Source organism: Oncorhynchus kisutch, linkage group LG8 (genome assembly GCF_002021735.2).
Source record: "Oncorhynchus kisutch isolate 150728-3 linkage group LG8, Okis_V2, whole genome shotgun sequence".
Lineage (NCBI taxonomy): Eukaryota > Metazoa > Chordata > Actinopteri > Salmoniformes > Salmonidae > Oncorhynchus > Oncorhynchus kisutch.
Window position 1 is genome coordinate 37,461,752 of NC_034181.2, and position 144,179 is coordinate 37,605,930.

At 41.6% G+C, this 144,179-nt stretch overlaps 5 protein-coding genes and 1 long non-coding RNA gene across 12 annotated transcripts in view; 3 read left to right on the forward strand and 3 right to left on the reverse strand.

Moving 5' to 3' along the window:
• The window catches only part of LOC109895189 (probable G-protein coupled receptor 21), a 4,726-nt gene extending 1,911 nt beyond the window's left edge, over window positions 1–2,815 (forward strand). Inside the window, exon 1 of the mRNA XM_031830268.1 lies at window positions 1–2,815. This exon is cut by the window's left edge and continues 1,911 nt beyond it. Coding sequence (XP_031686128.1) covers window positions 1–169 — 169 coding nt within the window. The 3' untranslated portion in view covers window positions 170–2,815.
• Window positions 2,816–23,483: 20,668 nt separating this feature from the next.
• On the reverse strand, window positions 23,484–65,897 carry LOC109895079 (spermatid perinuclear RNA-binding protein). The gene is made up of 18 exons (XM_031830269.1): window positions 65,612–65,897; window positions 50,897–51,067; window positions 49,995–50,236; window positions 49,488–49,653; window positions 47,463–47,607; window positions 42,145–42,239; window positions 41,852–41,947; window positions 39,618–39,729; window positions 39,360–39,457; window positions 35,728–35,830; window positions 35,499–35,582; window positions 33,399–33,607; window positions 32,891–33,058; window positions 32,479–32,613; window positions 29,487–29,627; window positions 29,216–29,342; window positions 29,064–29,114; window positions 23,484–24,129 (listed from the first exon to the last, which is right to left on the reverse strand). The coding sequence occupies exons 2-18, from the start codon at window positions 50,897–50,899 to the stop codon at window positions 24,041–24,043; spliced, it is 2,064 nt and encodes a 687-aa protein (XP_031686129.1). The 5' UTR covers window positions 50,900–51,067; window positions 65,612–65,897; the 3' UTR covers window positions 23,484–24,040.
• A 14,279-nt stretch (window positions 65,898–80,176) lies between these two features.
• Window positions 80,177–83,717, reverse strand: LOC109895737 (uncharacterized). Of its 3 annotated transcripts, none has more exons than XR_004210801.1 (5): window positions 83,554–83,717; window positions 82,779–83,016; window positions 82,419–82,623; window positions 81,818–81,926; window positions 80,178–81,572 (listed from the first exon to the last, which is right to left on the reverse strand). It is a non-coding gene; the product is annotated as an uncharacterized LOC109895737 (long non-coding RNA). The 3 variants fall into 3 exon arrangements; XR_002256026.2 differs by having other exon boundaries at window positions 82,500–82,623; window positions 83,554–83,705; XR_004210800.1 differs by having other exon boundaries at window positions 80,177–81,572; window positions 81,818–82,623.
• Window positions 83,718–95,908: 12,191 nt separating this feature from the next.
• On the forward strand, window positions 95,909–109,067 carry LOC109895736 (SH2 domain-containing protein 3C). Of its 2 annotated transcripts, XM_020489683.2 has the most exons (12): window positions 95,909–96,076; window positions 97,274–98,051; window positions 102,142–102,181; window positions 103,733–103,861; window positions 103,975–104,390; window positions 104,534–104,652; window positions 104,964–105,448; window positions 105,534–105,649; window positions 105,805–105,976; window positions 106,123–106,234; window positions 106,446–106,652; window positions 107,678–109,067. In XM_020489683.2, exons 1-12 carry the CDS (start codon window positions 96,058–96,060, stop codon window positions 107,845–107,847), a joined length of 2,763 nt encoding a protein of 920 aa, XP_020345272.1. In that variant the 5' UTR covers window positions 95,909–96,057; the 3' UTR covers window positions 107,848–109,067. The 2 variants fall into 2 exon arrangements, with proteins under 2 accessions (XP_020345272.1, XP_020345274.1); XM_020489685.2 differs by lacking the exons at window positions 95,909–96,076; window positions 97,274–98,051 and adding an exon at window positions 99,054–99,384.
• Window positions 109,068–129,556: 20,489 nt separating this feature from the next.
• LOC109895735 (probable peptidyl-tRNA hydrolase) lies at window positions 129,557–140,653 on the reverse strand. 4 transcript variants are annotated; one of them, XM_031830270.1, is made up of 6 exons: window positions 140,473–140,653; window positions 137,985–138,113; window positions 133,619–133,838; window positions 130,609–130,708; window positions 130,460–130,505; window positions 129,557–130,258 (listed from the first exon to the last, which is right to left on the reverse strand). In XM_031830270.1, the coding sequence occupies exons 2-6, from the start codon at window positions 138,090–138,092 to the stop codon at window positions 129,989–129,991; spliced, it is 744 nt and encodes a 247-aa protein (XP_031686130.1). In that variant the 5' UTR covers window positions 138,093–138,113; window positions 140,473–140,653; the 3' UTR covers window positions 129,557–129,988. The 4 variants fall into 4 exon arrangements, with proteins under 4 accessions (XP_031686130.1, XP_020345270.1, XP_020345271.1 ...); XM_020489681.1 differs by lacking the exon at window positions 140,473–140,653 and adding an exon at window positions 138,475–138,548; XM_020489682.2 differs by lacking the exon at window positions 140,473–140,653 and having other exon boundaries at window positions 137,985–138,504.
• Window positions 140,654–141,215: 562 nt separating this feature from the next.
• Window positions 141,216–144,179, forward strand: part of LOC109895078 (natterin-3) — an 11,383-nt gene continuing 8,419 nt past the window's right edge. Inside the window, exon 1 of the mRNA XM_020488725.2 lies at window positions 141,216–141,248. Within this exon, the coding sequence (XP_020344314.1) occupies window positions 141,231–141,248 (18 nt within the window). The 5' untranslated portion in view covers window positions 141,216–141,230. The remainder of the gene's footprint in view (window positions 141,249–144,179) is intronic.

A 144,179-nucleotide genomic window follows, 5' to 3' on the forward strand; every position in this document is an offset into this window, starting at 1 on the left:
CTTCTGCAACTGCCTCATCTATAGTCTCTCCAACAGCGTGTTCCGGAAGGGCCTGGGCCGCCTGTTCAGGCAACTCTGCTCCCCCTGTCAGGGACTGGGATGCTGCATGGAGGGGAAGAAGGGTCCCGCTCTACCGAGGCCGCGCCCAGCCCCAGCCTGCCATGTGTAACAATCTCCTACAGACACTGTCTAGTTGGTTAGCTACCCACTGGGCACAGATGTCAGTTCAACATCTATTCCATATTGGTTCAAAGTCATTTCATTTAAATGACGTGGAAACAATGTTGATTCAACCTGTTGTGCCCAGTGGGTACAGTAAGCTTTGGCCTTGGCTTCAGCCCCTGCTGAGTGCAGTGTATTACTACTACATTGCATGTGACAGGTTGTATTTCTACAGTAGTAGTACATAGAGCTCCCTATGGCCAGGTCAGAGGGGTGGTTTGCAGGCAGGAGCTGGAGGGGTCTTCTTCTGGAGTGTTCTCCCACGCGGGGCGTGTGGAGGAGAAGGTTTGTGGTTGTATATATGGATATCAGAATGGAGCTGAGGAGAAAAAAAAGGCACACAGTTCTCTGTGAGTTTTGAAGAGGATCAACTCCAATCTTACAGCTTCGGTGCCGAGTTTAGGTGTGCCTGTGAACCTAATATCTTCCCAATGCAAAAAAAGGACAATATCAGCACAACACGACTTGTACTGCGTAAACCACTGTAGTGCAAAAAGTTATTTCAACATTGATTCAAGACTGTTTAATCGTCTTTGTTCTTTCAGGGTAGACATTAGTGATGCAAAAAAGTATTTTAGAAACATAAAAGCACTTGAATATACTGTTTTTCTTCTCTTATGTTGTGACAAATAGTTTACATTTTGTAGCAGTCAGATAATGTGATGATGATATTGTGCGCTACAGTAGGCTGTAGCATACAGAGAGGACGAGTGGTGTGAAAAGGACTGGGAACAGTTGGTTTCCTAGAAAAAAAATACTTGAGGTTTATTCCGTAGCTTGTTTGTATTTTATGCAAGGGATTCTTCTCTTTTGAAGTTGGGTGTTAGAAGTGAGAGCCAAGAATGTTTATGAAGTGTTGAGTTTCATACAGGAATGTTGATGTATGCGTTAGCCGATTTTTGCAAGATGGCATTCTGGTTTATCATGGACCACCAATTCATTCTGAATTCTCAGCAAGGAGACAAGTTGATTTATTTGATTATTTTAATTCTCTGTCCATGTTTCCTGAGGTCGAACATCAGTTGTTAGTTTACCCTCAATGGCTGATGCATTTCGACTGGTCTTGAGGCTACAAATGCACAATTTACTCATCATAATCTGACAGCAATAACATAAATCAGATTTTCTTATAGATTGGAATTGCAGCATGTTAAGCATATTACCGAACAAGATGCACAACACAAAGAGAGACACAATCATTACTGTTGAGCTGTTCTCTCACTCTGTGCCCTTTGGCTCCTGTTAGCTGTACAGATGAGCTGAGTGGCAGAGCAGCACATGTACAGTTGGCTACCAGAGAGCCAGATTGTCTTTCTAGAAGTGAGAGGGGTCATTAAGACAATATGTTTCTAAGGGTTTTATACAAAGTAGGTTTATATGGATCTACCGTGGGTCTCGAAAGCTTTTATGGAAATATACTTGTGAATTGCTAATAGGTTTTTATGTGAACTAGGTTTATGTGCAAATATATGCAAATATATGTAGGATAGGAGACAAAGACCTTGGACAGTGTACACTTCACTGAAACATCAATACAATAAAAGTTTCAGAGGTGATTGTGCTGTATGTACAGGAGTCTTCTTATATGACAAGCCTATACGTACACAGTCACAGACAATCAGTCCCTCACACACTCAGTAGAGCAAGTAAGGAGAATATGAGATGGGTCTGCACTGCAGCACTCTGCATTCTTATTCCCAAGGACAGCATGACAGCATCTTTGTACTATAGTGTGTACACAGGTCTTGTATACAACATTTGTATGTTTTTGTTGTTGTTTGAAAGATCTGTTCAAGAATATTGGTTAACTGTGGTGACTGTTGATATCCCAGGATAATATAGATTTTTTCTTTTTTTCTTTTCAATATTATTTTTCTGAAATTGTCTATGCATGATGGTATTTCAGCCAGTGAGAGGTGGGTGAAATGATCAATACTCATTTTTAGGAGGATGCCACTGAAAGCAGTTATTTTTTCGGCTATTAGCCTACACAATTTCCTTAACATTATAACCATTGATGATATTGTGTAAAATAGCATATTATATTTCCTTTAGGTCATATTCTAGTTTTCAGAAATTCCACCTTTCTGGGAAAGACCTTAGTAGTTCAAGAGAACAGATATATTTTTGTATGGGTCTCTATGTCAGAAACTTTTTAAAGAGTGTGAATTTATTCAGATGTAGGAATATTTTGAGAGGTTTTTCATCACACTGTTTTTCCTCCGAGGGGCTGCTTGTAAAGGGCTTGTTTCCCTCACCAGTCTCCACATGCTGCTGTCTGTCTGTGCAATAGACGTTTCTGTCCCCTCCCAACTCTTCTCAAGACAATAAAAACATACCAGCAGTGCTATTACAAAAGGGCTTTCGTCGTTATCTGACACAAGCCCGTTGGTCAACTGAATTATGTACATGTGGTATTTGATATCTACCGGTATCTGATTGAAGAGTAGTTGTCCTTTATTTGGCCCACATGACTGTTCTAGAATGTGAGAGGGAAGTGTGTGTTCTGTTGCGCTCACATGACTATAAATGAGAGTCTTGGTTTTATTTGGAGATAACATGAAAGCCCTTCAATGGGAGAGTGCAGTACTCAATGTATTTTATCTTTGATGTAGACAGTTTGATGTAGCACAGGGGGGGGGGGGGGGTGGGGGGTCTGGTCACAGTGTAATCTGCCATGAGAGAAGTATCATGTTTGCAAGTCTCTTTGAATTGCTGTATGTATGAAATCGCAATGGTTAAAGTTGAGGATGATCTTGTATATTGATTGATATTGAAATGACTCCTCCTAAATTGTGCATTATGGTATACTATATGTCCTCCTCTCAAATTGTGTTGAGCACATTCCTTAATGCACCACAATCAGCACATGATATAGTTCAAGATCCCACTCACGTGGGCTCCTTTAGGCTTTGATGTTGTAAAACAAAACATGTTGTGTCAAAGAGCATGTTTTTTCCTGTGGGAAAATGGTTGCTGTTGTCAGAATCGGACCAGAATCAAAAGCTACAGCGGTGATCTCAGGGGACGTGGTGTTTCACAGAGACCAGACCCGCAGTGCCAAATCTGGACCAGTATTTGGGAGGAGGGGTCGGGTGGGGGTTGAGGATTGGGGGGGGGTTGTAATGTATTTAGATTGGAACAGCGAGACTCTCCCTTGGCGTCAATCCCCCCTCAGTCCAACATTGACCAACACCACCATCTCAACTGTCTTTCGCATTCTGACAAGTGATTTATGATGAATCATTCTGAGGAGTACAGAGGCAAGATAACTTCATGAAACATACAATGTTTCCTGGGGTTGTGTTTTTAATGAACATGTAACTGAACCACTAGTTCATTATACATTCATTGAAAAGAGACTTTCGCTTAGCTGCCACCATTAGAACCACCACAACTGATGTTAAATTGTACATTTTAACTCAAATATAAGGTGGGGAAAATACTGGTTTCCGAATGTGAAAAGCAATCTCAGCTCTTCAACAAATATTCTGTACCTCACGTGATGATAAGTACTGTATGTATTTGCTGACAATTGCTGGTGACCACTCTGATTCTGATTGTATCCTGCAACCAATGATTAAATGTGAAGTTACCTACTGTACTGGAGTGTGTACATTTTTTTAATAGCATTAGTCAAACGCTTTTCTTAAATCTACACCCTATAACCCTCAAATTCAAATCTTAACCTCAAAACCAGTTCCACTGCTTTTTCCCATGCTTCCTCTCTCATCAGTGACTGATTTATACATGGGAAACCAGGTGGGTGCAATTAATTATCACATAGAACAGAAAACCAGCAGTAGTCCGGACCACCAGGATAGCATTTGAATACCCCTGCCCTATAACATCACTGGATCAAGTTTTACCAAATTTTCCTCCATGGTCTTAGTCTCACTGTCACACAGGCACAACATCAGATGGATAATATCTACTCCCTGAAGAGTATTTACTCCAAACAACTCTTTGTTCATTTCTGATTAGGGGAGCATTTCAGTTTGAGTGATGCTTTAAAGCTGCAATTTGTAACTTTTTGAGCGACCTGACCAAATGCATACAGTGCCTTGCGAAAGTATTCGGCCCCCTTGAAATTTGCGAACTTTTGCCACATTTCAGGCTTCAAACATAAAGATATAAAACTGTATTTTTTTGTGAAGAATCAACAACAAGTGGGACACAATCATGAAGTGGAACGACATTTATTGGATATTTCAAACTTTTTTAACAAATCAAAAACAGAAAAATTGGGCGTGCAAAATTATTCCGCCCCTTTACTTTCAGTGCAGCAAACTCTCTCCAGAAGTTCATTGAGGATCTCTGAATGATCCAATGTTGACCTAAATGACTAATGATGATAAATACAATCCACCTGTGTGTAATCAAGTCTCCGTATAAATGCACCTGCACTGTGATAGTCTCAGAGGTCCGTTAAAAGCGCAGAGAGCATCATGAAGAACAAGGAACACACCAGGCAGGTCCGAGATACTGTTGTGAAGAAGTTTAAAGCCGGATTTGGATACAAAAAGATTTCCCAAGCTTTAAACATCCCAAGGAGCACTGTGCAAGCGATAATATTGAAATGGAAGGAGTATCAGACCACTGCAAATCTACCAAGACCTGGCCGTCCCTCTAAGCTTTCAGCTCATACAAGGAGAAGACTGATCAGAGATGCAGCCAAGAGGCCCATGATCACTCTGGATGAACTGCAGAGATCTACAGCTGAGGTGGTAGACTCTGTCCATAGGACAACAATCAGTCGTATATTGCACAAATCTGGCCTTTATGGAAGAGTGGCAAGAAGAAAGCCATTTCTTAAAGATATCCATAAAAAGTGTTGTTTAAAGTTTGCCACAAGCCACCTGGGAGACACACCAAACATGTGGAAGAAGTTGCTCTGGTCAGATGAAACCAAAATTGAACCTTTTGGCAACAATGCAAAACGTTATGTTTGGCGTAAAAGCAACACAGCTCATCACCCTGACCACACCATCCCCACTGTCAAACATGGTGGTGGCAGCATCATGGTTTGGGCCTGCTTTTCTTCAGCAGGGACAGGGAAGATGGTTAAAATTGATGGGAAGATGGATGGAGCCAAATACAGGACCATTCTGGAAGAAAACCTGATGGAGTCTGCAAAAGACCTGAGACTGGGACGGAGATTTGTCTTCCAACAAGACAATGATCCAAAACAAAGTAAAATCTACAATGGAATGGTTAAAAAATAAACATATCCAGGTGTTAGAATGGCCAAGTCAAAGTCCAGACCTGAATCCAATCGAGAATCTGTGGAAAGAACTGAAAACTGCTGTTCACAAATGCTCTCCATCCAACCTCACTGAGCTCGAGCTGTTTTGCAAGGAGGAATGGGAAAAGATTTCAGTCTCTCGATGTGCAAAACTGGTAGAGACATACCGCAAGCGACTTACAGCTGTAATCGCAGCAAAGGGTGGCGCTACAAAGTATTAACTTAAGGGGGCTGAATAATTTTGCACGCCCAATTTCAGTTTTTGATTTGTTAAAAAAGTTTGAAATATCCAATAAATGTCGTTCCACTTCATGATTGTGTCCCACTTGTTGTTGATTCTTCATAAAAAAATACAGTTTTATATCTTTATGTTTGAAGCCTGAAATGTGGCAAGAGGTCGCAAAGTTCAAGGGGGCCGAATACTTTCGCAAGGCACTGTATATAAATGTGTGTTATAGATCTGTCATTCTCATTGAAAGCAAGTCTAAGATGCGGTACATCTGTTCTATTTTCGTAATTTCTATGGTTCCCGTTCTTAAGTTGAGTTTTTTTGTCTTTACATTTGGTTTTGTACACCAGCTTCAAACAGCTGAAAATACAATATTTAGGGTTATGGAAAATATATTTCACGGCGGTTTAGATGATTCTCTACACTACACTTGGTTGTGCTGTCACATACACTGAAATTAAGCAAACTATTAGAATTTTAGCAACCAGGAAATGGCAGATCGATTTCTGCGTAGTGCATCTTTAACCTTAGTGTGGGAATTATCTTGGCTTGGGTTCTACTGGGGTTGTGTGGCGGTGTAGTACAGGAAGTGAGATAGAGTCACTAAGTATAGCTATCCCTGGAACCAGAGTGATGTGAAGGAGGGGGAAATGCTTTTTTCATGCCGATAGTTATTCTTGGCTATTGCCCGGAAATTAAGCTGGTGCCAGAGCTGGAGCAATCTATATTGATCCTGACCTGACATGGCAGAGCCTCTTCCCTCTCTTTATCAGGCTCACCTGACCACACACACATACACGCACGCACACACAGCTACCTGGAGTGTTTCTCTCTTACACGCACGCAGTGTGTTGATATAGAGGTACAGTGGCACACTAATCATTGTGAGGTAACTATGTTGGAGTGTGTGTCAGCCCCTGATAACCCAGGCTAGAAATAGAGGGAACATAAACATTGATGATTATCCAACCTGATCCATGCCTGAGCCACGGCCCATTGAAGGGACGGGCTGTGGTCGGTGGGAACCTCCAATATGGAAAATGTGAATTCCTTCAGCTTCCTTCTGTAGTACAGGCAGTTCTTTGTTTATTACCCTTTCTTCCTGGCATTCTTTTCTTGCTTTCTTTCTTGTTGGTTTTACCCTTTATCTAATCTAAAAGGGAACTGAGGTTCTGGCAGCTGAGAGAGAGGAGAGAGAGAATGAGAGACTATTTGTACATCATTACAACACTGTATATAGACAATGACATTTGAAAAGTCTATTATTTTTGGAACTTCTATGACTAATATTTACTGTTCACTTTTTATTGTTTATTTCAATTTTGTTTATCCATTTCACTTGCTTCGGCAATGTCAACATATGTTTCCCATGCCAATAAAGCCCCTTGAAGAGAGAGAGAAGAGAGAGAGAAGAGAGAGAGAGAAGAGAGAGAGAAGAGAGAGAGAGAGAGAGAGAGAGAGAGAGAGAATCTAAGGTAAGTCTGTCATTTATGCCCACCAACAGGGATTTCAACCTCAATAGCCAACAGGGATTTTGTCTCTGATGTGAACCTGCTGCAGTCAGGCAGTACAGTGCATTCTTCTGGAGGCTGCATGACTACATGCAAACTACAGTTACAATAGCCCTCCTACCGCAGGCTGACCCATATACACCGTTTCTTATTAATGTGGAATGACAGGGCAAACTCACATGACATTTCTTTTTACAGTTCTGAAGACGCTTGATATGGCAAACAAGCATGTTAGGTGCAACGTAGGGGGTTGATTATTGAGTGAAGGTGTCCTTTTGAGATTAAATGAAAAGGAATAAGAAAGTAGAATAGCATTATTACCACCCGCTGTAGACGTCTGACTGCAGACATTTTTCATGCAGATTCAATATGAAAAATGGTGCGCACAAATTCTCAAATTATGTTCAGAGGTGCTAAAGTACTCTCGGCCAGCAAACACTGTTGGTGTGTGTCTCAGCCCAGTCTGTCAGGGAACCCTGCCAACCAAGACGGTTTTATCTCCCAAATGCAAAACATCTGTGACAGATGTAAAAAAAAAAAAAAATATTCAAGTGAAGGAATCCCTCCTTAAGCCGAAAAGTAAATATGACGTGAAGTCTGAGTGTAGGATAAGAAATGAGCTGAGAGGTGTTGAACTTTAGACTTAACACTCTGGACCCTCTCTCCTCTCGCTTTGATCAACCCAGAGTTGCTGCACAAGATGGAGATAGCCCCAACTATTATTCAAAGAGGTATTGCTGGTCAGAACATCACAAATTAATAATTGAAAGAGCAGCATAATCTATTTGACACTATCGTAGATGGTAGAATGCGTGGGTGTGGGAGCCAGAAGACAGGCCCTGTAATATACTGTAGTCTTTGCATCAGCTCATCTCCCTCCCACATCACATGTCATGATGGATTCATACTGTGGGAGCCTATAGAAATGGGAAATGGCATCATGCTATGGAATGCCATTACGCAAGATATTATCCTTTACTGTAGACCAGACTATAACATTTGGCAGGCAATGTCGTTCTTCTGAAGCCTTGGTGCTGTAACTCAATGGAGTACAGTGGGATGAGAACAGGGATGTATCATAGTAAACCTGTAGACATCCAGGAAGAGGAACTCACTCTCAGTGAACAGTAACCTGTGTACACGGGTACAAAACATGAAGGACACCTACTCTTTCCATGACATATACTAACCTGGTGACTCCAGTTCAAAGCTGTGATCCCTTATTGATGTCACTTGTTAAATCCACATCAAATCAGTGTAGATGAAGGGGAGGAGACAGGTTAAATCATGATTTAAGGTTAAATTAGGATTTTTAAGCCTTGAGACAATTGACACATTGATTGTGCATGTATCCCATTCAGTGGGTGAATGGGCAAGACAAAAGATTTAAGTGCCTTTGAACGGGGTATGGTAGTTGGCGCCAGACACAAGGGTTTGTATCAAGAACTGCAACACTGCTGGGTTTTCCACGCTCAACAGTTTCCCATGTGTATCAAGAATGATCCACCACCCAAAGAATGTCCAGTCAACTTGACACAACTGTGGGAAGCATTGGAGATATCATGGGCCAGCATCCCTGTGGAACGCTTTTGACACCTTGAAGAGTCTATGCCCTGACGAACTGAGGCTGTTCTGAGGGCAAAAGGGAGGGTGAAACTCAATATTTGGAAGGTGTTCCTAATGTTTGGTATACTCAGTGTATAGTACGGAAGTGTTGTAGGGAAGTGTTGATTAGGGAAGTATTTCATGCATGTGTGCCCGCATATAAATACATATTCAATGCATTCGGAAAGTATTCAGACGCCTGACCTTTTCCCACATTTTGTTACGTTACGGCCTGTTTCTAAAATGTCATTAAGTTACTTTTTCCTCTTGTCAATCTACACACAATACCCCATAATGACAAATAAAAAAAGAATAAAAAAAAACGTATTTACATAAGTAGTATTCAGACCCTTTGCTATAAGACTCGAAATTGAGTTCAAGTGCATCCTGTTTCCAATGATCATCCTTGAGATTTTTCTACAACTTGATTGGAGTCCACCTGTTCTTGCTTTATCATGATGGGGTATTGTGTGTAGATTGATGAGGGAAAAAAATATTTAACACATTTTATAATAAGGCTGTAACTTAACAAAATGTGAAAAAAGTAAAGGGGTCTGAATACTTTCCAACTGCACTGAATACCGGTACATACTAATGATGAGCTGGGTCAGCTGTTTGTTCACCCGCACCGGCCCGCAATTGCTAATAACCCATCCTCAACCGCCCTACAATATGTGGTAAAGTGAAAATCTGATGCCTGCACCCATCTCTAACCTGCAAATATAGAAAATGCACTGTACAGTCAGAGAAGGCGTGACGATTTTTTGACAGTGGATGCAGAAATATTATTTTTTAAATTCTAGATATGCCCGTTTCTGTTTATAATTTCTGACATCTTGGTAGGCTATTTGTTAGTCAACTTGTCTAGAATTAGTTACAGTGGGGCAAAAAAGTATTTAGTCAGCCACCAATTGTGCAAGTTCTCCCACTTAAAAAGACGAGACAGGCCTGTCATTTTCTTCATAGGTACACTTCAACTATGACAGACAAAATGAGAAAACAAAATCCAGAAAATCACATTGTAGGATTTTTTATGAATTTATTTGCAAATTATGGTGGAAAATAAGTAAGAAATACACAGAGTCTACTCAAGCTAATGAAACCGCGAGGGACAGAGAATTATCGCTTTGTCAAGCTAATATCTCCTCAAATTTCAATCGGCTGGCTCTGTGTCCTCGCTCGAGAAATTAATAATAACCGAAATTCGGGAGACAGAAATAGCACATTTGGCCCAACGCGTATATTTCTCACATTTCTATAATTAGCTGAATTGTTATCCAAGCACTAGAAATTGAATCACTAACTTTACCAACTCATACGACACCCTGATGTCATCAGATACACAACACCGGAACAAGTTCTATGGGCAAACATCACATAATTACATAATCACACACACAATTAGTTCATACATGAGGTATTACATGATTCAAAGAAAAAGTCCCTAGTGGACAAACCAATATGACGACTTGGTAGACAAAGGAAAAGGCAGCAATAACCTCAATCAAATGTGTTCTGTAGTTGCGGATCAGACCTGCATTCCTCTTTACAAAACTGTTTCAGTTCATCAATATTCTTATGCAGAAAGTCAAAATACTCTCAATGATGCAGCTGTAGAACTTTTTGAGGATCTGAGAGCCCATGCCAAATCTTTTCAGGCTCCTGAGGGGGAAGTGGCATTGTTGTGCCTTCTTCACGACTGTGTTGGTATGTGTGGACCATGTTAATTCCTTAGTGATGTGGACACTGAGGAACTAGAAGCTTTTGACCGGCTCCACCACAGCACCATAAATGTGTGTGGGGGCATGCTCGGCCCTCCATTTCCTGTAATCCATGATCAGCTCTTTTGTCTTTCTGACATTGAGAGAGAAGTTGTTGTCCTGGCACCACACTGCCAGGTCACTGACCTCCTCTCTATAGCCAGTCTGTGATCAGGCCTACCACCATTGTGTCTTCAGCAAACCAAATGATGGTTTTGGAGTTGTGCGCAGCCACGCAGTCGTGGGTGAACAGGGAGTGCAGGCATCCCGAGTGGTGCAGTGGTCTAGGGCCCTGCATTGCAGTGCTAGAGGCGTCACTACAGATCCGGGTTTGATCCCGGGCTGTCTCCTCATGGGAGACCCATGAGGCGGCGCACAATTAGTCCAGCGTTGTCTGGGTCAGGGAAGGGTTTGGCCGGCTGGAGTGTCCTTATCCCATCACGCTCTAGCGACTCCTTCTGGAGGCCGTGCATGCTGATTTCAGGATGTCAGCTTCCTCCGACACATTGGTGCGGCTGGCATTTGGGTTAAGAGAGCAGTGTGTCTTGGTGGGGTCGTGTTTCGGCAGACACATGGCTCTCGACCTTCGCTTCTCCCGAGTCCGCATGGGAGTTGCAGCGAAAAGACTAACTACCAATTGGATATCACAAAATTGAGAGAAAAAAGGGGTAAAAAGTACCCCCCCAAAATGATGAATAAAAATAAGAACAGGAAATGCAGGAGGGAACTAAACACACACCCCTAAGGAGCCAAAGTGTTGAGGGTTAGCGTGGCGGATGTATCCATGTGTAACTCTGTGTTGTTGTCTGTGTCACACTGCTTTGGTTTATCTTGGCCAGGTCGCAGTTGCAAATGAGAACTTGTTCTCAACTAGCCTACCTGTTTAAATAAAGGTGAAATTAAAATTAAATTAAAATAATAATTCATGACTACAGATATGAGTGCCACTGGGAGATCAGGGAGAGGTTGAAAATGTCAGTGAAGACACTTGCCAGCTGGTCAGTGAATACTCTGAGTACGCGTCATGGTAATCCGTCTGGACCTCCGACATGTAAATGTGAGTCATCACCTGGATTCGGTCTTGTGTCGAAAAATGTGATATTGTGATAAAAGTAGAGACTCAGAGCTACAAAATCGTACATCATACACTGCATTTTTGAGGAACATTGGGAAAGTAATTCTGCCTGTAATCCATGGCTTCAGGTTGGGATATGTACGTACGGAGACTGTGGGGATGATGTTGCCAATGCACTTATTAATGAAGCCGGTGACTGATGTTGTAAACTCCTGAAGGCGATCACTTGAATCCCAAAACATATTCCAGACACTGCTGGTGAAACAGTCCTGTAGTTTAGCATCCGCTTCATCGGACCACTTCCGTATTGGGCGAGTCACTGGTACTTCCTGTTTGAGTTTTTGCTTGTAAGCAGGAATCAGGAGGCTAGAGTTATGGTCAGATTTGCCAAATGGAGGGTGAAGGAGAGCTTTGTATGTGTCTCTGTGTGTGGGGTAAAGGTGATCTAGAGTTTTTTCACCTCTAGTTTATCCACTCTCCGATGTTGTCTCATCAGGTATCCCGCACGCCGGCCTCTATGACGCCGCCTCTACCCTTTTTGAGCATCGGGGATTTGGGCCTGGTCCGGGATGAGCAGTTTGTTCTTTGCCCACCGACTCGTTGAAGTAGAAATCCTCATCCAAATCGAGGTTACTGATCACTGTTCTGATATCCAGGAGCATTATTTGGTAATAGGAAATGATGGCAGAAACATTATGTACAACAAAAAAAAACACACAAAATAGCGTAATTGGTCAGGAGCCCTTAAAACGGCTGCTATTCCCTCCAGCACCATTCTATATCATGACTCCAAGTCCCATTATAGTAAATGCAGAATGCCGTCAAGCCTGAGTTATCAAGAGCAAGTGATAACCCAAACAACATGCCCATTCTCATAAAAGTAGATAGCTATCTAACTTGCAAATTCATGTTAGTTATCAATATCTTTTGTCTGAGTTTAAATGAATTGGCTAGTTAGCTAGGAGGGATCTAAACATGTATGTGACCAATATTTTTATCTAGCTAGTTTGAGTTGAAACCACATCCTATCAAATCTTATTGTCAGGTGCAACGTTAGCTATAGAAATCTTCCTTTCTAGGACATTACACACTAGGGAGAGGCTATATATTTAGCTAGTTCCATCACAGTATCGTAGCTGGCTAGCTAGCTGCTCACCACACACCAGTCACAGCCATCATGTCGTACGTTTGTTGTATGTAATCCATTCCTTGCCATCTTGAGCAATATTATGAAAGCATTAGATGTTTGCACAAACTTTATGGAAGTCCATTTTCACTCCTATGCAGAGCAAGTGTGCATGCATTCCAGACTTGACAACATGTTCCCAACACATGGCAGCTGGGTGCGGACCACACCTTGTTGTCTTGGGGCTATTGGACAAATGTGGCCTGGTAAATAATCCATACCCAACCCATCCATACACGTCGTGACACACTCACTTACAAATCTCGTTTGGGACGAGACTGACATTATGACCAAAGTTATCCAATTACAGTATTTGGTCAATTTTGACACTATAATTAATGTTTCTGACTCAAATCTATGCCTTATAGGCCGTTTATAACCAGAAAAGTTGGTTCTAGGAGGCAGTTCCCCTTGAAAGGTGCAAAATGCAGAAATTGCTCTGCCATTTCCTGGTTGCTAAAATCCTGGTTCGCCTAATTTCAGTTTAAAACTAAACTTCCGAACGGGAAGCATAGAAATAGTGCACATAGAACAGATCTACCGCTTCTTAGACTTGCTTTCAATGAGAATGACTGACTAATAACACACATTTCTATGTGAATTTGGTTGGGTCACCCAAAAAGTTACATATTTGTCACGAACCTTGCCGAAGACGGTGCCTCTTCCTGTTTGGGCGGTGCTCGGCGGTCGTCGTCGCCGGCCTATTAGCTGCCATCGATTTCCTTTCCGTTTGTTTTTGGTTATTGGGTAATTGGGTACACCTGTTTTGTATTAGGGTTTGTTTGTATGGTATTTAAGGGCACTAGGCCTGCTGGGTATTTGTGCGGGCTTGTTTGTGTTACTCTGTGTTTGATGGTGTGAGTTATTTGTACATTTATTCTCCGGACTATTTTGTCCTGTTGTTTGGACCGGCAACCTATTATACGCCCTGTGTGTTGGCGTGACTGTTTTGTTGCACTGGGGAATACATTTGAAGGAAAGACTGAACCCTGCTCTCTGCGCCTGATTCCACCCACCACCACTCCTAATTGATCGTAACAATATTGCAGCTTTAAGTGTTCTTAAATGTGGCCACAAATAAAAGTTTAGGATGAGTCAACAGCATTATTTGGGTATGTGTTAACAGAATATGAAAAGTGAGATTTTCACTGGACAGTTACTTTAAAAGGACTTCTTATAAACTCATCACAGTGCATGTGATTTATAGAGCAAAACAAAGCAGCCCATTCACTCCCTGCTGACTATGTTACCACAGTAACATTATCAGAGTAAGATTTGAATAGACTTTGTATGCTATCCATTGAAAAGGGGATGATAGGATCATGCATTGTACTGTGTATCGTACAACATTTTTTTTTAGCACAGAGGCATAAAAAACTGTTTAACTATTTAAATGTTTAACAGTTGATAAGAACTGGAGAAAACCAGAGCCATCTAGTGGATTTGATGTATTACTGTGGCATGAACCCACTGTAGCCTACTACATATTTTCAGGATACAATGAGGTGAATCTTATTCTTTTTTTTTACTAGATACCATAAGAAAACGGAAAACATTTTATCACACATTTCCAGTATGCACTACTGTACATTACGTGCCTTGGTATGCAGCCCACCTCCAGTTAAATATGCACATTGTGATTTATTTCATTCATTCTCGCAGCCAACAAGAATGAATTAGGCAGAATGCAAAGTTATATGTAGACAATCCTTAAAAAACACAAGATACTACATCCGCTCACTGCTCTCTGACTGCAACCAATACTAAACCAAATGCTTTGCACTGTTGCCCTTACCCTAGCCCAGGGGTGACAAGGGGAGGATACTGGCCTGAAAACTACCTACCTACCATCCTGCCAGAGAAACCTAAACCGATACCTCCACTGACGACCCCGATCATGTATTGAGGGTGAAGGCCAATAGAGGGGCCTGCTGCCACACACAACATCTAAACATTATTCTGGAACAGTGCCTTTCCAAGGTGTGCAGATTTTGGGTCCAGCACAGCACCATAACATTTTCCTGCCTACCTGAAACTCCTTGCTCCAGCCAGCAGCTATGCCACACCCATGGATGTTAGTTTCATCTCCGCAATGAGTCTGGATCTGAGTACCTCCCCAACGATTTCTAGAACACATTCTAATCGTTCTGATTGGTCCCAGAAACCGATGGGGTTGGCCAGAGCCATGAGACACGTGGATAAAGCAGCGTTTTGAAAATGTATCATTGGCTTTGATACTCTGATTGATTAGAGATGATCCAATCAATGATGACTTTGTTTAGTATAACACCACATTTTAAAGTCAATACAAATGACTTCAATTAAGTATGTAGCGAACATAGAGCAGCAGAAGAATTCAGTTTGTCGTCAAGCCCTTGACAAGTTTACATTAGTTGAATCGAGTGTGTTGCTGTGCTAATTAATTGAGATTGAATGCACATTTTTTAGGTAATCTCTGAGGTCATGTTTGTAATTACAAATCTGCTGATGGAGTCCAGAGAGTTCTCATGAGAGCTGTTACGTGGATTGGAGACCACTGCTGGTCTGGACTGGAATCAAAAATGGACAAGTCTTGTTACTCCCTCTGCCTCTCAATAGTAGAAATTAATGTGTGGTCCTGTACAGACTATGGGCTACTTTCTCAGACAGAGATGAATCTATTGAGAACAATTTGATCCAGGACCAGGGTTCATCTGTGTCCAGGATGCATTGGGATTCATTGACTTTGGTCGGCCACTTTGGCAGAAAAAAAAGACCAACCAAAAGGCAGTTGCCTACGTGATCATAGAGTTGTAAGGGGATGGAGATGCTGACTATGCCACAACTCATAAGGATTGTTCCCAAACCGTCCCTTTGGGGCCCTTTCAGTAATCTGTTCTCAGTGGTTTGGAGCAGAGCGTATATTTACAAAACACTGTTAAAGGCTTTGGCTTGGGAGTGCTATGATGCAACTCTTTCACATGCTAAAAACAGAACAGAACCTGGCCCTTCAGGATCCTGTTACACTTAGGGCCACTGGCTAACAGGAGGACTGCGATGAAGCCCCCGAGAAACTGATAGCCGAGCATCTTCTTCATTGACCTGTAACTCCAGAAATAATTATTTAAACTGGTAAACACTCTAAATAGGCCTATTCAATAATGACTTCCATACAGTAACTAATCTCCACTAGAGCCATATACAGTATACAGTTAGGATCACCACTTTATTTTATGAATGTGAAATGTCAGAATAATAGGAGAGAGAATGATTTATTTCAGCATTTATTTCTGTCATCACATTCTCAGTGGGTCAGAAGTTTCCATACACTCAATTAGTATTTGGTAGCATTGCCTTTAAATTGTTTAACTTGGGTCAAACGTTTCGGGTAACCTTCCACGAGCTTCCCACAATAAGTTGGGTGAATTTTGGCCCAAATCTCCTGACAGAGCTGGTGTAACTGAGTCAGGTTTGTAGGCCTCCTTGCTCGCACATGCTTTTTCAGTTTGGCCCATACATTTTCTAAAGGTTTGAGGTCAGGGCTTTGTGATGGCCAATCAAATACCTTGACTTTGTTGTCCTTAAGCCATTTTGCCACAACATTGGAAATTTGCTTGGGGTCATTGTCCATTTGGAAGACACATTTGCGACCAAGCTTTAACTTTAACTGACTGATGTCTTGAGATGTTGCATCAATATATCCACAGAATTTTCTCTCCTCATGATGTCATCTAGTGAAGTGAAGTGCACTAGTCTCTCCTGCAGCAAAGCACCCCCACAACATGATGCTGCCACCCCCGCACTTCACGGTTGGGATGGTGTTCTTCGGCTTGCAAGCCTCCCCCTTTTTCCTCCAAACATAACGATGGTCATTATGGCCAAACAGTTCTATTTTTGTTTCATCAGACCAGAGGATACTTCTCCAAAAAGTATGATCTTTGTCCCCATGTGCCGTTGCAAACCGTAGTCTGGCTTTCTTATGGCGGTTTTGGAACAGTGGCTTCTTCCTTGCTGAGCAGCCTTTCAGGTTATGTTGATATAGGACTCATTTTACTGTGGATATAGATACTTTGTACCTGTTTCCTCCAGCATCTTCACAAGGTCCTTTGCTGTTGTTCTGGGATTGATTTGCACTTTTCGCACCAAAGTACGTTCCTCTCTAGGAGACAGAAGGCGTCTCCTTCCTGAGCGGTATGACAGCTGTGTGGTCCCATGGTGTTTATACTTGCGTACTGTTGTTTGTATAGATGAACGTGGTACCTTCAGGCGTTTGGAAATTACTCCCAAGGATGAACCAGACTTGTGGGGGTCTCCAATTTTTTTTCTGAGGTCTTGGCTGATTTCTTTTGATTTTCCCATGATGTCAAGCAAAAAGGCACTGAGTTTGAAGGTAGGCCTTGAAATACATCCACAGGTACACCTCCAAGTGACTCAAATGATGTCAATTAGCCTATCAGAAGCTTCTAAAGCCATGACATTTTCTGGAATTTTCCAAGCTGTTTAAAAGGCACAGTGAACTTCTGACCCACTGGATTTGTGATACAGTGAATTATAAGTGAAATAATCTGTCTGTAAACAATTGTTGGAAAAATGAAATTTGTGGAGTGGTTGACAAACTAGTTTTAATGACCCCAACCTAAGTGTATGTAAACTTCCGACTTCACCTGTATGTGTGTACAGTATCAGTGAAGAGTTTGGACACACCTACTCATTCCTGGGCTTTTCTTCATTTGTACTATTTTCTATATTGTAAGATAATAGTGAAGACATCAAAACTATGAAATTACACATATGGAATCATGTAGTAACCAAAAAAGTGTTAAACAAATCAAAAATGTAATGCTTTTCAATTAACAGGTGTGCCTTGTTAAAAGTTCATTTGTGGAATTTCTTTCCTTCTTAATATGTTTGTGCCAGTCAGTTGTGTTGTGACAAGGTAGGGGTGGTGTACAGAAGATTGCCCTATTTGGTAAAAGACCAAGTCCATATTATGGCAAGAACAGCTCAAATAAGCTGAGAAATGACAGTCCATCGTTACTTTATGACCAGAAGGTCAGTCAATCCGGAAAATTAACAACTTTTCAAAATGTGTAGTCGCAAAAACCATCAAGCGCTATGATGGAACTGGCACTCATGACCCAGAGTTACCTCTGCTGCAGAGGATACGTTCATTAGAGTTACCAGTCTCTGGTTGCAGCCCAAATAAATGCTTTACAGGGTTCAAGTAACATTTCAGAGGAGACTGCGAGAATCAGGCCTTCATGGTCGAAAGAAACCACTACTAAAGGGACACCAATAAGAAAGGGACTTACTTGGGCCAAGAAACACGAGCAATGAACATTAGACCGGTGGAAACCTGTCCTTTGGTCTGATGAGTCCATGTTTGAGATTCTTGGTTCAAACCGCTGTCTTTGTGAGATGCAGAGCAGGTGAACTCCACATGCAGTATGATCTCCACATGTGTGGTTCCCACCATGAAGCATGGAAGAGGAGTTGTGATGGTGTGGGGGTGCTATGCTGGTGACACTGTCTGATTTATTTAGAATTCAATGCACACTTAACCACAGCATTCTGCAGCGATACACCATCCCATCTGGTTTGGACTTAGTGGGACTATCATTTATTTTTCAACAGGACAACGACCCAAAACACACCTCCGGGCCATGTAAGGGCTATTTGACCAAGGAAAGTGATGGAGTGCTGCATCAGATAACCTCCACAATCACCCATCCTTAACCCAATTGAGATGGTTTGGGATGAGTTAGACCGCAGAGACAGGGCTCAGCATACATGGGAACATGTTTAAATGCATTCCTCATGAAGCTGGTTGAGAGAATGTCAAGAGTGTGCAAAGCTGTCATCAAGGCAAAGGGTGGCTACTTTCAAGAATCTCAAATATAAAATATATTTGGACTGGTTCGACACTTTTTTGGTTACTCCATGATTCCATATGTTATTTCATAGTTTTGATGTCTTCACTATTCTACAACGTAGAAAATAGTATGAATAAAGGAAAACCCTTAAATGAGTAGGTGTGTCCAAACCTTTGACTGGTACTGTATATATATTATACACACACAGTGCCTTTGGAAAGTTCAGACCCCTTTACTTTTTCCACCTTGTTACATTACAGCCTTATTCTAAAAGTGTTTAAATAGTTTTTTCCTCCTCATCAATCAACACAGAAATACTCCACACTGACAAAGCATTGTTTGTATTAAAATGTATTCAAAATAAAAATCTGAAATAACTTATTTACATATGTAAATGTATATTTACACTGTATACCCATCTAGTTATGGTCAGACTTTTGTGACCACTGATCTTAAAGGAATGGATATGTACAGCATACCCAACTGGTGCACCAAAATGTACTTTCCTCTATCCAGTCTATATTATATCATCAGTCGTCACAGACCAAAAGGAGATAACTAAAAATGTATATATTTTATTGGGACAGAGTCACAGGGAGAAGGTAGGATGGCAAAGGATCGAGAAGGTAGGATGTGTAGGATCGAATGAGTTTACCATTCCTCCGTGTCAGGCAGTCGCTTGTCAGTCCAGTCGTTGCTGATGAAACTAAAGCTTATTTTGTTTCCCATTCGGGGTGAACGTCAGGACAAGCTTTTAAAGTGGGTAAGGCTGGAAGCAACGGGCTCTAGTTGCTACTGTGGAGAGCTCGACTCTAGATGATAAGAGGCCTATAAAACAGACATTTGGATGAATGGATTCAAGTCCAAGTAATCACTAAATAACAGGTATAGTCATCCCTTTATTAATTAACAGATTGAGCTGACACTCATAAGACTGTAGACATAGTTGAGTGTAATAAGACACATTCACAAAAAGGTCAGAATGGAGAATGTCCAGAAAATGAGTGGGTATAACAGAAAGCTGCCATTGTGAAGGAATGTTCAGGTTTCGGAAATAGTTGTGTTGTGCTTTACAGAGATTCCTACAGAGATAAAGAGAAAACGTAAACAAAAATCAATCTTAAGTCCATCTGAATATTGCTCAAAGAAAATAATGGATTGAATGTGTAATACCATAAGCACACTAGATAGATGTGTGTGCATATGTAAAACAAACTTTGGCTATACATTTATACATTCTACCCAGAATTGTATATTCAATAACAGCAGCATTTGATCAAGTTCAGGCATTGCCATAAACCACAACAAACAGGATCTAAGACTCTCTGGCGAAAGATGCATTACTTGCAGACACTGCCTGCCCTCCAGGACATCTGCAGCACCCTGTGTCACAGGAAGGCCAAGAAGATCATCAAGGACCTCACCTGCCCGAGCCACGGCCTGTTCATCGCGCTACCATCTTGAAGGTGGAGATGGGGCCTCACCAGTGGCGCAGCGGTCTAAGGCACTGGAGTGCTTGATCCCAGGCTGTGATCCGTGCTTGATCCCAGGCTGTGTCGCAGCCGACAGCGACCTGGAGACCCATGAGGCGATGCACAATTGGCCAAGCGTTGTCCGAGTAAGGGAAGGTTTTGGCTGGCCGGGATGTCCTCGTCCCATGGCGCTCTAGCAACTCCTGTGGCGGGCCAGGCATGCCGACATGGTCTCCAGTTGAATGGTGTTTCCTCTGACACATTGGTGTGGCTGGCTTCCAGTTAAGCGAGCAGTGTGTCAATAAGCAGTGCGGCTTGGAAGGGTCGTGATTCGGAGGACGCATGGCTCTCGAACTTTGCCTCTCCCGAGTCCGTACGGGGGTTGCAGTGATGGGACAAGACTATAACTACTAATTGAATATCCCAAAATTGGGGAGAAAAAGGGAGAAAAAAAAAAGGTGGAGATAGTATAGCTGCTTCAAAACAGTTGAAAAACAGCTTCCATCTCCAGGCCATCAGACTGTTAAACTAGTTGGCCCTGAACCTTAGAGAATATTGCCCCATGTAAATAGAGTCATTGAAAAGTGGTCACTTTAATAATGTTTACATACTGTTTTTACACTTTATATGTATATACTGTATTCTAGTCATGGCTCATCCTATATAACTACTGCTGTACACACCTTTCCTATTCATATACTGTCCATTCTGTCCTTACACACCATTATATGTATATATATTTACATACTTCAGTGGAGGCTGCTGAGGGGAGGACAGCTCATAATATTGGCTGGAATGGAGTGAATGGAATGATATCAAACATAAACATAACCATGTTTTTTTCATACCATTCACTCTATTCCAGCCATTCTCATGAGCTGTCCTCCCCTCAGCAGCCTCCACTGATATACACTTTAAATATAGTGCATTCGGAAAGTATTCAGACCCCTTTGTTACGTTACATCCTTATCCTAAAATTGATTAAATGTTTTATTATCAATCTACACACAATATCCCATAATAACAAAGCAAAAAATATTTTTTTAAAGACATTTGCTAAAGTTTCTAAAAAAGGAAATAACACTTTTCCGTAAGTATTCAGACCATTTACTCATTTACTCATTTACTCAGTTGAAGCACGTTTGGCAGCGATTACAGCAAGTCTTCTTGGGTATGATGTTACAAGCTTGGCACATCTGTGTTTGGGGAGTTTCTCCCATTCTTCTCTGCAGAACCTCTCAAGCTCTGTCAGGTTGGATGGGGAGCGTTGCGGCCCAGCTATTTTCAGCTCTTTCCAGAGATGTTCGATAGGGTTCAAGCCGGGCTCTGGCTGGGCCACTCAAGGACTTGTTCGTAGGGATGGTGCCTGGGTTCCTCCAGACGTGACACTTGGCATACAGGCCAAAAAGTTCCATCTTGGTTTCATCAGAGCAGAGATTCTTGTTTCTCATGGTCTGAGAGTCCTTAAGGTGCCTTTTGGCAAACTCCAAGCGGGCTGTCATATGCCTTTAACTGAGGAGTGGCCTCCGTCTGGCCACTCTACCATAAAGGCCTGATTGGTAGAGGGCTGCAGAGATGGTTGGCCTTCTGGAAGCTTCTCCCATCTCCACAGAGGAACTTTGAAAGGGTGATCATTGGATTGTTGGTCACCTCCCTGACCAAGGCCCTTCTCCCCAAGTGCTCAGTTTGGCTGGGCAGCCAGCTCTAGGAAGTCTCAGTGTTTCAACACTTCTTCCATTTAAGAATGATGGAGGCAACTGTTTTCTTGGGGACCTTCAATGCTGCAGACATTTTTTGGTATCCTTCCCCAGATCTGTGCCTCGACACTATCCTGTCTAGGAGCTCTACAGACAATTCCTTCAATCTCATGGCTTGGTTTTTGCTCTGAAATGCACTGTCAACTGTGGGACTTTATATAGACAGGTGTGTGCCTTTCCAAATCATGTCCAATCAATTGAATTTACCACAGGTGGACTCCAATCAAGTTGTATAAACATCAAGGAAGATAAATGGAAACAATATGCACCTGAGCTCAATTTCGAGTCTCATAGCAAAGGGTCTGAATACTTACGTAAATAAGGTATCTGTTTTTTTTAAATAAATTCTTAAATTCTAAAAAAACGTTTTTGCTTCGTTGATGAGGGGGGGAAATTATTTAATACATTTTTGATTAAGGCTGTAACGTAACAAAATGTGGAAAAAGTAAAGGGGTCTGAATACTTTCACAAATGCACTGTACGTACATATTTAGATTCCGGTTTCTGACATTTCTTAATTATGTGTGTATTAATATTATTGCTAGGCATTACCGCACTGTTGGAGCAAGAAACACAAGCATTTCTCTGCACCTGCAATAACATCTGCAAATCTGTGTACGCGACCAATAAACTTTGATTTGGATATGAGAAAAGTTGAAAGTTACATTCATGTCTTGCACACTGTTACAAGATTATGTGTGTGTGTGTGTTGGAAACAGAGAGAAATTGAGAACGCTATTCATTTCTGGGTTGTAGACATAATTCCAGATGTCAATGTGCTGCCCTGAATGGAGTACTGCTATTAACTGCTGCTAATAGATTTTGAAAACATTACATTGGACTAGGATGAGTCTACTCTCTGTTTACACCGCTAAATTTGGAATGAAATACAAAACAGACTTGTTTCTACTGTACAGTACGTACAAATGATACATGCAAATTAACTTCTATATATACACTGTTGTGTATATTGTATACAAAGGTGCCTGATATAAATGCATTTACATTGTGGTAAAATACGCATTAATTGACAAGTATTATAAATAAATACAAATCGTATCCTTATTGGGTTAAACATACTCAAACACACACACCCATAATTACACAAATATTGTATATACAGTGGGGAGAACAAGTATTTGATACACTGCCAATTTTGCAGGTTTTCCTACTTACAAAGCATGTAGAGGTCTGTAAATTTGATCATAGGTACACTTTAACTGTGAGAGAAAATCAGAAAATCACAGAAAATCACATTGTATGATTTTTAAGTAATAATAATAATAGTAATAATAATAATAAGTAAGTGCCATTCAGAGGTTAATTGGGCAAGACAAAATATTTAAGTGCCTTAGAACAGGGTATGGTAGTAGGTGCCAGGCACACTGGTTTGTGTCAAGAACTGCAAACCTGCTGAGGTTTTCACGCTAAACAGTTTCTCGTGTATCAAGATTGGTCCACCACCCAAAGAACATCCAGCTAATTTGACAACAGTGGGAAGCATTGGAGTCAATATGGGCCAGCATCCATGTGGAATGCTTTATACAACTTGTAGAGTCTATGCCCTGACGAACTGAGGCTGTTCTGAAGGCAAAAGGGGAGGGTGCAACTCAATATTAGGAAGGTGTTCTTAATGTTTGGTATACTCAGTGTATATCACATGAATATTGCAGTGTTGTGCCAATCCATTTCCACTATTTCCAAGTAGATTTGAAGCTAAAGTCAAGTATTGCAACATATTGGGAAATAATTCCAACTCTGATGATGTATTGCTTCTTCTTGGATTGATGTCTGCTCAGAGATGGGTCCCGATTTTCCGACCTAGTGTACAATTGCAACAAATTTGTTGTTGAAAAGTTGCTAATTAACAAAAACGCTAAAGTTGTTTGTGATGAGATTTGAAAAATAATTGCAACCTTTGGGTTACTAGACGTTCATACTGGACACATAAAAATGGTATACACAAATTACACAAAAGCCCACATTGCAAAAATTCTGAAGTATCCCTTTAATAAGGTAATGAGAGCCTGGTCAGACAGGAAACTGGAAGCTAAGTCAAAACTTAGTCGTCCCCTGATGGCTCTAGAGAGCAGAGGTCAAAAGAGATCCCATGCTGGCTGTTGAGATCAGAAGAGATCCTGAGGACCCAGGTGAATTATAATAGGAGTGGCAATAGGCCGTGGCTGGTAAAAGGCACTGTCAATGTACAGGCCGCCTAAAGAGAGAGGGAGAAAGAAGTGGAGGGAGCAGAGAAACTGTGGTTACAGCCGTGGCCTATAGGAGGCAGTGTTACATAAACGAAAAGGCACATTTTGATAATGATGCGGTTTGATTATGGAAAAATTGTGTGTTTGATTAGGTGAAGAGTGGTAGAGGATTGTGGTGGATATGAAAAAGTGGTGACTTGGGTCTAGCTGTGAATTTCAGAATGGTATGCATGTCAAGTACTGGTACTCAACTGATGAATAATATATGACACATTGTATAATTTCTAAACATATATCTCAAAATAAGTCTCAAACAAATCAAGTAACCAATTAAACTTAAGTATTTAGTTCTTAATCTATAACAAACATTTGTGGACAATCAATATCCGATGAACAAGATTAATGTCACTATGCATTCAACCATTTTTGTACCTATAAAAATATACATCATACAAAACTAAAATAAATCATATATATTTCTAAAGGTTCCCTGTCTGAGTTGTACACATGGGGGTGAACACCGATCCTAAAATGGGTAGTAGTGGCAGAAAACAGGAGAGGCTGGGGACAATCTCATGAAAGGGAACATTACTGAAGGCATCCTCGAGAGAAAACCTACAAAGACAATAAACAAATTGTAGTCTATCCATTCAAATGAAACTTAGAACATACAGTACCAGTCAAAAGCATACTCATCTACTTATTCAAGGGTTTTTCTTTATTTTCAACATTGTAGAATAATAGAAATAATCAAACCTATCAAATAACACATATGGGATCATGTACAGTTGAAGTCGGAAGTTTACATACACCTTAGCCAAATACATTTAAATACATAAAATACATAAAAAGTTTTTCAAAATTCCTGACATTTAATCTGAGTAAATATTCCCTGTTTTAGGTCAGTTAGGATCAACACTTTATTTTAAGAATGTGAAATGTCGAGAGAATCATATATTTCAGCTTTTATTTCTTTCATCACATTCCCAGTGGGTCAGAAGTTTACATACACTCAATTAGTATTTGGTAGCATTGCCTTTAAATTGCTTACCTTGGGTCAAAAGTTTTGGGTAACCTTCCACAAGCTTCCCACAATAAATTGGGTGAATTCTGGCCCATTCCTCCTGACAGAGCTGGTGTAACTGAGTTAAGATTGTCGGCCTCCTTGCTCGCACACGCTTTTTCAGTTCTGCCCACAAATTGTCTATAGGTTTGAGGTCAGGGCTTTGTGATGGCCTCTCCAATACCTTGACTTTGTTGTCCTTAAGGTCATTGTCCATTTGGAAGACCCATTTGTGACCAAGCATTTCACTTCCTGACTGATGTCTTGAGATGTTGCTTCAATATATCCACATAATTTTCCTCTCTCATGATGCCATCTATTTTGTGAAGTTACCAGTCCCTCCTGCAGCAAAGTACCCCTACAACATGATGCTGCCACCCCCGTGCTTCATGGTTGGGATGGTGTCCCTGGTGGTGTTCCTCCAAACATAACGATGGTCATTATGGCCAAAAAGTTATATTTTTGTTTCATCAGACCAGAGGACATTTCTCCAAAACGTATGATCTTTGTCCCCATGTGCAGTTGCAAACCGTAATCTGTTTTTTCTTATGGCGGTTTTGGAGCAGTGGCTTCTTCCTTGCTGAGCGGCCTTTCGGCGTTTGGAAATTTGGAAATTGCACCCAAGGATGAACCAGACTTGTGGAGGTCTACAAATCAGATTTCTTTTGATTTTCCCATGATGTCAAGCAAAGACGCACTGAGTTTGAAGGTAGGCCTTGAAATACATCCACAGGTACACCTCCAATTGACTCAAATGATGTCAATTAGCCTATCAGAAGCTTCTAAAGCCATGACATTTTCTGGCAAACCTCTGACCCACTGGAATTGTGATACAGTGAATTATAAGTGAAATAATCTGTCTGTAAACAACTGTTGGAAAAATGACTTGTGTCATGCACAAAGTAGATGTCCTATCAGACTTGCCAAAACTATAGGTTTGTTAACAAGAAATTTGTGGAGTGTATGCAAGAACCCTAAGTGTATGTAAACTTCTGACTTCAACTGTAGTAACCAGAAAGGTTGCATGAACTAACTGTGTACAATAATGATGTTTAATATGATTTTTGAATGACTACCCCATTGCTGTACCCCACATGCACAATTTTCTGTGAAGTCCCTCATTTGGGGCGGCAGGTAGCCAAGTGGTTAGAGCGTTGGGCCAGTAACCGAAAGGTTGCTAGATCGAATCGCCGAGTTGACAGAGAGGAAGGAAACTGCTGAGGGATTTCACCATGATACCAATGGTGATTTTAAAACAGTTATTACAGAGTTAAATGGGTGTGATAGGATAATACTAAGGATGGATCAACAATACTCCACAATACTTACCCAAATGACAGAGTAAAAAGGAAGCCTGTACAGAACAATACTGCAAAGAATGGGGCAAAGAAATGAACTTTTTGCCCTTTTATTTATTTATTTCACCTTTATTTAACCAGGTAGGCTAGTTGAGAACAAGTTCTCATTTACAACTGTGACCTGGCCAAGATAAAGCAAAGCAGTGTGACACAGACAACAACACAGGGCCTGGGTTTACCTCCACATCACCCGAGGAACAGAGGAGGAGTAGGATGGTGGTACGGCTAAAGGCTATCAAAACTGGTCGTCTCGAGCTTGAAGAATCCAGGTTTGCAAAGCTCAGACTTAGAGACCCAGAAAGACTCACAGCTGTAATCGCTGCCAAAAGGTGATATGTATTGACTCAGGGGGTTGAATACAAATTTTTCCTCCACTTTGACAGAGTATTTTGTATAGATTGTTGATAAAAAAAAATGCCAATTACATACATTTAATCCCACTTTGTTAATGTAACAAAATTTGAAAAAAGTCAAGGGGTGTGAATACTTTCTGAAGGCACTCACATTTGACTGTTCGGCGTCTGAGCACCCTCGCTAAGAATCAGGAAAGCAGAAAATGGCAAGGTGAGTTGGAAAAGTTAGCGCATGCGGGGCCTCCCGAGTGGCACAGCGGTCTAAGGCACTACAACGCAGTGATTGAGGCATCAATACAGACCCAGGTTCGATCCCAGGTTGTCTCACAACTGGCTGTGACCGGGAGTCCCATAGGGCGGCCCACAACTGGCCCAGCGTCTTCCGGGTTAGGGGAGAGTTTGGCCGGGGGGGGGAATACTTTGCTCATCGCACTCTAGTGACTCCTGGTGGTGGGCCAGGTGCCGGCAGGCTGACTTTGGTTGTCAGTTAAACGGTGTTTCCTCCAACACATTGGTGCAACTGGCTTCCGGGTTAAGGGGACGGGTGGCTGGGGTAGTATTGAGTAGCTTGGATGAATAAGGTGCCCAGAGTAAACTGTCTGCTCCTCAGTCCCAATTGCTAATATATGCATAGTATTAGTATATTTGGATAGAAAACACTCTGAAGTTTCTAAAACTGTTTGAATGATGTCTGTGAGTAATAACAGAACTCATATGGCAGGCAAAAACCTGAGACAAAATCCAACCAGGAAGTGGGAAATCTGGGGTTGGTTGATTTTCAACTCATTCCCTATTGAAGATAGTGGGATATTGGTCATGTTGCACTTCCTAAGGCTTCCATTAGATGTCTACCGTCTTTAGAAACTTGTTTGAGGCTTCTACTGTAAAGGGAGGGGCTCATAAGGGCTCTTTGAGTCAGTGGCCTGGCAGATTTCCACAAACTCGTGATGCTCGTTCACGTGAGAGGTAGCTCCCGTTCCATTGCTTTTCTGAAGACAAAGGAATTCTCCGGTTGGAACATTATTGAAGATTTATGTTAAAAACATCCTAAAGATTGACTCTATACATTGTTTGACATGTTTCTACGGACTGTAACGGAACTTTTTGACATTTCGTCTGCAACTAGTGAACGCGCTTCGTGACTTTGGATTTGTTTACAAAACGTGCTAACAAAAGTAGCTATTTTGACATAAATGATGGACATTATCGAACAAAACAAACATTATTGTGGAACTGGGATTCCTGGAAGTGCATTCTGATGAAGATTATCAAAGGTAAGTGAATATTTATAATGCTATTTCTGACTTCTATTGACTGCACAATATGGCGGATATCTTTTTTGGTTGTTTGGTCTCTGAGAGCTGTACTCAGATTATAGCATGGTTTGCTTTTTCCGTAAAGCTTTTTTGAAATCTGACACAGCGGTTTCATTAAGGAGAAGTGTATCTAAAGTTCCATGCATAAGACTTGTATTTTCATCAACATTTAATATGAGTATTTCTGTAAATTGATGTGGCTCTCTGCAAAATCACCAGATGTTTAGGAACTACTGAACAAAACGTGCCAAAGTATACTGAGATTTCTTTATATAAATATGAACTTTATCGAACAAAACATATATGTATTGTGTAACATGAAGTCCTATGAGTGTTATCTGATGAAGATCAAAGGTTAGTGATTCATTTTATCTCTATTTCTGATTTTTGTGACTCCTCTCTTTGACTGGAAAAATAGCTGTGTTTTTCTGTGACTTGGCTCTGACCTAACATAATTGTTTGTGGTGCTTTCGCCGTAAAGACTATTTGAAATCGGCCACTGTGGTGGGATTAACAAGAAGCGTATCTTTAAAATGGTGTGAAATACTTCTATGTTTGAGGAATTTTAATTATGAGATTTCTGTTGTTTTGAATTTGGCGCCCTGCACTTTCATTGGCCCAAGACGTTATTTAGAATCGTGGTTTGGCGGGCATATTTCAGAGGAAGGATGACTCAACCTTCGCCTCTCCCGAGCCCATTGGGGAGTTGCAGCGATAAGACAAGATTGCGATTGGAGATCACGAAAATTGGGGAGAAAGATTAGGATAAAATACAAAAAATATATTTTTAAAACGCATGCATGTGTAACACTGTCTAGTAGCTGCTGGCCCTGGCATGAACAATGTGCTTACCATAGGCAGGGAGGGAAGCTGCAGTACCATAACCATATGGAGCTCCATAGCCTGGAATGAAAGGTCAGGGAACTTTAGCTACAGGAGCAGTGCTTACATATCGACAACCTAACGAACACACACATTTACAAACACCAAGCCCCAGGTCTTACCTATTGGGAGGTAGCCATGGGTGGGGGGAACGCTGATGTAGGGTGCTCTATGCATCACTGGCCTTGTTCTAGGCCTGGAATGGGCATGGGCTGGGATAGTCATAGTTGATGACACAGTTCTCTTCACCTGCAAACAAACACACACATTCTTTACGGTTATAGTGTCACCTTTGCATACATTTCCATACTTTTGGACGTATGCTGCACAACTAATAATGATAGCCTCATTTTAATTCTATGCATGGGCTGAAAGTGATCTTTGTCCACCCACCAGTGTGGTGGGTCTCCTCTTCTTGTTGCGGGGGTCTTTGGAGTCAGAGAATAGTCTCTTCAGAGCAGCCAGGGCAGCGCAAGCCTTCGCCGCTTTCTTATTGGGCCCCGAGGCTCGGAACTTCTGTTTATCAACCTCCACCTACAGTACAGTACAGACACTCAATCATTCAAAACTACACTAGGGCCACTTGCCCTGACCTACTGGGCTCTAGTTTAGTTTCTCTTGGTCAGGTCAAAAGATTTAAATAAAAGTCAAGCAGGTGCTAGGCTGCTGGGTGTGTGTGTGTGTGTGTGTGTGTGTGTGTGTGTGTGTGTGCAACGAATGCTGCAGAAGAAGCAAAATCCTTCGTAGGCGACTCTTTTGTCCACACCCACACGGCTGGCGCGCCCCAAATGTCTGGTGCACCGCGCCCGCACACACACAGCTGGCTGGCTGTCTTTGTCTATAATACAGCTGAGCTGCTTCCCAGGAAGCATGCACTTTTGTTGCTTTCCTTGTTAGAATAAAAGAGATAACTTGAAAAAAGTCATACCTAATCCATTAGCCTACTAATTAATGTATTGATAAATAAATAATGTGCACATGTTCAATAGCCCAGAAGAAACCAATAAACCGTAAGAAAAATGATTTTAACCTGGTAATAATAAATGTTCTTTCAATTTGCTCCAGAATCTAATTACATTAATAATAAAATTAGGTCTAAAATATTTCCTTGAAATGTTAATTCAAACAGCATATGAAATTGCCTTTATTAGAGATACTGCACAGCGGCTTGTTCTGGCCGATCCCCTCAAACTTATCAGCAGCACACAGAATCTCTCCATCGATTGGAGGAGTATTAGGCTATTTGCACCAATATGTCAAGTCTGACTGAAGCCTATTCATTTTTCTTTTATTTAACCTTTATTTAACTAGGCAAGTCCTAAAAGAACAAATTCTTATTTACAATGACGGTCTAGCCCGGCTAAACCCTCTCTAACCCGGAGGGCGCTGGGCCAATAGGCTAACAGCTAAAAAATGTGACTGACTTGACCTAGGAAAGTGTCCAGATGACCGTGTGCTGGATGACTAGTAGGCTAGATGTGAATGTTCTGAAGGATTCATTCTAATCAACACCTGAATAATTTACGAGCCCCCATCAACAGCCAATGGGCCATCAGCAGGACAATAATTCTTGCTTTGTCTGAGATCAAATCTTATTAGTCACATGCGCTGAATACTTACAGTGAAATGCTTACTTACAAGCCCATAACCAACAATGCAGTTTAAAAAATATGAATAACAAATAAAAGGAACAAGTAATTAAAGAGCAGCAGTAAAATAACAGGTGTGACTATATACAGGATGTACCAGTACAGAGTCAATGTGTGGGGGAACCAGTTAGTCGAGGTAATATGTACATGTAGGTAGAGTTATTAAAGTGACTATGCATAGATAACAACAGAGAGTAGCAGCAGTGTAAAGGGGGGGGGGGGGCAAATGCAAATAGTCTGGGTAGCCATTTGATTGGCCGCCTTTCCTTCCAGTTCCCTGCTGCCTGTGACTGGAACGAATTGCAAAAATCGCTGAAGTTGAAGACTTTTATCTCCCTCACCAACTTTAAACATCTGCTATCTGAGCAGCTAACCGATCGCTGCAGCTGTACATAGTCCATCGGTAAATAGCCCACCCAATTTACCTACCTCATCCCCATACTGTTTTTATTTATTTACTTTTCTGCTCTTTTGCACACCAGTATCTCTACCTGCACATGACCAGCTGATCATTTATCACTCCAGTGTTAATCTGCAAAATTGTAATTATTCGCCTACCTCCTCATGCCTTTTGCACACAATGTATATAGACTTTTTTTTTTTTTTCCTACTGTGTTATTGACTTGTTTATTGTTTACTCCATGTGTAACTCTGTGTTGTTGTCTGTTCACACTGCTATGCTTTATCTTGGCCAGGTTGCAGTTGTAAATGAGAACTTGTTCTCAACTAGCCTACCTGGTTAAATAAAGGTGAAATAAATAAATGCTTTTCTGCAAAGGGGACAGGACGACTGCACCATATTGAGGGGAGGATGGATGGGGCCATGTATCGCGAGATCTTGGCCAACAACCTCCTTCCCTCAGTAAGAGCATTGAAGATGGGTCGTGGCTGGGTCTTCCAGCATGTCAACGACCCGAAGCACACAGCCAGGGCAACTAAGGAGTGGCTCCGTAAGAAGCATCTCAAGGTCCTGGAGTGGCCTAGCCAGTCTCCAGACCTGAACCCAATAGAAAATCTTTGGAGTGAGCTGAAAGTCCGTATTGCCCAGCGACAGCCCCGAAACCTGAAGGATCTGGAGAAGGTCTGTATGGAGGAGTGGGCCAAAATCCCTGCTGCAGTGTGTGCAAACCTGGTCAAGAACTTCAGGAAACGTATGATCTCTGTAATTGCAAACAAAGTTTCTGTACAAAATATTAAGTGCTGCTTTTCTAATGTATCAAATACTTATGTCATGCAATAAAATGCAAATGAATTACTTAAAAATCATACAATGTGATTTTCTGGATTTTTGTTTTAGATTCCGTCTCTCACAGTTTAAGTGTACCTATGATAACAATTACAGACCTCTACATGCTTTGTAAGTAGGAAAACCTGAAAAATCGGCAGTGTATCAAATACTTGTTCTCCCCACGGTATATATATATATATATATAACACACACAAAGATATTCGGCCCATATGAACTTATTTAATTTATGCCAAAAAACAACCATACATGATTTAAAGAAAATCAGCAAACACATTTTTTTCACATTCTTTAATAAGACTCAAACACAAACACGCAATAGGCTACAGCTCGCTTCACAGCTGCTTCCCAACGAAATACAGGGAACCTCAAGGATTTGTAGCCTATAGTGCGAGTGCACTGAGGGCTCTGTATGCAGAGTTGGGCCCTCCCTGAAGCATTTTGCGCAACAAAAAGCAGCTTAAGCGTGTAAGTGTGTATAAAGACTTGCCTCCATGATGAAGCGTTTGTCGCAGCTGCCGCCGGTCTCTGATAGGAGTTCGTACTTCAGGCCTCTGCGTTTCTCATTCAGCTCCATCACTGGGTTCTTGCCCCCTGCCGTAAGGAGAGGGCCTGGGGTGCGGGACTAGGGATAATAATAGAATGAAATCACTACCTCTCTAGAATTGTAAGAGATGGAGTTCGGTCGGTGAATCACACAAAACATATCCATTATGGATGTACACCAGTTTAACAACTATCGCATATACTGTAGGCAATCACAATGAAAGATTTATAATAGGTTTCCATGTTAGTGTGACAGTTGTGTGGTAACATAATGTGGTCAGTGTGATGGTTGTGTGGTTAGCTAGTGTTCGTGTGACGGTCATGTTGTGTTGGGAGTGTGACTGTTGTGTGGTTACCTCGTGTGCGTCTGTGGAGGAGGTGACAGAGTTTCTGCTGGAGCTGGTGGACATCCTGTCATTTCTATCACTTATTTGGTTGCGTCCCTCGCCGTCAGACCTCTCGTCAGCACTCAGGGAGTCCAGGTCCACATCGAAGTCAGCTGGGTAACCTAGTGCTTGTAGGACCTGGAGAACAGGTGCAAGAGGAACAAAGATAGTAAAATAATATATAAGATCAAGAGGAGGAGCACTTCCTTAGACACTGTGTGTTGTCATGGTAGAGTGCACCCAATAGTTGTGTCATATCTACAATGTATCAATGTAATAATAGTGTCTGTGTCACAGTTCTACAATACATGTACAGATGATTCTACATCATCTTTCTTAAAAATCCACTCTTCTCCATCAATCCAATACAATGCTTCTCTCATGTTACTGTCCTAACTGCTAGTCTTCATCATCTTGTAACATGCATCCCTCCATGTATTCTTCCCATGCCATTTACTGAAATAGGTTTGTTGAGTACCTTAAGTGCTACTTGTAGTTTGGCCGTCTTCTTGGAGGCGCCGGAAGCCTCGTAGACAGTGCCGTGGACGTCCACAGACATGGTGAAGACTGGAGCGTGGACTGGGCCGGACTGGGACAATAGCTTGTACTGCAGCCCCGGGTGGACCTGGTTCAGTCTTATCACGGCGTTCATGGAGTGGTTGGGGTCCATCCTGTTACTGTCCAGAACTAGGAGGAAACAGAGACCATACAGGGTTTCAATTACATAAATTAAAAGTATATGAGATAGATTGTGATTTTGAACAGTACTTTATAAACTCTGCAACAACAACAAAAAAGACCCTCTTTTCAGGACCGTCTTTCAAAGATAATTTGTAAAAATCCAAATAACTTCACAGATCTTCATTGTAAAGGGTTTAAACACTGTTTCCCATGCTTGTTCAATGAACCATAAACAATTAATGAACATGCACCTGTGGAACGGTCGATAAGACACTTAGACGGTAGGTAATTAAGGTCACAGTTATGAAAACTTAGGACACTGAAGAAGCCTATCTACTGACTCTGAATAACACCAAACGTGAACGTGTCTTAGGCATGCTGCTAGGAGGCATGATGACTACTGATGTGGCTAGGGCAATAAATTGCAATGTCCATACTGTGAGACACCCAAGACGGCGCTACAGGGAGACAGAATGGACAGCTGATCGTCCTCGCAGTGGCAAACCAAATGTAACAACACCTGCACAGGATGGGTACATCCGAACATCACACCTGCGGGACAGGTACAGGATGGCAACAACTGCCCGAGTTACAATCACTCCATCAGTGCTCAGACTGTCCGCAATAGGCTGAGGGAGGCTGGACTGAGGGCTTTTAGGACTGTTGTAAGGCAGGTCCTCACCAGACATCACCGGCAACAACGTCGCCTATGGGCACAAACCCACCGTCCCTGGACCAGACAGGACTGGCAAAAAGTGCTCTTCACTGACGAGTCACAGTTTTTTCTCACCAGGGTTGATGGTCAGATTCAAATTTATTAAGGAATGAGCGTTACACCGAGGCCTGTACGGGATCGATTTGGAGGTGGAGGGTCCGTCATGGTCCAGACACAGCATGTCTGGGACCTGTTGGATCTTAGGGTGAGGGCTAGAGCCATTCCCCACAGAAATGTCCAGGAACTTGCAGGTGCCATGGTGGCAGAGTAGGGTAACATCTCACAGCAAGAAGTGGAAAATATGGTGCAGTCCATGAGGAGGAGATGCACTGCAGTACTTAATGCAGCTGGTGGCCACACCAGATACTGACTGTTACTTTAGATTTTGACCCCCCCCCCCCCCCCCCCCTTTGTTCAGTAACATTTGTTAGTCACGTCTGTGGAACTTGTACAGTTTATGTCTCAGTTGTTGAGTCGTGTTATGTTCATACAAATATTTACACATGTTAAGTTTGCTGAAAATAAACGCAGTTGACAGTGAGAGGACATTTCTTTTTTTGCTGAGTTTAGGTCTAGTTCTATTCAGTGGATTCTGAACTAGGTTAGCATGGCAGGTGTCAAGGCATGTCTAATCTAAATGCCCAGGCAGACAAGGAGTGAGATTGAGGAAGGGAGCAGGTGTGTCAGATAGTGGGAGAACGTGGCGGTGCTAATACAAGGACAGCGTCCTATAGTGTAGGTAAGTGTCCTGTGAGAGGTGGCGAGGTGTAGAAAGATAATTGTGTGTGAGACTGCCTGGAGGGGGATTAATCCCCAGTCCATTACAACCCCCTATCTGTCAGTCACCTGCTTTGAACTGTGGAAGATCAAAGTCCTGTGGGATTGGAGTCACAGTGAGGGGAAATTTAATTACTGTGACACAGACAGCCTTTCTTAGCCATGAGGGGTAGATGAGAGATGGTATGGGATTAATACCCCACTCAGAATGCTATTTTTGAGTATTGACATTCTGGAATGTACCCGTATTCTATTATAGAGTTCTTATAAGGGCAATTGGCATAGGCTGATCTACAGAAAGTCTACGCATCTACACTACATCAAGTAGTTTTCTAGGCTGAACGGAGAGGAAAGGGATTTCCCTACACTCAGGAAGGATTTAGCCAGAGCAGCAGTGAATCTGACCTCTCATCAGGTTGTGTTTCATCCTCTTGAAGAGCTGTCTGTCGTAAGTGCGTCTGTCTTCATGCTGCCTTTTACGACAGGTTCCTGTGTAATACAAATGATGGTTTCACCTTCAGGAGAGCAGAGACAACCTGAGATCTCGAGCGCGCACACACACACACACACACACACACACACACACACACACACACACACACACACACACACACACACACACACACACACACACCTTTGTCCAACCCGGAGAGTCTGTGTGACGGTTTGGTTGGAGTGAGAGGATTCATATTCAGGACCTTATAAAGCTGTCCAAAGGCTAGGAGGCGTAGCGCATGCTGAAACAGACAGACACAGTATGAAACCAGACAGAAAGTGGGCACAAAACAAGAGTAAATAACAACCACAAGCCCTATAGAAATGAGTGATGCTAGAAATACCTACTAGAACGTAATCAATGGGTGAATTAAATACGGAACTATCGATCAATAGCATGTATTTAATATTATACTGCGAGATTCTGCTATTTAAGTCTATATGAAGGAAGTTAGCAGTACTTTCACAAGCCAATGCTAGCATGCGTTAGCGCAATGACTGGAATTGTACAGGTACAGTAACATTGCTATGCCAAAATCTAGCAGTACCCCATTAATTTATTTGATTAGTATTTTACTATTTTACTAGGATCCCCAATGACCTCTTCCTAGTGTCCAAATAGGAAACAAAACAAACAAAATATATAACACTACAATTAATAATATTATACAAAAAAAATGTTTAAAAAATGCCTCTTAATACTGTGCATTTCCCAGCCTCTGTTCTGGACCTGGGGAATGTGAAGAGACCTCTGGATGCATGTCTTGTGAGGTACCGATGAGTATCTGAACTGTGTGTAAACTGCTTCAGTGCCAGTTCAGTAGATTTGGCATGGGTCCACAGATCCCCAAAAAGTTCTACAGTGGCACCATCAAGAGCATCCCGACCGATTGCATCACTGCCTGGTATGGTAACTGCTCGGTATCTGGCTACAGAGGAGTGTGTATGGCCCAGTACATCACTGGAGCCAGCTTTCTGCCATCCAGGACCTATATACTAAGCGGTGTCAGAGGAAGGCCCAAAAAACTGTCAAAGACTCCAGTCACCCAAGTCATAGACTGTTCTCTGCTACCGTACGGCAAGCGGTACCGTAGCACCAAGTCTAGGACTAAAAGGCTCCTTAAAAGCTTCTACCCCCAAACCATAAGACTGATGAACAATTCATAAAATGACCAACCGGACTATTTACATTGACGGCCCCCGCTTTGCTTTTACACTGCTGCTACTCCCCGTTTATTATCTATGCATAGTCACTTTACCCCTACCTATATGTACAAATTACCTCAACTAATCTGTACCACAGCACATTGACTCGGTACCGGTGCCCCATGTATAGCCTCTTTATTGTGTTACTTAAAAAAAAAATTATAATAATTCTTACCTCTATTTCTTGAACTGCATTGTTGGTTAAGGGCTTGTAACTAAGCCTTTCACGGTAAGGTCTACACTTGTATTTGGCGCATGTGACAAATCGAATTTGATTTGACCTCTTCCCATTTTAACAACCATAGGAGTCTACATGTTTTGACCATAACAGCTTGCTATCTAGGCTTTTACCCCCAGCAGTTTTAACTTTCTCAATCACCACATTATTCAGTAAGAGATCTTGGAAAGAGTTGTTACATTGGGAACATATACACAATTGCAACAACCATGACTTACTGTACAGTGCATATGAACAGAACAGATTTCCTCCTACCTGGAGTGAGAAACCGAGAGATCCTCCTCACCTTCCTCTACCCTCCCAATAGTATTACATTGCATTTTGCTCAGGGACAGGGGCAGTCTAGAAGTGTTTTATGTAAGCAGCACTAAGCAGTGCTGGTGCGCTGGGAATGCTTTCCCACGCTCGTTAGTGAGCTAATTAGGCCTCCAGCATGAGTGTCCTCAGCTCCAAGGGGCTGTAGAGGTCGAGTCTGGGGTGCTGTAGCAGCACTGATCTAACTATAGACCTTGACTGGGCCTCTGGAGTGGCATTGGGGCCACTTTAAATAAACCTCATCATCCAATCAAAGTGAGGGAGAAGGTACTATAACGAGGAGAGCAGTGTCATTTCTTTCCTGGTGTATACAAGTCTGACTTTACAGCATTGTAGGTATGTAATATACGGTTGAAGTTGGAAGTGTACATACACCTTAGCCAAATACATTTAAACTCAGTTTTTCACAATTCCTGACATTTAATCCTAGTAAAAATTCCCTGTCTAAGGTCGGTTATATCACCACTTTATTTTAAGAATGTGAAATGTCAGAATAATAGTAGAGAGAATCATTTATTTCAGCTTTTATTTCATTCCCAGTGGGTCAGAAGTTTACATACACTCAATTAGTATTTGGTAGCATTGCCTTTAAATTGTTTAACTTGGGTCAAGCGTTTCAGGTAGCCTTCTACAAGCGTCCCACAATAAATTGGGTGAATTTTGGCCCATTCCTCAGAGCTGTTGTAACAGAGTCAGGTTTGTAGGCCTCCTTGCTAGCACACACGTTTTCAGTTCTGCCCACAAATTTCTATGGGATTGAGGTCAGGGCTTTGTGATGGCCACTCCAATACCTTGACTTTGTTGTCCTTAAGCCATTTCGCCACAACTTTGGAAGTATGCTTGGGGTCATTGTCCATTTGGAAGACCCATCTGTGACCAAGCTTTAACTACCTGACTGATGTCTTGAGATGTTGCTTCAATATATCCACAGAATTTTCCATCCTTATGATACCAACTATTTAGGGAAGTGCACCAGACCCTCCTGCAGCAAAGCACCCCCACAACATGATGCTGCCACCCCGTGCTTCACGGTTGGGATGGTATTCTTCGGCTTGCAAGCCTCCCCTTTTTTCCTCCAAATATAACAATGGTCATTATGGCCAAAAAGTTATATTTTTGTTTCATCAGACCAGAGAACATTTCTCCAAAAAGTACAATCTTTGTCCCCATGTGCAGTTGCAAACTGTAGTCTGGCTTTTTTATGCCGCTTTTGGAGCAGTGGCTTCTTGCTGAGCGGCCTTCCAGATTATGTCAATATAGGACTCGTTTTACTGTGGATATAGATACTTTTCTACCTGTTTCCTCCAGCATCTTCACCAGGTCCTTTGCTGTTGTTCTGGGATTGATTGGCACTTTTCGCACCAAAGTACGTTCATCTCTATGAGACAAAACGCGCCTCCTTCCTGAGCGGTATGACAGCTGTGTGGTCCCTTGGTGTTTATACTTTGTTTGTACAGATGAATGTACAGACAAACATGGTACCTTCAGGCATTTGGAACTTGCTCCCAAGGATTAACCAGACTTGTGCAGGTCTACAATTGTTTTTCTGAGGTCTTGGTTGATTTCTTTGCATTTTCCCATGCAAAGAGCAAAGAGGCACTTAGTTTGAAGGTAGGCCTTGAAATACATCCACAGGTACACCTCCAAGTGACTCAAATGATGTCAATTAGCCTATCAGAAGCTTCTAAAGCTATGACATTTTCTGGAATTTTCCAGGGCTGTTTAAAGGCACAGTCAACTTAGTGTATGTAAACTTCTGACCCAATGGAATTGTGATACAGTGAATTATAAGTGAAATAATCTGTCTGTAAACAATTGTTGGAAAAATTACTTGTGTCATGCACAAAGTAGATATCCTAACTGACTTGCCAAAACTATAGTTTGTTAAAAAAAAAGACATTTGTGGAGTGGTTAAAAAACGAGTTTTAATGACTTCTACCTAAGTGTATGTAAACTTCAGACTTCAACTGTATGTATTGTAGGTATGTAACTGATGTATTTAAGTGCCTCACCTGTGCATTGTGAGTGATAGCCTGAGCCTGTTGGCCTGTGATCACTGACAAGGTGTCTGTTGGCTCCTTCTCACAGGGGTCGTGAACTCCCGGCCCATCTGGAACAGCAGTAAAAATCCACATAAATTAATATGGGCTTACTGGGCTAACTCAGCCCATCCACCCCCAGTGAATGGGCACAGTAAGCCCCATTGAGGTCAGCAGACCACTTTCCCAGGGGATACCTGGATAGAAAACCTTATAGTCCCTGTGACTGACCTGGGAGGAGGATCCCTGAGGCGATGCACTCCATGACCCTGCGCAGGGCCTCTCCGGGCCCCAGAGGTCGGTTACAGGTTGCTATGGCCTTCTCACAGATCAGCTCTAGGGGCTGGGGGGAAGAGACTATTTAGTATTTTATTAGGATACCCATTAGCTACTTCTAAAGCTGCATCCACTCTTCCCGGGGCCCACACAAAACATTAATAGTCAAGTAAATCACAAAAGGACAGAACTACATACATTTACAATACAAATACACGCTTTCGTACATGTATGCCTTAGCATCCCATGCATTATGTACTCATTACAACAACTACTGCATTTTCCAATATTTTATAACCCATTGCTCCCTTTTGTTCTACTTTACTGCTTAGACAATTGCTTTGTCTAAGCAGGTCCTGATATCTGAATCTCACAGCACCAGTTCTGTGAACACCAGGAGAGAATCTCACAACATCAAGAACAATCTGTGATTTTTCCGTTTGACGTCAACACTATGCACAATCATGTTATTCATAGACACTTGTGAACGCAAGCACAACACACAAAAGAGAAATTGCAATAATCACGAGGAGTTTCACGGAAGTCATTAACTCCTGCTCAGTTACACCGTGAACAGAGCCACATTTCACGCAGCAACCTTGAATCGTATGGAGTTGCACCAAAGTATCACTCCTGCTATGTTCCCCTATGGCAAACGCAGCAACCATGAACAGAATAGCGTCTCACGCACATTCCTGACGTGAATAAAGCTACCTTGAGAGGGACAACACCACACACAGAGGATATCTTAACTCAACAGCACCAAATATACAGTGCATTCCTAAAGTAATCAAACCCCTTGAATTTCCTCCACATTTTGTTACGCAATACTTTTTTCCTCAATCTACACACAATACCCGATTATGACAAAGCTTTGCAAATGTATTAAGTATTCAAACATCTGCTATCTGAGCAGCTAACCGATGGCTGCAGCTGTACATAGTCTATCGGTAAATAGCCCACCCAATTTACCTACCTACCTCATTTATATTTATATTATACTGTTTATATTTATTTACTTTTCTGCTCTTTCGCACACCAGTATCTCTACCTGTACATGACCATCTGATCATTTATCACTCCAGTGTTAATCTGCAAAATTGTAATTATTTGGCCTACCTCCTCATGCCTTTTGCACACAATGTATATAGACTCTTTTTTTCTACTGTGTTATTGACTTGTTAATTGTTTACTCCATGTGTAACTCTGTTGTCTGTTCACACTGCTATGTTTATCTTGGCCAGGTCGCAGTTGTAAATGAGAACTTGTTCTCAACTAGCCTACCTGGTTAAATAAAGGTGAAATAAAAAAAATTTTAAAAAAAAATCTGACCCTTCACTAAGTACTTTGTTGAAGCACCTTTGGCAGCAATTACAGCCTAGCGTCAATGACGCTACAAGCTTGGCACATCTGTATTTGGGGAGTTACTGTTATTCTTCTCTGCGGATCCTCTCAAGCTCTGTCAGGTTGGATGGGGAGCGTCGCTGCAAATCTATTTTCAGGTTTCTCCAGAGATGTTAGATCGGGTTCAAGTCCGGGCTCTGGTTGGGCCACTCAAGGACATTCAGAGACCTGTCCCGAAGCCACTCCTGCGTGCCTTGGCTGTGTTTTTAGGGTCGTGGTCCTGTTGGAAGGCGAATCTTTACCCCAGTCTGATGTCTTGAGCACTCTGGACCAGGTTTTCATCAAGGATCTCTGTACTTTACTCTGTTCATCTTTCTCTTGATCTGGACTAGTTTCCCATCCCTGCCACTGAAAAATATCCCCACAGCATGATGCTGCCACCATGCTTCACCGTAGGGAGAGTCCTTTAGGTGTCTTTTGGCAAACTCCAAGCAGGCCGTCGTGTTCTTGGTCACCTCCCTGACCAAGGCCCTTCTCCCCCAATTGCTCAGTTTGGCCGGGCAGACAGTTCTAGGAAACGTCTTGGTGGTTCCAAACTTTTTCCATTTAAGAATGATGGAGGCCACTGTGTTTTTGGGGACCTTCAATGAGTCAGACGTCTTTTGGTACCCTTTCCGAGATATGTGCCTCTCCACAATCCTGTTTTTATTTAATCCATTTTAAAATCAGGCTGTAACATAACAAAATGTGGAAAAGGGGAATGGGTCTGAATACCTTCCGAATGCACTGTACATGATGTGCATACACAAACATACACCTCTTCCTCCTCTCCCTGGACCACTTACCCATCCTTTGAGAGGCTCCCACACAGTTAGTCTGTTGCACATGTCTCTGAAAATACGCATGACGATGACACACGACTTCAGATCGGTCACTCTGGCCTACAATGTGAACAGACAATGTGAACAGATTCACAATTAGAGTCCAGTGATGATAAAACACATGTACAGTCCACCATCAGGATTGCTCAATTCTTTAGTCATACAAAGGATATTAAGCCATTTAATGTTCCCCAAATATCCCTCTCGGGATCAAACAGTTCTGAATGAGGCATGTGAAATCAAAACAGATGTCCCACCTGGAACCATTTGGTGTGTCTGAGCGTTGCCAGGGCAGCCTGGCACCACCGCCCGTCCAGCACCTCATCAAGCCCCTCCACCTCCACACCTTCCTCTGGAAAGAGGGACAGGATGAGGACACAGATTGCATTGCCCAGGGGGCCTTCAGACAGACTGCAGCACAAACATAGGCTGCATCTGAAATGGTACCCTATTCCCTATGCAGGTGGTGGTCAAAAGGAGTGCACTTTAGGGAATAGGGTGCCTATTTAGGACGTACCCATAGACACACAGGCAAGTAGGGTGGCTGGCTATAATTAGCTTCCTACTGGTCTGATAATATTTTTTTTAAATGGGGAGAATGGAAGGTGATAATGTCTGGAGATTAGTTCTGTGACTACTGTCTTGAGCATCTCAAGGATGTTTAGAGAAGTAGAGGGAAAGCATTGGTATTGTGAAGTTGAAAAAATGTAATTGAGTCATAATTCAATTTGTTTGTCAGGCATCGTAGTAGGACCCCATGCTGGTACTTTCTGTCTTGCAGGTCAATCAGATGTTTATGGTTACTAAATCACACAGGCTTACTGTGGGATCAAACCTGCCCTGTCATGGCTGGAACTGAGCCATGGGAGAAAATAAAAAACAACAGTAGAACAAACATCAGAGTGAGGACGCCACCATGGAAAGAAAGTGAAGACGAAGTTTCCCGGGAGCAGCTACGGGGTGAATGTTTTCTCATCCCAGAGCAGACCACACTAAAGAACTCTGGGCTTAGTAAAAGAGATATCCTCTTCATCCCCTACAAATAATTAAATGTGGAAAATTGGCAATGGAACCAACATTAAATTACAACATCTACTGTATATATGTATTATGTGATGAATAAATGACTCCAACCGTTGGGACAGGTTTTTCACTCAAATATTTATATTACCATCGACTAACCAAATTGGATAGTCATATCCACTTATTTTTAGGTTTTAAATGTTAATTCCTGGCTTGGTTTATTGAGCGAGTTTGGAAATAAAATTGATTTTATGATTTTTTCAATTGCAAATTCTTGGTCTAAGATTATTCGCTTTTGAATTTAGTGGTCACACTGGCCATTTCAAATGTAAGGTTAGTAGCCATGTGCAGCAGCATACTGTATTTACGGAGGGGATAGTAAGAGCGGTCTATGTGTGGTTTTGCAGATCTTTGCCATAGAGACCATTGTGAAAGCTGGACATTATGGAAGAGTTGGAACACAAACAAGGTGAGAAAATGATGCGAATGGGTTAACCCATGTCACACTTCCTAATGCTAGACTGAGGGCCTTCATGGTCTGCCCCAGGAGAGAGCTGGGAAAAATAAAGTACAGTCATCTGCTAAGGATCTTGGCCCAGTGAATGCAAAGACTTAAATAGGACCATAAAAGGCACAGAATATACACTACAGTGGCAAGAAATAGTATGTGAACCCTTTGGAATTACCTGGACTTCTGCATAAATTTTACATAAAATTTTATCTGATCTTCATTTAAGTCACAACAATAGACAGTGTGCTTAAACTAATAACTCAAATTATTGCATTTTTCTTAATGCAATAAACATTCATAGTGTAGGTTGGGAAAAAGTATGTGAACCACTATGCTATAATGACTTCTCCAAAAGCTAATTGGACTCAGGAGTCAACTAGCCTGGAGTCGAATCAATGAGATTTGGTTAGAGCTGCCCTGCCCCATAAAAAAAAAACTCACAAAATTAGAGTTTGCTATTCACAAGAAGCATTGCCTGATGAGAACCATGCTTCGAACAAACGAGATCTCAGAAGACCTAAGATTAAGAATTGTTGCCTTGAATAAAGATGGAAAGGGTTATAAAAGTATCTCTAAAAGTCAGTCCACGTTAAGACAAATTGTCTATAAATGGTGAAATTCCAGCACCGTTGCTACTCTCCCTTGGAGTGACCATCCTGCAAAGACGACTGCAAGAGCCCAGCGCAGAATGCTCAGAAGGGTTAAAAAGAATCCTAGACTGTCAGCAAAAGACTTACAGAAATCTCTGGAAGATGCTAACATCTCTGTTGATGAGTCTACAATATGTAAACACTAAACAAGAATAGTGTTCATGGAGGACACCATGGAAGAGCATCTGGATGCTCCACAACGCTACCGGCAAAATATTCTGTGGACAGATGAAAGTTGTGTTGTTTGGAAAGAACACACAACACTATGTCTGGTGAAAAAAAGGCACATCACAGCAACATCAAAACCTCATAACTGTAAACTATGGTGGAGGAAGCAACATGGTTTGGGGCAGCTTTGCTGTCTCGCCTCCGGACAGCTTGCTATCAGACGGAAAAATGAATTCAAGACATTTCGCAGGAGAATGTAAGGCTGTCTGTCTGCCAATTGAAGCTCAACAGAAGAAAGTACGCCTTCTGGAGTGGCCCAGTCATTCCTGACCTCAAACCGATTGAGATGCTGTGGCATGACCTCAAGAGAGCGATTCACACCAGACATCCCAAGAATAATGTGGAACTGAAACAGTTTTGTAAAGAGAAATAGTTTTGTAAAGAAAAATTCCTCCTGACTGTTGTGCAGGTCTGATCTGCAACTACAGAAAACATTTGGTTGAGGTTACTCCTGCCAAAAGAGGGTCAACCTGTTATTAAATCCAAGGGTTCACATACTTTCTCCAACCTGCACAGTGAATGTTTACACAGTGTTCGATAAAGACATGAAAAACGATAATATTTTGTGTGTTATTAGTTGAAACAGACTGTCTTTTGTCATGACCAATTTATGCAGAAATCCAGGTAATTCTAAAGGGTTTATACTTTTTCTTTCCACTATATATCTCAGTCCCTCCAGGATTTCGCAGGTATTTTTTTTACAGGTAAAAATTATTGATTTTGCTGTGGCAATTCCAGCAATTTGAGAGGCAACATGCAATGATTTTGTCCAATTTGTGGTGAAAATGCACTGACGAGGGAAAATGTTTGTTGGCATGTGGTTTGATTGAACCATATTATGTGGTGATTGGTTAAAATTGCGAGCCCTCTTTTAGTACTGCAGTGATGGGTCTCAGTTTAATGTGATAATATTGCAATGATTTGACTGTTTTCTGCAGAAATAGTTCAGTGATTGGTCAAATTACCAAGCCCTCGCATTTAAAAAAAAATTATGGAAAAAACAGGCGAATGGAGCCTCAAGAGCCCTTCCTACGCAGAATTGTCTCCCCAGTTTCCACCAGCTGCAGGTCATGACGAAGCCATCAATCCCAAGGAGCACATTCTAAAAAGACAACCCCAATTAGAGCTCTCTGCGTCATCAGCTTAGACTTTGATTAGTGACCACAAAACGAAGACAATTAACAACACGTATTAATACCTTGGCAGCAGCTAATGGGGATCCATAATAAATACAAATACAACTGGTTTTACAACATGAAATTATGGTATGTCATTCTGAGCAAATCAACAGTAAAGTTAGAATCGTCAAATATCAATGGGCAAAGAAGTCTTCAACAAAATATCAAATATGCTGAATATCAGCAATCAAGAAGGTAGTTGGATACCAGTTGCCTGTCTTCTGTCAGCTCTCAATTGGACATTGACCAGAACTTCATGGTGTACAGCGACCAGAATTTCATGGTGTACAGCAGGGCTGTTCAATGTTGGCCCTGGCAGGCGAAAATACTTCTGGTTTTCATCCTCTCCTTCTACTAATTCAGACCTGGGACAGCTGGTGAGTGCAATTAACCTACGAAGTAGAAACAAAAAATAGACAGGTTTCGGCCCTCTAGGACCGGAATTGAACAGCCCTGGTGTAGAGTAACCCAGAGAAGAAAAGTACATTGAACAGAGTGGGGAAGAGGAGCGACGTCTAGGGCTAGGCAGAGAGTGGTTTTATAAGGGGAGCCCCTTGTACCCGGGCGTCCTGCGCTGGGTCTCGTCCCTATGCTGGCTCCAGCCCGGCACTTCCAGGTTTGATAATCCACAAACACTGGGCTGGGGTGCTGTGGTAAAATAAAGACATTTGCACACTATATAATACTCCCAAACATTCTATGGAGAGAACCGTTTCCGGGCAATGTGTCTTCCTCAGGGTTGAGGATGCTGTGGTAAGAAATAGATTATATGGATAGAACAAACTTCAGTATAGTCAATGTTCTACTCATGTTGTTCCCCAGAACTAGAGGTTGCTTGAGAGCTTGTGCTGAAGTGACATTGTGTTGATTACACAATTAAAATGAAACCGTGTAGAATATTTAGAGGCTGAGGGCAAAATCTTTCTCTCCTAGCATTCATCTGCTAATTTTTCCCCAATTTCGTGATATCAAATTGTTAGTTACAGTCTTGTCCCATCGCTGCAACTCCCCTATGGACTTGGGAGAGGCAAAGGCCGAGAGCAATGCGTCCTCCGAAACACGACCCTGTCAAGCCGCACTGCTTCTTGACACACTGCACGCTTATCCCCAAATGTGTCGGAGGAAACACCGCCCAGCTGGCAACCGTGGTCAGCTTGCAGGCATCCGGCCCGCCACAAGGAGTCGCTAGAGCGCGATGGGACAAGGAAATCCAGGCCGGCCAAACCCTCCCCTAACCCAGACGACGCTGGGCCAATTGTGCGCCGCCTCATGGGTCTCCCGGTCACGGCCGGCTGTGACACAACCTGGGATTAAAACCCGGGTCACTGCGATGCAGTGCCTTAGACCGCTGCGCCACTCGGGAAGCCCTAGTATTTCACAACTAACACTCAATGCAACATTTATGCTGCGAGGACCTTTTCTATAGAATGCTGAAAATATTTTCTTTCAGGTCTCCCCTAGAAGGGTTGACACACTACAATAGGTTTTACATAATTGCTGCTCTTCCCATCCTTGAAATCATTTTATTTTCATTCTCTTTTTAAAAAGCACAGCATAAGCACTCCTCTCAGTCTCCAACGCTGCATTTTGCAGTTTCCCACTAACTGGATGTTGGGCAATGATAGGATAAGTACCCTGACACTCTGTTAGACAAAAAAAAATGAGAGAGCGCGGCTATTTTCACAACAGACCACCTCCGGTCAGCTTTCAACCCTCCTTTATCACCCTTCTCTCCACACCCCATTCTTGTCATCTTTAACCTCTGCTTTGTACATCCCTCATTCCCTCAACCTCTCCTAAATTGTCCTTTTCTCAATGAAAATAACAGTTCAGGTTTTAAAAGTACATGTTGATAGATTTTAAAAGTTATATTGGCTCTAGCTGGAACAGCTTTATGTTTATTTACATTTTTCAGATAAAATCATACATTCAAATAATTCAATTAAATACAAATCTTATTAGAGGCCAGAAATAGGGGTAAATACCTTGGTCTTTGGCAGTGTGTTCATCTCTCATGGCCAGTGAGGACAGGGTGACCTTCAGGGAGAATTTGGGGTCGTTGATGTTGACCACCCAGATGGCGGACTGCGACACGCTGGACCGCACCTCGTACTTGTCCTCCGTCAGCGTCTGCAAGGGCAACCAATGAGGGTTGAGGCAGCTCTGGCATGTACACAATATGTTCAACACATTCCCATTACACACTATTATATTATTACAATTTTAAATTATCAGAACATGTTTGAACGTCATAGGCATAACAAAACTTCCAATTCCATTTCCAATACATCATTTTGTAGTGATAATGTTCACAAGGAGAAATGTGTATTCTCTCGTCTCGTAGCTAGTTCCTTCGAAGAATGCATAATGTCTCTCCTTGTGTCAACCTCACTCCACTTCCTTTGCTGAAAAGCCGAGAGGTGCAAATGGAATCGTCCCTTGATGATAACCTGCACAGCAGACTGGATCGGTAATTAACTGGGTGATAAGGAGGGAGGGAGGAAGCACAGTGAGACCATGTACAGTAGTCAGCTCTGCACTACAGAAAGCAGTGCATGTAGTCACGTCCGCACTACACTACAGAAAAGAGTGGTGGATGTAGTCACGTCTGCACTGCACTACAGAAAGCAGTGGTGGATATAGTCACGTCTGCACTGCACTACAGAAAGCAGTGGTGGATGTAGTCACGTCTGCACTGCACTACAGAAAGCAGTGGTGGATGTAGTCACGTCTGCACTGCACTACAGAAAGCAGTGGTGGATGTAGTCACGTCTGCACTACACTACAGAAAGCAGTGGTGGATGTAGTCACATCTGCACTGCACTACAGAAAGAAGTGGTGGATGTAGTCACGTCTACACTACAGAAAGCAGTGGTGGATGTAGTCACATCTGCACTACACTACAGAAAGCAGTGGTGGATGTAGTCAGGTCTGCACTACAGAAAGCAGTGGTGGATGTAGTCACGTCTGCACTACACTACAGAAAGCAGTGGTGGATGTAGTCACGTCTGCACTACACTACAGAAAGCAGTGGTGGATGTAGTCACGTCCGCACTACAGAAAAGAGTGGTGGTATGCTCAGGTCTGCACTAGAGGTTGACACGGGAACAGGACTCCCGCGGGATTCTGGCAAGAATGGGATTCAAGTTCTAAAGTCAAGTTCAGGACAGGATCAACAGTCCACAGGAACAGGCAGTACAATAATAGTTATAAACTGAGGTTTGGGGGAGGGGAGGGATAGAAATATGTAACACGTGGAGCATTTAATAAAAATAACCGTATTTCATCCTCTCCCCTTCCGTCGACTCACACTAGCGCGCCTCGCTCCAGTCGTAGCTGATCCCTACTTTACCTCAGAAGCTGTTTGTGCACTGCGCAGGCAACTGTCTCGTGAGCATGGAGCAGCAGCCAAACGGAGCATTTGCTATTGGCAACGCATTAGTGGATACTCAGACTGGTCTCAGGGCAGGTCTGCCGTGTTTTGACTAGCAGTGACTTTTTCTAGCATGTTAGGAGAACTTACCCAGCATGTTAGGAGAATTAATGTGGCATGTTAGGATAATTAGGTTAAGGTTAGGAAAAGGGTTAGAGTTAGCTAAAATTGGCCCTCGACACACCTAGCTACAACCAGGCTTGCCCTAAGAACAGTCTCGGTTTTCACTAATGCAATTCTACATGCAGAGCAGGGGACAGACAGACAAGCAGCTAACGGGGGAAGTTATTTCTGATTTCTGCGCCTAAAAATTAGCACAGGACAGGAATGATTTTTATCAGGACAGTTCAGGGGTTATAGAAGAACTGTTGCGGGATCAGAACAGGACAGGATGTAGTTTTTTTTACTGGAAAAGACAGGACTGGAATTCATTTTCTCTCTCGTGTCAACCTCTAGTCTGCATTACGTTACAGAAAGGAGTGGTATTCGAAACTCACAGTTGAATAATGTGACATCCCATTAATTTTAAAATGTTATGGTTAGTTTGCTAATGTAAAATGTTTGAGTACAAACGGACCTGTAGTTGCAAGGGCAGGTTGGCACCAACAGTGTACAGAAGTAATTTGGTGGGTTTGTCTCTGCACATCAGGACCAGCTCCAAATCCATGTCTCCTTTAACCAGGAGGCCCTTAGCCACAAGACCCACCCGCATCACCCCACACAGTATCGACACACTCTGGGTCCTGGTGAAGACAGAGCAGTGCAGTAATCAGCCACATTACACCATAGTTTCTAAGGATGCCATTAAGAGAGGACTGAAGAGTTATAAAGTAAAATCTTTTGTTTTCAGACACTTGTCATATGTCAAAGTTACATGTATGAGGTCTACACATTTTCACCAAAACAGAGGAAGAAATAACTACATAACTGCTTTATTAAAACCTACTATTTAGAGCAACGGAATCAGGTGGAAAGTGCTAGGCCAAAAACTAAAATGTGCACCCTTCTGGGTCCCCAGGACCAGGATTAAGAAACACTCAAATGTAAAAGTACCTCAGGCCTGAAATTGTAGAAGAGAACTCACTTTGTGCTGCCATGGGTGCCTGTAGAGTCTCCAGCAGCCTTGATGTCGACAGTGGTGGTGATGGTTGAGGCCTTGCTTAGGGAGGCGTCGAGGTTGTCCATCCAGTCAGACACCTGTTTGAGGGCACATTCCACAGTGGACACCAGCTTCTGGACAGCCTCCAGCTCCTCTGGCGAAGGGTAGATATCGACATGCTTGGCCATGACGTGGCAGTCGTCGTTGGCGAACGATCGGATGGACCTCTGAGAGGAAGGAAAAACAAATAAAAAACGAGTCATTCAGAACATGTGATCCTTTATCAATATTCTAAAGACAAATGAGTTGGCCAGTTACAGTAAGGTGTTTTCTGGGTGCCCAGACATGCCATCGTACGCCGCATATATTTGACAGTGACACCTCCTAGCAACTGGTGCTACTGCCAATTTCCATTTGCGTGGAGACCACGTTCCACTTTCCATCCCTCTCTTTCTCCATCTCTCTCCCGTCGCTCCATCCCTCTCTGTCTGCAGTGTGTAGGCACCACTAATTACAGTGGGTTATTTATGAGAGGGTTGAATAATTGATAGGCTATAGTGTGGAGACTGGGGAGGGGAGGCTCAAGTCCTCAGAGGTGGAGGTGGGTCATTTACCCAGACCTAGCTAATCTTTTTCAGTACCACCAGGGCATTCACACCTCTATATCAAAAGAGAGCGGAGCACATCAACAACACATACAGTACATCTCCTATATTTCTCTTCCTCCTCTCAAACAACCTGTCTTTATTCAAGATGTGACATACAGATGCATAAAAACAGACAGTCAGACCTGAACATACATTATAGCCACAGAAACATAGCCTACTCAGACAGACATCTTCGCACTCAGCCAGGCAGATTCTCTCTCACAGACACACACATCTCACCATCTCTAGAGGAGAGGCAAGGTCAACAGACCTCTCTGGTCTAGGAGAGTGACTGGGTTTGGTCTAAGTTCAGACCAGGGTCCCCTAACTCCGCCTCCTCATGCAGTCACCTCTGACCCATCAGCTAGCCCTTCTGTCCCACGTGGCAGAGATACAGGTAAATCAGCACAGCTGTGGGAGGAAAAAAGGAGATGGGATACAAATGATGAGCATTTAGCACACTGGTATATGTCATAACTACAAACAACCAACATCAACCAAACAAGCAGATGTATGCAATCATTGGCAACCAAGTGTACAGTGCATTCGGCAAGTATTCAGACCCCTTGACTTTTTCCAAATGTTGTTACATTACAGCCTTATTCTAAAATGGATTCAATTGTTTTTCCCCCCTCAATCTACACACAATACCCCATACTAACAAACAAAAACAGGTTTTTAGACATTTCTGCAAATGTATTAAACATTTTAAAAACTGATATTAAATTAAATGTTGAAAAAGGGAAGGGGCCTGGATACTTTCCGAATATACTGTGTAGCCTTGGTATTACTCCAAAAAGAAAGATAGTGAGTTATTTATTTGTTATTATGGGTAACAAAAATGTCATCATAGATATCTGATATTCTGACCTTGACCCAATATCTAGAATCCAAGCTATGGACCTCTATTCTTCAGAACATTCCTGTTTAACATTTTCAATTTAGATCCGCGATCACATTATGAGTGTCATTATCTCAACCTGAATGGAGAAGCTAGGTGATTTTATTAGGGATAATTAAAAGTAAGCCACACTGATGACTTTTTAAGCACTTTGAAAACCTCTGCACCAGCAGATGGTTAGCACAGCATGAGACAAAGGGGAAGAGACACAGAGGCTGACACAACCCTCTTTTAAAAAATGTAAGGTTATGTTCTGACTGAAGTTACGAATGTAAAAACTCACATAGTAAATAGGCAGGCCGGCTGTTTTTACATCCATTGAGAATGACTATAGTTCCTCAATGTAGTCTATTTGAAAAATCTTTCCAGCTCTCTCCCTTCCCATTACCACTCAGCTGAAAGGGGAAGAAAAAAAAATATATATAATGCTCTGATCCGGTGGAAACATCATAAAAAAAGGCCTACCTGATTTGCGCAAGTAGTCTACAGCTGTGTTGATCTGTCCGGAGTTCACTGGCAAGGAAAACTGAGGGCCCAGAATATTTTAGACATTGTTGCAAGTTTGCTAGCAAGAGCATCAGGCCGGACCAAATTAATAGTTGATACAATGTTTTAAGTTATTTGCAGACAGGCCATGCATAGCCAATGTGATTTATAGGATATTCATTTTTAAATCAGGATATTTTCTACCTGAAGGCTGCATTGTATTTATTTGTTGGCTTTATGTAGGCTAGACTTACATATTGGCTATGGCAACAGAAGTTACTTTTAGGTTTCTATCATTTAGATATAATTTTTGATTAACCACATGACATTGATTTTGAGGTAAAGACTTTATTATAAATTAAATGAAACTGTGCATATGAAAATCATAAACTTGCACACAGATCAGCTGAAATGGCAGGATAACTTGGCACTCCAAAAGGAAAGAAAAGGTTGCCGACTGCTGGTGTAGCCTATTACTGGTAACTTCAGAAGCATAATGGCATTAGGTTAGCAGCAGGAGGGTCGGGAACAGGTATTTTTTCCTTCTAGTTAGGCTATAATCTCTGGCTCCCTCTTCAGTAATTTGTGTCTTAAAATTTAAATTTTAGTGTTTAAAGAACCAGACAAGCTCAGTAGCCTACATACAGTACAGTTGATTTTATTCAAACATAGGGTGTGTATATGTATATATATATATATAACAACTTTTCAAATTAGTGGATTCAGTCATTTAGGCCACAAAAGCTCACAGAACAGGACCACCGAGTGCTGAAGGGCATAAAAATAGTCTGTCCTCAGTTGCAACACACACTGCAGAGTTCCAAACTGCCTCTGGAAGCAACATTAGCACAAGAAGGGTTCGTCGGGAGGGTCATGGAATGGGTTTCCATGTCCGAGCGGCCGCACACAAGCCTAAGATCACCATACACAATGCCAAGCGTTGGTTGGAGTGGTGTAAAGCTTGCCGTCATTGGAAATTCTACTCCAAAATGAATGAAAATCAAATGATGCAGACACCATCCACCTATAAAGTTAAGAACTGGGACGAGTTGCATAAAACATCTTAATGCCTCAAGTAAGGGTTTCCCTTAAACTGATGTTTCATTACAAATCCAGCTGCGTTTGTAATCCCCATCAGGGACGCAATGCCCAGCTTGCCTGACACAGCAGGACACCACAAACACTTGAGGAAACCACAACATCATGTAGGCCAGTTGTTGCATTCAAATGAACACACAAATGGCTGTTAAATTGCTGTAAAACTGTCCTCAAATTGCTTGTAACTGAGCGGACTGGAGATTCCTTGGAAAGATGGTTTAGCCCGTGGAGCCTGAGGCCTCCTGTATCACTCCATCAAGACACTTTACACTGCTTTATCAATCTTGTAGAATAAAAGCAGTTGTTAGCTAACCAAAACAGAGAGCCCTATCCCTTTGCTCGATGCTCAAATTGTGTGTACCATTTAGCCTAATCCTTTTTTTTTAAGCAGCCAATTTCTGACAGCTGTGTCTTTGTTACATAAATTAGGGCCAATTTCACAGACCTAGATTAAAGCTTCTCCCCTGTACTAAAATTGCACTGAGTTAGGCTACATCAAGAGACGTAATTTTTTTTTACATGCATTAGGACCTTAGCTGCAATCTCAAGTCCCGGAATTTGACTTGTCCACTAGTCCAGATGATTTGACAGTTGGATTTCAATAAATATTTTTAGAACAGGGCCCGGTTGCATAAAACAACTTAAGTTAATTTCCCCTTATCTTTAAGTGTGTTGCACAAAACTAATTTCCCTCTTTTATATTAAGTGAAAAAGTTAAGAGCACCCATGGTCCCTTAAGTGCTTCATTCAGTATGGATATCAATGTAAACAGCATTTGTGGAAATTAATGTTGTTTTTCTCTGCCCTGGTTTCAAAAGGAAAACATCCACCAGCTAGCTAGGTAGCTAGCAAGCTACTTTGCTAAACAATGGAAGGTTCACAATCCATGGATACAAAGGCTCTATGCAACACCTTAAAACAATTCCCTTGGATAAGGGGAAATTATTCCTTAACCTGTCTAGGAGCCCCTCGCCAACAGCCAATGAAATTGCAGGGTGCCAAATTCAATCAACAGAAATCTCATAATTCAAATTTATCACACATACAAGTATTAGACACCATTTTAAAGATAAAATTCTCGTTATTCCAACCAGTGTCCGATTTCCAAAAAGCTTTTTGGAGAAACATATCATTATGTTCGGTCAGCAACTCGTCACAGAAAGCATACAGCGATTTTCCAAGCAAAGAGAGGAGTCACAAAAAGCAGAAATAGAGATGAAATTAATCACTAACCTTTGATATTCTTCATCAGATGACACTCCCGGGACAAAATGTTACACAATACATGTATGTTTTGTTCGATCAAGTTCATATTTATATCCAAAAACCTCAGTTTACATTTGGCTTTGCCTCAAAAACATCCCGTGAATTTGCAGAGCCACCTCAATTTACAGAAACATTCATAATAAACATTGATAAAAGATACAAGTGTTATTCACAGAATTAAAGATACACTTCTCCTTAATGCAACCGCTGTGTCAGATTTTTTTTTAACTTTAAGGAAAAAGCAAACCATGCAATAATCTGAGTATAGCGCTCAGAGACCAACACAACCCAAAAAGATATCCACCATGTTGGAGTCAACAGAAGTCAGAAATAGCATTATAAATATTCACTTACCTTTGATGATCTTCATCAGAATACACTCCCAGGAATCCCAGTTCCACAATAAATGTTTGATTTGTTCCATAAAGTCCATCATTTATGTTCAAATAACTCCTTTCGGTTCGCGCGTTCAGTTCACAATCTAAACTCACGACGCGCGGACAGGTCGAGGCAAAAGTTCAGACGAAAAGTCATTTAACAGTTCGTAGAAACATGTCAAACGAAGTATAGAATCAATCTTTAGGATGTTTTTATCATAAATCTTCAATAATGTTCCAACCGGAGAATTATTTTGTCTTCAGAAATGCAAAGGAACGCAAGCTAACTCTCATGTGAACAAGCGTGACCAGCTCGTGGCACTCTGCCAGACCACTGACTCATTCAGCTCCCATTCTCCCCTCCTTTACAGTAGAAGCATCAAACAAGATTCTAAAGACTGTTGATATCTAGTGGAAGCCTTAGGAAGTGTAATTTGACCCCATAGACACTGTATATTCGATAAGCAAAGAGTTGAAAAACTACAAACCTCAGATTTCCCACTTCCTGGTTGGATTTTGTCTCAGGTTTTTGCCTGCCATATGAGTTCTGTTATACTCACAGACATCATTCAAACAGTTTTATAAACTTCGGAGTGTTGTTTACTATCCACATATACTAATAATATGCATATATTAGCAACTGGGCCTGAGTAGCAGGCAGTTTACTCTGGGCACCTTATTAACCCAAGCTACTCAATACTGCCCCCAATACTGCCCCCACACAAGGACAAATACTTTTTTAGGCGTAGGAGGGTTAGGTATAGGGTTAGGATTAGGATTAAGGTTAGGGGGTAGGTTTAGGAGATCGGGTTAGGGAAAATAGGATTTTGAATGGGAATCAATTGTTTGGTCCCCACAAGGATGGTAAAACAAATGTATGTGAGAAAGAGCGACCCTGACCAATATGGGATTTTTGGGTCCGATACCGATTTTATGAAGGCAAAAGTCACCGATATGTTTATTTTTAGGAGGTGGAATGAAAAACATACCTTTCTTTTATACAACTTGTGCTACAGATACTCTATATGATGATTTCTTAAAAGATACTCTAAATGATGATTTAACAAAATATTAAAATTAACATTAAGAACATTTTATTTGTAGATTACAGGATATCCACCAAAATGCAACTATTCTCTAAATACGAGAGTAAATACAAAACTTGTTTAGTTTACCTTCTTAGGTACACCTTAAAAAGATGTGTCTATGGCAGTGGATAAGAAGTATGCAACATTGTTTGTGCTAAACCACCCCATTGGGGAGTGTGCTGGCTGAATTAATTCAACTTTGTCACAAAGTAAATCTGAAACTGCACTGTTCGCAAGTTCACAAATAAGCATTGAAATGCAGTAACATGCCGTTCCTAATGTCACCACCATGTGTCGTCAGCATTTTGTCTTGTGTAGATTTACTACAGTGTTTGCAACAGTCAAAGGTAAACAAACACTTTATGGCAACCTCATGTGATGGAAATTGTTATGTTTGTACTTTTCTAATAACCAATTTCTGTGTTCATGTAAGTGACTGAACGAATCCTCACTATCAGTATCTTCAATTTGGCAGTAAGCCCAGAACCTTGTTTTGAGAATGAAAGGATCTCTCAGTTTCAAGGTCTCAGCTTGGAGGGAAGAAGCCTTGTGAGGTATTGGTCAGTCACATGCATGAACCAAACGTTAATGATGAATTAACTATGAATAAGCTAAATCATACAAATATAACTTGTCTGTCTGTGTAAGCAGAATATAAGAGAACTAACGGAACTGCCCCAGTGGAGCTCACTTCAGACCGGTACCGGTAGTTTGACTGTGACCTCTCCAGCATGCTAATAATAAACATTTATTCATTTAAGATCGACTTTGAGTGTCCCTGTGTAGAATTACCATGACACACAAGCGCCATATTACAGTTATTCAATACAAAATGTATTGGCTATAGATTTCAACTGAAAATGGCATGCGCTGATGACTTTAAACGTTTATGCAGGCAAATGGTTGCCGCACTGGTTTGAGTCACACGTTCTAATTGAACTAGCTAGCTAACATTAGCTACTTAGCTCATCATGAATGCAAGCACATGGCCTGAATGATAGCTCTGCACCAATTGTCTTGCTTTTTGCATATTCCATATTTCAGAAAACTAACTAAGTAAGCACACTAGCTACAATAATAGGCCCAGACAGTAACAGTATTGTTTTTGTATCAAGGACGAGTGTTCACTTTGGCGCCAGTCCAGTGTTCACACATAAGTATCACAGATTGCTAGCTAAGCTAACTACCTAGCTGTCTACTAACATTATCTAAGTGAGAATGTGAGGACGACAGAGCTGCTTGCTTGAAGTGTACTTTTGAATATTTACTTAATAAAATTAGGGTTGAATGGTGGGAACCCAATTACAGAGATTTACCACCCAAAACCACTCCCTTTTCCCAGCATAAATAACTGAAAAACTATTAAGAAACAAATAAATTATTTATACCAACAGCATGATGTGAAATGTAACTGTTAAAATTGTATGCAATGTCTAAATCTGGATTCTCTATGGCCTTCTTTCTGGTCACTGCATGATGAATCATCAACGCTCAGCCCATCTCAGTATGTAGACCCATCATCTCATGGTAATCATTTTTTATTGTGACAGGTAGACCTACATTTACTGCAGCATAGCCTATGCTACAGTAATATAAAAGACTGAATGCGTGTCTAATTTACACATCTCTATCTGGCTTTCAGAGGTCACCAAAAATTTTTATTGTAACGTTTATTGTTTTGTAGCTGCAGAGTTTAAAAACACCAAGGCACTCTTCATTTAATTAATTCAAATGCCTTTATTTGTATGGCATGTTCAATGGTAACAAAGTTTAAAAACTGACGCGTTTCAGCTGAATGCCCTTCGTCAGGGAGTACAAAGATATGATAATATAACGTCCTCTTTTGAACAGCTTTTTCGAATCAACCCTGAGTTGAAGAGGGAGTGGTTACAGAATTCATTGGACCACACAGAGTAAGCAACACTAAACACATAAAAAAATGAAATAATGTAGCTATGTTATTAAAAATGCATCTCAAGGCTAGAAGCATCAGAACCCTTAAAGAGGTAGTTCTAACATTGAATATGACTGGGCAAAGTGTTAAGAATAGGAGAGCCATCTATTTTATAGTACACTAGAACAAAGCAAACATAAACCACAACAGTCAAAACATAGCTGAGGGCAATAGAGCAAAATGTCCACTAGATAACAGCAACGGGACCTCGTGACCCTACAGGAAAGGTGAGAAATCATTTATTTCTGCCCTTCAAGATACGACAGCTGTGTTGAACAAAATTAAGCAACTGAACAATATAGGTACAGCTTCCTTTTTGGTCACCATGGATGTGGAGTCTCTACACACCACCATTGAACATGAACAAGGATTGGCAGCTAAGCACCATTTCTTGAGTACCCGGCCTGAGACTGAGACGCCTCCCACAGACTGAATGGACTCCTAATAATAACATCTTCTTTGTCTTTCAGGAACTTTCAATCAATTCCCTGCTTTGCCCAAAATCCCGGTTGGAGGATTCCCGTAATCAGGAGGGAGTAAGCAGTGAATCTGGATCCTCTAACCAGGATTTCTGGAAAACCAAGGAATTTATTGAAAGTTGCGGCAATTCTGCAACCCAATTTAGGACCAACAGGTAAAAGGATGTTCCATGGGAGCTTGCTATAGCCCTTCCAACCCTGGTTTGGACTTAGGTAAATGGGAAAATTACTTAAATTTGGATCATTCTAAAACCCAATTATTTGACTGGATTATATGGCGGGGGATGCTATATTGATGATGTTTGCCTGTTCTGGTCTGGCTCAGAATTTGAACTTATTTCCTTCCACCAATACATTAACCCTAGCATTAACCCTAACATCAAACTAACTATGGAGTACAACAAGGATAACATTCATTTTCTGGACCTTGACATCAGTAAAAATGACAATGGTTGTTTGCACACAATCTTTAGGAAGCCTACAGATGGGAATACCATTCTGAGGGCAGATAGCGTCCACCCAAAAAGGCTAAGAGAGAACATTCTATACGGACAATTCCAAAAAGAGTCAGAAGAATTTGTGATCAGGAAACAGACTACAGTGTCACATCTGCTGAATTAGAGAATCGCTTCTTGAAAATCAGGGCTACAGCGCACAGGTCCTGAAAGATGCAGGTAGAAGAGCCGGATGACTTGACAGAGAGAACTTGTTGTGAAGGGTAGCGCCTCCTGATGTATCAGAGAGAGGGTACTTTGTTACAAAATATAGCACTGAAGCAGAGGACATTAAAATAATTATTTAAAAGAATTGGGGAATCATCCAAAGTGACATGCTACTACGCAAAGTCTTCCCAGAGCCACCAGTCATAAGCTTTACGAGATGTTCTACCCTAAATGACAAATTTGTCCACAGCCATCTTCCTAGCGACTCAAAAAAAAACTTGGCTGAACCACAAACCCAGGGGCAATCAGTGCAACCATTGCAGAAATATTGCATAGAACAAGTATTTTGTTGACACAGCTTCTAAAAGTATCAAGTCAAGCATTTCATTAACTGCAAAACCACTCATGTCATCTACAGATGTCCACAGTGCAAGGTGTTCTACATTGGATGGACAAAGACATCTACAAGCTTCCCACAATAAGTTGGTTAAATTTTGGCCCATTCCTCCTGACAGAGCTGGTGTAACTGAGTGAGGTTTGTAGGCCTCCTTGCTCGCAAACACGTTTTTGGTTCTGCCCACAAATTTTCTATAGGATTGAGGTCAGGGCTTTGTGATGACCACTCCAATATCTTGACTTGGTTGTCCTTAAGCCATTTTGCCACAACTTTGGAAGTATGCTTGGGGTCATTGTCCATTTGGAAGACCGAATTGCAACCTTGAGATGTTGCTTCAATATATCCTCATGATGCCATCTATTTTGTGAAGTGCACCAGTCCCTCCTGCAGCAAAGCACCCCCACAACATGCTGCTGTCACCCCCCGTACATCGGTTGGGATGGTGTTCTTCGGCTTCCAAGCCTGCCCCTTTTTCCTCCAAACATAATGATGGTCATTATGTCCAAGAAGTTCTATTTTTGTTTCATCAGACCAGATAACATTTCTCCAAAAAGTATGACATTTGTTCCCATGTGCAGTTGCAAACCGTAGTCTGGCATTTTAATAGGGGTTTTGGAACAGTGGCTACTTCCTTGCTGAGCAGCCTTTCAGGTTATGTCGATATAGGACTAATCTTACTGTGGATATAGATACTTTTGTACTGGTTTCCTCCAGCATCTTCCCAAAGTCCTTTGCTGTTGTTCTGGGATTGATTTACACTTTTCGCACCAATGTACGTTCATCTCCAGGAGACAGAAGGCGTCTCCTTCCTGAGCGGTATGACGGCTGCGTGGGCCCATGGTGTTTATACTTGCGTGCTAGGGATGGTGCCAGGTGTCCTCCAGATTTGACACTTGGCATTCAAGCCAAAGAGTTCAATCTTGGTTTCATCAGACCAGAGAATCTTGCTTATTATGGTCTGAGAGTCTTTACGTGCCTTTTGGCAAACTCCAAGCAGGCAGTCGTGCCTTTTATTAAAGGGTGGCTTCCGTCTGGCCACTACCATAAAGGCCTGAATGGTAGAGGGCTGCAGAGATGGTTGTCCTTCTGGAAGGTTCTCCCATCTCCACAGAGGAACTCTGGAGCTCTGTCAGAGTGACCGTCGGGTTCTTGTCACCTCCCTGTCTAAGGTCTTAGACAGGGAGGTGTGATGGAGGCCACTGTGTTCTTGGGGACCTTCAATGATGCAGACATCTTTTGGTACCCTTCTCCAGATCTGTGCCTTGACAAAATCCTGTCTTGGAGTTCTACGGACAATTCCTTCAACCTCGTGGCTTGGTTTTTGCTCTGACATGTACTGTCAACTGTGGGACCTTATATAGACATGTGTGTGCCATTCCAGATCATGTCCAATCAATTGAAATTGCCACAGGTGGACTCCAATCAAGTTGAAGAAACATCATGGATGATCAATGAAAACAGGATGCACCCGAGACCAATTTCAAGTCTCATAGCAAAGGGTCTGAATACTTATGTAAATAAGGTATTTCTGTTTTAAATTTTTAATACATTTGCAACAATTTCTAAAAACATGTTTTCGCTTTGTCATTATGGGGTATTATATATATATATATATATATACACACACACACACACACACACATTTTAGAATAAGGCTGTAACTTAGTGTGGAAAATGTCAAGGGGTCTGAATACTTTCCAAAGGCACTGTATGTATTGGATAACTGCACAATCATTTGGGCTGGGGCTCATTAAATGTCTTTAATGTAGTGGCCATAAAATGTCATTAAATCAGGCTCAGGTTGCATCAGTTTTGAATTTTCGATCAAAGCTCTAATGAAATCCAGACATAGGCCTATTTACATGCTTTATAACGCTTTTGAATGACACTTCCATTTTCTGCAGGAAATACTGGGTTACCTGGGAGAAAAGTGATCAATTCTCAGGATGGAAAATTTGTAAAATACTGGGAAAATAAGCAACTACAGTTAAAATACGCTGCCTGTGGCAAGGTACTCCTCGTCTAACCACCATTACTACTCTCTCACATTGTGACCTAGAGCTGAATGACGTTCAACGAGCAGCTCGTAAAGTGCCTTTTTCAGGCAATCACTGAAAAATTTCAGAAAATTACCACAGACATATGTTTATATTATTGGCGCTTTATCTGTGGAATAAAGACCAATAAATATTTTGAAAGGCTAATATCGTCCGATCATTTTTTCAACTGGGCTTGTGTGTGTGCAGGCCTACCTGATTTCCTATACACACCCAAAACACAGTAAGAAATAACAATGTCCTCACTGAAACCAGGTTGGATTTGGGTCTGTGAGTGTATAGCAGCTGCAGTAGAGTGCCTCTGCCCGGAGAGGTAAAGGACGCATCATGTTCCCATGCATGAGTGAGCACTGAGCAGCTGCAATCACAGTCCCATCCTCTACACCCATCAGACAGAGCCACAGGGGCTCTGATGACAGTAATGGGGAGGCCAGAGAGTAAATGGCAGCACACTTTGCAAGTAGGACAACCTGGACAAGGCAGATAGACTAACATAGCTGAATCTGTGCTTATAAACACACAACTTTCATGCAGATAAAGTGAACACAATCTGCACAGCTTCCAAAAACACAAACTAGTGGGGCTCTAGCCATATAGGCTAGTAGACCTCCAGATAGCAGCCAATTCAGATCCACAATCAGTGATACTATCGTACACCCCAGGTCCATTGGACTAGCAGCAGGCCAGCCTTGGGGGATATCGCAACAACAAAACCTCTGGATTTTGTGCATGTGTCTCTAAACCACTGATCACATAGGCCTTACCACTGAAATGAACGGGATTGCGCTGAAAAGAATGGGGAGTCAGCTATGACATGACACATGGACATTGAACAAATCTCTTTTTGTTATTTAAGTGAAGTGGATTTACACCTGGTAATGAAATTGAAGTAACAGAATTTCCTCATGGGTCCCTGATCTGTACTACACAGAAATGCAGAATTATGGAAATGAATGTCATTCTCTTCATAGCAATGTATCCTAAATAGGTACACAAAAGGCATAAATACGCAATATCCTCCTTTGCATATTTTTCTATACACTGGCTATTATTTTAATGAGCTCTGACCCCAAACAAGACCAAATTTGGTTGGTTCGGACCAAATCTGAACGAATCATAGACGTCTGTGTTTCACACGTTTGGACATCAAAGTACAGCATAGTAGAGCTCAGTATAGTACAGCACACTACAGTACAGTTCCGTACAGTAAAGGTCAGTAGAACAGTACTCAACTTTAGTGTGCTCTACTGTGTACTGTACTAACCTCTACAACTGCACTTTATTTTTTTTAATCATAGAGAATCAGACAAAATGTTGCCTACACTGCCTAGTGGCTTCTTTGCATATTCAAGTTTATCTCAAAATACAACACTACCCTTTAAGGCTCTCCTGTTGGATGGTTGGCCACTCTTGGTAGTCTATAAAACATTACAATTACAACCAAATACCTATGTCATAAAAAAAATGACATTTACGGTGTCCAGTCAACCCTGGGAAAATAAAAAAATGTGTATGGTTCAAAATAGACTCTTGGACAGTTTTGGGACGACAGATCCAAAATTCATGAAGCCTTATTAAAAAAAGCAATAACGCTGATGCATCAGATCAGACCGTTTAGCTTAAATTAAAAATGTTGATAGATGTTTTTCTTCATATTTTAAGCTCAACAATGTGCACATGGCTGTAGGCTATTGCCAAATATTCCCAAATGCAATTAGCAGACATTGCTCTCAAAAGTGCTTTTGAGAGCAAGTGACAGAGATGAAGATATCCGTTAAAAATGTAAAAGGGAGATCTAAAGATGCATCAACTAGCATGGGTTATTAATATGATATCAGTAAAAACATGAACTAATTGATAGGTCTAACTTTACTTATTACTTCATTATCCTCATGCGGGAGAGAAATGTTAAATATCTTAAAGATATGTAACAGGCATAAGGCAATGTTTCTTAAACTTAGAGAAGACAAATAATTTATCCAAAACTAAATATAAGTGTTAATATTAGTTGGCAAGGGTCTTTACTTCAGAATTTTGATGTGTTCCTAATACCTTAAGACTTTTTCGTGGTAGATGTTTTCTAAGACCTCTTTTCCATCTGTTTGAGCAGAAATCAAAGCCTTTGCTTATTCCTAATTTTTAGTATGGAAAATGGTTGGAAAATGTACATATAGACTCTTAGCTTTCATTTGATATGCTCCTATGAGCTTCAAGTTGGTGCTCATGGGTCCTTTAATATGGAAATGACCAGAGGCAAATTGATTTATGGCCTTTATATGGAACTAATTTGGGAATTTGGTAAACAATGTGGCTACTGGCTATTAGCTTACTGTACAACCTAAGCATGATAAATGCACTGTAAACCTCTTACGGGGCAGCAAAAATCTGCCCACCCACGCTCAAATTATTTTCATAGCACATCAAATGGTTGAGGAAGAAAGAAGCCCAGAGGACATTCAATTCTGCACTCTCTCTGGGTAAAGCACTTTTATTTCAGACATGGCTAAATGTAGAAGCCTCTGGATTGGTTTCTTTCATCATCAGTGTTCGAAATGAACCTTCTCTATTCCACAGGACTGCGACACAATATGCACTTGATTCAGACAGTCCTCCTCCCTGGTGTGGCATAGAAAAGAGGGGGGTGAAATTGAGTTGAAATGAGAGAAGAGAGATGGATATGTGGGCTGATGGGAACGGGCAGGGTAATACTCAGCTGCTCATGTTTCACATCTTTACTTCGACATCTGTTCTCAATTGCTGTTGTCATTGGTGTTGTGCAGTTTCTTCAAATCACTGACGAGACAATCCATTGACTGCACCGTCTTCAGCATATGGCCTAAATAATATGGTGATGTGACGGTCATATTTCTATAAGATCACATCTATACCTGTGACTAACATTTTATGGGATACTGTGTTAGATATGACAGATTCAGACACCCAAGAATAAGCTAATAAGACTCTTCAAAGATTGGGTGTGTGTGCAGTGTGTGGGTGCGTGTAAGACGTTATACAAAACAGCAATAATATCCTCAGACGTCTTACCGATCACGTCTGAGAGGGAGAGAACATCTCAACTATTATAGGACTATTGGATTTACTCAGTGCCAAAAACCTGAGCTACGGCAGACATGGTTTCAGCTATGACACTTATGAAGCGACTGAATTCCAAAACAATCCTCTCTGAGCAGTCTTGGTCATGGAAAACCGGAACATGTTGATGGGGAATGAATGCTTTCAAGATTCAAAATACTTTTAACCATTTCCACAGAATATTTTACAAAAACACATTTACTTGAAGAACAGTGCCGATTTATGTGTGAAATGGTTAAAAGTAGTCATTGTGCATAGAGTGGTATGTTTAGTTTAACTTTGCAATAATTGTTTTTTGTTTGACATAAATTGTTAAGGGAAAAATCTGAGCGTCAATTACCCTTACAGAAGAGGCATTTGTAACACTGATTACAAAACAAAATGTCATACACACTTGATCCTCATTTAAAACCTTTGCTGCCCATGCCCATCAACGCGATATCTAAAAGAGCCTTTATTTTGCGTTGTCTGCCTTATTTTATTTTCTGACATTCACACCTGTTAAATTAGCTAATTAGAGAAAGAAGATTCCCAATTTAAATTGATGTCATCATTATATGTATTTTGATATTAAAAATGACATTAAATTGTAAGGACCCGTAATTGAATATCAAAATACTTGCGTTGACAATGTAAATTGTAACTCTTCTTTCACAAGAGTACAGATACATTAAACAAGCTAAAGTGAATATTAACTATGCAAAAGCTCGAACCAACGTCAAAGTACACGTCGTCCTCTGTTTTTCCACTTGTTTTGTGACAATCTGGGACTCATGAATTGTGACAACATTAACTAGCTGGGTAGCTATAACGTTAACTAGTTATAGTAGCTAACTCAATGGCATGTCTTCCCAGACATTATGATATAACTAACTAGCTAGCTAGCGAAATGTCACTAGAAAATAAAACAATGTATATTTTTAAGACTATGCATAGTAGGTATAATACGTTGGGGGAAGCATTATACTAGATAATTTCCCTCAACGTGTTATCAGAAAATGTTCAGAGATTTGCAGCTGTGAGAAGTTTCTAGCCCCACCGCTGTATGCATCCTTTCTTGCGCTATCTTGAGAAATTGTCATTGAGGAAATACTTACAGAGTTGCAGTACTTGATTCAAGGTATCCCAAATCTGTCAAGGGTGTAATTTCACTGGTAGGACTTCGTGTTTGCACAAACAACTCCGTTTTCCTCTCGGTTTGGGACAACGTAGTCTCAGCACCCACCAGCACTCGCTTATGTTTTGATCACAACTGTTAGGGCACGCACAGTGGTAGCAATGAGGGGGCTCGATTAATCTCGCCCGGACGCCCGTGTAGACATGTTTGCGCCGGCTGAAAATGATTGCATTCGATTTGGAACAGGGCTGCCTCCAGAGTGTGAAACAAGGTGCCGCGCTCTGTCTGACGGCGAAGTCGGCTCAAATAAAGCGGTTCTAAGCTGATATATGTTATTGTTTTAAGATGGTCATTTAGCTATCTGGTTTTGAATGTAGGACCCCTTTATGTATAATATATATATATATATATATATTTGATAAAATATTGAACTTGTCCTTTACTCCTGTAGCTCAGAGAAACGGACTGAATAACACATTAATAAATGGCAAAAAAGACAGGCAAAACATAAGTGATAAGAAACAAGGTTTTGAAGTGTTTGTCCTATATCTAGAAGATATAAGAAAGCTGCTCAGGAAATATATATATATATTCATAGCACATCAAATGGTTGAGGAAGAAAGAAGCCCAGAGGACATTCAATTCTGCACTCTCTCTGGGTAAGAGAAGCGTTGGATCATTCCTTCAATATATATATATATTTTACACATAGGCCCTACTGTATTTAACCCCTTTTTTAGGGTAGGCACAAAACGACCTTCATACTTCCATTCATTTTTTTAAACCGGTACTGGTTACCTTCAAACGAGTTCCGTTACACATGTGGGCAAAACGGAGAACACCATTGTATTCGTGATAATCTCACCTTTCCACAGTGGGGTCACATTCAGTGTTGCCAACTCCTCAGTGAGGAAAGTAGCTATTGGCTGTCCCAAAAGTTGCTTGAAGTCGCTAAATGATGTCATCACCTAATTTGCATAACTGGCCATGTGCATATAATTGTGATGGACGCTGTAGGAGAGAGGAATAACGCGTGGGAGAGACAAAAAGTAAGTAAGAAACACCCTAAATATGTTTAGAACTACAAATAAACTTTCTTCTGTCGATGGGGGGGGGTTATGTCACAATTCCAACATACACTTAGTATTACTTTCTCAGCTACAGTCGTTCTCAAATTTTGTCATCAAAGTCATTCTCTGGATTTATGGTGCTTTCAAAACAACTGGAGGCCGGATATACAATTCCGAGTTGGATCACCGTTCAAAACCTATTTTCCCAGTCGGAGCTCATTTATGCCTGACTTCCCAGTTGTCTTGAACTCACTGAAGTCAAGTTTTCGCAGTTCGGAGTTAACAGTTGTTTTGAGCGCGGCACAAATCGCGCTTCATTGACAGCATGGCCAATGTTGAATGTTTATCATTTTAAACTTGGAAAATAGCCCCTTGATCCCAGATTTGTGACCACACAACCACTGTCACAGATTCCTTCCAAATCACTCGTTGAATTTCCGATTTCCAACTTGTTGTGTAATGTTTATGTCCAATGGCCGATGAGCATTGATACGTTTTATCTATAAATTCTCTTCATTATTTCTCTTCATATGACAAGCATTGAAAAGGATCTGCCAGTAGATTGTTGACTTGATTCACAATGATGACTGCTAGCTCAGATTATGAAAGTATGATGTTGACAACTGTTAACTCCAGGTTAGCGCCCCCCTTTGGGTTGTGCCATGGGGGAGATCTTCGTGGGCTATACTCTGCCTCGTCTCAGGATGGTAAGTTGGTGGTTGAAGCTATTCCTCTAGTGGTGTGGGGGCTGTGCTTTGGCAAAGTGGGTGTGGTTATATCCTGCCTGTTTGGCCCTGTCCGGGGGTATCGTCGGACGGGGCCACAGTGTCTCCCGACCCCTCCTGTCTCAGCCTCCAGTATTTATGATGCAATAGTTTATGTGTCGGGGGTCTAGGGTCAGTCTGTTAGATCTGGAGTATTTCTCCTGTCTTATCCGGTGTCCTGTGTGAACTTAAGTATGCTCTCTCTAATTCTCTCTTTCTTTTTCTCTCTTTCTTTCTCTCCTTCTTTCTTTCTCTCTCTCGGAGGACCTGAGCCCTAGGACCATGCCTTGGGACTACCTTGCCTGATGACTCCTTGCTGTCCCCAGTCCACCTGGTCGTGCTGCTGCTCCAGTTTCAACTATTCTGCCTGCGGCTATGGAACCCTGACCTGTTCCACCATAATTTGCAAATAAAGTCATTAAAAATCCTACAATGTGATTTTCAGGATTTTTTTCCCATTTTGTCTATCATAGTTGAAGTGTACCTATGATGAAAATTTACAGGCCTCTCTCATCTTTTTAAGTGGGAGAACTTGCACAATTGGTGGCTGACTAAATACTTTTTTGCCCTACTGTATATATTATTTGTTACATTGTTTGCAAACTGATATTTGACACATATTAATACCAAAATAACATGCAAAACAGGCAAGCCCTCAGAATTCCAACTCGGGAACTCTGGCCTCTTTTTAGAGCTCCGACTTTCCGACCTGATGATCACTGGTGTCATGATTTTACCTTGTATTTTTCAGATTTCACAGTTGTTTTGAAAGTGGCATAATAGAGCACCACAGTGGAGGTGTCATAATACCCATAAAACCTAGCAGTCAAACAGGGAAATGGTGCCAATCTTTTTTCCACCATTAATTTTCCCATAGGGGATTTTAGAAACACTTAATATAAGGGGTGTGTTTCGTGCAGGCTAACCTTAGCATTTAATTTTGTGGGGTAAATACAGGTGATTATATAGATGAAGTTATCAAAACATCATGCCAGGGTAAGCCTACACAAAAAATACACCCCTTGTTTTAAGTGTTTCTAAAATCCCCTATATGTTAGCCCATGAAGATCTCCTCCACCACACAAGCCCGAGGGAGTGCAAAACCGGACAGGAACATCATGTCAGTGACTCAGCACACTCAAGTAGAGTATAGCGAAAAAAGCCTGGCACGCATGATGCACCCCTCCTAGGAACTGCAGGGGAGAGCACTACAAAGCCTGTGACTCAGCCCCCGTAATAGGGTCAGAGGCAGAGAATCCCAGTGGAGAGAGGGGAGCTGGCCACCTTCACAACCCTGGGCCAGACTACACTCAATCATAGGACCTACTGAAGAGATGAGTCTTCAGTAAAGACTTAAAGGTCGATACCCAGTCTGCGTCTCTCACATGGATAGGCAGACCATTCCTGAAAAATGGAGCTCTGTAAGAGAAAGCCATGCCTCCAGCTGTTTACTTAGTTATAATAGGAACAACAAGGAGACCTGTGTCTTGTGACCGTAGCATACATGTAGGTATGTGCGGCAAGACCAAATCATAGAGATAGGTAGGAGCAAGCCCAAGAAATGCTTTGTAGGTTAGCAGTAAAACCTTGAAATCTGCCTTAGCCTTGACAGGAAGCCAGTGTAGAGGCTAGCACTGGATAAATGTGATACAAATGTTGGGTTTAGTCATATTTAGTACTAACTGAAGTTTATTTAGTGCTTTGTCCGGGTAGCCGGAGAGTAGAGCATTGCAGTAGTCTAATCTTGAAGTGACAAAATCATGGATTAGTGACAAAAGTATTGCTAGCTAACTAGCTAGCTAACAAGATAGCTGCGTTGTTCCTTGCATGTGATTGGCTGTGATCTTGGAGGTGTCACCAGTGGTGGGAAAAGTACCCAATTGTCATACTTGAGTAAAAGTAAAGATACATTAATAGAAAATGACTTAAGTAAAAGTTAAAGTCACCCAATGCAATACTACTTGATTAAAATTCTAAAAGTATTTGGTTTTAAATATACTTAAGTATCAAAAGTAAATGTAATTGCATAAATATACTTAAGTATATAAAGTAAAAGTATGAACAATTTCACATTCCTTGTATTAAGCAAACCAGATGACATGATTTTCTTGTTTTTTTAATTTACAGATAGCCAGGGGCACACTCCAACACTTAGACATCAATTACAAATTAAGCATTTGTGTTTAGTGAGTGCGCCAGGTCAGAGGCAGTAGGGATGACCAGGAATGTTCTCTTGATAAGTGTGTGAATTAGACTAAATGTAAAGAGTACTTTTGGGTGTCAGGGAAAATGTATGGAGTAAAAAGTACATTATTTTCTTTAGGGATGTAGTGGAGTAAAAGTAAAAGTTGTCAAAAATATAAATAGTAAAGTACAGATACCCCCAAAAAACTATTTAAGTAGTACTTCAAAGTATTTTTTACTTAAATACTTTCCACCACTGGGCGGCATGCAGCCTAGCCACAGGGCTCCTTGATGAGGTGGTTATCGTGCATCTGAACAAATTAATGGATGATGCGTGGTACTTATGATTATCTTGTGATCTTGACAAAACAACTTTTGTTATCTAGTGATCATGAGATAAATAAGATGGATCTCACATAAGGCGGGAATTATTTTGTTTATTCTGATGTCCTCTCTAGACTTCCATAGGATTCTGTTTTCACATGCAAAGGTGAGTGCTTTTGATAAAAAATGCTTTATCTGCCTTCCCAATGAAAACTAGTGTATTTAATGGAAAATAGATGTTGTATGTTTCTGGACAATGCACTATATACTGCCTTGTTGACAACATAACCAGCGATGCAGATGCGTGTTAATTTGATAAAGCGCTCCTCCCTCTCCGCTTTCGCCCAATGAAGTGACAGGCGATAGCTCAGTGTACCGCAGGACCATATTAATCGAACCCCCTCAATGAAGAGCCGGACAGTTGCGCACGCGCATTACGATTGTCGCGTGCTAAATGCAACACTTTTGACTGCATTTGGCATGCAATTAAACCGTGTATAAAAATGTGGATTTGAAGAATTGCAATATGACTGTGTGATAATAATGACTATGACTGAAAATAAGTAGTTAGTCTTGTACGAGGCTGTCCAAATGATTTTAATTATGTTGTGCTTGCTTACAGTCCCAGTATTTCACAGTGAGAATTATTCACAACAATCTTGATAAAACAGACTAGGTTTATAAAAACCACATACAATTAACCAGTGCAACTGAAATGCTGTGTAAACACGTTAGGGGCATCATTTTCCAGTTTATAAAAAATTATGATTTATAGTTTCAGCTGAGAATCTCTCCCACACCCTTTTCACAGACATTCTGATTATTAGGCACAAAGGATCAATAGTTTGCTCTGTGTTCACCAGTGTCAGATCATTCATACACTGAAAGCTCAAGACGTTATGTTTTCAATTATCATATTACAATAGTATCTCTTGTTTGTTGTGAGCTAGCTACTGTTTTTGCCAACCCCAAATGTAATCATCTTCCCCAAGTGTAATCATCTTCCATTGGTGATGGGCATTTGGCTCCGTTCACAGAAAAGACCCGGCTCATTTGGCTTCCAAACGACTCTTCATTCAAACTTCTCATAGAACAATGGGCAAAAATGACATATCTCCAATGTAGCTAAAGCCTACAAAGTAGGCTATCATTATGTGGACATAAAGTGTAGCAAACTCTATTTTTCGGAACAGAAACGTATCATTGATTGCTGCAAAAAATGTCAAGAGGCGTGGTTTACGTGAGACAACACAAATCGACCACGGCAGGAGCCTCATTTATCAACATTGGTAGGAGCCCCAAAACATTCCTGCACCAGTTTTCACGCAAAAGTTGGCATTTATAAAAACTTAACTTGACATGAGAATGTGCTTCATTATCCTTCAGTAAACCTTAGACTATGCCTACGCACAGTTTCTTGTGGTAGAAGTATTGTATTGCAAGAAGGCAAACGTAGCCTAGTAGCCCTATGCAAATGAGGAATATATGAGGACTTATTCATAACAAAAAAACATGTAGCTAAATAGAATACCAAGATGCTGTTAGTGAGAAGAGCAAAAATCTTCTCCAATGATTTATTTCATTCCCATGATCATTGCAGATACATTCCTCATCTTATCTGACTGTGATGGTTTCATACTTCCAAAATAGCCTATAGGCCTATAACAAGTTAAGAAAGACGACCGTTTGTCCCATCTCTCGTTTACTTGGACTCATTTCACAGTAGTAAATAGATAAGCTACCGGTTTTTAAATATATTGCTCTATACGATCCTTAACGCAGTTTAACGCTTGAACAGACGGTTCACCGTTTACATTGATTTGTCTACGTCTGAATACTGTAATGTTACATTTGTTGAGTAGCCTTGATAATATTTAATTTAAAAACAAAATACATGTATCATAACCATTGCACCTTTTCTGTTCTGAGTCCATATTCCCGAAGTAGCCATACAACAAATTACCATGAGCTAGAGGTCGACCGATTAATCGGAATGGCCGATTAATTAGGGCCGATTTCAAGTTTTCATAACAATCGGAAATCGGTACACCAATTTTTTATTTTTTACATCTTTATTTATCTAGGCAAGTCAGTTAAGAACACATTCTTATTTTCAATGACGGCCTCAATGACGACCTTAACTGCCTTGTTCAGGGGCAGAACGACAGATTTTTACCTTGTCAGCTCAGGGATGCAATCTTGCAAACTTACGGTTAACTCGTCCAACGCTCTAACCACCTGCCTTGCATTGCTCTCCACGAGGAGCCTGCCTGTTACACGAATGCAGTAAGAAGCCAAGGTAAGTTGCTAGCTAGCATAAAACTTATCTTATGAAAAACAATCAATCAATCATAATCACTAGTTAACTACACATGGTTGATGATATTATTAGTGTATCTAGCGTGTCCTGCGTTTCATATAATCGATGCGGAGCACAGTCGCGAAAAAGGACTGTCGTTGCTCCAACGTGTCCCTAACCATAAACATCAATGCCTTTCTTAAAATCAATACACAAGTATATATTTTTAAACCTGCATATTTAGTTAATATTGCCTGCTAAAATGAATTTCTTTTTTACTAGGGAAATTGTGTCACTTCTCTTGCAACAGAGTCAGGGTATATGCAGCAGTTTGGGCCGCCTGGCTTTTTGCGAACTGTGTGAAGACTATTTCTTCTTAACAAAGCGCATTTGCAAAAAAGCACAATCGTTGCACGACTGTACCTAACCATAAACATCAATGCCTTTCTTAAAATCAATACACAGAAGTATACATTTTTAAACCTGCATATTTAGCTAAAAGAAATCCAGGTTAGCAGGTAATATTAACCAGGTGAAATTGTGTCACTTCTCTTGCGTTCATTGCATGCAGAGTCAGGGTATATGCAACAATTTGGGCCGCCTGACTCGTTGCGAACGAATTTGCCAGGATTTTACATAATTATGACATAACATTGAAGGTTGTGCAATGTAACAGGAATATTTAGACTTATGGATGCCACTCTTTAAATAAAATACGGAATGGTTCCGTATTTCACTGAAAGAATAAACGTTTTGCTTGCGAAATGATAGTTTCCGGATTCGACCATATTAATGACCAAAGGCTCGTATTTCTATGTGTTAATATGTTCTAATTAAGTCTATGATTTGATATTTGATAGAGCAGTCTGACTGAGCGATGGTAGGCAGCAGCAGGCTCGTACGCATTAATTCAAACAGCACTTTCGTGCGTTTTGCCAGCAGCTCTTCGCAATGCTTCAAGCATTGAGCTGTTTATGACTTCAAGCCTATCAACTCCTGAGATTAGGCTGGTGTAACCGATTTGAAATGGCTAGCTAGTTCGCGGGGTGCGCGCTAATAGCGTTTCAATCGGTGATGTCACTCGCTCTGAGACTTGGAGTAGTTGTTCCCCTTGCTCTGCAAGGGCCATGGCTTTTGTGGAGCGATGGGTAACGATGCTTCGAGGGTGGCTGTTGTCGATGTGTTCTTGGTTTGAGCCCAGGTAGGGGCTAGGAGAGGGACAGAAGCTACAGTGCCTTGCGAAAGTATTCGGCCCCCTTGAACTTTGCGACCTTTTGCCACATTTCAGGCTTCAAACATAAAGATATAAAACTGTATTTTTTTGTGAAGAATCAACAACAAGTGGGACACAATCATGAAGTGGAACGACATTTATTGGATATTTCAAACTTTTTTAACAAATCAAAAACTGAAGAATTGGGCGTGCAAAAATATTCAGCCCCCTTAAGTTAATACTTTGTAGCGCCACCTTTTGCTGCGATTACAGCTGTAAGTCGCTTGGGGTATGTCTCTATCAGTTTTGCACATCGAGAGACCGACATTTTTTCCCATTCCTCCTTGCAAAACAGCTCGAGCTCAGTGAGGTTGGATGGAGAGCATTTGTGAACAGCAGTTTTCAGTTCTTTCCACAGATTCTCGATTGGATTCAGGTCTGGACTTTGACTTGGCCATTCTAACACCTGGATATGTTTATTTTTGAACCATTCCATTGTAGATTTTGCTTTATGTTTTGGATCATTGTCTTGTTGGAAGACAAATCTCCGTCCCAGTCTCAGGTCTTTTGCAGACTCCATCAGGTTTTCTTCCAGAATGGTCCTGTATTTGGCTCCATCCATCTTCCCATCAATTTTAACCATCTTCCCTGTCCCTGCTGAAGAAAAGCAGGCCCAAACCATGATGCTGCCACCACCATGTTTGACAGTGGGGATAGTGTTCAGGGTGATGAGCTGTGTTGCTTTTACGCCAAACATAACGTTTTGCATTGTTGCCAAAAAGTTCAATTTTGGTTTCATCTGACCAGAGCACCTTCTTCCACATGTTTGGTGTGTCTCCCAGTTGGCTTGTGGCAAACTTTAAACAACACTTTTTATGGATATCTTTAAGAAATGGCTTTCTCCTTGCCACTCTTCCATAAAGGCCAGATTTGTGCAATATACGACTGATTGTTGTCCTATGGACAGAGTCTCCCACCTCAGCTGTAGATCTCTGCAGTTCATCCAGAGTGATCATGGGCCTCTTGGCTGCATCTCTGATCAGTCTTCTCCTTGTATGAGCTGAAAGTTTAGAGGGACGGCCGGGTCTTGGTAGATTTGCAGTGGTCTGATACTCCATCCATTGCAATATTATCAATTGCACAGTGCTCCTTGGGATGTTTAAAGCTTGGGAAATCTTTTTGTATCCAAATCCGGCTTTAAACTTCTTCACAACAGTATCTCGGACCTGCCTGGTGTGTTCCTTGTTCTTCATGATGCTCTCTGCGCTTTTAACGGACCTCTGAGACTATCACAGTGCAGGTGCATTTATACGGAGACTTGATTACACACAGGTGGATTGTATTTATCATCATTAGTCATTTAGGTCAACATTGGATCATTCAGAGATCCTCACTGAACTTCTGGAGAGAGTTTGCTGCACTGAAAGTAAAGGGGCTGAAGAATTTTGCACGCCCAATTTTTCAGTTTTTGATTTGTTAAAAAAGTTTGAAATATCCAATAAATGTCGTTCCACTTCATGATTGTGTCCCACTTGTTGTTGATTCTTCACAAAAAAAATACAGTTTTATATCTTTATGTTTGAAGCCTGAAATGTGGCAAAAGGTCGCAAAGTTCAAGGGGGCCGAATACTTTCGCAAGGCACTGTATAATGTTACACTGGCAATACCAAAGTGCCTATAAGAACATTCAATAGTCAAAGGTATATGAAATACAAATGGTATAGAGAGAAATAGTCCTATAATTCCTATAATAACTACAACCTAAAACTTCTTACCTGGGAATATTGAAGACTCATGTTAAAAGGAAACACCAGCTTTCATATGTTCTCATGTTCTGAGCAAGGAACTTAAGCGTGAGCTTTTTTACATGACACATATTGCACTTTTACTTTCTTCTCCAACACTTTGTTTTTGTATTATTTAAACCAAATTGAACATGTTTCATTATTTATTTGAGGCTAAATTGATTTTATTGATGTATTATATTAAGTTAAAATAAGTGTTCATTCAGTATTGTTGTAATTGTCATTATTCCAAATACATGTAAAAAAATCGTCCGATTAATCTGTATCATCTTTTTTTGGTCCTCCAATAATCGGTATCGGCGTTGAAAAATCATAATCGGTCGACCTCTACCATGAGCATCTCTCATTTAATTGGGCCTATTACTTAGAGCAAAAACTTGAAATTTTAATAGCCTATTATCTAAAAGGGAGCGTGGTTTATAACATACGACTAGGCTACTTTGGGCATCTTGCTATGTTAGCTAATGAACTAACAAGCTAGCAAGGTTTTTGTTCAATAATATATATTTTTTATCTGGCCAGCTAACATGCTATAATTTAATCTAAATAGAATAAGCTAGCTAGAAGTAGCATGTTATGATGGAAACAGTAAGTGACAGGGACACATTGCAAGGCTGTGATGAAGTTAACTGTTTGGCTTACTAGTTCTGTGAACATGTTTCTAAACAAATTGTTATTTTTAGCAGCTAGATAGTGAAAAACTAAACAAGTTCTCTATCACAGACCATTGCACAAAATAGTATAAGATAGCTAACTAGCGAGCTAGCTACTTTTATACTGACCACTTTGCTGGAGCAGCTATTCTGCCTCACATCAGTAGATGTTACTGTTGCTTGCAACACAATTCATCCTATAAAGTTTATACTACCTGCCTGTGCATTTCAAGTAACTGACATTCTGACTGTTCCGATGTTTTGGGAACCTAACAAAATGTTTTGGACAAATGCAATAATTTGTGTTGCTCCTCAGCTCATTTACACGTGGTCTTTTTTTTGTAGTTCACCATCCAGATGTCTGCTGGTGTGACAAGAGGTAATAATTGTATATGCTTAAATGGTGGGTGGGAGGTTTTATATGTGACAGGGGTAAGGGATTTGAAAAATGTTCTGTGCCCAGTGAGCCAGTAAGCCATTGAAATTGTTGGCCAATATACATTAATCACTAGCACAAACTTAAAGCATAAGAAAACGGCTGCCTACTATAGACAGAGAGCGATTTGCCGTGGCAAATGTGGTGGGGATTTCTGTCAACTATACCAGCAGATAAAGCTTCCGATCATTTCTTACAGTTGTATAACCTACCGCATAGAGGCTATTAATTGACCCCCCCCCCCCCCCCCACAGTATCTTTCACAAATCCCATACTGATTTTAGCCTGTTACTGTAGCCTATCCGTTATAACATGCATTATAATATATATAATATTTAGCAATTGCACTCTGAATGTAAAATTGCAGACAAATACTAATTGAGTAGTGTAGAATGACAATTATCCTTCTGTATTCATTATGTATTTGTCCATTACAAAAAAAAACTGGTTATGGATGGTTCTGCATAATAAATAGAACCAATTTTATTCCTGAAATGATGCTGGATCTAAGGAACAGGCAAATCCGAGATTGTGTCGTTGTCGATCCATGTGGCGGTGGTGGTTGCCTACAAAGGTGATGATGGAATTGGAGGACAGCGGGGACAATGTGCAGCCTTTTTGAATCATTAGCCATTAGAAAGACCTGTTTGTTTCTCATGGTTAAAGATTGTATTATGTTTGGCGTGGTAATATTAATACTAATTTGATGCATGCTTATATTTGTCCAATTTCAGACATGTACACGTGTGTATTATGCATTTTCAACGTATTTTGATTATCCCATTCTCGTTGAAATAAATTGGAGCAATTAGGGTTAAATGCATTGCTCGAGGGTACAGATTTTTCACCTTGTTGGCCCTACGCTTTAACTGCTAGATTATCTGCTGCCCTAAATAGGTGTAACAGGTGAGTAGTATGTGCGCACTGGACAAACAGTTCAAATGGGGCAGAGATTATGTTATTTCCCTTTTTTCATGTCCGCTCTTATTGAATGAAAATGCCTCTAATAATTTGTGTTCATCAGGTACTGTAGAGAGAGACAAATCATAATCTAATAATGATGTTCTGCTGTGGGAAATAACTAACTACTGTATACCCTTAGACCAGGTGTTTTTCCAACAGTCTTACAACATTATAGGAACGTCCTGTGCAATCTCACTTAAACATTGTATGAATGTCATCACAATTGAGTATATTTTGTGTTTTGGGAACCTCTCTTTTCTAATGTATCCACACTGTTCCCACAATCTAATAAAATGTTCTGGGAACCTTTAAAGAACCGATACAAACAATATCTGAATGTCAGCACAACTGGACAGTTCTAGTGTTTTGGGAACCTATCTCTTGTCATATCCCCACAATGTTTCCACTACATATGAAACATTCTGGGAACCTTTAAAGAGAAGATTAAAATGTGTTCTGGGAACGTTCTTGTAACATCAGGTGAATGGTTTTGCACCCTAAAAGAAATTGTATAACCATCCGCACAACTGGACAGTTTTTGTGTTTTAGGAACATATCTTTTGCGATGTCCTGACAAGGTTCTCATTGGACTGTTCCCACAACCAATTGAAACATTCTGGGAACCTTTAAAGAACAGATTCAATGTTTTCTAGGAACACAGACCCTGGCCCCAAAGCCAAGGAAAATCACATGAAGTCCTGAATTAGATCTGGGTATAAATATTTGATGAGTTTCTGCATGTTCACAATGTCTCTGCTGCTTCATGGACATTCAAGGTCAAGATTAAGAGGAACTACCTGCTGCTACTGTAGGGAGGGAGAGAAGATGGATGCATCACTGCTGTTCAGCTGACAACAATATCGTAATCCTATCATTATGGGCACTTTTATCAAAAGCAAAGTACCGTAATGGCAACATTGACAGTAGCTAGGTTATCATCCAATTGGCAACGGATTTTTATGCAAATATTATCAAATCTGCATAAAAATAATAGGCACATTTTACATCAGAAATGTGTTTGAATCAAATTGACTTGTTACAGAAATAATGGCTGTGCGTGATGACGTAGTTCACATAAAAATACCTTTTGCAGTTCAATTCCCATGTACCGAATAAAAAATGCAAGTTAAATGGGTTTCCATCACATTTTCAACTCTACTGATGGTTTTCTTACATTAAAAAAAATATGTTATATAGTAGCCAACAGCACGCAGCTGCGCAATTGTTGGCTAGAGTGCACATACAGGTTGCTTTCCAAACACTTCAAAGATAAACCCTATCCCCTCAGTCCTCAAATTAAGTGGACACTTCTGATGACGTATCGTGACGTCTGACGAGTACACATTTATGAAGATTTTACACTATTGTGGAGAGATGTACTGTTTGGATTCTTTACATACAATAGAAATAAGCTGAAACATTTTTATGTAATTAATTTCATTATTCTTTTGGCCAAATTTCATATACACAAATGTAAATTTACAAACAGAAAACCATATTTTCGTACCCTACAAAAAGTAATTGAACTGTATTTTAAGACAGTTAAATGCTCTACTAACAAAAAAGCTGTTAGAATTGTAAGTATATGTATGTCCCTTAAGGTCCTTGCGTAATTGTAATGTGATATTGTACTCCCTAGCGTGATTGTCCATTGTTTGTAATCTATGTATGCTTGTGTTCCCTCATGTGCTTTATGTATTGACTTGTTGTTAATAAAAATAATAAAAAATAAAAACATTAAAAAAATAAAAAATGTAAATCCCTCTCCCTTTTTTTATTTTTTTATTTAAAAAAATCCTTCCTCCCTCGTCCTGCAAGTGTATACTCGTCAGACGTCATGATACGTCATCAGAAGTGTCCACTTAATTTGAGGGCAGAGGGCATAGGGTGTGTCTTTTAAGTGTTTGGACTGCCAGTGTAACAGGGTTATATTGGTGATTCCCCTTGCTACTTTATTGTTAAGCCAATGGGGTTTTGGTTTGAGTTTGTCTTGCCTTCACCTACTCAACATGGCATCTTATTGGCTGGTTTGCGTAGCTTGCTTACGAGGGGGGATGTTCCAGTTAGAATCGTCCCAGTGAACAAGCGGTAAATTGTTGGTTGCAAAGCACTGTACATCAAAAGTGATTTTTATACTCTCAAGTGACAATTTAAATGTACAATTTATATCAAATTGTTTGTAAATGTTATTCGAACATCACACATAAGATGCAGCGGTTTTTGGAAAATATTTGTTGTGCATTTTGTTGTAGAGAATTCCCACCAGTACTAGCTAGCAATTTACTGTGTCTGGTGGGGGGGTTAATATATTTTGTACAGTGCGTGAGTGCAGAGTTGGATGGTGAGATGTGCAATTTTGTGCCGTTCCTATCAGAATAAATCTACATGACTGGTGCTACATGTTGGAGTTCCGTGTCGATGACTGATTGTACACAACGCAAGAAGAGTACTGTTACACTACCTTTATGAGATTATGATTGACAAAAGAGCAAGATGATTTTTATTTGTCATGTCACCAGAATAAAACCCTCGACAGTTATTGGAAATGTGCATCAAGTTCATTGTGCACTTTTACCAGCCTGTGAAGTTCATTATAATTTATTTGTAGGCTAATAATCTGCACGCTTTCTCGATTTGTAGTGGGTGGACCACCCAACATGTCATCACGTGACTCCACGTTTACTTCCATATGATGGTTAATATAACAACATTTGTGCATAAAAGCATTTCCACAGACATTTCTTGCATAATTCATTTTACTGATACAAAAAGATCCCACCTTGTCTAGCGTATTTTGTTTTGTTGACATTTGGAAAGTTTACCGAAAACCACAATCTTCGATATTTATTGGAAAAGAGTATCAAACTCATCACGTTCACTTTCACCACCCTGTGAAGTTCATAATTTATTTCACCCATACCTTAATAGACTGCATGGTTTCCCGAGTCGTAGTTGGAGGACCACACAACATATCATTGAGTTGACTCCAAGTTTACTTCGTTATGATGTTTATTATATCAATATCAATATATTGTCATGCGTCAGGTAATTCATCTTCATGAAATGGTTGGATGAAAAGCTGGTTAATGACACATAGGCCTATATTCAGCATAAGCAGTCAATGAGATTTGAACTCGCAACCCTAAGGCTACAAGCACCATGCTCTTACCCTAACGCATTGATCATTGGAACATTTTCAATTGAGGAGTAAAGACTGAGTCACCTGATCCATTCAATCAATATCTGCACTGAACTCATGCATCATACAAGTATCATCAATACTGAACACGTACAGAATTGAAACATGACAGGCCTGGTGCAGGTCTACAATTTTGTTTCTGGTGTCCTTTGACAGCTCTTTGGTCTTGGCCATAGTGGAGTTTGGAGTGTGACTATTTGAGGTTGTGGACAGGTGTCTTTTATACTGATAACAAGTTCAAACAGGTGCCATTAACACAGGTAACGAGTGGAGGATAGAGGAGCCTCTTAAAGAAGAAGTTACAGGTCTGTGAGAGCCAGAAATCTTGCTTGTTTGTAGGTGACCAAATACTTATTTTCCACCATAATTTGCAAATAAATTCATAAAAAATCCTACAATGTGATTTTCTGGATTTTTTAAATAATTTGTTTGTCATAGTTGAGAAGTGTACCTATGATGAAAATTACAGGCCTCATCGTTTTAAGTGGGAGAACTTGCACAATTGGTGGCTGACTAAATACTTTTTTACCCCACTGTATTGGATTTAGTATGAGGACAATGGCTGTGCTACAGTATGCCTTACTCTTTTGAGTAATACATTTCTGATGTTTATTTTTTGGATACAGTCTTTAAAAAACTAATAACACAAAATAACAGAGCTTTTGATTGCTTTCTCTAGAAAACTTTCTAGTGGCTGATCTTTGTCGGACTCAGTAGGACATATTCTAAGTATAGTTGCTGCCACCTAGTGGCTGAAAAATATAATGTATAAGTGACAATATTTTTTGCATAACCAAGTAGCGCCATTTATTTTCTGTTGGAAATGTCCCATTAAAGGGGTTTGAAGCCCAGTCCTGCCTCTCTGATGATGGGTTCAGTGGGGCTACCCCTGATTGGGGTGGGTCTGTGGGGGGTAAACAGGCTCCCTCTGGAAGGGTCACCCAGCAGAGGAGCCAGGCACTCTGGACCAGAGGGTTTGGATGGACTAGTCCTCTTCTAGGGCAGTGGGGGTTTCCAGATGAACAAAGAGGCTATGGTTAACAAGACATTGACACAAATTTGATATATTAAACCAAAATTGACAACAACAAAAAAACACTACATTTAAAAAAAGGAAATATATATTATCTTTGAATTAATACAACAAAAAACACCTACTCAGTATCTACTGTAACTAAGCTACAACATACACTGAGTACATTTATTGCATTTACTAATAAATAAATAGTATTTTTGACAAGCATAAAAACAGCAGCATAAAAGGCAGCTCAATCACCTATGAAGTTGAAGGCAGGTGCTCTTGGAGAGTGGTTCCATCTTGGACAGGATGTGGTTGTAGTTGGGTGTACAACACAGTATAAGGACCGAATTTGGGAAACTCTTGGCTAGAGGGCATAGGGAGGGAGAGTATGAGCAGGAGTCAGAGTCCCTGATTGGAACATACATGTTTTATATTGATGTTGTTGTTTTTAAAGGCTGCAGTTACAGTTGTAGTTGTACGGGACCCCCCTCCCTTTCTGTCATTGAATGACTTTATGGCAAAAATGTGTTTGGAGTGATAATCTGTTGAGTGCTGAGTGAAGAAAATCTGTTAGATGCTGAGTGAAGGAAAGTTTTGAGCAGCAGTGACCAAATAATACAGGGTATATACACAAGTATACCAAGTATTAGGAATACCTTGCACCCCCCCATACCTTATTCAAAGGCACTTACATTTTTTGTCTTGCCCATCCACCCTCTGAATAGCACACATACACAATCCATGTCTGAATTATCTCAAGGCTTAGCAATCCTTCTTTAACCTGTCTCCTCCCCTTCATCTACACTGATTGAAGTGGATATAACAAATTACATCAATAAGGGATCATGCCTTTCACCTGGATTCACCCGGTCAGTCTGTCATGGAAAGAGCAAGTGTTCTTAATGTTTTGTACACTCAGTGTACATATGGCACTGACATGTCTCTGTCCAGCACGGCCTTCCTCTCTAGGCTGTAGTTGACTGTGTGATGCTCCTGTCTCTACTTCCTGAGCTGCTCCTCCTTCTGCACAAGGGACTCCTCCGGAGCTTCCAGCTTACCCGCTGCACGGGGAGAGGAGTAATACAATTGAATGATCAACATTTATTAATATTGAATTCAAACCACAGGATCAGGTATGCTGGAGCTAGTTTGAAATAAAAGCCTGGTGGTGGATCATGTGAATGGGAAGATGTGGTATCGAGGTTCTTTATCTCACCAAGAACCATGTTCTCAAAAGGTGAGCTTGTCCTTGTTCTCCTGCAACTCTTGGCGGAGTTGACTGAGCTGCAGCTCAAAGGAGTCCCCTCCCCAGTTGCTCTGACAGGTCTGTGAGCTCATCCTCCTTCTGGGCCAGTGAGCACTTCACGTAGAGCCCCATGTCCTTCTCAACAGTAAAGTACTGAGAGGGGAAGTCATTGTGTTGCACCTCCAACTCATCACATTTGTGCTGATATCTGCAAAGACAGTGAGAAAATAGGCATTTAGACATTTAAATAGGGGGAATTCAATCATGGAAACTTGATTGGTAGTTTTAAAGCTTCAATTATTTAGTTTTATTATATATTTGTATGGTTGATTTCGTACTAATGGACAGTATTTTATAAATAACAACTATTTTGATGATTTGCATTAATAAGTGATTCGTGTTTGATTGCCTATTTTTACCGTAATGGCTATGATGGGTTGTCTTTACCCTACCCTACGTGGTTACATTAGGGACACACCCTTCACACCACTTCGATAGTCATTTTCGTAGCAAGTTAGGAGAGAATTGTCGCTAACCCTCTGCATAACCTTAACCTCAGTCTTCTAACCTGCTACGTTAATTATCCTAACCTGCTGCGAAAAAGGCTTTCGCGGTTACGTTAGGCTATAGCCGTCTACTAGACGTTTCAACAATAATCTGTGTGTGTCCAGGCGCAACATTATTTCTCACGCAAACCCTCAGCCTGTACTAGCCTAAAATATATGCAGCCAATGAAAACTCTCACTTTTCCAGTCTCGTTTCTGCGACCTGTAGAAATATATTCCACCTTGACAACGCGTCTCCAAATCACATGTCCTCTTTCTCGGTTGATTTATCTCTACTTTTCATTCTATTTTGGGGGGGGTCATTTTTGCGTGAAACTTTTTCTCCAGCGATTAGAACAACTTCTTCTTCTATGGTATAATGGCGTTCTCAACAATTAAATGTGCATACCGCCACCTAGTGTATGGGTTGATAATAATTATCCCAAAATATATTTTTTTTGGGGGGGGGGGGGGGGGTAAAAATAAAATATCATACTAACTACCCCAAAAATTATTAACCAAACAAAATCAACCTGCTTTTCTGTAAAAGCCTCAGTTGCAACATTTTCCATTCCCAGATTATTCGAAATTGTACTTCTATGGAATAATGGTAGGAGATAGGAGATCTCTGGCAGCCCTGATCCTTGACCCCTCGACCTCCTTCACCCTAACAGGGCACTCAAGGAAGTCCGGAGTATGATCCACACCACAGTTGCAACATTTTCCATTCCCAGATTCTTCAACATCATACTTCTCCCATCTGCAAACATTTGACACGTGACCATATCCTTTACGATTTCCATACTGTAATGGTTTGGACACAAATGCTCTCACTGCATACCTCACATATCCAAGTAGAGTCTCCTCAAACAACAACAATATCGACAGGCTTTTCTCCTTCCTTCCATTTACCATACGGGTCAGGTGACGTGCACTGACCACTCCTGGGATTTTCTGACTAAGATACTCATCAACTATGTCCAACGAAACTCCAGCTATAACTCTTTTGGCAGGCACTCTATTCCGAAGATCAATACATGTTACTTCTGACGGGGACATTTTAGCCAGATCCAGTGCACGCTTCTGTTCATCAACGCAATTAACCAAAACAAGGCCGCTTCTGGTCACTTTGATGGAATCCACCTTTCTCACTGGTTTCTTCACAGTCCTCGATATTACAAAAGGATTTCCCAAATTAATCTCCTTGTCCAAAAAACGCAGCCCAATAACAAAATGGATTATTGGACCGGTCCTTGTCTTCTACTACAACTTTTGCTTGTTTTGTTCCATTCTTTGATTTCACTATTTTCCACTCATTATCACACAATTCACTTGCCGCACTTTCGGATACAGCCACAGTCTTTTATATATTTGATTTTTATTGTATAACATTTTTTATTGCAGAAACACCAGTATACATATAATAAGTATACAAACAGACAATGATAACATGCTTGGAGGTACAACAAATTGCAGATTGGGCTCCTGAGTGGCACAGCGTTCTAAGGCACTGCGTCTCAGCATCTCAGATCTCCGACCCCAGCCAAACCCCAACCTGGAAGATGCTGGGCCAATTGTGCACCGCCCTATGGGATTCCCAATCACAGCCGGTTGTGATACAGGCTGGAATCGAACCAGGGTCTATTTTACTTTTTTATTTATTCTTTATTTAACCAGGTAGGCTAGTTGAGTTCTCATTTACAATTGCGACCTGGCCAAGATAAAGCATAGCAGTGTGAACAGACAACAACACAGAGTTACACATGGAGTAAACAATAAACAAGTCAATAACACAGTAGAAAAAAATTGTCTATATACATTGTGTGCAAAAGGCATGAGGAGGTAGGCGAATAATTACAATTTTGCAGATTAACACTGGAGTGATAAAAGATCAGATGGTCATGTGCAGGTAGAGATACTGGTGTGTGAAAAGAGCAGAAAAGTAAATAAATAAAAACAGTATGGGGATGAGGTAGGTAAATTGGGTGGGCTATTTACCGATGGACTATGTACAGCTGCAGCGATCGGTTAGCTGCTCAGATAGCAGATGTTTAAAGTTGGTGAGGGAGATAAAAGTCTCCGACTTCAGCGATTTTTGCAATTCATTCCAGTCACAGGCAGCAGAGAACTGGAAGGAAAGGCAGCCAAATGAGGTGTTGGCTTTAGGGATGATCAGTGAAATACACCTGCTGGAGCGCGTGCTACGGGTGGGTGTTGCCATCGTGACCAGTGAACTGAGAAGGCGGAGCTTTACCTAGCATGGACTTGTAGATGACCTGGAGCCAGTGGGTCTGGCGACGAATATGTAGCGAGGGCCAGCCAACCAGAGCATACAGGTTGCAATGGTGGGTGGTATAAGGTGCTTTAGTAACAAAACGGATGGCACTGTGATAAACTGCATCCAGTTTGCTGTGTAGAGTATTGGAAGCTATTTTGTAGATGACATCGCCGAAGTCGAGGATCGGTAGGATAGTCAGTTTTACTAGGTTAAGTTTGGCGGCGTGAGTGAAGGAGGCTTTGTTGCGGAATAGAAAGCCAACTCTAGATTGGAGATGTTTGATATGAGTCTGGAAGGAGAGTTTACAGTCTAGCCAGACACCTAGGTACTTATAGATCCACATATTCTAGGTCGGAAACATCCAGGGTGGTGATGCTAGTCGGGCGTGCGGGTGCAGGCAACGAACGGTTGAAAGGCATGCATTTGGTTTTACTAGCGTTTAAGAGCAGTTGGAGGCCACGGACGGAGTGTTGTATGGCATTGAAGCTCGTTTGGAGGTTAGATAGCACAGTGTCCAAGGAAGGGCCAGAAGTATAGAGAATGGTGTCGTCTGCGTAGAGGTGGATCAGGGAATCGCCCGCAGCAAGAGCAACATCATTGATATATACAGAGAAAAGAGTCGGCCCGAGAATTGAACCCTGTGGCACCCCCATAGAGACTGCCAGAGGACCGGACAACATGCCCTCCGATTTGACACACTGAACTCTGTCTGCAAAGTAGTTGGTGAACCAGGCAAGGCAGTCATTAGAAAAACCAAGGCTACTGAGTCTGCCGATAAGAATATGGTGAGTCGAAAGCCTTGGCCAGGTCGATGAAGACGGCTGCACAGTACTGTCTTTTATTGATGGCGGTTATGATATCGTTTAGTACCTTGAGCGTGGCTGAGGTGCACCCGTGACCGGCTCGGAAACCAGATTGCACAGCGGAGAAGGTATGGTGCGATTCGAGATGGTCAGTGATCTGTTTGTTTACTTGGCTTTCGAAGACCTTAGATCGGCAGGGCAGGATGGATATAGGTCTGTAACAGTTTGGGTCCAGGGTGTCTCCCCCTTTGAAGAGGGGGGTCACTGCAGCAGCTTTCCAATCCTTGGGGACCTCAGACGATATGAAAGAGAGGTTGAACAGGCTGGTAATAGGGGTTGCGACAATGGCGGCGGATAGTTTCAGAAATAGAGGGTCCAGATTGTCAAGCCCAGCTGATTTGTACTGGTCCAGGTTTTGCAGCTCTTTCAGAACATCTGCTATCTGGATTTGGGTAAAGGAGAAGCTGGGGAGGCTTGGGCGGCTGTTGGCCGAGGTTGGAGTAGCCAGGAGGAAGGCATGACCAGCCGTTGAGAAATGCTTGAAGTTTTCGCTTATCTGTAGTCTGTAGTGAAGCCTCTAGAACTATCATTGTCTGTTTGTTAGGGGGTACAACAAATTACAGATCGGACTCCTGAGTGGCGCAGCAGTTTAAGGAGTTATAGCTGTAGTTCCGTCATTGTAAATAAGAATTTGTTCTTAACTGACATGCTTAGTTAAATAAAGGTTAAATAAAAATTAAAAATAAGACCTGTATTGATTGTTTTAACAGCTTTCTTATTGGAAGAAAGTAGAATGGTCTTCATGTGACTGCTCGAATTCCTTATAGAAAACATGGAGGTGTGTTGTCTTATTAGTGAATTTACATTTATATGAAATTCTTCCATTAGCACAATTAGATTTGCGAGGTAAAATTGTTTTTCTTTATCCTTATAGTTAAGGAAACCGAGCAGCAGATTCTCCCATAAAAAACTAAAGTCATTAAGAACATTAACAATTATAAAACTATAAATATCTTGCCATCATTTCTTTACATGTAGATAAATGCAAAACTGTTTCTGGTTGCTCAACAACAAAAAACTACAGTTAAAGTTAATGTATTTTTTGAGTTTCTTCAGGTAATGATTCGCAGGGTAATACATGGATAATTCTGAAAGAGACCTCTTTGACCTTATTAACAAGCAGGTATTTGTGTGGTAATAACTATACTTTTTCCCCAACAGATACTGACAAATGTATTCCAGTAAGTTGAGACATAAGGAATAGATACAATATCTCTTTGAAATAAAGCATGTATAGAGTTGTTGCTCTGAGGGAGCAAGGAGAAACACATTTTCCCTATTGGAGAGTCAACTGGATTAAGCGGGGGTAGCTCAAGAAGGTAAGGTCTGGTTACACCTCTAAACAACATGAGAGTTCCAGATGGAATATCAGAGACTATGGTGAACTCTCTAGGTGTAACAGGGATATTGTAACAAGATCAAAATTGAGTCACAATCCTTCTGCTTGTAACGAATCTCCTCTTCATCTGATGAGGAATAGGAATCATTGGACCAACACACAGCGTGGTAAGTGTTCATTGTAAATTTTATGAAATAAACTGAACACTGAATGAGAAAAACCAACAAAGAGAGTGAACAACACGAAACAGTCCTGTAAGGTGAAAACAAAACACAACAGAAAACTACCCACAAACACAGGTGGGAACAGGCTACCTAAGTATGGTTCTCAATCAGAGACAACGATTGACAGCTGCCTCTGATTGGGAACCATACCAGGCCAAACACATAGAAGTACAAAACCTAGAACAAAATATAGAATGCCCACCCCAACTCACGCCCTGACTGTTACGCACGCCTCTATGAAGAGGGAACGCAACACCCTGCTACAACTAAACTCTCCGTGAAGTGAAAAAGGTATGGACTGTAGGCGTGGGCAAGGATGACAACAGGCAGAATGTGGTACCGTTTACAAGGACTTTATTCCTTTACACGGTAATATGGGGAAAAGGGTCTGGACAGAACCAAAGAAAAGAAAGTCAATCTCAAAGCCCCCCCCCCCCCCCCTCTCTCTCTCTCTCTCTCTCCTATCTTACCTGCCTAACCCCTGCTTACCTAATTTAGCACCACCTGGTGCACTAACCAAAATACAGGGGGTGGTCCACCCAGGTCTTACCTATTGTGCCTAGACAATGAATATACTACGGGTATATGTATGCCCGCGGGCCTCTTGCCTAAGCACTCCCTAGGTGCCTTCCCCTTCCCCCCTGGGAACAAATGAAACAGGAGAACAAATAATTTCTCAAACAAACTAAGAAACAAAGGACATCAAATAAGCTCTATCTGAGCAACAAACTCACAGAACATACCAACTGCTACCAACAACTAACATAGTAAATTCTCCACAGCCATCAGCCTCCTCTCTCAGCAATGACCTCCCTCACATTCAATCCTTCTGCAATGACCTCCCAGCAATGAACCTCTCTCCTGAACAGAACACTGGCTTTTATATAGCTTCAGAAGGAATAGGTAATTGGAGACAGATGTGTCTTGACGAGGGTGCAGGGTCAGCTCTCCAATTAGCCATGGAGTCGACCAATCAGCTGCTTGAGGGATTTCAGGAAGCCATTTCCTGAAATAAACACATGCAAATACACAAACTACAACACATAATCTGGGGAACGTAACACTGACCAAACCAAAATAGAAACATAAAAAAGGAACTAAGGTCAGGACGTGACACTGCATTAATAAGTTGACTCACCAGCAGGAAATTATTATTAAACCAGTTCTTAAAAAATTAAGATTTGTTTCTATTTCAAAATATCCTTATTGTTCCAAATCGAAAAAAATTATATTTATATATTAATGACCACACTAAGAATACTTGTCTATGAAAAGCAGATCATTTTGAAGGGATCTTATCAATACACAATGAATAAATAGCCATTTATGGAAAACCAATGCAATTTCAAAACAAATGCAAGTTCACTGATTTACTCCATTTTATCAAATTGCTTGGTGTGTCTTATGTTACTAAGTTACTAGTTACAAAGTAACATAAAATTGAAGCCATCAAAATGGCAGAAGATATGAAGGATGAAATTCCATATTGAACTTTGATTCATTCAATGTTTAGCCCAATTTATCTTAAAAGTATTATTCAAAGTAGAAAAATCTAAACAATTGAGACCACCATATTCATGTGTTCATTACGATAGATTTCCTAATGTAATGTGTATGATTTTTCCCGATGAAGTTGAAAAGCATCTGGACAACTTCTTTACCTATTTTGTGGTCAAGATGTCGAAACTGGGCTGAGTAAGTAAGACTAGATGCTTAGGAAAAAATATTGACCACATCGACTGCTCTCGGAATCTGGTCAGCATCTTTCAAAAAGAGGGCGGTGTCATCTACAAGCTGATTTCTGATAACATCTCCGTCAGCAAGAGGTAAGGTCAAAATTAAGAAACCAACCTCTTTTCAAATCAAATCTAGGAGAAGTACTATGCTTCAATTTAAATGAACTGTTCCCATTCATACAAAGAATTTTGATTTTAATTTTACCTTTGTTTAATAATCAGGTAGGCCAGTTGAGAACAAGTTCTCATTTACAACTGCAACCTGGCGAAGATAAAGCAAACAGTGTGACAAAAACAACACAGTTACAACGCATGGGGTAAACAAACATACAGTCAATAACACAATAGAAAGATCTGTATACAGTGTGCGCAAATGAAGTAAGGAGGTAAGGCAATAAATAGGCCGATGGTGGTGAAGTAATTACAATTTAGACATTTACACTGGAGTGATATGTGCAGATGAGGATGTGCAAGTATAAATACTGATGTGCAAAAGAGCAGAAAAACAAATATGGAGATGAGGTAGGTAGTTGGTTGGGTGGGTTATTTACAGATGGGCTGTGTACAGCTGCAGCGATTGGTAAGCTTCTCTGACAGCTGACGCTTAAAGTTAGTGAGGGAGATAAGTCTTCAACTTCAATGATTTTTGCAATTCGTTCCAGTCATAGGCAGCCGAGAACTGGAAGGAAAGGCGGCCAAAGGAGATGTTGGCTTTGGGGATGACCAGTGAAATATACCTGCTGGAGTGCGTGCTACGGGTGGGTGTTGCTATGGTGACCAGTGAGCTGAGATAATGTGGAGCTTTACCTAGCAAAGACTTTTAGATGACCTGGAGCCAGTGGGTTTGGCAACGAATATGTAGCGAGGACCAGCAAATGAGAACATACAGTGTTGGGTTGTATATGGGGCTTTGGTGACAGAATGGATGGCACTGTGATAGACTGCATCCAATTTGCTGAGTAGAGTGTTGGAGGCTATTTTGTAAATGACATCACCAAAGTCAAGGATCGGCAGGATAGTCCGTTTTACGTGGGTATGTTTGGCAGCATGAGTGAAGGAGAATTTGATGCGAAATAGGAAGCCGATTCTAGATTTAACTTTGGATTGAAGATGCTTAATGTGAGTCTGGAAGGAGAGTTTACAGACTAGCCAGACACCTAGGTATTTATAGTTGTCCACATATTCTAAGTCAGAACCGTCCAGAGTAGTGATGCTAGTCGGGCGGGCGGGTGTGGGCAGCGATCGGATGAAGAGCATGCATTTCGTTTTACGAGCATTTAAGAGCAGTTGGAGGTCACAGAAGGAGTGTTGTATGGCGTTGAAGCTCGTTTGGAGGTATGTTAACACAGTTTCCAAAGAAGGGCCAGAGGTATACAGAATGGTGTCATCTGTGTAGAGGTGGATCAAAGAATCACCAGCAGCAAGAGCGACATCATTGATATATACAGAGAAAAGAGTCGGCCCGAGAATTGATCCCTTTGGCACCCCCATAGAGACTGCCAGAGGTCCGGACAACAGGCCCTCCGATTTGACACAATGAACTCTATCTGAGAAGTAGTTAGTGAACCAGGCGAGGCAGTCATTAGAGAAACCAAGGCTGTTGAGTCTGCCGATAAGAATACAGTGATTGACAGAGTCGAAAGCCTTGGCCAGGTCGATGAAGACGGCTGCACAGTACTGTCTTTTATTGATAGCGGTTATGATATCGTTTAGGACCTTGAGCGTGGCTGTGGTGCGCCCGAGACCAGCTCGGAAACCAGATTGCATAGCGGAGAAAGTACGGTGGGATTTGAAATGGTCAGTGATCTGTTTGTTCACTTGGCTTTCGAAGAATTTAGAGAGGCATGGCAGGATGGATATAGGTCTGTAACAGTTTGGGTCTAGAGTGTCTCCCCTTTGAAGAGGGGGGATGACCCCGGCCGCTTTCAAATCTTTAGGAATCTCAGACGATACAAAAGAGAGGTTGAACAGACTAGTACTACAAAATCATTTCCCAAAACCAAATTTCCAAGGGAAAGAAATATAAACTAATTTTCCACTGTATCGATGTCACGCTGGTATAAAGGATTTGGAGACAGGCGCAGCAATACATCATCTGGGTTTTTAATACACCCAAAACAAACACATATACATTGCGATGTATCCAAACAAAAGAGCAAGGGTAAACATCGGAGAACGACACGGGATGAGACCCGTAAAACCCGCAGCACAGGCTGGGACAACGCATAGGTACTCAAACGACCAACGGACATGGGAAGAATAATCGACAGCCCAAAGGGCTGGTTTGTAGGCCTTACTCACACACACACTTTTTTTCTATAGGATTGAGGTCAGGGCTTTGTGATGGCCACTCCAATACCTTGACTTTGTTGTCCTTAAGCCATTTTGCCACAACTTTGGAAGTATGCTTGGGGTCATTGTCCATCTGGAAGACCCATTTGCGACCAAGCTTTAACTTCCTGACTGATGTGTTGAGATGTTGCTTCAATATATCTGCATACTTTTTTCTTTCTCATGATGCCATCTATTTTGTGAAGTGCACCAGTCCCTCCTACAGCAAAACATGATGCTGCCACCCCTGTGCTTCATGGTTGGGATGGTGTTCTTTGGCTTGCAGGAATCCCTCTTTTTCCTCCAAACATAACAATGGTCTTTATGGCTATTATGGCCATTTTTCTTTTCATCAGACCAGAGGACATTTCTCCAAAAAGTACGATCAGTTGCAAACCGTAGTCTGGCTGTTTTATGGCGGTTTTGAAGCAGTGGCTTCTTCCTTGCTGAGCGGCCTTTCAGATTATGTCGATATAGGACAGAATTTACTGTGGATATAGATACCTTTGTACCTGTTTCCTCCAGCATCTTCACAAGGTCCTTTGCTGTTGTTCTAGGATTGATTTGCACTGTTCGCTACAAAGTACGTTCATCTCTAGGAGACAGAACGCGTCTCCTTCCTGAGCGGTATGATGGCTGCATGGTCCCATGGTGTTTATACTTGCATACTATTGTTTGTACAGATGAACGTGGTACCTTCAGGCATTTGGAAATTGGATGAACCAGACTTGTGGAGGTCTACATTTTTTTCTCCTGAGGTCTTGGCTGATTTCTTTTGATTTTCCCATGATGTCAAGCAAAGGCATTGAGTTTGAAGGTAGGCCTTGAAATACATCCACAGATACACCTCCAATTGACTCAAATGATGTCAGTTAGCCTATCAGAAGCTTCTAAAGCCACCATCCCGTCTGAATGTCAACTCTGCCTAGAAGGCCAACACCACTCTCAACATCAACAGTGAAGAGGCGACTCCGGGATGCTGGCTTTCTAGGCAGAGTTCCTTTGTCCATTGTATGTGTTCTTTTTCCCATCTTAATCTTTTCTTTTTATTGGCCAGTCTGAGATGTCTTTTTCTTTGCAACTCTGCCTAGAAGGCCAGCATCCCACTTGACGTTGAGACTGGTGTTTTGCGGGTACTATTTAAAGAAGCTGCTAGTTGAGGACTTGTGAGGCATCTGTTTCTAAAACTATGCACTCTAATGTACTTGTCCTCTTGCTCAGTTGTGCACCTCTTTCGATTCTGTTTAGAGCCAGTTTGCACTGTTCTGTGAATGGAGTAGTACACAGCATTGTACAATATCTTCAGTTTCTGGGCAATTTCTCGCATGGAATCATTTTGATGGACAAAGAATTCACTTTTCTTTCAAAAACAAGGACATTTCTAAGTGAACCCAAACTTCTGAACGGTAGTGTACATCCATGTAAGCTCCATGGGTCCAGACTGTAGTTCTACCAATCTGTCTTACCACTTCTGACTGATTCTATATCTCTGAACCTCTCTAGCCTCTCTCTCTGCACCTGGCATCTACCAAATGCTGCACTGTTTTCTCCCCTACAATTACAGCACTTAACCTCCACATTGCTCCGACATTCACCCTAATCATGGGGCGGCAGGTAACCTGATGAGTAGGAGCATTGGGCCAGTAACCCAGTGGGTTAACTGAGCAAAAGCTGTTAACCCACTGTTCCCCGGGCGCCGATGGCGTGGATGTTGATTTAAGGCAGCCCCCCGCACCTCTCTGATTTAGAGGTAAATGTGGGAGACACCATTCAGTTGTACAACTGATTAGGTGTTCCCCTCCACACTTGACATATCTTTTCTTTCCTTTACACTGAGCAGCACATGTCCCATTCTTTGGCATTTAAAACACTGCAGTGCATATGGGAGAAATTCTCGAACATAAGGAATCCTATCTGTACTTTTCCCGGCAAAACTTTCTCAAACATCAGCATCACTGATAAGCTTTCACTTCATTGTCCCTCTTTCTTACTGATCAACCTTTTGACCTCCACTACTCTGTTTCCCTTCACATTTTCATTAATATCGTCTGTGGACATATATATTGGACTCCAGTGATGACTCCCCACAACCTAGAATAAGCACCAGGTGGCTTTCAATATTCTTCCCATTAAGCTTTTCCATTTGCAGAATCTTTGCTTGCTGAGCCTGGCTACCACAAAATATTAGCAATCTACCATTTTTAATTAACCGGGCTAGTTTAACTTCTCTTTCTCTACGGAATTGGTTAGTCGGATAGGGTGTAAATGAGGCCCTGTGGGCTCATCAAACAACATCTTTCCACTCCGACACATTATTACTCTTGCTTCCTTCCTCTTTTTGCTTTCTATACTAGATGCTCCACTGTTTCAGTATCAGGATCTGTCTTCTTCCTATGTCTTTCCACTATAGACCATTCAGATCCTTGACCCTCATCCTCCTGCTCCATAGGATCAGAACTGACACCCATGTTGATTGCATTCCAGCACAGCTGTTGCTTCACCAACTTTCTCTCCATTTCTCCCATTTTGTTACACTCTACTCGCCGCCATTTTCCTGGCCCTTCTCCCACTCCTGGCATCCACAACACACGTTGTTACCAGGGAATGACGTCAGGTGCCATTGAATTGGAATGTCAGTCTGCCCACTGAAATAGAACATCAGACAGTTCAGCTCCTGTATTACCATACTATCAGTTTAACAAACAGATATTTACAATAGATCATGTTTACCTAGTTAATCTATAGAACCTACTCTGATTACAGTATTGTAGTACATGGTGTTCTCTTGTTCTTTCATATAAGCACATCGATGACATGGGCAAGGTCCAAGGCTTTGGCATTCAAGCACAAATATTTGGGAATGTATTACTGCAAGTATGCACACAAAACAGAAACTGCATATAAAATTGTATATATTTGTCAATTAAATTAACATTCCACAAGCCAACAATCGTTGTCCCCTCTCTCCCTTTTCACAGATCTACTAAACTTCTATTGGAATACTGTTTCATTAATACATCTCTGTTGCGTGTAACAAAGGATTTGCAACCGTATGAATAGGCCTGTACGGTACTTGCCAGGCCCTGGCCGATTCATAGACAAGTCAGCTGTCATTAACAATGTCATCCTTGTGTTGGCTGTATAGGTCTAATTGTGTCAGATACCAAGTCTTATTAAATGCTAGTGAAAATGTCAAAGCTTGTTTCAAGCTAGCATGGTGCTCTTTGTGCCTAGACAAACTGCTTACTCCGTACTGCTTACTGCCTACTATTGCTTATTTCTTTACATATGACAGGAAGTCTCAATAGGAAATTTAGCAACCCATAGAAAATGATGCAAGACTTGTGCTGAGTGACTACTCACTATCTGAGTCAAAACCCCCATCCTACCCCACCCCTCAAAAAGGAGAAGCTCAAATTCCCTCCTGATGCCCTCCTGATGTTTTGGTTTACTTATTTTTTCGGTGGGACTATTTTGTTGTTTTGCTTTATCAATATTTTTTCATCTATAGATTGTCAATAATTTATAAGCACATTAATAGATCACATCATATACAGCCTTGCTGAAAGCTCCTTAAAATAACATAACAACTGTAGAAATAACACAACAACTGTATGTGACACTGACATGTTTTAACTTATTAGGGTAAAAGTAATGTTAATTGGAAACTTTAGTTTGATAGATTCACTAGAATGTCTGTATTTCAAATGCAGAAATGACTGCTGACGTCAAATGGATTTGCCAATTCCGCTCTCTCAAGACGACAGGAAGAACATTTCTCTGTTGGGCAAAAAAAATGTATACTGTTCATCACACTGTGGGCACTGCATGCTGTTCAAAGTTGTGTATCAAAGTTGTCCTCATATAGTCTGTCTAAGAACAAGGATGATAATAGGACCTGTATCCTTACACGTCTGAACCTACCCCCAAACCATGAGCAAACGAAAACTGAGTAAGTTTTATTTTTCTCTAGTAAATGTCTCATTCGTAATCAATTCTACAGTGTATAATAAGAAGGATCACAGAATGCAACAATTCTAGAGCTCTGGCTATTTTGTGAGTCAGAGTTAGGGAAAGGGAGGAGGCTCCTCATCTCTTAATGTGACTATTTGGAATGAATGAGTTCTATTGACTCTTGTTTCTCTGTCAGTTCACTCATTGTATGCTGTTGCTCCACTTATAAAAACACTATTCAGGTTTGTATGCTATTGTAAACAAAAACATAGATGGCTCATTGTTTTGTTTCAAATAGCATCTCAACTGAGCACTAAATGGAGACTGACCATGGCATACAATACAAAACCAGCTCTTACTAATACAAGCCAGCCTGCTATAGACAACAAAGTTATGTTTGTTGGTATTAGGTCATGTATGTGTGTGTGTGTGTGTGTGTGTGTGTGTGTGTGTGTGTGTGTGTGTGTGTGTGTGTGTGTGTGTGTGTGAAGTGTATAACGACAGTAGGTCATTATGTCATTTAAACTTGACCATCAGGACCAAAAACATAATTTGAAAATAATTTGAGTAAAGGAAATCCCTCTAATATTGTACTGAAGATTAAAATTCTGATCAGATAGTAGCCTACATCTGTTACAGAATAACATGTTTATAGTTCTGCTTCCTCAAGTCTCCCTAGATAACGCTCTCAGTGACAAAGCTAGCCGTTCAGGTCCAGAGTACACCCCTCCTCTTGCCTAATGTGTCTCTGAAAAGTAAATAAAAGACTAGCGTAAGGAAAATGATAGTATTCCTCCATTGTCTCCCCCAATTTCTCCCTCTCCCACTCCTTTTAACAGACCCTGAGGAATCATATTTAGCTGGAAGCAGGCTAGAGGCATTCAATATGTCTGCATCAAGTTTTCATGCTCTAATGGGTCCGCAGGGAAGAAACATAATTAAACAACCACAGAGTTCAGCTCTCAGTTCAGCAATTAATCCGGTGAGGGATTCAGCATGTTCGGCTTGCATGTGAAAACATTCCAGGCATGACTGAGCAGAGAGTACACAAATAACATTTTTCACATGATAAAAAATTAAGAGCGAAATCTCAACTCAAAGCGCATACTGTACCATAGAACACCAATGTATCAGGATATCAAATGAGCCATGGCAACAGTGGATACAGTAAGGAAATATTGCGCTCTCTCCCCAGGTCTCAAGTGGTTTGGAAGTCTCTCCAATCTCTCCATCCGCCGTTCGTCAGACAAGACAGACCCCAAGATAACCTCGAAGCCTGATGGGAGCCACAGTGACAAAACTTTGGGGGCCAGCTCAGTTGATGACATGGATACCTGCTTACACAGCCCGGGCTATGCTCGCTCCTGTGACATGTACACACACGTAGGTACCGTGGCTCGAAAGGAGAGGCAGAAAAGCAGCAAGGGGTCAAAGAAAAAAAGTAGTAGCAAAGGTCAGATCAGTGGAGGGCAGAGCCAGTGTCAGGATGGGGACTATGTACGAGATTCTCCTCTTCTGAGTGTCCTGTCTAGTACCCATCTTTCAGCTTTAGAGAAGTCATTGCCTGGTGGCCTTACAGGGAAAACACTGCCAGTGGTTCAGGCCCCCACTCACTCTCCCTCACCCAGCTGTGACACAGATACACTGCCATCCCGTAAAGGCTCACATGAAGTACCCAAGTCCTCAGCACTTAATAAACCCTCAGGAAATCAAGATCCACCATTGACATGTGAGGACCACTCAAGGGTCAATGCAGCCAGGACCAATGCTTGTGTGCCTGACCCTGCCACTATGCCTTCCTCCCAGAGCACTCAGTACTACTCTGACCCAGTGTCACCCACAGCGCTTACCAAGGACTTGTATGAGGTGATGGACCCTATAGCACAGGCGGTCTGCAGAGATACAGAGGAGAAGACACAAGATGATGGAAGCAGGACTCTGGGAGATTCACAGAGGATGGGGACATTTGACTGGTGAGAAACTGATTTATCACAACACAAGGGATGATATGTGTGTGAGATGAATTTATACATTATGTAACCTTTTATATATATTTTTTTTCAAACAAAATATCAAAAATTGTGTCTATCTCTGAATTCAAGAATTTGTAACTGACAGATATATGTTTTAAAGTCCGGAATCAACTCTAGTGCCATATATTATCCTGCAAAAGTGCTCTGAAGTGAAGTTGCATTAGCCAACCTACACTGTAAAACCATGAAACATGTGACATGCTTATAACCTAAACGTTAGTGTTTAAAACTTAAACATCAGGCATTTCGATTTTTCAATAAGTGCTCTCACCTTAAACACAGGCGTTTAGAATGCAAGACTAAACATGACAGTCCGCTTTTTCCAGTGAGTTTCCAACCAAGAAAACACCTATTTTAAACACAAGTGTTAAATTTCCCATCGTTCTGTTTAGAGTGCATTTAGTCATTAGAAATTCCATGCCTTTTATTCAGATCAGTGTTAGGAATGTCTGTCATCTTACCTACATTCAGCACAACGGAACAGGACATTTGATTCAAGAAATCTTTTCCATCGCGTGGTGTGTTGAGTTCATTTCAGTTAACTCTGAGTGAAAAAGAGGGGCCTGATTATCATATTTCCCAGCATGCTTTGTTGCCGGTTGATTTTTAGAATAGTTTGTTTTAATATCTGTGTTTCCTCATATGCACATTAATCGATTGATTAATTGATCTTATACTATACAAAGATAAATAACTTAGATTTTTCTAAACTAATCCAATCTGCAAGGGGTTTTACTTATTGCACCTGTTACTGAGATGGTTGTTCCAGTTTAGATTTTCTGGTTTAGCTAGTTTTGATTTTGAAATCCTGCACAATAGCAGTCATTCTGTGTGCAGGTTGTGGATGGTAAAATATTCAAATTCTTAGAAATCCTCCCTCTGGCTGGATTCCAATAGGAATTACGTGTTTGATGTGGCCCATGAGCCAGGATTTTCTGACCACAATGTGGAGTATAACTAGACCATATGAAATGTATATGTGGTCATTAAGGACGCTTAATTACTCGTCTTTAAAATTGGATGTTCTCATAAACCTGAATTTGAAAGGTCTTGTAGAATAGTGAAACGATAATTCAACTCCGACAATAACATGCATGGGCCGAAGGTCCCTCCCCTGCACGGTTTTTGCGCGTGGACGAGAGCACCCTTTGCTCCGCTTGTAGTTCAGCTCAGCGCTATGACTTGAGATCGTTACACTGCTAGAGATGTGCGAAAGTCATGATATAGGCTACCGTTCGATTCCGTCTCGAGTATTTACTACCATGGGAATAAGGTGAGATTTCAGATTTCTATATTTCTTATGATAATACAATACCATCACTTCATGGTGGATGTACGTTTGATAAGTTCAGGTTCTAGTTCATAGGTTGTTTATTGCCTGGACTGCATAGTCATGTTCTCTCTGAGCACTTTCGTTTGAAAACTGTTTTTATGTTTTGGACATTGTAACATTCACATATGTTGCAGGTAATGTCATTGTGTTACATGGTAACATCTTGCAGTTGCAGCCTGCACACTGCACAAACAACTAATCCATCCTAGTTAATTATATTCATTGTCTGCATGATGTCCTGAAGTGACATACTTCCACACAGTATATCTTGATATACATGAATACATCTATTTTCTTATGAAACATTAATAAACCCTATTCGCATGAAATGTTCAGCTTCGGATAGTGAGATCTGGGTTTAATGTCCTACAATAGCCTCGCCTATAGTGTCTGTCTGTCATTTGGGGAGCCTGGGATATGGGTTATGTAATGTGTATTGCTTAAGGAATTTGGACATTTTCCTTCATTTCAGCGAAAGGATGACATTATTACTGCTCTTTGTCCAGTGAATGGCGACCATACAGTCTATGGCCGAGACTGACTTCTGATCGTCCTAACAGCTAGTGGAAGTAATTGATCTCTCAGCCAGTTGAACTTGACCTTATGTTCACTGACATTCCTATAGGCCATGGGTCCCCAATTTCATTTAGCGGATGGTTGGGTCTGGAATATAGTTCTAAAACATTTTTACACTGCAAATTGACCACAAGAATCCCAAACAGATATAGTATTTGACAATAATCATTTAAAACCTTGACCACATTGCGATACGATCACATATGCCTCTCTATTTATGCGTGGGAATACTTTGGAACAGATTTCTTCAATTAAAATCACTTTGAGCTAATTTCCTGGTGATTTTGCAGCAATGTCCAAAAACAACAATCACTCCTGGGGGATCGCCCGCATATTTGGGAACCCTGTCCTAGACATTATGTGCAGACCGGGATTATACTACAAATTAGTCTATAGAAGAGAGGAAACAATATTGAGCAAAATGCCGCTGGTATAGATGAAAGTGAAAATGTGAAGGTTGGAAGTTCAGATCAAGGGTCATTTTACTCTATGCTGAGGTCAATAGACAGCTTGTCAGTAGTGATTCATTTTGCCTGATCAGCAGAAAAAAATTAAATATAAATTTCCAACAATTCTACACATTTTGCCATGAGTAGAGAAACTTTTGCATTTTTGAAGCACATTTTCAGCAATTCCACACAATTTGCCTTGACTTATGCGATGTTCATACGATATCTGGGTGACTTACAAAATCAATGGGGACCCACTGTAGGCCAGGAACCCTGGGCCCCTGCCCTTTGTGCCCGGTCGGTAATTCAGCCATGATTACTACAAGGTTTAGATAGCTGGCCAGACTAAGTTACCTAGCAATCTACAGTGTATAAAACATTAGCTGACATGGGCTAATTGAGTGACTGTCAGTGAGTGACATAACAAGAGGGAAACTGCTGATGGACTACCAAATTTCATAATTACTACCTTGTGTATTCTACTATTCATACTCCCAACAGTAAGTTGAGACCCTGACTGAGTTCCCCCCCAGAAAACAGTGGTGGCGGGGTCCCCTAGTGGCCACGGGGCCTTGCGCTCAGTGCGTAGTCTGCGTATAGGCAGAGGTGGCACTGGTCAAGTGTCTTTAGTGTAAAGCTCTAAACTCTAGGACTCACTGAAGGATGTAGCTTTCATAGTCATGAGTGAGATCTGTGAAACCTTGCTCTTTCCTCGGTTTTGCTGACAATGACACTGCTCCATTATAAACTGTGTCATAAACTACTTACTGTGTCCTCCTTATGTAGATGGGCAGTGTACAATGTTCAGTGTTTGCAGGTCATACTGTATGTGATTCTTCTTATTGTTTTGAGCCACAACCCACTTCAAGGGGTTGTGTGTTAGTGTGTGTCTCCCCCATACACAGCTGCCTCATGGCTGTTTGATGATGTTAGTTTATGCTGTAAATATGGATCTTCATCTAGGGAAACCCATCCGGCCAAGTACTGAATAGGGAGGCTCCTTAGCTCAAACTGAAATGGCGGTCAGAGGAGCTTGGCTTTATTAGGCATCATAGAAACGTGGGAAATGAGTCTGGAGATTCTTCTTCTTGTCAGATAATGAAAGCTAGTTCTACTGCTGGTTTTTGTCATCATTATCTCAGTCTGTGTTATTGTAGTTTGGGACCCCTGTGGGCCATTTATGTGTGTTTGTTAGTGAATGTATCTTTAGCTGGAAGGAAGGACTGGGGGGAAGAATGGTATGTTGGGGAGGACGAGGAGCAGCTGTGAGAGTGCTTGCGTGCATGTGTGTGTGTGTGTGTGTGTGTGAGATTGAGTTCATGGGAACAAGAGGTCATGTCTCTTGACAGTACTCTTGTGGAAACGTTCTGGCTGAGGAACAACAGAAAGTCCAAAGTAACACTTTTCAAAAGCTCCTGACATGCCTCACGTCTTCCACGATAGTTTTTGTTTAATGTCACCGGCTGTTGCTTGGAGTTGTCATATTAGTACATATCTTGGAGGTATTGCAGATTTGAACTCCTACTAGACTGTTATGCAATAGGCCTATTTCCCCCTAGCCGAGGAACATAGAGAAGTACATACACAGAGGACAAGGCCCTGAATGTTGAGCCATCACAATGAAGAACATACATTTCCATTCTAACATGATGTTTTCCCCTCTCTCTTCCAGCAAATTGGATCCCATTGAAAGCAAAGGCGAATATGTGAAGGTAAGATCTTTTACCTCCTCCTCACTACTAATATGGATTGATTCATAATAAGTGGTCCTTTTGAGACGTTCTCTCGAACAACTCTGAGGTGCCTGTTTAGCATTGCAAAACAACAAAAAGGAGACTTGTTTACTTCTTCCTATAGAGTGTGTTGTTTTTCGAAGCCTCTCTCTTGCTGTGTTTGTGTGGAACCAGGAGAACTGTGATGGGGATCACAGTGTGCGCAGCGGTCAAGCTCTAATTGAATTAGGTTCGGTGACATAAAAGAGTTGGGAAGCCTGCCCATTCCAGAGGAATAGTTTAGAGACGACTGTGTAACTGTGGGCAACTGAGGCTGATCTGGATATGACTGGTTATGCCTAGTGCAGATGGAAAGACTGAAGGAATTCAGATACATTCATTCATTGGATCCTCTCTAACTTTACAACCATACAATTGATTCTACATTTTAAATCAACTTTATTTGATGCTTTATTTTATCAATATATATTACATTATATATCTAAGGCCCCCCCCCCCCAAAAAAAGTGACTTTCCAAAAAGCAAGACCACTTGCCAGCAGCATACCACCCTGCATCCCACTGCTGACCTACCTGTGAAGCTAAGTGGGGTTGGTCATAGTCAGTCCCTGGATGGGAGACCAGATGCTGCTGGAAGTGGTGTTGGAAGGCCAGTAGGAGGCACTCTTTGCTCTGGTCTAAAAAAAAAATCATAGGACAGTGATTGGGGACATTGTCCTATGTAAGGTGTTGTCTTTCAGATGGGATGTTAAACATGTGTCTTGACTGTCTGTGGTCACTGAAGATCCCATGGCATTATTGTAGGAGTTGGGTATTAAGCCTGGTGTCCTGGCTAAATTCCCAATCTGACTGTCAAACATTCAATTTGTATTTAAAATGAACACTTCCCTCCTTGAAATGCTAAATTATCTTGATGCAACAAACCGGTATGTTATTCATTCAATCCAAAGTATTCATGAGATCTGTAGGTCTCCTCTTCATTTTGTATGTGTTTTTGGAGCAGTGTCAATCAGTCCATGGGACAAACCATTAAATAGAGGGAAACATTGTTTGAGAAAACAACATGTCACCTACTGTAGTTGAAGGCTTGGGAAGGGAACAGTCGTTAGGACCAGCAGATCCGCCCATTTAAAATTAATTCCAAGAAACATTTATACAAGTGGTGATTGGAGGGTCAGGGTGCTTGATCTACTTTGTCTGGGAGACTGTGTGTAAATAGGTGACAGCTTGGCTGACTAATGGCTAAGCTACACAATAACGTTACCGCAACAACCTGCCCAAGACTGTGCTCTGGTGACATGCCAGTGTGGGAATGCCTGACTTCTGTTCTCTAACCTTCCCTGCTTCACTCCATCTACTGAATTTCACAACAGACTAACCGGGGGAAAGGCAACAAAGTGACTTGTTTCCACTGTCTGGTGCTGAATCTACGCAGATGCTGTAACTGTTGTTTCACAGGGTTATGAAGTTGAAATGTATTTTATTTTCAACTCTTCTCTACGTCTTACCTTTGCGTCCTATGTCTTTTAAGTTCTCCAAGGAGAGGTTCTGGTTGGACGTCCCGTCTGAGAAGCTGCGCAGGGAGCTGGAGGAAGAGCTGAAACTAAGCAGCAGCAACCTGTTGAGCCATGGCTGGTACCATGGACACATCCCCTGGGAGGTGAGGCTCCCCTGCTCCCTCAAACATCTAGACATACTTATGCGCACGTACACACGCATGACATTCGTAGTAATCTCTAGCTCTACTTAACTGATGTGTCCTTTGACTGGCAGGTGTCAGAGACTCTGGTGTTGCACCATGGGGACTTCCTCATCCGAGACTCTCTCTCCAGCCTGGAAGACTATGTGCTGACCAACCGCTGGAACCACCATACCCTGCACTTCCTAATAAGCAAGGTCCTGCTTCAGACCAGTGAGACATACACCCGGGTCCAGTACACCCTGGAGGGAGAGGCCTTCGACTCCGTGCCTGCTTTGGTTCACTTCTACGTGGGGAACAGGATGGTTTTGACTCAGCAGAGTGGGGCTCAGATCCACAGTCCCGTTAATCGTACTTTACCACTACACTACTTGGAGGCAGCCTTCGCTCTGGCCAACCACAAGGGCTATCTGAACTCTCCCTCCTGTCAGAAAGGGGCTCTGGTCAAGACCCAGAGTGGGAATGGGATGGACAAGATCTGCCCGCTTAGGTGAGACTGGTTCTCATCTGCACTGTCCTCTGCTCTTTTGGCTACAACACCAGTTTGTCTGTGAGCAGTGCTTTTTTGCTGTGCTTCAAATATAGCTTGTTGATTTTGACTAAAGGTGTGTGTGTGTGTGTGTGCGCGCGCAGCCCTTCTACTGTTCACCACAGGGAGGCGGTCAGGAGCTGTAGCTTCAATATGGATCAGATTGAGAAAATCCATCAACCCTCTTCACCTATTGGAGAGAACTTTCTCTCTTCACCATTTAGTGAGTATGGGGTTCTTTTTGTACAGCAAAGCATCACAAGCACATGATCAAATATCTGCACTGTGAGAGTGCCACACAAAAACTCTACAATTGCTTCCCAGTGACTTAAGTTTCAAATGAAACACTTCCATAGGAAAGGACTGACAATATGGATTTGATTTTTAACCCTTATTTTACCGGGTAAGTTGATTGAGAACACATTTTCATTTACAGCAACGACCTGGGGAATAGTTACAGGGGAGAGGAGGGGAGGGATGAAGTGTGACATTGTGTAACTCATTATTGTGAATTTCCTCTGCTTGTATCTGAAGTCACCCAGCAGCCCAGGAGTCCACGTGTCATCCGAGTGCCAGAGGTGGCTCCCTCCCCATCTGTCTCCAGATGCTACAGCAGCAGCACCCAACCCTCACCCTCACCCTCACCCAACAACAACACACAACAGACCACCAGAGCCCAGGCCTCACCAACCCACATATATCTGACTCCAGACACAGACAGCAGCTACAGTCAGCTCTGTCCTGCCACCCCACCAGCTCAGAGTTATGTGAAGCGGCTGTGTACGGAGGAGGAGGAGGATGAGGGACAGAGTGTTGTAGACCCTGTGAAGGAGGAGAATGTGTATGAGGTCCCTATAGTGGAAACAGCCTCTGCCTTCATGCCTAGTAGGTACCAGTCCCCACTGATGCCCAAGGAGAATAGGCCCCTGGAGGTGGGGGTGCTGAGGAGGGTCAAGGAGCTGCTAGCCCAGGTGGATGCCAAGACAGTGGCTAAACACATCACCAAGGCTGACTGCATGGTACTGACACACACACACACACACACACACTCCCTCATTGCACAACCCAAACCAATCATTTTCTTACCATGTCTCTGGTCCTCAGGTCGCCAGAATATTGAACGTGACTCCGGAGATGCAGAGGAAGATGGGTGTAAGTTCTGGGATGGAGCTACTGACCCTCCCACACGGTCACCAACTCCGTCTGGACCTGCTGGAAAGGTGAGGACTGGCATTACTTTTCACATTACTTCACACACTTTTTGGTTCTTCAGATTTTTGGGTGTTTCTGTGTCAGCTTCCTTGTATTTCTAAGTTCACCAGTTTAATTAAAGTCTCTGTTTTCTCTGTGCCTCGACTATCCCTCTATCATCCAGGTTCCAGACCATGTCCATCATGCTAGCTGTGGAGGTGCTGGGCTGTACAGGCAGCACTGAGGAGAGAGCTTCCCTGCTGCACAAAACCATCCAAATGGCTGCTGAGCTCAAGAGCAACCTGGGCAACATGTTTGGCTTTGCCGCCATTATGAGAACCTTAGAGCTGCCACAGGTACAGCACATACGTATGGGCATTGAAACTGCAAAGTTACTCATACATAACTACTGTAACTAGCATGTGGAGCAGGTTACATTTAGGGGAGGTAAAGCATGAGTTATACAGTGCATTTATGAGCAATTATCTTCTTTGCCTCTTAGATCTGCCGTCTGGAGCAGACATGGATGGTGTTACGCCAGCGACACACAGAGGGCGCTATCCTCTATGAGAAAACCTTGAAGCCTTTCATGAAGCGCATGAACGATGGGAAAGGTACTTCATCCTAATTTATCCCCAAAGACATTCAGCCTACATTCCCTAAATAGTCTCCTTTTAACTAGAGCCTAGGGAATAGGGTGCCATTTTTGACACACGCATTGTTTCACCCCCTAAAAGCAGTGAATGCAAATATTGACCTTAGTGAGAGTATACAGTGTGTCAAATGCAATGCCTGATAGACCTCTTCCTCTCCTCTCTTTCTAAGAGAGCTGTGCATTCTCTAACACATCTTTCCCGCACGTGGTGCCCCTCCTATCCCTCCTGGAGAAAAGTGTGGCGGTGGTGGACGGGGCGGAGCCTTGGGAGACGGTGGAAGCGGGGATGGATGTGGTGATGAGTCATCTGGCGGCGGCACGTACCATGGCACAGCTGGGGGGCAACTACTGCGCCAATGCAGAGAAAAAGCTACAGGGTGGGAGGAAGTCTTTATACTATGTTCACCAAAACCATATTGAGATACAGACCAAAACCATGTTGAGATACAGACCAAAACTATATTGAGATACAGACCAAAACTATATTGAGATACAGACCAAAACTATATTGAGATACAGACCAAAACTATATTGAGATACAGACCAAAACTATATTGAGATACAGACCAAAACTATATTGAGATACAGACCAAAACCATATTGAGATACAGACCAAAACTATATTGAGATACAGACCAAAACCATATTGAGATACAGACCAAAACCATATTGAGATACAGACCAAAACCATATTGAGATACAGACCAAAACTATATTGAGATACAGACCAAAACTATATTGAGATACAGACCAAAACTATATTGAGATACAGACCAAAACCATATTGAGTTACAGACCAAAATCATATTGAGTTACAGACCAAAACCATATTGAGTTACAGACCAAAACCATATTGAATTCTAGACCAAAACCATATTGAGTTACAGACCAAAACCATGTTGAGATACAGACCACAACCATGTTGAGATACAGACCACAACCATGTTGAGATACAGACCACAACCATGTTGAGATACAGACTAAATCCATGTTGAGATATAGACTACAACCATGTTGAGATACAGACTAAATCCATGTTGAGATACAGACCACAACCATGTTGAGATACAGACCACAACCATGTTGAGATACAGACTAAATCCATATTGAGATACAGACTAAATCCATGTTGAGATACAGACTAAATCCATGTTGAGATACAGACTAAATCCATGTTGAGATACAGACTAAATCCATGTTGAGATACAGACCACAACCATGTTGAGATACAGACCAAAACTATATTGAGATACAGACTAAAACTGTGTTGTGAAATTAAGTATTTCGTAAAAGTTTGCCACCACGACACCAACACAATTTACCACATATGAACAAATTAGATATGTATTAGTGAGGCTGCAATGGTGATCTCTTTATGTTGTTGTGTGTTGTGGACATACAGGTTTCCAGGAGCAAGCTGAGGTTCTAGAACTCTTCCTCACAGAGTTCCAGATGAGGTTGCTGTGGGGGAGTCGGGGGGCGGGGGAGAACCAGACAGAGCGATACACCAAGTTTGAGCAGGTGTTGACCGCCCTGTCCAACAAACTGGAGCCCCCCCATTCGGCACAGTGACCTTTAACCCCAACCCACATTGGACTTTAATGGGTCTTTGTCTTGCCTTTGTCTCTTGAAATGAGAAGCAACTCCAGTCAAGTACTCCGTGTTAACTGACATGGCAGTACCAGCAAGACTGAGTCAGGACATTTTTGTTTAGCCTTTATGGTTCTCTTGAGAGATGCTATGATATGGCTTAAATTCATGGTTCTGGGTAATAAGGTAGGCTACTAATGCTGCTTTATCATTTCATATAAAAATGTGCTTCACTACACAGACTTGTGCTGTGAAATAGTAAACAGAGAATCATGCTCTGTTAGCATATGGCCAGTTCAGGGTTGTTGCTGCTCCTTTCAATATCAAATACCACTGTTATAAAAGTGAAGACCAGCCTTGCACAGAGTGCAAAGGTCTCACTGCCCTTCCCTTAATGCCTATGAGGCTGTGCCTTATGTGTGAGAATAATCTGAAGTAGATTTGGTCAATCCTTTGCCAGGATTGCTCTTGTATGTTATAATAAGCCTGCTTATGAAGGCTGTGCCTTACGAGACTAACTAGCTGATAATAAGAAGGGGATTTTGTTCTTTGCTCAGTAGCATTGTATCTGTTACATTAACCATGGTACACAGAGGACGAAGAGTGCACTTCAGACAGGTAATATTCATGGTCAATCAACACATGCATTTCAAAACCTATTTAGCACATCATAGTCATCTCTGTTGTGTGTACATTAACTTATACGCTAACATTACTTACATTAAGCAGAACATTTACTTGCTTATAACTTATTATAAGGCAATACGTTTGTAATATATGTAGAGAAAGTGTTGAAATGAATAATGCCACTCGTATTTGTTGTTGTCCTAGTTCTGTGATCAGTGACGAGAGACAAGAAAACCAACCACTCAATCATGTATGATACTGTATACGTCACTATGCAATACATATTTACTTTTGGTGCTATTCACAATAATGGGTCTTTAACGTGTGTTTAGCATTAGTGTATTTTATCACGAATTTGATCAAGCTGGTACTACATCAGAACATGGTTTGATAGGGTCAGTTATCAAACAATGCACTGAGCTTAGTTCCAAAGGTGCAAGTTATTTAATGATATGTTTGGAATCTAAGCCTATTTGTCCATGAATTCAATGTAAATGCAATGGATATATTGAATGACCTGACTATATGACATATGTAATATAATTTAATAAAAATCATTTATTGGTGTTGGAACATGTCTTTGTCACACGAAGTCAACGTTAGGAAGTTAACACACCAACAGTCACATTTTATTGTCATCATAATGTGCTTACCTTGCAGTGGCGGTCGGTGGCGGTAAGATGAGGGAGACTATTTTTCTTATGAGCATGGCCTTTATTACAGCATATTGGATGACTCATTCATATTCCATTCACCCAACTCAATGTAACATCGATAGGTTTAGGTTAATACATGATACTCCAATTTCCATCATGAGGTTGCTACAACCTAGCCTATTAATTAAAGTTCACAACATAGGTGCACAGGTTGAGAGAAGATTGAGTAATCAAGGTGACACATTGACACATTCAATACCACCTTGAAAACTCTTGCCTGCATCCAGTTGATTTAGGGTGTAATCATTAGTCCAACAGTCGCAAATGAGAGTTTCTATTGGACAAATTCAGGTATGTTTCTCCCCATTTCGTTCTGTTTGCTTCCGTTTAAGAAACGTTTTTCAACAGAATGGGCAGGATGAATACACCCCATGATCACTTTGCTTGTTAATTCCTTCTCTCATCTGTGACCAGACGCCTCACAAGTCCTCAACTGGCAGCTTCATTAAATAGTACCCGCAAAACACCAGTCTCAACGTCAACAGTGAAGGTGCGACTCCGGGATGCTGGCCTTCTAGGCAGAGTTGCAAAGAAAAAGCAATATCTCAGACTGGCCAATAGTTTGTTTCTCAAACTAGACACTAATGTACTTGTCCTCTTGCTCAGTTGTGCACCGGGGCCTCCCACTCTTTCTATTCTGGTTAGAGCCACTTTGCGCTATTCTGTGAAGGGAGTAGGACATGGATGGATTATCTTGGCAAAGGAGAAATGCTCACTGTCACGCTGTATAATGATAGGAAACAGGCGCAGGAATACAAAATCTTTCTTTTTTTCCTCTACTCCAAAATAGAGTACGTCATGAACATGACGGGGACGAAGCCCAAAACAAACACATCGATACAGTGGGAAGAACAAGTATTTGATAACCTGCAAAATCGGCAGTGTTTCCTACTTACAAAGCATGTAGAGGTCTGTCATTTTTATCATAGGTACACTTCAACTGTGAGAGACAGAATCTAAAACAAAAATCCAGAAAATCACATTGTATGATTTTTAAGTAATTAATTTGCATTTTATTGCATGACATAAGTATTTGATACATCAGAAAAGCAGAACTTCATATTTGGTACAGAAACCTTTGTTTGCAATTACAGAGATCATACGTTTCCTGTAGTTCTTGACCAGGTTTGCACACACTGCAGCAGGGATTTTGGCCCACTCCTCCATACAGACCTTCTCCAGATCCTTCAGGTTTCGTGGGTGTTGCTGGGCAATACGGACTTTCAGCTCCCTTCAAAGATGTTCTATTGGGTTCAGGTCTGGAGACTGGCTAGGCCACTACAGGACCTTGAGATGCTTCTTACGGAGCCACTCCTTAGTTGCCCTGGCTGTGTGTTTCGGGTCGTTGTCATGCTGGAAGACCCAGCCATGACCCATCTTCAATGCTCTTACTGAGGGAAGGAGGTTGTTGGCCAAGATCTCACGATACAAGGCCCCATCCATCCTCCCCTCAATACGGTGCAGTCGTCCTGTCCCCTTTGCAGAAAAGCATCCCTAAAGAATGATGTTTCCACCTCCATGCTTCACGGTTGGGATGTTGTTCTTGGGGTTGTACTCATCCTTCTTCCTCCAAACACGGCGAGTGGAGTTTAGACCAAAAAGCTCTATTTTTGTCTCATCAGACCACATGACCTTCTCCCATTCCTCCTCTGGAACATCCAGATGGTCTTTGGCAAACTTCAGACGGGCCTGGACATGCGCTGGCTTGAGCAGGGGGACCTTGCGTGCGCTGCAGGGTTTTAATCCGTAGTCTGTGGTCCCAGCTCTCTTCAGGTCATTGACCAGGTCCTGCCGTGTAGTTCTGGGCTGATCCCTCACCTTCCTCATGATCATTGATGCCCCACGAGGTGAGATCTTGCATGGAGCCCCAAACAGAGGGTGATTGACCGTCATCTTGAACTTCTTCCATTTTCTAATAATTGTGCCAACAGTTGTTGCCTTCTCACCAAGCTGCTTGCCTATTGTCCTGTAGCCCATACCAGCCTTGTGCAGGTCTACAATTTTAGCCCTGATGTCCTTGCACAGCTTTCTGGTCTTGGCCATTGTGGAGAGGTTGGAGTCTGTTTGATTGAATGTGTGGACAGGTGTCTTTTATACAGGTAACGATTTCAAACAGGTGCAGTTAATACAGGTAATGAGTGGAGAACAGGAGGGCTTCTTAAAGAAAAACTAACAGGTCTGTGAGAGATGGAATTCTTTCTGGTTGGTCGGTGATCAAATACTTATGTCATGCAATAAAATGCAAATTAATTACTTAATAAATCATACAATGTGATTTTCTGGATTTTTGAAGTGTACCTATGACAAAAATTACAGACCTCTACATGCTTTGTAAGTAGGAAAATCTGCCAAATCGGCAGTGTATCAAATACTTGTTCTCCCCACTGTATATAACACAGGGCTGTAATCCAAACAAAGAGCGAGGTGTAAACCTCTAATAAATACACGGGATGAGACCCATAATAACAATACACTGGACGAGACCCGTAATAACAAGTGCACACTAACACGTAAGCCGACGCAACAGAGCACAGGTACTCACAAGACCAACAGACATGGAACAATAATCAACAAGGACAATGGGGAACAGAGGGCACATATATACACATACTAATCAGGGGGAATGGGAACCAGGTGTGCGTAATGAGACAAGACAGTCTGGGGTTGGTGGTAATTAATCCAATTCAGTGACACCTAGAAGGCTGGTGACGTAGAACTCCAGAGCTGGTGAACGGAATGAGCAGCAGTACCAGGGGAATACGTGACACACTAACAGAGATGTTAACAAATTTGTGGCCAAAATATTAGAGAAATAAACTTTTTGTGCGTATGGAACATTTCTGGGATCATTTATTTCAGCTCATGAAACATGGGACCAATACTTTACATGTATACTGAACAAAAATATATAAACGCAACATCAGGTAGTGGGCTGGCTGATGAAGATAAAGCTGTTTTCTGAATATTTATCTCACTGTTACTGTAACATTTGAAGGCTTGGACGTTGAACTATCATTGTGCTTTTCAGTAGATCCCATGTAGTGTTCCTGTGACTGTAGTCCTAGTTCATGTCTGGTCGGGTAGCTTATGCAGATGGCCTGCCAGTAATTGGTTCTTCATCATCTTCTGGCTGACCTGTGGCTCTGTCTTACTTGTACTAGATATCCTTTTTTTCAAGGCTTGGATGTTGAAATATCAATGTGCTTTTTAGTAGATCCCCTGTACTGTATTCCTTGTTATTGTCCAGTGAAATACTACTGCCGCTCAGTCTAGTAGAGTTAATTTTGTGCCTTGAGAGGGTGATTCTGTGTGATGGCTTCTGTTTTTTTTTTTTTAAACTACAGGGGCATATCATGGACTATTTGTAAAAAAAATATTTGTATCACAAAGCCCCTGCTATGAGGTTATGAGTTAGCATTCACTGTGGTTCTGAAATGGAAGTGCTTAATAGTGTGTGTATTTGTATTGCATTTTGAGTCTAATATTACTGTTTGCATGAGTTACTTGATGTGGAATAGAGCTCCATATAGTACTGTGTGCCTCCGATAGTCTGTTCTGGACTTGGGGACTATGAAGAGACCTCTACTGACATGTCTTGTGGGGTATGTATGGGTGTCTGAGCTGTGTGCCAGTAGTTCAAACAGACAGCTTTGTGCATTCAACATGTCAATACCTCTCATAAATACAAGTAGTGATGAAGTCAATCTCTCCTCCACTTTGAGCCAGGAGAGATTGACATGCATATTATTCATGTTAGCTCTCTGTGTATAACTAAGGGATAGCCGTGCTGCCCTGTTCTGAGACAATTGCAATTTTCCTAAGTCCTTCTGTGGCACCTGACTACACGACTGAACAGTAGTCCAGGTGCATAGAACTAGGGCCTGTGGGACATACCTTGTTGAAAGTGCTGTTAAGGCAGAAAAACGCTTTATTCTCCCCATCTTGGCAACTGTTGTATAAATATGTTAGACCATGACAGTGTACAATCCAGGGTTACTCCAAGCAGTTTAGTCACCTCAACTTGCTCAATTTCCACATTATTCATTACAAGATTTAGTTGAGGTTTATGGTTTAGTGAAAGATTTGTCCCAAATACAATGCTTTTAGTTTTTGAAATATTTAAGACTAACTCATTCCTTGCCACCCATTCTGAAATTAACTGCAGCTCTTTAAGTTTTGCAGTCATTTCAGTCGCTGTAGTAGCTGATGTGTATAGTGTTGAGTCATCCGCATACATAGACACACTGGCTTTACTCAAAGCCAACAGCTTTGACTCTGGCTATATTTTGTGGTTGAAGCACCATTGGGTTAGGAGATGATTAACCACGAGGCCCTGGAGACTCGGCAGGCTGGCAGGGAGAGCAAGGAGATCAGACTGGTGGATCTGAAGGACACCATCTCACAGGCCATGTTCAACAACAGCAGAAGTAAGAACCTAATTCACTTAGCAATCAACAGCCCCTTCACTTAGAATCCAACCGTTCTAATGTTTAACAGTTCTAACCAGTCCTGCCCTTCTCCCAGAGATTGATTATTCCATTCCAGTATCATCCAGGAGAAGTTGTTCCTGAGCCGGCGCGCTGTGCCCACAGGGAGCTCTGCCAGTGGAGTGAGTGCCAGCGCACTGACGTTGTGGAGGCAGTAGGGGGAGCCATTGTCTACATGCCCGAGCAGGGACAACACTTTTGTTGCACCGGCTTCAAGTCTGCCAGCCAAAGTCAACCTCTTCCTATGAGATAAGCTGAAAGCCATTTTAATTACTCAAATTAGAATTGTGGCCAACTAGAAGAAGATGAAGGATTGAATTGAACCTCAAAGACTGATTGATTGGGTTGGATTTGATCAGATGGTAAACTGTGCTTCTGACTGATGATCATCTCTATATCCACACTACAAAGAGAGGAGAAGATACAAACAGGACCTTTAAGGCAATCTGCACTGAGCACTTAAGGTCAGAGTTAACAGTGCATCTCTAGTGAGGTATCCCCTTGAACAATGTGCATAACCTTGGCCAGGATTCTGTTAAAAAACTGTGGGAAAGATTTCCTGGAGTGTCCATCCCCTCATTGTGCTCAGGAACCGAGAGCCCGCCTCTATCTCCAATCCAAATCAACCTTTGCTTTTAACAGCAAATTGCATTATTGAGTTCAGAGTGTGGCCGTTGGGTAACGCAACATGGTTTCAGAATGTTGATTATTGCTATTAGCTAAACCCAGGCTGAAAGGAGACTGGTCACTACATCTTGTCAAAATGGAACAGTGATCTAAGACCATTCAATGTGGTGCTCTTCCTTCAATAGAGAAGTGTAATGCTGACCAAAAGTCAGGCCATCTTTTAAGGGGAAAGTCAGAGGTAATGTTAATGTAAGCATTGCAGAGGATGTATCATTTCATTAACGACCAGGTTTTGTTAAATTGAAACAGAGTCTGTTATTGCTTGAAAGGCAAATGATCAAGCCTTATCGTGATGAGAGGACCACAACCAGTAGAAGCAGAGCGACAGTCTGCTTCTCTTGCCAGAATGTAGCAGTAAAGGCTCTTTGAATAGCCAAGAGGACGAATGCATCTCAAATCAAATCAAATCAAATGGATTTATATAGCCCTTCGTACATCAGCTGATATCTCAAAGTGCTGTACAGAAACCCAGCCTAAAACCCCAAACAGCAAGCAATGCAGGTGTAGAAGCACGGTGGCTAGGAAAAACTCCCTAGAAAGGCCAAAACCTAGGAAGAAACCTAGAGAGGAACCAGGCTATGTGGGGTGGCCAGTCCTCTTCTGGCTGTGCCGGGTGGAGATTATTGGCCAAGATGTTCAAATGTTCATAAATGACCAGCATGGTCATATAATAATAAGGCAGAACAGTTGAAACTGGAGCAGCAGCACGGTCAGATGGACTGGGGACAGCAAGGAGTCATCATGTCAGGTAGTCCTGGGGCATGGTCCTAGGGCTCAGGTCCTCCGAGAGAGAGAAAAAAAGAGAGAATTAGAGAGAGCATATGTGGAGTGGCCAGTCCTCTTCTGGCTGTGCTGGGTGGAGATTATAACAGAACATGGCCAAGATGTTCAAATGTTCATAAATGATCAGCATGTTCGAATAATAAGAAGGCAGAACAGTTGAAACTGGAGCAGCAGCACGGCCAGGTGGACTGGGGACAGCAAGGAGTCATCATGTCAGGTAATCCTGGGGCATGGTCCTAGGGTTCAGGTCCTCCGAGAGAGAGAAGGAGAGAATTAGAGAACGCACACTTAGATTCACACAGGACACCGAATAGGACAGGAGAAGTACTCCAGATATAACAAACTGACCCTAGCCCCCCGACACATAAACTACTGCAGCATAAATACTGGAGGCTGAGACAGGAGGGGTCAGGAGACACTGTGGACCCATCCGAGGACACCCCCGGACAAGAGTTGGTGCTTTTGAATTATTTAAGATTCATTGTTATTATTTAAATTACTATGTTTTTTAAGAATATGTTTAATTATTTGATGATGAAAAGAGAAACAAAGATGAACGAGAAGTTGGTTTATAAATGATGATATCCATACATGTATTGTATATCTAGCAATGTGTTATTTAATTACAAGACTATTATTGGATAGAGGGAGTCTGTCCTTTCATAGTAATCTCTGAACAGCAGGCTGTGTAGTGTGTAGGTCATCAATAATTGTTTGCTAGTTGAAGTGGGATAGTCAAAGCATTGCCATTTTTATACTTGAACTATTGATTATATCATTTTTACTGTATTAAGAACAAAACTGAACACATCATAACCCTGTCTTCTCTGTATATTTATCAGGAAATGAAACTGTTTCAAGTTTTAGTTTTTGAGGGTCCACCAAATACATTTGTCTAAGTTAATAGCCTAAGTTTATTTTTGCTTTCATCCATTTTTTTCCCTCCAGAGAAGGCTTTACACCAACATTAGGCAGCTGTCAATTATCACGTTAGGCTGCGTTTCATAAATAGATTTTGACTGTTAAACCAACATTTGTCAAAAATAAGCTTTCTATCTGGATATTTGTGACAGGCACATTTTTAAATAAAATACTGTTTGTCTAATCCTACATGGAAATTATGCTCCAAAATACACACATGTCCAGAAATGCGAAAATGCAAGTTTTGACAAGGACCAGAAAGCAAGTATTGACAAAGACCGATTGAGGTCGAGACGTGTCAGCATTTTAATAAATAAAAGAGCACCTATATGCGTTAGAAAATTATTTTGTTGTTGTGGTCTTTTTGGGAGAAACTTTGATCAAATTAGTGTCTTGTGTCAACCAGCCTCAACGTTTGTCTCTTACATATTTGATTAGATTATGGGTGGGATTCTAAATTGTTCTCCTCCAATTTTCGCAGGCTAGCGTTTTTCGTCATGAATCTTGTTCTGAAGGCAGCTGTGCAGAGTGGTCACTAGCTGGCACAGCCACAAAGTCATAAAATCTGATTTTTAACATAACCTTAACCACACTGCTAACCCTAATGCCTAACTGTAAGCTTAATACCGAAAAGCTCATTTCTGTTTTCATTAATTTTTACAATAAAGCCAAGTTTGACTTTGCAGCTGGCCCATCTAACAGGAATTGCTCAGCTCTGCCTCCAGGACAAAACTCATCCCAATAAACGTTCATTCGTTCCATTAACCATGACACTGGCTTTATCAACTAAGTAAGATGCGTTTCTGGACACGGTTCCAGGATGTTATGACGAGACCAGGTCCAGTATTCACAGTGAGTCTCAGAGCAGGAGTGCTTATCTAGGAGCAGTTTTGCCTTTTGGTTCATAATGAATAAGATTATATGTACGGGGGCAACCTGAACCTAGATCTGAAGACACTTTATGAATACTACCCCATTGCAAATATAAACTGACTTGCTGACATGTCATGTCGCGTTCTAAAGGCTTGCACACATTGCACGGTGTGTGGATCTAGCATTCGTCTGCCGATCGTTCAACACTACATGTAAAATCGATGCGCACTCCGTTCGCAAATTACGGCCGGTGTTGTGCCCAAAATCTCCCCCTGCCAGAATCCCCCCTCCCTTCATTCATTCTTTCTTCATTGCTGCGACTTGCTTGCTAGTTGAGATTTCTGCTCTTCACTCCGTTGTTAGTTTAGCCTACATTTCACCGATTTTAGCAGCAGAAAGCATTACTATTTGTGTCCTTCAAGGCAGCTGTCAATTATCACGTTAGGCTGCGTTTCATAATTTCGGTTTGATCGCGGGGGAAGCACTAGTAATGTCTGCAGTTTTCGGTTTGGCTATTTGTTTCAAGTGTATTAGTCTATAAATAAATCTATTTGCCAAAATTCGTCATCTCTCCCATGTCTTATTCGACTAGTAGTTGTTCTGAAATGTTTATTATTTGCCTACATTTTACTCCCTCTGTTTAAAAATGTCGGTTGGTTCTATATAAAGTACTTGACTCTGATGTGTGCCACATAAAGTATTGACTCTAGAGTCAAAAGTATTTGAAAGTATTGACTCTAGAGTCAAAGACTTTCTGTGGCAAGCGAAATGAATCATTAATGCATGTGCGTTATATGAAACATAGAGGAGGGAGTAAAATATAGGCAATAAACATTTCAGAGCAACTATTAGTCTGATAGGACATGGGAGAGATGGCACATTTTGTCAAAGAGATTTATTTATAGACTAATACACTTGAAACAAATAGCCAAACTGCAGACATTACTGCAGACATTACTAGGCCTCCCCAGCGATAAGATTTTTTTTTAATGAAACACAGCCTAACATGATCATTGACAGCTGCCTTGAAGGACAAATAATAATGCTTTCCGCTACTAAGATCAGTGAAATGTAGGATAAACTGACAAAGGAGTGAAGAGCAGAAATCTCAACTAGCAAGCAACTGGAGCGGCAGGTAACCTAGTGATTAGAGCGTTGGGCCAGTTATTGGAAGGTTGCTAGATCAAATCCCTGAGCTGACAAGGTAAACATCTGTTGTTGTGCCCCTGAACAAGGCAGTTAACCCACTGTTCCTAGGCCGTTATGGTAAAAAAATAAAATAAAATGTGTTCTTAACTGAAATGGATGGGGGGGGTTCTGGCAGGGGGGAGATTTTCGGCACAACACCGGCACAGTTCAGAGGTGCTAAGTTCTCTCGGGCAGCAAACACTATTGGTGTGTCTGAACCCTAACACTGTTTGCTCAGAATGCATTGGGGTTATTTGACATGTTTCCCAATATCCTCCCTCCTTACACCACATTAGACTGGGACCCACATTGGATGCCTTATTACAGTATACCCACACTAGAATGCCAAGCTAGCGCTTGTGGTCTTCATCTCTGTTGTATGAACATCTCGTTGCTTTAAAAAATATATATGTTTTCGAAAAGATTCTCTCCATGTAATCAAAAGGGTTCTGACTGATTCAGGTCCCCGGTTTGTAGATCACTTCTTGAGGATAATGTAGCACTGAGTATATTTGAGTTAAAGGCTGTTATACAGAAATACATGTTCTTGGAAACTGATATCAAGAAATTATAGTCTTTAAAAACGACCCTTCATTCCCCCACTGTGTAGAGAATGAATGAGAGTGAGAGCGCATAGCCTGAGAGCCAGTCTGTTTCAACTCTCTTGCCAACTCCTTATGTCATGCCAAACATGACATGATAATTCCATAAGGAGCTGGCAAGAGAGCAGAAATAGACTGGTCCTCAGGCAAGAGAGAGCACAGTGCTGCTGGTCACCTTTATCTAATGAATCAAAAAGAACAGGAAATGAATGGGTTGTCTACAGGAAATTAACAGGTGTCAAAGGTTCTGTTGGGGTTTGTGTTTATGTTTGTGTGCGTGTGTGTGTGTGTGTGTGTGTGTGTGTGTGTGTGTGTGTGTGTGTGTGTGTGTGTGTGTGTGTGTGCGTGCGTGGTGTGAATGAGAAAGGCCAGAGAAGAATACAAGCACTGCCACTAGACTCGACTAGAGTTTCTCTCGTCGAGCTCAACTCTTCGCCACTAAAACCAGCAACTTGTTTCTACTTACAACATTTGGAGACCCTTGTCTTAAGACTCTTCAGACTTCCTCACACATATATGCCACTTCTCTCCACCCGGCCCTACTGTGATGACTTCATTACCCTCTCCACCCCCAGCCCCCTGTCAGTGATGAAGATGAGGGGCCTAAAGGGTGACTGCTCTGAGTGGCCTCTTCACCCCAGCTGGAGTAAAGGAAAGGCTTTTCTGTATCACCATCCCTGGACAAAAAGACGCACAGATAATTCCAGGATGACCAGTCCCCCCGTCCCCCATCCCTCTCCAACACTCCTGGCCTGACCTCTGGGCATGTTAGGGCCTGCGTTCACACGCTCCCCCTAGGACAGCTGGACCAGCCTGGGTCCCAGCCTTTATCCAGACCCTCTGTATGGCTATCTCTCCCTTCCGCTCCTCCATCACAAATCGGGTTTAAAAAGGCACTGTACCACCTCCCTCACCCCCCCCCCCCCTTCCTTGGGCAACAATGGGCCGCCCCAACCCCTCTTCTCCCCCTCCTCCTCCACCACATCTGTGAGTGCCCCTCTGTCTCCTTATTCTTCCCCTAACCGCTCCATTATAGTCCCTCTTTCACTTGTAAATGTGGCCAGCGATACTTCTGATGGGTCTTTTATCCACACGGCCGGGGTCAGAGGAAAGGTAGGGGTTGGGGAAGGGAGGAGAGGGATGCAGTGGGTAGGAGGGTGGGCCAGAGTGGAGGGACAATTGCGACAAAGAGTTAAATCCTTTTTTTGTGTGCAATCATTTGGGACGATTGGCCAACCAAACTCTTGCCTGCATTCCTCTAAGCTTCCTAGCAAGACATTGCAGAGGCAGCAAAGACAAGACACAGGACAAGCATTTGGTTTGGTTTGGTTTTCATGGACACTTGCTATATCACTACCATTGAAACCAATGGAGTGTGAGTGTAACATGATCCCGAGTGGCTCAGTGGTCTAAGGCACTGCATCTCAGTGCTAGAGGCGTCACTGCAGACACCCTGGTTTGAATCCAGTCTGTATCACAATCGGCTGGGGTTGGGAGTCCCATAGGTGGAGCAAAATTAGCCCAGCATTGTCTGGGTTTGGCAGGTGTAGGCCGTCATTGTAAATAAGAATTTGTTCTTTAACTGACTTGCCTAGTTAAATAAATAAAAACATGTCATTTAAAAAATCCTATTGGCCTTATTTGAAACTATTGGGATGATACTGTTGTGACTTCCGACCCAATTACTAATTTAGCTATTCAATCATGATACAGTGACTGTTTTTTCTGTTGATAGACTTCATTTGGGAGTAAAAGTTAGTGTCGAAATATCCTGCTCACCTTGTTGATAGAAAATGTCTCACAGATTTTTCCTGTGTGGGTGCATGTTGCAAGCGAGTGCAAGGGAGGAGGAGGAGAAGGAGGGTGGTGGAACGGCCACCATGGTGTCATGTCTTGGTCAGTGTAGAGTGGGTTTATATGTTATTTTATCTTCTGTTCTGACCTCAACAAAAACCCTCGCACACAACAAAGGCGTGGTCTCTGTGGTTATAGTCTCCACGACAACAGGTGGACAAAGGGGGAGCGGTGGGGGGAATGTGGGGCGCAGGGTAAAAGGGGGTGATGGGGGGGCAGGGGGGGCTGACCTTGGCCTCTATGTGGTCAGATGGGGTGTGAGGGCCTCAGGCCTGGTGGGTTTAGGGATGAGGAGGAGTGAAGAGGAATAATATCACGATGCCTCTCATTCTCTTCAAACTTGGAATGATTAATGACAACACAAACCCCTCACCCCCTCTTTCTCCACACAAACCAGCCTTCCCAAACCCCCCACCGCACCACACACCATCCCATCTGATCTCTATAGGCCTGCTGCTGCTCAAACACTACCCTGTCCTTTGACATGGTCACTTTCCCAACACTGTTGATTGATGAATGACTCCATTCCCACCGACACGTCATGGTAATGCTGCAAGGAACGTGCAACTATGGACCTGCCATGTCTGTGGACTAATGCCACCCAAAGTAGAAACATCTGCATCATACTTTAGGGTTTAAATCCTCTCTGCTAAAGTGTTAAAGGTGTTATGCATGTTGACTAAAGTTCATTGTAGTATTTACAATGTCCTTTAGTAATAATATTGAAACAATTCTGAAGATTAGATGGGATATTGATGATGACACAGGCAATAAAAACTGATTGCTTCACTTTCTGTCCCTCAATATAAAATCTCTCCCTCTGGTTGGGCAAATGGTTTCGCTCAACAACAAAAAAAAGAGCATCATGGCTGTTATTGTCTCTAATCAATGATGTCATCCCTCTCCTATACAGTCAGAGCTGTACTATAAACAGAGTATGTCTGTAACTGTGACTCCATGGACAGGTGGAACAATGGTGGAGTGTGAAGAGAGAGAAAGCGACAGGGAGAGTAGAGAGTCACTGTTCTCAGAGACAACAAAGCAGGGTTCCTCTTTGGTACCAAAGGGTGGTGATGGAGGTGGTGAGGACAAAGGGGATGAAGGGGACACTGAGAGTGCTCTGGCTCTGTGAGTGGTCAGTCAGCCTCAGTGATGGCTCCAGACATCTCAGACATCTCTCACTCAGACTCACACGCCTGCCTGCTGCCACGGACGGAAGACCAAGAAAGGGCTAGTGGTGCTTGCCTGCACAGCTGCACCGCACAATGACACATGTATATGGATGGACACAACCACACATGCATACAATAGGTGCATATTACAAACCACATGCAAGGCAAGCTTACTAAAGACTTCTTTATCATTTCTCTGTTTGACAACAACAGCGTACCACCACAGAGAAAACTGGCTGGATCCGGCATAGGCGGCTAGTGATGACATATCCGGGGGGGGATGGTGAGGAGGAAGGGGGTGGTACATCATCATATGGATATCTGCAGTCCCTGTCTCCCTCAGCTCTGCCATCACTAGGTAGCTGTGGTGGTATGCAACTCAGACTACGTTAGGATGTAAAGGGATATATGAAGACAACAGGCAGAGGGGGAATGTACACACACATAGTGTTATTACCAGGTGGTCTCTCTCAAGATATGTTACTGTATCACTATCTATGTGAAGTATAACTGAGGATCTAAGAACAGCCTGGAGGGGTTTCAGGTTATCCCTGGCGTGCTGTACCATACCCAGCACAGGAATAAGTCTATGTGACCAGACAGTGGATAATGCTATTCGGCTGTAACGTCAGCTCAGCAGCCCTGTGATGCTCCTCCGCCTCTCCGCCATCCCCTGCTCTTACACAGTGGTGTTGTGTCACTCATCGCAAAGACACAGAAGCCTGGTCACGTGACTGGGGTGTCCAAGGGACATGAGGAAGGAAGGAAAGAAGCGACTGACCCTGATCACAATGAAGGCTGCTATAGTATCAGCTGTGTGTGTTGAATGTATATGGAACATGGTGATCCAGCAATGGAGGTCATGGTTTAAAGCAGTAAAACTGTGATAAAGATAAATAACACATCCAACCTTATCTTTTATCATCTTATTTTCATTCACAATAATACACTTCCTGTCCATGTACGTCGTCCTCTAAATGTACTACCGGATTACGGAATACAAAGTCAAATTAGGGCTGTTTTCTGGCATATAAACCCTAGTTGGATATTGATAAAGGTGTTGAAAGACTCGTTTAATCAGAGCAGTTTGCAGCTGTTTCATGTTGAAGTGTATTTCTATCATTACAAGAACGTGTTCAACAGAGAGGGCTGGGTTCAGACATCCGAAACACACTGCTGTTGAACTGTAGATAAAATACATCACATCAAAAGACATGCTAATAGTGTACAGTATATCAGATAATAATCCCAGTCATTACATGATCTCATAAAGACTAATTGACTATTATCAATCCATTTCTTATCAATACACACTGATCACTAAGAATGCCTGTGCAATATCATTAACTGGGCTCCCGAGTGCGCAGCGGTCTAAGGCACTGCATCTCAGTGCTTGAGGTGTCACTACAGACACCCTGGTTCGAATCCAGGCTGCATCACTACCGGCTGTGATTAGGAGTCCCATAGGGAGGCGCACAATTGGCTCAGCGTCGTCTGGGTTTGGCCATGTAGGCCGTCAATGTAAATAAGAATTTCTTCTTAACTGACTTTCCTAGTTAAATACAGGTAAATAATGATAATAATAATGTGTCAAAATATGTACTTTAATGTTTCTATGTCATCCTCTCTGTTTTAAAAGATTCAGATTTGAGGCTGCTGGTGGAAGGTGTTTAGGCTTGCGTGTTGGGTGGGAGTGAGAGGACCACACTTTTTTTATTATGTATAAACTGAATAAAGAAATATCCTTGCTGAATCACACCCATTTACCTGAGACACATTTCCAATAGATTCTCATATTTGCGTTCCATGCTTACTAGAGAAACAAGAGACGAGTTTGATGAATGAATTACTGAGAGCAGTAGTTACCAAAACTGTGTTGATATTGTGATGTAAAAAAACTAATATATCACCAGGCGAGGATGGCAAAAGCATGTCTGTTTATCCCACACTGGAGACCTGGGACGAATTCCATACTGGCATCTCTGATTAGAGCAACAATATTACATTTTCATGGTTTTAGTTCATATTTAGTACTTTATTTCTGTTCATACTAATAATGCAGTTATTCATAACTTCCTATATGACCTTATCATGAGATGGTATAGAGATGAGTGGTTGAAAGGGAAATGTCCAAAGAAGAATGGCAAACAATAGGCAAGAATGTTTTTCAAAGCATTGACCAGTCTGACACATTACCAACACTTATATCAATGATGGGCTGATACAGTTGATGAGTTTAAATGGCATAAACACAAGAGTTTACACATATCCATAAAAACATATTGGAATAATTGAATTAAGAAATTATTTGAAAGGTCTATGTGACAAAAACATTTGCATGCTAAGTTGAAACCAATGACTGGTCAAAGCAAGAAATAATTAAATGATGTTTAAGTTGTAATTTTATTATTTTTTTAAAGCATCATATTTCAATATCACACATGTGCAACTCAAGCTTACATGCAGTATGAAATCAACAACACATAAACAATATTTCCAAAAAGATCAACAAAAACAAACAAAAAATGAATAAACCTAGATGAATAATTGTATTATTAATGATGTAAAACTAGCTATACCTTGAAATATAAGTACAAACGAATTCCCTCTTAATTGGCTTGTAATGATGTTTTAAAATTATAAAGAGGTTGCAAAGGTCACGGTTTGTTAAGCAAAATTCAAATGATACATTCCTTAAGAATTATGCAAATTGTAATCCTAAAACAGCACTAGGAGCCACAACAAAAGCTCACCAGTAGAGCAGCAATAAACCCATCCTTGCCTAGGGGCAATCGAAAGTAGGAAGAGGGAAATGGAAAACATTGAAAGCTTCTCTTCGGGGGATTGGACCTAACTCTTCTCAAAATAACTGTAGGCCTACTTAGTCCTAAATAAAGCATTGTTGATTTATAATGTTATAATGCAATGAACGTACACGTGTTGGCTATACTGCAGGCTATACAATGACTTTTAGTTGACATAATCGTCTAAAGCTTTTGACCAATAGTGACTCCGTTTTGGATAATTGGTGGTATTATGAATACATCGAATAATCAACACTTTAAGGCAGATTTCCAAAAAGAAATATCACGACTATGGTTACAAGACTAAGAACTTGTATTTACGACACTGATGTGAAAGGAACCCCCAGCAACAGATGTCCAGATACAATTCTCGGGTTGTGTTTTAAATTTCACAAGAATTGCGTTTGGACAATCAACTGCAAGGGCTCAAAGTGTGTCTCAAAACGAATTGCTCTCATCATTCAAAACAGTTCTCAATTAATCAATTTAAATTCATCATATAAATTATATTTGAATCTGTAGAATATATAGACCTATAGAAAATATGGAGGCACTATCACTAATTGTCATTCCAATCATGTACCTGACCAAGGATCCTCATCTTATTTGGTAAAATGAAATATCATCAATTGCAGGATACAGAAACATAATGTAATCTGGATATGTGCAAATTAAACTAATACCGTTTAAAAAGCAGTAGACTATTGTTTTCTTATATAGCAAAACTTTTGTTTTCTCCTTTAAACATTTTATAAGTCAGCAGGTCTAGTAACAAACATGCACATTTCAAATTCATAATATCTACGATTTTCGATACTCTGATCTTTGATAGCCTATACCAATGACATGATTTACCAGAAGATGTTTAAGTCGACGAAGGCCTCAACGATTATACAATTTCCCCTTCGAAAACATCAAAACACTGTAAAAACTTCTTAAATTCAATACCATAATATGACAACATGAAAATGGTTTGCTCTAATCACCAGCATAGGAATCAGAAGAAACGAGTCGTTCAAACTGCATTACGACTGCGTTTCGACATATCTGCACCTGTAAGACGCATCTCCTTGCACATATAGTTTCCACACCATTATAGAGCAGAACACAAGCATTTTTAACTCGACTTCAAATTCTTCCAATCATACAAAAAAAACTCAATGTTTATATTAATGTTAAAACGGTATAAGGCGACAAAGCAGAACATTGCTGATGCGAGAAAGCCGAGGGAAAATTGTTAAAACGCGAATGCACCTGCTCCTCCGCCGTCCCCAAGCAGCATTTCTTGTATACTCCAGCTTGTAGAAAAATTATAAGACGCGAAAAAAGGGTTATATGAGTCAACTCGTGGCGCTCCTTTAACTGGCTATTACTTAATATGACGACTGCACGGGAATGGCACTGCGTGCTCGCTATTCTGTTATCCAAAGGCTTTTCTTGAGCTTCACTAACAATAACGGTGTTACCGAGATGGACGGCGAGAGGGAGTGGGGATGGTCTTCGCTTGGTACTGAATTTGAATAACACCACGGGGTGATAAATGTCCATTGTGCTGAAGAAGTAATGCATCTGCACTAGCTCTGATAGCACACACAAGCCAGCAGCTGCGAATGAAGGACCAGTAAACATTTTAAAGACACAACAGACCTATTTTGGCTCTCCAGGGCAATTACAATCAAAACACTGTTATCCTTGTAAACGTATTGTCAATACGAAATGAACTTTCCTCTCTGTTGTTTCACAAGAATAAACCAGGGGTATTCGTACAATGCAGCCAGGCACTAACAAATATCAACTTGTTTATTCATTAGTTTATAAAAAAATATTAATGAATGACCTATTGGCAGATGATTTGGCTGTTAATAACATGTTAATTACATATTAATTAGTAGAGCCTATAAGACTTTGAGGTCAATTTGATTACCATACATTGAATAAATGCTCGTGTAGTTTAAGTCTATGCCTCATCTATCTGATAAGGACATTGTAGTCGTTATCAGGAAAATCTTCAAGACACATACTAAAGATTTATTTAGAGCTGTATCACACAGGTGATTGATAGGTGAACCACAAAGCGCGCGAGGGTAATGTTGTGCTTATGGGTCTAAAATTGTGACCTCATTCTGAAACAAACTTACCAGTAAGTGTCCAGATCCCCAGAAGACCTGCAACTATTCTGACTAGCCTACTATTCTTCAAATTTTTGGACCCAAACATCTCTTTCAAAAGGCAATTAGATCGACTGGATCAAATGATTTGCTAGGTTCCATTGCTATATCGAATCACTTCCCTTATCGAATATGCATCGCATGGTGTGGAGGAAGGTAAACCTTGCCCAAAAAGGCATGCTACTTGCGCTTCCCACACTCCAGATGCTTTAGGCCCATCATAGCTCGGGTTAAAAGCCTACTTCTCCCTGATACATTATTAAACAGTGATCGCCTTCGGGGTTGGACTCTTCTCCCCTTTTCCTTTAAAGACATCTCAGTTGGTTTCATCCATCGCATCGCACTCCTACAGGGGAGTGAGTTAACATTTCCTTTGCTGGGAACATCTTCTCACTGTCGATGCTCATTTGCCTCTTAAAGGGCCTGCCCGCTGCTGCCTTTTCACGGCCATGTCAGAATAATTTATTGCGGGAGGCGCGAGATCACTGGAGATTATGGCTGAAGGGAGGGAAAAGACGCGTTATTAATGCTTACTTATCGGGAATGCAGGCAGGGACTTCACTGATTCACTAAACTAAACCCATTCAGTTCATTCGAGAGAAAAACTATATTAGGCCTACATTATGAACCCACTTTATGAAAGTCATTGAATAGATATCTGTATTGGGAAGAAAGATTATATTTCTCAGATAAACCTGTACATTTTCTTCTGTAGTTTACTACATCATGGAAATAGCTTGAGAGTTTAACTAGTTTTTTATTCTTTTTTTCCAGAGATTGATACTCCTTTCATACATGTTTTGTTATTGTATGAAGTCAACTTCGACATTTCAAAAGTTTCAGTGCTAGCTGATGCTTCCTAGTTCGTCACCACCAGTCACCACTAAATGAAAAAACATAGGCCTCTTCATTTGATCACTGTTGTCCCAGAGAATTTTCCTGCGCAGCAGAAAATGCTAAATGTAATTTATTCAAGGTTTAAAAAGGCTTCTAAAAAGTGTGAATTCACACTTTAAAATATCAGACTTGATTTGCCCTAACGAAAAATGTATCAACCCTAAAAAAAATCTCCATTAATTTTAATCCACAAAGTAATTCACATTTCCTGTTGCTGCATGACTATTTTCCTGCTGTGATTAACATGGTCAAATTAAGATAGTAGATCTGTAAGGACACTCTTTCCCCAGTGCAGTGTGGATTTGAGTAGGCCTAGCCAATATTTCAAGGTCTGAATATATAATAACATCATTTATTGTAACAATTTTTGTAAATCTGAGAGGTATATTCTAGGCCCAAAGCTTTGCCTCTTTCATTGGAAATACATTCTCTTTAGTTTTCCTTACTTTGATATAAGTTCATCCCATTTTGTAGGCTTATAACAGATGCAACAATTACAAACCAGGGACATAGCCCATGTGTAAATCTTAGTGTAGGGCATCAAGTTATCATATATATTTTCTGAGACCGACTGTGTTCATTTTTGGATATAGGGAAAAAATCTTTGCAGTCTTTAAGTGAATGGGGAAATACATTCCACTCTCCAAGCCTCAATGTGAGCCAGTAGAACTGGGGAATCCTCTTGTTTTCACTTCTCGTCATATTCACCTTTCTCTTGACTTAAAACAGCATGCCAATACTGCACGGTTCCTAGGTAAGGAGAGTATAATGGCCCCAATAAGCTAGGTGAAGGTGGCTGGCTGTGACATATGGCATCACTAAACCAGAGCCTCAATATAAGATCCTACACTAAACCATTAGGATTAGTTTGACGGTCTTATCCCAAAGAGAGGGAAGGAAGACAGTATCTTGCTTGATAATTACAAAGGACTACATTGAAAAAGTTCACCTTTACAACCAGTGAAATCGATCCACATTCCTATACTGATAATGTCCATATTATCGTTCCCAGGTCATCTGTTGGGGATCATGGTGAATAACAAATCCACTTTAAACTCAAAGCTTAAAAAGCCTCAACCTCAAGAAATCTCTGAGGGTCTGCAATTTGAGTGACAATAATGCAGTTTGTTTGTGTGTATCCATCCCCCATCCCTGTCTTTTTGTGTATCCCTGGTCTTAGCACATCTGTGAGCTTAGGGGAAGACCCCCCACTGGGCTTTGGGCTAGTGCAGCTCAGCCTATAACTGCTGAGGGGAAGCCATTCCTGAATAAATTAGCCCAGTGTCCAGCCTTATTAGTGACCTCTGACCTTTCAGAGGAAAGTTAGAGGCCACCACTGCACTCTCCCAGGCTGACCACTCAGAGGGGCTGGGAAAGTGCCCTGGTAGGTGAGATGGCTGGCTCAAGGGGGTCACATGAGAGAAAGCGAAAGGGGTAGAGAGGTGGGGGTCTGTCATGAGTGGAGAGATTCCCTTTGAGTCCCATTCCCCACATCCACAAGTGTGGCCCTGATGCTTTGTTGTGACTCTGAGCTAAGGCCAAACAGAAGGCTTCAAACAGCCCTATCCTACAATGTTTGGCCCCCATTATTTTCTCCCCCGCCCTTTCTTTCGACCTGCATTGCAATCTATTCGGCCCATTCTATCAGTTTTTCTTTCTCTCATTCTGCCTCTTTCTGTACTTTTTATATGGTCCTTTCTCAGTTTTTGTGGGCTGGCATTCACTTTGGTGAGAATCCTACACTTATTGACTGTTTGCTACTGCTCATTAAGAACGCTTGTTGATTAAGAGTGTGGTTATAGGCTGACAATTAAAGGATGGAATCAATATGTTGTATCAGTAAATACACCAAAGACAATGAGTTTAGATGATGTGAGACTTTGGGTGGCTGAAACATGAATGAACCATGGTCTTTTATCAGGAAAACCCTCCGTTTATTCACTATTAGTTCCATTTCTTCTCAATGCCATTGGTAAGATGGTTGTTTAATCATTTTAAAATGAAGTATTGGTCTCTCCTTCGACCTTGCACATAATTAGACCACCAAAAGCCATACACATGGTAGTTTGGTAAACTTAAAAATAAATGCATACTGCATACCAATCTAGATCTATGCGATGATTATCTTATACACATCTAAATTCTTTGTCCTTGAAACAAAGTGTGCTTACTTGGCATTCATTTCACATACATCCTAAACCAGAGCATAAACAAAGTCATAATAAATAAAAACATGTACACATTTTCATATTTCTGCAAGAGGCAGCTTTGTTTCAGCAGCAGCAAAGCTACTATCCCAGAGTAGTCATAGTTTCACTGGCTCTTTCAAAGTCTCTTGTTAGTCTCAGGTCTGGCCAGTGGTCGTATCCTTTCGTGGAGCGCTTAAACGCTCCCTTTGTTTCCCAGTCTGTGATGCTAGTCTGCCTCCAGGTGGCGACACTGGGGACTGCACATTCTCCTTGTCAGTGAGCTGGGAGAGGAGAATGTCCACACTCTCTTCTAAAACCCCACTCAGAACCTCCTGTTCCTCCTGAGAGAAGCGGCCCAGAACATGCCTGTCCACTGATGTTTTACCTGATGGTCTGCCAATCCCAATACGCAGTCTGGGCATCACCTGGGGGGCACAAGAATAGAATAGTAATTTATTGTCTGTCTTTTTGCTCTGCTCCCCCCCAGACAACAGTTTCCTTTGACAGACATGACATTTCTCTGGATTCTCTAGCACTTTCCACAAATTTGTCAAAGGGAACAGTCACCTCTCAATTCCTCCCAATGTGGGAAGGGAGAGTATTTGTCTGTGTGGAAAGTTACTTACATCAGTCTGCAGACACTCGACACAGGACCGCACACCATTGTGACCCCTGTCAATCAACAACATATAGAATGAGCACAAAGTTGGGAAGATCACATTGTTGTCAGATAGCGTCAATAGTCATGCTGATATCTGTCTGGGAATCAACTCACCTGGCGCTCCCTCCTTGTTTCATAGCAAGCTTTCCAAGAGGCTTATCCAACTCATCATGAACCAGCAGTATGTGCTCAGGCTTGATGCTGTATTTACCCGCTTGATTCAAGGTCATTAAAAACAAAATATCATTAACAATGATATCATTCATATCATTAACAAACAGGAAAGCATAGGCTAGCTTTTTCAAACAGAAATTTGCATCCTGTAGCACAAACTCCAAAAAGTTCTGGGACGCTAAAGTCCATGGAGAATAAGAGCACCTCCTCCCAGCTGCCCACTGCACTGAGGCTAGGAAACACTGTGACCACCGATAAATCTGCAATAATTGAGAATTTCAATAAACATTTTTCTACAGCTGGCCATGCTTTCCACCTGGCTACCCCTACCCCGGTCAACAGCCCTGCACCCCCCACAGCAACTTGCCCAAGCCTCCCCATTTCTCCTTCACCCAAATCCAGATAACTGATGTTCTGAAAGAGCTGCAAAATCTGGACCCCTACAAATCAGCCGAGCTAAACAACCTGGACCCTCTCTTTCTAAAATTATCCACCGACATTGTTGCAATCCCTATTACTAGCCTGTTCAACCTCTCTTTCGTATCGTCTGAGATCCTCAAAGATTGGAAAGCTGCCGGGGTCACCCCCCCCTCTTCAAAGGGGGAGACACTCTAGACCCAAACTGCTACAGACCTATATCTATCCTACCCTGTCTTTCTAAATTCTTTGAAAGCCAGTTAACAAACAGATCACCCACCATTTTGAATCCCACCGTCCCTTCTCTGCTATGCAATCTGATTTCCGAGCTGGTCATGGGTGCACCTCAGCCACGCTCAAGGTCCTAAACGATATCATAACCGCCATCGATAAGAGACAATACTGTGCAGCTGTCTTCATCAACCTGGCCAAGGCGTTCAACTCTGTCAATCACCACATTCTTATCGGCAGACTCAACAGACTTGATTTCTCAAATGACTGTCTCACCTGGTTCACTAACTACTTCTCAAACAGAGTTCAGTGTGTCAAATCGGAAGGCCTGTTGTCCAGACCTCTGGCAGTCTCTATGGGGGTGCCACAGGGTACAATCTTCGGGCTGACTCTTTTCTCTGTATACATCAATGATGACGCTCTTGCTGCTGGTGATTCTCTGATCCACCTCAGACGACACCATTCTGTATACTTCTGGCAGTTCTTTGGACACTGTGTTAACTAACCTCTAGACGAGCTTCAATACCATACAACTCCAGTATTTATGCTGCAGTAGTTTATGTGTCGGGGGGCTGGGGTCAGTTTGTTATATCTGGAGTACTTCTCCTGTCCTATTTGGTGTCCTGTGTGAATCTAAGTGTGCGTTCTCTAATTCTCTCCTTCTCTCTTTCTTTCTCTCTCTCGGAGGACCTGAGCCCTAGGACCATGCCCCAGGACTACCTGACATGATGACTCCTTGCTGTCCCCAGTCCACCTGGCCATGCTGCTGCTCCAGTTTCAACTTCCACCTGACTGTGCTGCTGCTCTAGTTTCAACTGTTCTGCCTTATTATTATTCGACCATGCTGGTCATTTATGAACATTTGAACATCTTGGCCATGTTCTGTTATAATCTCCACCCGGCACAGCCAGAAGAGGACTGGCCACCCCACATAGCCTGGTTCCTCTAGGTTTCTTCCTAGGTATTGGCCTTTCTAGGGAGTTTTTCCTAGCCACCGTGCTTCTACACCTGCATTGCTTGCTGTTTGGGGTTTTAGGCTGGGTTTCTGTACAGCACTTTGAGATATCAGCTGATGTACGAAGGGCTATATAAATACATTTGATTTGATTTGATTTGAACTATCCTTCCATGGCCTCCAACTGCTCTTAAATGCAAGTAAAACTAAATGCATGCTCTTCAACTGATCACTGCCCACACCTGCCCACCCGTCCAGCATCACTACTCTGGACGGTTCTGACTTAGAATATGTGGACAACTACAAATACCTAGGTGTCTGGTTAGACTGTAAACTCTCCTTCCAGACTCACATTAAGCATCTCCAACCCAAAATCAAATCTATAATCGGCTTCCTATTTTGCAACAAAGCATCCTTCACTCATGCTGCCAAACATACCCTCATAAAACTGACTATCCTACCGATCCTTGACTACGGGGATGTAATTTACAAAATATCCTCTAACACTCTACTCAGCAAATTAGATACAGTCTATCACAGTGTCCCCCGTTCTGTCTCCAAAGCCCCATATACAACCCACCACTGCGACCTGTATGCTCTCGTTGGCTGGCCCTCGCTTCATATTCGTTGCCAAACCCAATGGCTCCAGGTCATCTACAAATCTCTGCTAGGTAAAGCCCCGCCTTATCTCAGCTCACTGGTCACCATAGCAGCAACCACCCATAGCACGCGCTCCAGCAGGTATATTTCACTGGTCACCCCCAAAGCAAATTCCTCTTTAGGACCCCTTTTCTTCCAGTTCTCTGCTACCAATGACTGGAACGAACTGCAAAAATCACTAAAGCTAGAGACTCATAACTCCCTCACTAGCTTTAAGCACCAACTGTCAGAACAGCTCACAGATCACTGCACCTGTACATAGCCCATCTATAAATAGCCCATCCAACTACCTCATCACCACACTTATTTGTATTTTTTATTTTATTTTGCTCCTTTGCACTCCAGTATCTCTACTTGCACACTCATCTTCTGCACATTTATCACTCCAGTGTTTAATTGCTATATTGCAATTATTTAGCCACTATGGCCTATTCATTGCCTTACCTCCCTGACCCTACTTCATTTGCACAGACTGTATATAGACTTTTCTATTGTATTTTTGACTGTATGTTTGTTATTCCATGTGTATCTGTGTTGTTTGTGTCGCACTGCTTCGCTTTATCTTGGCCAGGTCGCAGTTGTAAATGAGAACATGTTTACAACTAGCCTTTTGAACTAATTCCTCAGACAGTCAAAACTCAAAATGCATAAAATCTAAAAAGACATCAAGAAGACAAGATTCCTTACCTGCTTTGGCCACGGATACACCATTTATGTTCATCAGTAGTCGTGGTCGGAGAAGCACAATTTGGGTATCCTGGATGTCAGATACGATGACCTCACCGGACACATGCCTATCACCACGCCAGTTATCAGCTACCCCAAGCCGGGAAGCAAGTGCTTCCAGCACTGCCATGCCTACGCTGTGTCGTGAACGGTTCATTCCAGGGTTTCCCAGTCCCACAACCTGCACAACGACAATAAGTACATATTTTCCATCTTTGCATATTATATTTCTCTAAACGCCATTGGTGAGCACAGTGGTTCTCCTACCACAAGAACATACTGATTTGTGTCATGCTAGCCACACATTTTTAACTAACAATAACAAAGTCTTGTTTCAAATATATGATCAAAATCAGTTTTGGGCTCATAATTGTGCCAGGGAGCCTTGTTTTTGGAGCTCTTCATGTCTAACTTATAATTATGAAGAATAAAAATGTAGAAGCCCCAGGTAGCCTACATTGCTGCTACCCCACATAGCAAACTTTAAAGACATATAACCCGCCTGCGAGAATCCCTTGATGTGTCCTAATACAAGTGCATAAAAATCAGCAAAATGGACAGCGTGAACTAAATCAAAGGACTGATCACAGGCGAAGCGAGCCCTTCATCACGGCTTATTGTGAAATAGACACGTAGGCCTTAGCGGACTAAACTCCACTCAATGGTGTAGGAAGTTTCTGATGACTCCACCAACGAAGTGGAGCGGAGACCAGGCTTTGTGGAATCTAGCTCTGATTACATCAATTCGCCCAAGGTCAATACTTCAAAAACTGTAAATAATGAAACCCCCTGTCTTGTACTTGTTTGTCCTTTGTAGTTGCATGCTTTTCTTTGTTTGCTGAAATCCATACTTTTTCAATAAACATGAATCAAATACAACCAACGACTGTTTCCCTGCTGAGATTCAATTGGCACATTCGAATTAGAGATGATTTTCCATCTTAGAGCAACAGCAATGAACAAAGAGTTGGTGGTTGCATTTGGTTAACGTTTATTGAAAAATTATGGATTTCAGCAAACAAAAAAAGGCACCCAACTAGAGGACAAACATAGGTACAAGGTAGGCGTTTCATAATAAGAAATAATTGAAGTATTGACCTTAGGTGAATCGATGTAGTCGGAGCCAGATTCCACAAAGCCTGGTATCTGCTCCACTCCGTTGGTGGAGTCATGAGAAACTTTCTTCATCAAATCAAATTTTATTTGTCACATACACATGGTTAGCAAATGTTAATGCAAGTGTAGCAAAATGCTTGTGCTTCTAGTTCCGACCATGCAGTAATATCTAACAATTTCACAACAACTACCTTATACACACAAGTGTAGAGGAATGAATAAGAATATGTACATACAAATATATGAATGAGCGATGTCCGAACGGCATAGGCAAGATGCAGTAGACGGTATAGAGTACAGTATATACATATGAGATGAGTAATGTAGGGTATGTAAACATTATATAAAGTGGCATTGTTTAAAGTGGCTAGTGATACATTTATTACATCAAATGTTTCATTGTTAAAGTGGCTAGAGATGAGTGAGTATGTTGGCAGCTGCCACTCAATGTTAGTGATGGCTGTTTAACAATCTGATGGCCTTGAGATAGAAGCTGTTTTTCAGTCTCTTGGTCCCAGCTTTGATGCACCTGTACTGACCTCGCCTTCTGGATGATAGCGGGGTGAACAGGCAGTGGCTCGGGTAGTTGTTGTCCTTGATGATCTTTTTGGCCTTCCTGTGACATCGGGTGGTATAGGTGTCCTGGCGGGTAGGTAATTTGCCTCTGGTGATGCATTGTGCAGACCTCACTACCCTCTGGAGAGCCTTATGGTTGTGGGCGGAGCAGTTGCCGTACCAGGCGGTGATACAGCCCGACAGGATGCTCTCGATTGTGCATCTGCAAAAGTTTGTGAGTGTTTTCGGTGACAAGCTGAATTTCTTCAGCCTCCTGAGGTTGAAGAGGCAGTGCTGCGCCTTCTTCACCACGCTGTCTGTGTGGGTGGACCATTTCAGTTTGTCCGTGATGTGTACGCCGAGGAACTTAAAACTTTCCACCTTCTCCACTACTGTCCCGTCGATGTGGATAGGGGTGCTCCCTCTGCCGTTTCCTGAAGTCCACGATCATCTCCTTTGTTTTGTTGACATTGAGTGTGAGGTTATTTTCCTGACACCACACTCCAAGGGCCCTCACCTCCTCCCTGTAGGCTGTCTCGTTGTTGTTGGTAATCAAGCCTACCACTGTAGTGTTGACTGCAAACTTGATGATTGAGCTGGAGGCGTGCATGGCCACGCAGTCATGGTGAACAGGGAGTACAGGAGAGGGCTGAGAACAAACCCTTGTGGGGCCCCAGTGTTGAGGATCAGCGGGGTGGAGATGATGTTACCTACCCTCACCACCTGAGGGCGGCCTGTCAGGAAGTCCAGGACCCAGTTCCACAGGGCGGGTTCGAGACCCAGGTTAATGACGAGTTTGGAGGGTACTATGGTGTTAAATGCTGAGCTGTAATCAATGAACAGCATTCTTACATAGGTATTCCTCTTGTCCAGATGGGTTAGGGCAGTGGGCAGTGTGATTGCGTCGTCTGTGGACCTATTGGGGCGGTAAGCAAATTGGAGTGGGTCTAGGGTTTCAGGTTGGGTGGACGTGAGGTGGTCTCACAAAGCACTTCATGATGGCGGAAGTGAGTGCTACAGGGCGATAGTAATTTACCTCAGTTACCTTCACTTTCTTGGGAACAGGAACAATGGTGGCCCTCTTGAAGCATGTGGGAACAGCAGACTGGGATAAGGATTAATTGAATATGTCCGTAAACACACCAGCAAGCTGGTCTGCACATGCTCTGGGGACGCGGATGGGGATGCAGTCTGGGACGGCAGCCTTGCGAGGGTTAACACGTTTAAATGTTTTACTCACGTTGGCTGCAGTGAAGGAGGGCCCACAGTTTTTGGTAGCGAGCCGTGTCAGTGGCACTGTTGTCCTCAAAGCGAGCAAAGAAGTTATTTAGTTTGTCGGGGTGCAAGACATCGTGGTCCGGGACGGGGCTGTTTTTCCTTTTGTAGTCCGTGATTGACTGTAGACCCTGCCACATACCTCTCGTGTCTGAGCCGTTGAATTGTGACTCTACTTTGTCTCTATACTGACACTTAGCTTGTTTGATTGCCTTGCAGAGGGAATAGCTACACTGTTTGTATTCGGTCATGTTTCCAGTCACCTTGCCCTGATTAAAAGCAGTGGAGTGGAGTTTAGTCCGCTACATAAGCCTATGACTCAATCTAAATTCGTGACAGGTCACATAAAAGTCTACTTTTTCTCAAAGTACAATGGCCACAAAAAAAGGTTGTAGACTTGTGGCTGTAGAAAGGCCTGTTGAAAGACTCTGCCATGCTTTTGCCATTGTTCCCATTCTCCTTCCCATAATTAGAACTGTGAATTTATAGAAAATAAATAGAAGATTTATTTTCTGTATTGCAATAGCCTGCTTTCAAACTGATCGGTATACCGCTACACGCCTAGTCGGTATCAATAACTAACATAACGTGTATGCCTAAAACAATCTATTATCCATCGAATAATAAAAACAGATATTTGTCAGTTAGTTAAAAACCATCATTATTTTTTTTAAATACTTTTTGCCTAGTGAGCTTTGCAGCCCAAAAGACACTCATACCTAGGAAGGTGAAGGCTACAGTAGTAGGCTAAGGGACCTAACGTCTCCTCCTGCCAAGTCTCCTCATGCCAAATCTCCTCATGAGCCAGGTGTCCTGTTCAAATCCCACGGTGAAATCGGCTCAAAACAAGCGAGTTAGCCTAGGCTAGATTAAGCACGTGGGGTGATGAGTATGATACCGTTTTCACATGCAAAACTCATTACTTTTGATAAAAAAATGCTTTATCTGCCTTCCCAATGAAAACTAATTTGAAATTCTAACATATTTTATGGAAAAGAGATGTATGTTTCTGGACGATGCACCATGCTACATTGTTGACAACATGACTTCAGAAGGGCGCTCCTCCCTCACCAATTTTGTCCGTTCACGTCACAGGACAACCATTGACAATAACACACAGAAGCAAAAAAAAAAAAACATGCATTTCACTTTTATAACGTAAAAACATAGATAACGTTTGTCAAATGTACGTCAAACATTTAAAGTGTTTGCATTTTAGCTAACCTTAACCTAATTGTCCGAAACTGCTATATTAATTATCCTAACCTGCTTGAAAAGTCAACACTGACCAACTGTATCCAATCTAGTCAAAACAGTGTCTGCAGTGTACTGACTACAACATATTTGGGTTGCAAAAGTTTTTCTTTAATAATTCACTTACCAGTCTCCGGCGAGAATTTGTGTGGACTCCAGCTTCACTGCCCATCATAGGTCCAACGGGTCCAGTCAGCATCGCTCGATTTATCAGTTTTAATAAAAGTCGTCTCATTGTGACAAAGTTCAGGAGAGTCTTGAAAAACGGTGACACACAAAGCCAAAGTTTAGACCTACCAACAAGTGACGTTTCCCAGGATTTAATGTCTATTGACGTTTCTCATAAGCACAGAAAAGGCAACGTTACAAACACTTTTACGTTCATAACTTCATGTTCTCTTGGAGCCTAGAGTCAAAAGCCTACTGTCTGTGACCACCATCAATAGCTTAGATCCAATAACGTACTCCTGACGTTTCAGTTCAGTAATAAACTAATATATTTGAAATGTCTATAGTTTAAAAATCTCGGCCCTCGCTATAAAATTGAGAACACAAAAGAAGAAACATTGGAAAAGGATATCTATATAGTTATTTTGGTAAAAACAAACTTGCCGTACCATGCAACTTTGACATTAATCAAAGAGACTGGTGGACAGAAAACTGAGAGGGTTCATTGTGACCAACTTCTGATCTTTTCAACCATACCGCCACCTAGCTTGGAGGTTTATAAATTCACTTACGGTGTCTTCAGAAACTATTCACACCCCTTGACTTTTGCCACAGTTTGTGGTGTTACAGCCTGAATTTTAAATGGATTAAATTTAGATTTTTTTTAACGATCTCCACACAACACCCCATTAGTAAAAGTGGAAAATGTGTTTAGAAATGTTTACAAATTAATAAAAATGAAAAGCTGAAATGCCTTGTGTCAATTAGTATTCAAGCCTAGAGGAGTTCAGGAGTAAACATGTGCTTAACAAGTCACGTAATAATTTGCAAGGACTCACTCTGTAAGCAATAATAGTGTTTAACAGGATTTGTAAATGACTACCCCATCTCTGTACCCTACACATACAATTATCTGTAAGGTCGAGCAGTCGAGCAGAGAACTTATAGCAAAGTTTCAACCACAAAGACCAATGGTTCGCAAAGAAGGGCACCTATTGGTAGATTAGCATGTTGCAGTTATTAATTACACTTTGGATGGTGTATCAACACTAACTCAGTTGCAGGAGGAGAAGGAAGCTGTTCAGGCATATCACCATGAGGCCAATGGTGATTTAAAAAAAGTTAGAGTTTAATGGCTCTGATAGGAAATAACTGAGAATGTATCAACAGCACTGTAGTTACTCCACAATGCTAATCTAAATAACAGAGTGAAAAGAAGGAAGCCTGTACACAATAAAAAATATTCCAAAACATGCATCCTGTTTGCAATAAGGCACTGAAGTAATACTGCAAGAAAAGTGGCAAAGAATGGATATTTTTGTCTTGAATACAAAGCATTATGTTTGGGCCAAATACAACACAAACATCATTGAGCACCACTCCTCATATTTTCAAGCATGGCGGTGGCTGCATCCTGTTCTGGGTATGCTTGTCATCGGCAAGGACTAGGCAGTTTTTTAGGGTAAAAATAAGCGGAATAGTCTGCTTTCCAACAGACACTGGGAGACAAATCCACGTTTCAGCAGGACAATTACGTAAAACACAAGGCCAAATATACTCTGGAGTTGCTTACCAAGATAACATTGAATGTTCCTAACTGGCATAGCTACAGTTTGACTTAAATCGACTTGAGAATCTATAGCAAGACTTTAAAATGGCTGTCTAGCAATGATCAACAACCAACTTGACACATTTTTTAAAGAATAATTGCCAAATATTGTATAATCCAGGTGTGCAAAGCTCTTAGAGACTTACCCAGAAAGACTCACAGCTGTAATCGCTGCCAAAGGTGATTCTAACATGTATCAATTCAGGGGGTTGAATATTATTCTATTGAAGATATATTCGTGTTTTCTTCCACTTTGACATTACGGAGTATTTTGTGTATATCGTTGACAAAAAAAATCTATTTAAATCCATTTTAATCCCACTTTGTAACACAACAAGATGTGGAAAAAGTCAAGGGGTGTGAATATCGCAAATGCACTGAAAACACACCTTAACACTCATAGCAAATACATAGGCCACTGGTTTGGAAAAGGGATTTTGGACCTTTCGGGAATTGTGAAACTTTATGTGCTGAAATTATATTTCATTTCAATAGGCCATTGAAACTAATGATGATGATACAGCATTAGGTGCATGTACCTCAATTAGCCTGACTAACCGGTGTCTGTATGTAGCCTCGCTACTTTGATAGCCTCGCTACTGTATATAGCCTGTCTTTTAACTGTTGTTTTATTTCTTTACCTACCTATTGTTCACCTAATACCTTTTTTTCACTATTGGTTAGAGCCTGTACGTAAGCATTTCACCGTAAGCCTGTTGTATTCAGCGCACGTGACAAAAAAACGTTGATTTGATTTGATCTGGTGTAGCCTACAGGAGTAAATGAGTTCAATGAAGAAAAGAGAACTAGCTAGCCATTTCACATCCGTTACACTCACCCCCCTTTTGACCTCCTCCTTTTCCGCAGCAACCAGTGATCCGGGTCAACAGCATCAATGTAGCAGTATAACTTTAGTCCATTCCTCTCCCCAACCTGGGCTCAAACCAGGGACCCTCTGCACACATCAATAGTCACCCTCGAAGCATCGTTACCCATCGCTCCACAAAGGCCACTGCCCTTGCAGAGCAAGGAGAACCAATACTTTAAGGTCTCAAAGCGAGTGACGTCACCGATTGAAACGCTATTAGCGCGCACCACCGCTAACTAGCTAGCCATTTCACATCGGTTACACGAGCACGCCCCGATTCTCAACGGGGCTATAGTGGAGCAGGTTTAGAGTTTCAAGTTCCTTGGTGTCCACATCACCAACAAACTAACATGGTCCAAGCACACCAAGACAGTCGTGAAGAGGGCACAACAAAACCCTTTCCCCCCAGGAGACTGAAAAGATTTGACATGGGTCCTCAAATCCTCAAAAGGTTGTACAGCTGCACCATCGAGAGCATCCTGACTGTTTGCATCACTGCCTGGTATGGCAACTGCTCGGCCTCCTACCGCAAGGCTCTACAGAGGGTAGTGTGTACGGCCCAGTGCATCACTGGGGTCAAGCTTCCTGCCATACCAGGCGGTGTCAGGGGAAGGCCCTAAAAATTGTCAAAGACTCCAGCCACCCTAGTAATAGACTGTTCTCTCTGCTACCACATTACCTCAATTACCTCGACTAACCGGTGCCACCGCACACTCTGTACCTCCAATATGGCAGCCAGACACTGGGTGAGTCGAAAGAAAGTCGGACTATCGAAAGCGCACATGTAATTGGCCTGCCTTTCTGTCAGTTCTTGCCAGCGAGTGCAGATATTAGTAGAAACATGACTGTCATGTCTACTTTTGGGAAACTCAGAATGATGGCGTCGTGAAATCGTGAAAAACATTGCATGTAAATGCATGTATCTTAACATGCTTTCATCTTGTAAACATGTTACATATAACGTTACATGTATCACGTTTAATTGCAGTTGTGTAGTCTACTGTGCGCAATGTCCACTTTTAAACTTGTCGATGTGCCATTTCTAAACACTGATAGCAAACTTGCGTAAGGGCAGACCTATGGGTTGCATGGCCGGCTGCCGATGATGACCAATTTACAAAGCGAGTGGCTCGGGCAAAAATAGCCTACAGCCTACGGTGATAACCATCTGATACTAGGAAGTTATAATATGAGGAGATTAAAATGAGGTTATCCTGGTGGAAGATATACATGTGTCCTCACTATTGCTTTCATAAAATCTTGAGTTGTCTATGTGAAAACGATTGAGACTGTACAATACAATACCTCATGATACTATTATACCAGTAATAATTTGTCATGTTTGTTTTCATAAAAGTTTGAGTTGTGTTTCCTGAAATACGCTAAGCGGTGGCACTGGCAACAACCCTGTTCCATTCGTTTTACTGCTAGCCAAAATGAAGGTGATCAGGATAGCTAATATATTGCATCTGAAACAGTTTTATTTCCGAGCGAAACAGGGGGTGATAAGTGATTGAAGACCAACACCTGAGCTTATGGACCTAAATCAAAGGAAGGGACAGAAAATCACACCACCATTTAAATCTGAGTGGTATCAACGGAACGTCTGGCTCTGAGGCTGCGTTGGTAGCAGCCGACTCTACTGCTTCCCATGCCTACAGTTCTACACCAGCGACAACGTGTGGACAAGAGCCAGTTACTGCAACTTGAACTTGCATATAGTGCTCAACAAGAATAAAGTCTTTCTCACATCCAAAGCCAGATAGCTCTTAATGAGACATTTGGCAGCTCACGGATAGATCTGGCATTGAATGAACAACGGAGATTGAACATCAGCATGCACAATGCAAAGGCAGAAGATAAAATATTTCGAAAGACCTAATAAATGCTAGGCTACATGCTACCTAGGTAAACAGGAGTCTGTAATTGAGAGTGCCAGATCAACACACACGGGCAACTCTGGAACTATTATATGCCTTGGTTTCTATGAGCGACTCGAGCAGAAATGCAATAAACTGGGCCTGGCTGAAAGCGAAACTCATAGAAACAGCCAATGAATCTTCTACAACATACTGGACAATATCAATGTTCAGATGAGAGCCAGGTTTGACCACTGAAAGATAACGGTTCTCCAGTTGGGTAGAGGAATAAGGCAACCTCACAGAGAGTTACTCACACTTAACCACTTTATTTAGAGAGGACATATGTGGTTGTCCTCTCTAAATAATGGATGTGGTTCTGTACAGAGAATAGTTCTGAATGAATATGCTAATAAATGAATATACTAATAAACATGATAATGAATGAGTAATAAATAACACAAGAGCAACAATAATATGGACTGTATAAGGAGATAGTGACATAAGCAAAGGACTGTATAATACATATAATCAACTACTATTAGCAAACAGCAATAGTAACAACCAACAGTAAATGCACAAGTTTCAATAACAACATCACTCACGTCTGTCCAAGCACTCCATCACTCTTGTCCACTTGGAGAGACTGAGGAGGATCTGGGATGAGCAGGCAGAACAACCCTGTCTTAGAGCATTTTGTATTATTCTGTACGTGAATATGAAATTCTTCATGTAGTATGATACAGTATGTTACTTTGGCATGGTTACTTAAGGCAAAAACAAAAGTTGGATGATGGGTGGGTGTATAACGCGAATGTCTAGCAACCCAAAGGTTGCTAGTTCGAATCTCATCATAGACAATTTGAGCTCATTTGCAACAGTTCAACTGCATACTACTTTTTAGCTACTTTGCAACTGCTTAACGTGTTAGCTTACCCTAACCCTTTTAGCTAACCCTTCACCTATCCCAAACCTTAAATTAGCAAGCTAGAATTTGTAACATGTCATACATTTTTGCAAATTCGTAACATATTGTACGTTTTGCAAAGTCGTAACATAATACAAATTGTAAAATGTAACATATCATACAAAATGGGTGATGGACATCCACAAATTAATACATACCATACCATGTGGAACGTAACGTATACTAAATAGAGTAACTCAGATTTACATACAGAATAATATGAAATTCTCTGAGACCAGGTTGGGCAGAAGCCAGGTGTCTGGCCCCCTAGCAACCTATCGGTGGCCTGGAAGCTGAGGTCACTTTGGGGAAACAGTTTATGATCCCCTAGTCTCTCTGGAACCGTCGGGATGGGTGGAGTGAGCTGCATGAAGTTATAAAACTCACAGGCAGGGAAATCTATAACAATACCACTCTGGGGATTTGAAGTTCCTTGGCTTAGTGGGCTGCAAAAACATAGAAACAATGTCACAAAAGTTTGACAGCTGCAAACTGGAGGGTCTGTCAAAATATGCAAAGTACTTTGATTTTGAGGGAGTTAAGGCTGATCGTGTCTATTGTACAGTTCACAAATGGTATGAGACAAATCGCCTGGACAGCTCCTCAGCTTTTTGTTCCATCATGACCTGACACAGACTGTCCCAGAGGCGCCAAAGTTACTGCAGCTGGTCCTCACTATACCAGCTACAACAGAATCCGTTGAGAGGTCCTTTTCTGCGCTGAAATGGATCAAGACATACAGTCGAATCCGGGCCTATCAAGGACGACTCTCATCCCTTGCCATCATCTCCATCGAGACCGAGAGACTTTTAAAACTGAGGGCCAACAGGGAGGAGTTTTACAGTTCAGTC

Excerpts from the sequence above, each read along its gene's own strand:
- LOC109895079 (XM_031830269.1), bottom strand. Across the intron at positions 41,948-42,144 it reads GACACACCAAATGGTTCCAG|GCCAGAGTGACCGATCTGAA; the intron begins GTGGGACATCTG and ends TTCACATTGTAG. Across the intron at positions 33,608-35,498 it reads GAAACACAACCTGATGAGAG|TTCTGGACAGTAACAGGATG; the intron begins GTCAGATTCACT and ends GTTTCCTCCTAG.
- LOC109895735 (XM_020489681.1), bottom strand. Across the intron at positions 133,839-137,984 it reads CAAATTCTCGCCGGAGACTG|GTTGTGGGACTGGGAAACCC; the intron begins GTAAGTGAATTA and ends GTCGTTGTGCAG. Across the intron at positions 130,506-130,608 it reads AAACAAGGAGGGAGCGCCAG|GGGTCACAATGGTGTGCGGT; the intron begins GTGAGTTGATTC and ends GTTGATTGACAG.
- LOC109895736 (XM_020489683.2), top strand. Across the intron at positions 104,391-104,533 it reads GACAAGATCTGCCCGCTTAG|CCCTTCTACTGTTCACCACA; the intron begins GTGAGACTGGTT and ends GTGCGCGCGCAG. Across the intron at positions 104,653-104,963 it reads CTTTCTCTCTTCACCATTTA|TCACCCAGCAGCCCAGGAGT; the intron begins GTGAGTATGGGG and ends TTGTATCTGAAG.